The 144,179-nt window shown below is 40.8% G+C and overlaps 1 protein-coding gene across 1 annotated transcript; it reads right to left on the bottom strand.

Moving 5' to 3' along the window:
• Positions 1 to 44,281: 44,281 nt before the first annotated feature.
• On the bottom strand, positions 44,282 to 44,776 carry LOC137498471 (uncharacterized). Its single transcript, XM_068226011.1, has one exon. It carries the CDS (start codon positions 44,774 to 44,776, stop codon positions 44,282 to 44,284), a length of 495 nt encoding a protein of 164 aa, XP_068082112.1.
• Positions 44,777 to 144,179: the final 99,403 nt, after the last annotated feature.

Genomic DNA, 144,179 nt, shown 5'->3' on the forward strand with positions numbered 1-144,179 from the left:
TGCTGAGTTTCCTATCCATCAAAACTCCAGGAATCATTTGAGCCTCACCACATCAAACATAAACGTTCATCCAAGCAGCGCTTTATTGGCAACGATGACTTATAATCTGGAAGATTAAATACAATATTCACTAGCAACAAAATAACCATGGAATGTAATCAAGCAAAATTAATTCTCCTTTCGTAACTCACAAACAAAATTGTTGTAGGAGAATATAGTAGGTGATTCAATGAATCGTCTATATTTCTTACCGAAATAGAGTTTTTAATTGGAATTTGAAATTCAAACTGAATGGCAGAAGTACGTGACCACCCACTGAAATAATGCTGAAACTTACCATAACATTTCTCACAATATCTATTATAACATGAAACGTAGTAATGCACTAATTTTACCATGTCAAGTCAAAGCCCTTCTGATTCTAATGGATTGCAGTTTATAATTTTCAGACTTCTAGTTTCTTGTAAGGCATTTTTTGAACATGGGAAATTTTCAAGGTCTTATTCAAACATTTCGTCATGTTGGTACACATTGCTCCTAAACTATTCTACCTAAAGATATGAAATTTTGTACACTCATGTACGACTGTCAACTGAGTAGAGGTGGGTTCTATTCCCACCTCAGCCATCCTGGAAGTGGTTTTCCGTGGTTTTCCACTTCTCCTCCAGGCGAATGTCGGGATGGTACCTAACTTAAGGCCACGGCCGCTTCCTTCCCTCTTCCTTGCCTATCCCTTCCAATCTTCCCATCCCTCCACAAGGCCCCTGTTCAGCATAGCAGGTGAGGCCGCCTGGGCGAGGTACTTGTCATACTCCCCAGTTGTTTCCCCGACCAGGAGTCTGAAGCTCCAGGACACTGCCCTTGAGGCGGTAGAGGTGGGATCCCTCGCTAAGTCCGAGGGAAAAACCGAACCTGGAGGGTAAACAGATGATGATGATGACAAAGATTTTCATATTCGGTAAAATGAAATGGCGTATGGCTTTTAGTGCCGTGAGTGTCCGAGGACAAGTTCGGCTCGCCAGATGCAGGTCTTTGATTTGACTCCCGTAGGCAGCCGGTGCGTCATGATGGTGATGAAAATGATGAAGACGACACATACTCCCAGCCCCCGTGCTCGCGAGATTAACCAATTAAGGTTAAAATTCCCGAAACTGCCGGGAATGAAATCAGGGACCCCTGTAGCCAAAGGCCAGCTCGCTAACCATTCAGCCATGGAGCCGGACCATATTCAGTCAAATTTTAAGAATGTATAATTGAGGGAGAAAGTGTCTTAAATTTACTGACACATTCTGAAAAGTCATTGTTACTGCAATACGAGAAATCTCTTGTAGCGTGCGTTAAAATAATCACGAGTTCTACAAAAATTCCTGCCCCAAGAACAGGAGCATATGCCTGCCTGCTGACTACTGTATGCTCGTTAAGGCGTGTAGTATGTATGGTCTGAGATCGTGGTTAGCCGGTGCCAGGCCCGTTGGTGGAAATTGTCCTTATAAACTGAAAATTCGCGAGGTACATGAAGATATCTGAACGAACGAACATTCAAAATATCTAGGTGAGAAGCGGTGAGGGCGGGGGGCGGAGGGTAAGATTCATATGCGGAGGAGGGGGTAGTTTATGAAACCAAGGCTTGAATACCCTATATATAATATCTGGCTGAGTATTGTTGTTAGTTGTTATTCCTCTAGATGGCACACCTGCTGAAATTACAAAATCTAACCCGTCAAGAACGCTTACACACCATTCTAAAATTCTGCATCATTTTTATCGATATCATATTATCATAGTAAAACACCTAATCAAATTGTACATTAATTAATTAATTCCATCACCAAGTCTCATTCATGCTCTTGTATTCCCTGGTTAATGTTGATGCTGCACATGCCGCTGAGTGATAGAAGTTCCTCCGCGGTAGCGTACTTCAAGTATTAATTTCAAATCTTCCCCTTTATATGAGGATTAAATTTTGGTATCTGTAAACATTTATCTTTCATCACGACTCATAGGGACTCCTTTGATTTGCTGCTTGTTTATTTCATGTTCATTAATCTTCAAAACCTCTTCTTGTTCTTCTTTTTTTTTTTTTTTTTTGTAATTGCGTTGCGTCGCAAAGACACAGCTATGTTTTACTGCAACGATGAGAGAGGAAAGGCTTAGGAGTGGGATGTGAGCTGCCATGGACTTAATTTGCCAGCATTTTCCTGGTGTGACAATGGGAAATCACGGAAAACCATCTTCAGGGCTGCCGACAGTGCGGTTCGAACTCACTATCTCCCGGATGCAAGCTCACAGCTACGTGACCCTAACGGGCCTAACCGCACGATAAACACAACGTAGTGGTAAGAGTAGCACGTTAGAACTTCGAAGTTAAGGACTGAAAATAGGAAACAGGGAGAACCACCCATTCAATGAATCAGTCAAATACATCAGTCGATAGAAAAGTATATCATCAGCACAGTACCGATGTTTGTGATTCAATTATGGACTGAATGAAACAACTAATGAAATTTTATGCTAGTTTTGTTTGGTGCTCTAGGTTTGGTGATTGGATTGCAAGTGTTTTCCAGCAGTGTTTTTATTTTGATCTGTCTGACATTGTTTATTGTAATGGCTCGATGTCGGAAATTAAGCTATCAAATGTTAGTGTGCTGAGCTGGATTTTAATTACCACTCTCTGCCCACAATATGACATCAACCAGAGTGTTGCTGCATCACATGGTCCAGACAAAGCTTTTAAAACTGTAAATATTGAGTAGTCAGGATTCAGTATCCATGAATTTAGATTTATTACGGATCAGTGCTATTGTCAGCATTCGAATCTTAATATGAATAGACTATTCAAAGTTCATCTTATCTCTATAAATACATTTGAAATTATGTCTGAATATTATAAAAATATACACCTATTCATAAAAAGACCTCTATATTTTTATGATCATGAAAAATACATTGTAATTGAGAGATATAGTGCTGGAAATGTTTACATACAGTAGTATGACAAAGAAATAAATTTAATATACATATTACATCACAATAACGGAAATTCAAACCAACCAATACATGAAAAACAGCGCAAGAAATTATGAAAACCAAAATTTCACAGAACAGTGATATTTACGATAAATTAAGAAGAAAAATAAAGGATTACATTAAAGCAAGAAACATAAAACAAGGCAATTAAAAATGACGCCCTTAGTGTAAAATAGTAACTAAAGAATATTGAAGTGAACACGAAATTTGCAAAAATTAACTTAACATTATTACAACCCAGTCACTCAAGAATTCATCAAAAAATTTACAAAATATTATTTTGAATCTGGAATAGCATAGTAATAACAAGGCAATCAAATATATTTGAAAAGTAGCTTACATATTCCCAAAATATAAAACTACGGCTTAGAGCAGAGTGAGAGATCCATTGACTTAGGTTACTATTAGCTCTCATTAGCGCCGGGATTATCTTTTTTCTGAGATTAACTTATTTATTGTGTTTTATCTCATATTAGAGACAAAAATAATCTTATGAAAGAAGTTTAAGTATTTTGGGACCGCTAGGTCATACGATATTTGATGTTGCCGTATGGCACGCAGGGCTCTTGCACCACCTATTTTCTAAAAATGAGTTTTTAAGGAATAATTTATATTACAAAGTGCTTTTTTAATTTGTTATACAGTAACGGTGTTAAAAATATTAGCATTATTTATTGTTAGAATATGCAATATCAGTTTTCATACCCATCACAGCTAAAAAATTTAATTATTTAACGAAGGAGGAAATATTTGTTTGCAGTACAACAGACATATGTTTATTTTGTTGTCTAACAAAATAAAACACTCACTGGAACAATAGAATAAAATAAAAAGTAATAAAACGAAGAACCAAACCCTAATTAGGCTACACCAGCTTAATGGAAACAATAAAACGGTTACATCCCATAATACTTAGGCTGCAGGTTTGGATACGTATTCCAGCACAATGTTATAGTGATGACTTAAATCACAAGCTGAGTAGATAAAGGGGAAATCATTTTTGAGTCCAGTTTGCGAGCTTTGGCGGAGTTTTTTTACTGATTTGATGCTCCAATTTTGGTGAAGATATGGCGGTAACTACTATTTTCAATTCATCAAGCATCGCGGTTATCAGCTCCGATTATTCTTTCTTACCGCTTGTTTTACGTCGCACCGACACAGATAGGTCTTGTAACGATGATGGGATAGGAAAGGGATAAGAGTGGGAAGGAAGAGTCCGTGGCCTAAGATACAACCTCAGCATATACAACAATGAGAAACCACGGAATACCACCTTCAGGCCTGCTGACAGTGGGGTTCGAACCCACTATTTCCCGAATGCAAGTCGATAGCTACGTTTAGCAGCGGTTATTCTGTAAATGAAAGTGAACATGCATATACTTCCGTATGTCAATCGATATTTATACACCGAAGTCGATTTGTAGGGATCTACAAGGGGTGTATCTGCCATTGTATTTAATACTTTACAAATCGATAGTGACTGTCAGCAGGAGGGCGAGGTAGTAGGTTATCAGTACTCCCCACATCGACTTTGACTGGAATGGGGTCCTCCACAAACTCCTCTGTACCAATGTAATGAAACGGTAAGTCGTATCACGATTTAACTAGCAGAAGGCAAGGGAGTGTGCAATTTTCATCAAAACTCCTTTAGCCGTTTCTGTTTTTCAGTAGGCAAGTGTGCCCCCCACCCCATTATAAACAAATTTACCCATCTAAAATGTGACTGACGTTACGCAAAGTGGCCTGCTATTATAATGGAAACTCACCAACTCGGAGTGACTGGCAGTAAGCTGACTGGCATTATGAAAATGAGTCTGTCATTATAATGATAACAACACAACTCAATTTCGACTGGCAGTAGGGCAGGTGCCTGCCATAATAATAAAAATTCCTCAACTGTAATCTGCCTGAAAGTAGGAGATGGGGCATGCCATTGTAACAAAAACTCATTAAATCGATTTTGGCCGCACGGTATGCAATAAGGTCTGCCGTTAAGTGAAATTTCTCAATTCCTTTTTTAATTGCAGTAGACAAGTGGACCTGCCGTTTTCATCACAACTCCGCAACTCGCACTTTACATTGGAAACATCGTCTGGGGACCTCTCTATACTGTTTCTCAGATAACGCCAAGAAACGTGCAATTAAAAAATCTTATTCACTTCAAGTACAGTAATTTACTTCGACATCCCCATAGTAGAATACCATAGCGAAGCACGGGCATATTTGCTAGTCTGTCTATAAAAATGAATGTATGTACGTTTGTACTGTATATACGTAAATGACACATCTCCTCCTAAACCACTACAGCAATATCAACCAAATTTGGTACACGTATGACATACAATCTGGAGACAAGCACGTAAGTGTATGCAATCCCTAACACCCTTAGGGGTGGGGGTCGGAGGGTTATGTTTAAAATTAATCGAAAATAGAGTCGAATACATAGTTTTCATGGTTGCTGAGATGAATAGTGATACTCTGGGTTTTCTAAAGTCAGATGTCTGCACCCCTTTGGGGAGAGGGGTGAGGGGAGAGTGATGTATAGAAATACTCGAAAATAGTGTTGATTCCATAGTTTTCGGGGTCGCCGAGATGAATAGCGACACTCAAGATATTTTATCTCTTAACGGTCGGGGGCGACGGGATGTGATATAAACATAATTGAAAATAGTATCGAATCTATAGTTTTCGTGGTCGTTGGGATGAATAGTGACACTTGGGATATTTTTAAAGTACATGTTCGGCCCGCTTTGGGGGTGGGGGGTGTACAAATCTTACCTACTCTCTAGAAAAAAACTACGGGGGCAAGACGCCCCTAGAACCTCGAGGGAAGGGGATGAACTATAATCTATATTAATAAATGGAAGGTTTGGAGCGTTCTATATATACTGTATTATATACACTGACTGACAGAGCAAATGCAACACCAAGAAGGAGTGGTCAGAACTTCATGCCAATTGCAGGGTAGACTGACGTCACTGAGGTATGCTCATGATGTGAAATGCGCCTCTGTGCTGCGCACGTAGCGAACGATAAATGGGACACGGCGTTGGCGAATGGCCCACTTCGTACCGTGATTTCTCAGCCGACAGTCGTTGTAGAACGTGTTGTCGTGTGCCACAGGACACGTGTATAGCTAAGAATGCCAGGCCGCCGTCAACGGAGGCATTTCCAGCAGACAGACGACTTTACGAGGGGTATGGTGATCGGGCTGAGAAGGGCAGGTTGGTCGCTTCGTCAAATCGCAGCCGATACCCATAGGGATGTGTCCACGGTGCAGCGCCTGTGGCGAAGATGGTTGGCGCAGGGACATGTGGCACGTGCGAGGGGTCCAGGCGCAGCCCGAGTGACGTCAGCACGCGAGGATCGGCGCATCCGCCGCCAAGCGGTGGCAGCCCCGCACGCCACGTCAACCGCCATTCTTCAGCATGTGCAAGACACCCTGGCTGTTCCAATATCGACCAGAACAATTTCCCGTCGATTGGTTGAAGGAGGCCTGCACTCCCGGCGCCCGCTCAGAAGACTACCATTGACTCCACAGCATAGACGTGCACGCCTGGCATGGTGCCGGGCTAGAGCGACTTGGATGAGGGAATGGCGGAACGTCGTGTTCTCCGATGAGTCACGCTTCTGTTCTGTCAGTGATAGTCACCGCAGACGAGTGTGGCATCGGCGTGGAGAAAGGTCAAATCCGGCAGTAACTGTGGAGCGCCCTACCGCTAGACAACGCGGCATCATGGTTTGGGGCGCTATTGCGTATGATTCCACGTCACCTCTAGTGCGTATTCAAGGCACGTTAAATGCCCACCGCTACGTGCAGCATGTGCTGCGGCCGGTAGCACTCCCGTACCTTCAGGGGCTGCCCAATGCTCTGTTTCAGCAGGATAATGCCCGCCCACACACTGCTCGCATCTCCCAACAGGCTCTACGAGGTTTACAGATGCTTCCGTGGCCAGCGTACTCTCCGGATCTCTCACCAATCGAACACGTGTGGGATCTCATTGGACGCCGTTTGCAAACTCTTCCCCAGCCTCGTACGGACGACCAACTGTGGCAAATGGTTGACAGAGAATGGAGAACCATCCCTCAGGACACCATCCGCACTCTTATTGACTCTGTACCTCGACGTGTTTCTGCGTGCATCGCCGCTCGCGGTGGTCCTACATCCTACTGAGTCGATGCCGTGCGCATTGTGTAACCTGCATATCGGTTTGAAATAAACATCAATTATTCATCCGTGCCGTCTCTGTTTTTTCCCCAACTTTCATCCCTTTCGAACCACTCCTCCTTGGTGTTGCATTGTCACTGTCAGTCAGTGTATATTAAACTATAAAAATAAATAGGACGTGAAATGATGAGGCACTTCCAGGCATCTTAGAAACTTAAAACTTGGTACCAGAGAAGCTGATGACTTCAGGATACCTAGAAAAATAAAAAATTCTCAAATTTCCCTGAGAGGGCCCCGCTGGGAATTTCAAATTTGGGGCTCAGTATAAGAACGCAGTTTTTGTCGTATATCTATCCCTTATTCGTTATATGTTCTCTGTTTCTCTATTGCACTTAGATTTTGCACCTATTACACGTTTAGTGGATGTATTTATACAAAACGATAATCTATAGGTTTAATGTGCTTAAAAATTTCCTGAAAGTCCTAATTTTAACCCCGCCCCCAAATCAAGTTGGCGGCACAATCCTCCAGACGATCTAGAAAATTGAAATTTGGCAAAATTATAGCTTTTAGCCTGTAACGGACAGAAAAATTATGAGATATTTAAATTTTTCATTTTTTACACCTTGTCAAATATTGAAATATGGAGGCAATATTAATGACGGTGCAGACCTTCCTTTCGAGGTATTTGATGGCTAAACGGTAAGTCGTATCGCAAATCGGATCGCACAATCTCCGTTCAATTTGGAGTGATATACAACTTTCGTCCTATGAGTTTTTGTCGTATATCTACCCCTTATTCGTTAGATGTTTTCTATTTCTCTATTGCACGTAGATTTCGCAATTTTTACACGTTTAGTTGATAGTTTAATCACTTACAGCAAAGATAGGACGATCTAATGCTACACGAACATTTGCCCTCCTCTTATCCATATGTGAGCCAAACAGTTGTATGTATGTACCTATCCCGTAGGTATTCGAAAATGAATGCTCTGTGAGAGAATCATATCCAAATTTCACACTATTCAATTTTTCTAACTCAATCTTACCGATGAATAGATGATTTGAGAGAAAATATCATAGGCCCAGCCATTGAGAATGCTAAACGGGGCGTCTTAGCGTACAATCGGTTTGTCGATATGACGCACATTTTAGCAGCAGTTAATCTCTAATGGTTTTAAACATTAATATACTTTCGTACCGGTATGTCGATCTATATTTATTCATTGAAGTGGTGTGCCTGCCACTGTAATTCATAGTTTACAAAATGACAGTGACTGTCAGCTGGAGGGCGTCTGCTTAATCAGTACTCCCCACGTCGTCTTTGAGTGGGAGTAGGAATGCAGTCCTTCTCCAAATCCTGCGTACCATTGGAATTAATATTTTCCTTCTCGATTTGACTGGCAAAAGGCAAGGGAGCAAACATTTTTTAAAAATCAAAACTCCTTTACCCGATTGTGTTTGGCAGTAGGTAAGGGTGCCCGCCATTATATACAAATTTACCCGTCTAAAATATGACTGACGTTGGTCATAGCGGTTATCTGTTATAATGGAAACTCAGTAACTTGGTGTGACTGACAGTAAGCTGACTGGCATTAGGAAATGGGCCTGCCGTTATAATGATTACAATACAAATAAATTTTGATTGGCAGTAGGGAAGGTGCCTGCCATTACAATAAAAATTCCTCAACTGTAATTTGTCTGTAAGTACGAAATGGGGCCTGCAATTTTAGCGAAAACTCCCCAAAATAGTGACCGCGCAGTAGACAATGGGGCCTGCCTTTATAATGAAAATTCCCAACTCGACTGCGGATGCCAGTAGGCAAATGGACCAGCCGGTATCATCACAACTCCGCAACTCGCACTTTACATTGGAAACAACGTATGCGGACCTCCCTATGCTGTTTCTCGGATAACGCTAAGAGACATGGAATTAAAAAATAATATTATCCACTGCATCTACAGAAATTTACTTCGGGTAAAGGAGTTTTGAAAAATAATTGCATGCTCCCTTGCATTTTGCCAGCCAAATCGAGAATACCGTAGCGATGCACGAGTACATTTGCTAGCACATAAATGAAAAACGCATCACAAAGGAAGTACCACTCTAAGAAGTGTTTATATGACGGAATGGAAGGATTAATTTCGACAGATGGGAGTCAAGGTGGAGTAGGGGCGTAATATACCGGGTGGTACAGCTGCCCCTATTTTTCTCTAAAATATGCAACCAGCTAGGAATAAATGCTTCTTAGTCCTATCTTATGCAACATCTTACAGAAATATTGTGTTTATTTAGCCCGCAATAGACTTTCCCGCACAATGTAAAAACGGTCCCAGTGAAGCCCTTCTCAAAAACACTGTACCATTTTATGTAGAACGAAATCCAATACTCTAGTCATTTTTAGGAAATGTTACTGTATTGTACAAAGCATAGCCATTCCTATAGCTATCGGTAGAGAATTGCACCTGATTGGTCCATGAGGCCATTTCTTTTGATAGGAAAGTGTGGTGACGGTATCGTAGAAAATGTGATAGGTTAGGATCAATTACAGACATGTCAATTCACCGCTATTTTGCATAGTCTCAACTCATCGAAATTGGTAGAAACGTATTTTCCTGTGAAAAATGTATAATCTACTGCTCTCAAATGTTGTACAGCAGATGTGATAGATTACTCAATGTAGCAAATACCGTTAGAGCATTCAATAAAGACATAAAACCGGGCCATAGGGCTGTAACACATCAGTAACTTTTCGAAGCGAGAAGTTCCGCTCTTCTACCTAATACAGAGTTATAAGGGTTAAACGTTCGCGGTGGACGTATCGTACCGTATCGTAATCTGTTTACCCTCCAGGGTCGGCCTTTCCCCTGGACTCAGCCAGGGATTCCAGCTGTACCGCCTCAAGGGCAATGTCATGGAGCTTCAGACTCTGGGTCGGGGATACAACTGGGGAGGATGTCCAGTACCTCGCCCAGGCGACCTCACCTGCTATGCTGAACAGGGGCCTGGTGGGGGGGATGGGAAGTTTGGAAGTCATAGACAAGGAAGTGGGAAGGAAGCAGCCGTGGCCTTAAGGTAGGTACCATCCCGGCATTTGCCTCGAGGGGAAGTGGGAAACCACGGAAAACCACTTCCAGGATGGCTGAGGTGGGAATCGAACCCACTTCTACTCAGTTGACCTCCCGAGGCTGAGTGGACCCCGTTCCAGCCCTCGTACCACTTTTCAAATTTCGTGGCAGAACCGGGAATCGAACCCGGACCTCCGGGGGTGGCAGCTAATCACACCACAGAGGCGGACGCGGTGGAAGTAGCTGCGTGGAATTACGCTGGGTAGATGTGCCTCGGTAGGTGACTTGGAGTAGTGAGGATGCTAAAACTTCTTGAGTCATGCCTTTCATAAATTGATTTTTCTTACGTCCCAGATATTCTTCTAAGGAAGTTCTAATAAATAATGCCACGTAAGCACCGACTGTGGATAAATGCATTGTCCTGAAACATTATGCTGGACTCACTCAACGAAGTAATAGGTACATGCTCTATGCGTAGGGAATGGTTGCAACTGCCTGTGCTTAAGAGAGACATGGTTATTTAGCGCACTGTGGTTTTTGCAGCAAGGTAAACCTGTCTGCACAGTCGTGTTCAGAACTTGTAACATAAAAGATGAGTTGCGAAGCGATTATTCTATCAGTTACGAGACCTACTGTTTGTTACCTGGAGTGGCTGCGAGCTGCAAATCGCAGCCAGCATGTGATATGTTCAAGGGATTCAGGGTTCGAAGCTATTTAGGAGATATTCAATTTTATTTTGATATTATACTCGTAAAGGCATTTTTAATTATGGTTTAACTTCCTTAAGTCTCGAAAGAGTCCACCTCTATGACGTAGTGTTTTGTGTGATTAACGTGTAACGGGGTCGTTTCATACAATTTACCCCGGTCGGGATGCTCCAGTGACGTCTGTTCAAATGCAAGAGTGTACAGCCCGCATACAAGCTCACGGGCTATTGGAAATGAGCTGATCCTCAGTCACTGCACTGCGCATACTTCACTGCCATAAAGTCCACCTCTACCATCAACAACTACACCAGGAACTTCACGAAGATGAATTTTAAAAACGGGTAGAATTTTCACAATGGATATTGCAAAGAGATGAAGCTGATGCGGAACTGTTAATCGTCATAACATCCATTATCGGAGAGTTCAAAATCCTCACTGGATAAGTGAAGCTCGATTTCAGGTACAATGGGGCGTCCGCGAGTGGTGGGGTATAATACAATAGGTAACCAGATAATTGGATCATATTTCTTCGAAGGAAAACTCATGGAACTACGCCACCTACAGTTTCTTCGTGAATAACTCCCGCTCTTATTGGAGAATGTGTCTCTTATGAAACGGTTAAAGACGTGGTTCCAGCAGGATGGAGTTCCTCACACTTGTCGATGGCAGTACAGAACCATTCGCATAGTGTATATCCTGGACGACGGATTGGACTAGGGGGCTCCTGTCATATTGCGTGCTAGATCACACGATCCTACTTCACTAGATGTTTTCTCTGGGGTTATTTAAAGGAAATTATCTATGAAGAGGAACCAGAGAGCCCGAATCATTTACGGCGGCTCCTCAATGAAGCTTGCAGGCAGGCTCCACCACATACGTTGCAGCAAGCATGAATGTCTCCCTTCCACCGAGCTCAGATTTGCGTCAACGAAGGAGGTGGCTATTTTGAACATTTACTTCATTAATTGAATGACCGTACACAAGCCCACTGCACCTCTGTCGGTAATATCTTACTTCACTGCAAATAGATCTTTCAAGGGCTATTTTAAAACAAACAGCAGAGAATCAGCGACATGAGAATTGATCATGGTATCATGATCATGTCTTCAACAACGCGAGTCACTATCACGAGTTGGCATTGACCACTGTTGTATCAGTACAACTCTAGTCATTCAGCCTTCCTCTTCTCTGTATATAACGTTGCTGTGATACAGAATTTTCGCGATTCTTTACCATCATTCGGTATTTTATCATTAAAGCTGATTTGGGTGTCACGAATAAACGAATTATAGAAAGCGTAGTAAGATCTGGCATTGTTGTGAGTAGGTAAGGTTAATATTCTTAGGTTAGACAATAATATGTGGGTCAGTGAATAGGGTCAGCTGCCACGCAGTATAATCCTAAGTGTTACGTATAGCTATTTGAAGTTTTATAGTTCGAAAGACAATTTTGTAGAATATTCATGACGTTCCATAACTTCGTGTGACAATAGTTATTACTGTACTTGACTCATGTCAATGATGGCTGACTTGTACGTATGTTTAAGACGGGAGCATTTCAATAGATCTAGCATGACTGTTCATTCCTCTTGTAGCATTTATCAATCTGCTAGTTAACAGGTCTACTGAAAATTCGAAGAACATGATTTCTTAAATAGGACCTCATACTAATGGGAGAAGATTTGTCATTTTATGGCATAATTAAGCAAATTCTTATAACAGTACTCATATTTAAAATTTCTACGAATGGTTTCTGCTCTTGGAAGCACTAATATAATTTAGAAACCTCCCAACGTACATTCAGATGTCGGTTTTCTTTGAAAGTGATTATTTGACTAAATATATGATCTTTTATTTAACTATTTTGTCCCTTCCTAATTATGTCTTTTCATGGATAATATTGTAGGCCTAAGAAACCATCCGCAAAACATTACTTAGTGTACGTAGACCACTCATCAGGTACAAGTTATGCAGTACCTCGTCATGTTTTCATTATCTTCGTCCCAGAGGAACCTACTATGGGAGTCATCCCTCACACAAGACATGTGCAATCAGTCAGAGCTAATTGATCACACCTGACACGGAATACACATTGTGCATGACCAGGGCAACAATGTTAATCTGTTGGCAGGTGGATGAAATGACAAATTATCGGTTCTTTTGCCGCCTTGGTTGTAGTTTAAAATCGAATTTTATTTCAGTGAAATCTGAATGCGTCTAGTTGCTGAGATTTTGGACATCATTTCCGCACCAAAGGTTTCAAACTGATATAATGAACTAGAGTTATCTTATTTTTAGTGAGATTAAATGTAAGGAGTAAGATTTGTGACTTTAAAAAAATTTATCTTTACGCCAGAATATAACGAATTCATGCAAAAAAGTACTCATTATGATTATTATTACTATTATTATTAATTATGTTCCCTTCACGTTGTGCCTTACCAGCGGCCGCGCGCCAATTTCAGTTCCCCATCATATGGTGCTCCCTCTTCCTTTCTTTCCTACACTCATCATTTCAATGTGTTCCTTCCTACTTCTCTAAGACCATTTTGTACCAGCAATCCTACCTTACTTTACACTTTATTTCTAAAATTACCTCTTTCCTTGATTTGTTCTTCTTCTACGTTGCTTCGCTCCAGATCCTTCCTGACCTTTCGATTCTATGTTGTTGTTGACTTCTGCATTATTATTATTATTATTATTATTATTATTATTATTATTATTATTATTATTATTATTATTATTATTATTATTATTATTATTCAATCATTCAACTTCGCTAATCGGCCAACTAGGGACCACGATAAGCCTCACTTTGCATTCTGGCATTTGTTCATCTTTCGCTTGATCCACATCGTCTTCATTAGCTCACTGTGTTTAGCACGACGTTCTTCTGTCCATTTAGCACCAGTTACCCGTTTTTCGTCCCGGAAAGTCCCAAAAGTCTTGATAGCTGCTCTGAAAAGATTTCGGTCTTGTGCATCTTCTGCTTATAGGCCCAGTTCTCTAAGATCTTTCTTGACATTAACGTACCATGGCATTGCCGTTTTTGGTTTTGCGTCAAATATACTGAAGATACGTTTCGTCCATCGAGAGTCGATCACCCGTCGTATATGACCGTAGAAGCGAACTCTGCCTTTACGCATTGTGTCCGTGTTCTTCTCTATCTTAGATTATACTTCTTACCTGGATTTTTTAATGTAGATGCCATTTTTGTAGTTTGGACCAAGTATGGTGTGTAGGATCTTTCTTACCTCTCTAAATCCGCAAGCAAACATTTCTCGGACAGGATAAGGCATTCAGATGCATACAGTGATACTGGTTTGATGACAGTGTTGTAGTGACGAATTTTTGTGTTCAGGGAAAAGCACTTTTTGTTGTAAATGTTGCGGGTGGTTTGGAAAGTGACTTCCATTTTCTTGATTCTTGCTGCTATGGCCTCTTTGTCAAGTCCATTTTGCTGAATCCATTCACCAAGGTATTTAAATTTACTAACACGGTTTATCGTTCCATATTTGGTGTTTAGTTGTGCCGTATCACCTTTGATATTTAACATTACTTCTGTCTTTAGAAAGGAAATTTGTAAACCTGTTTGTTCTGCTACTTCCTTCAACACATTGATCTGTTCTGTTGCACTTTCGAAATTTTCTGCCATAAGGGCTATATCATCAGCGAACGCTAAGCAATCTATTTCCACTCCGATTTTCTTTGTCCCAATCCTTACGGGTTTGTAAAGGTTTCTTTCTTTTAACGTCTTTCGCCACTCCTGTATTATCTTCTCAAGTACGCAGTTGAACAAAAGAGGTGACAGCCCATCTCCTTGTCGAACGCCTGTCTTGATCTCAAAAAGTTCAGAGAGACATCCTTGGAATTTTACTTTGGATTTGGTATTAGTGTTGCTCTTATTATCGCCACCAGTTTCTCATCGACTGCCATTTCTGCAAGGATGTTATTATTACTATTATTTTCTTAATCTGTTTACCCTCCAGGGTCGGTTTTTCCTCGGTCTCAGCGAGGGATCCCACCTCTACCGCTTCAAAGGCAGTGTCCTGGAGCTTTAGACTTTGGGTCAGGGATACAACTGGGGAGAATGACGAGTACCTCGCCCAGGCGGCCTCACCTGCTATGCTGAACAGGGGCCGTGGCCTTAAGTTAGGTACCATCCCGGCATTTGCCTGGAGGAGAAGTGGGAAACCACGGAAAACCACTTCCAGGATGGCTGAGGTGGAAATCGAACCCACCTCTAATGAATTGACCTCCCGGGGCTGAGTGGACCCCGTTCCAGCCCTCGTACCACTTTTCAAATTTCGTGGCAGAGCCGGGAATCGAACTCGGACTTCCGGGTGTGGCAGATAATCACGCTAACCACTACACCACAGGGGCGGACAATATTATTATTATTATTATTATTATTATTATTATTATTATTATTATTATTATTATTATTATTATTATGCCCGGCAATTTACCTATTTCTGAGGGACGGCAGTCGATGTGGGTCAGGCCCAATTTTACAGCTGAAAGTCCTTCTTAACACCAGCCCCCAACCCCATGCGGATGGTTATACTCGCTATTACGAGATTCTATGGTATCTTGTAGTGTGTGGTGTGTTGTATGTAAGTGAAGAAGAGGAAACAATAGATCATCATCATCATCTTCATCATCTGTTTACCCTCCAGGTTCGGTTTCTCCCTCGGACTTTGCGAGGGATCCCACCTCTACCGCCTCAAGGGCAGTGTCCTGGAGCTTCAGACTCTTGGTCGGGGGATACAACTGGGGAGTGTGACCAGTACCTCGCCCAGGCGGCCTCACCTGCTATGCTGAACAGGGGCCTCGTGGAGGGATGGGAAGAATGGAAGGGATAGGCAAGGAAGAGGGAAGGAAGCCGCCGTGGCCTTAAGTTAGGTACCATCCCGGCATTCGCCTGGAGGAAAAGTGGGAAACCACGGAAAACCACTTCGAACCCACCTCTACTCAGTTGACCTCACGAGGCTGAGTGGACCCCGTTCCAGCCCTCGTACCACTTTTCAAATTTCGTGGCAGAGCCAGGAATCGAACCCGGGCCTCCGGGGGTGGCAGCTAATCATGCTAACCACTACACCACAGAGGCGGACGGAAACAATAGATCCGTATTCATATTAAAGGTGACTTGAAAATTAACATTCCTTTACAGCTCCTCCGGCCGGCCCCCTGGTGTAAGGGTAGCGTAGTTGCCTCTTACCCAGCGGCACCGGGTTCGATTCCCGGCCAGGCCAGGAATTTTTAGCTGGACCTGAGGGCTGGTTCGGGGTTCACTCAGCCTACTTAATTACAATTGAGGAGCTATCTGACGCCGAAATAGTGGCCCCGGTCTAGAAAGCCATGAATAACGGCCGAGGGGATTCGTCGTGCTGATAACACGTCACTTCATAATCTGCTGGTCTTCTGGCTGAGTAGCGGTCGCTTGGTAGGCCCAGGCCCTTCGGGGCTGTTGCGCCATGAGGTTTGGTTTGGTTTGGTTTTACACTTCCTCTCGTGGTCGGTCTTTGGTTCAATTCTTCAGTACGACTAAACACACTGTAAGACTTTTGTGTGAGTATCAAGGCTGAGAAACGATATGGTTCAATACAAACACAAATTGTTTAGAAAATAATTCCAAACTTCTACTATTATCCAGTGCCTGTTGCCCAAAACAATTCTGTGTATTGATTCAGTCCTACGTAATTGAAATTTCTGAACTGAATTTATGTTACATTACCACATCTAACATAGGGAAGAGAATATGAATAATATCCCTTAGTGAAATAATATTTACACGTTTTTAATGGCTGAGTCAATTATGAATATATATAAGGAACAGAACTAAATTAAAGGAAAATTCCAGCCTTCAGAGTCCATCCGCTAAATATTTCCATCGCAGTTCTGTTGTGGTATAATGTGAAGAATTCGCATGGTGATGTATAGTAGTAGATACTGAAGATAAAGTAATAAATTGTACCTATTTCACGGTGATCCATTTCCGTTACATATCTATATTGAGCCCATAATTCTATCTTGCTGAAATTTAAACTACAAGATGGAGGGCATCCATATTTTTATTGCAAGCTAATCCTGTGTTCCGTTGGCGTGACAACTCACAGCGGGATGCCTCCCACCAAACATTGAACGAGGTAAGAATATTTCGGAAGACCTTGGGTAATTAATAATGAAATTCTCGATAATAACCCTCATTGCGAGAGATTTCGGCACTGTCATTAACAAAGAAATAAATAATTGAGAATGTTTGGTAAATATTTGATGAAACTTAAGTCCACAGGTTGTAAGTGTATTTAATTAAGCTCGGAGAGAAGTTAGCATCCATACTGGCAGGGTAGTGTACACGTATCAAGCACGTAGAGTCAAAATGCGGAGGAACACTCATGCAGGAAATTAATTACTCCCGTTAAAGAAACAAGAAAAATTAGCAAATGACACTATCGTGACTGCGGAAATAGGTGAGTCTCGAAGAAATCGGTCCAGTGGTCATCAAATGGAATGATTGCACAACTGTACATAACGCCGAGCAGAGCGTACATAGTGCACGCGCCCCCTCCCTATATGGCACCGGCATGGAATCTACAGTGTCGCACACGGGTCAAGAAGTATGAAATAAATAGGCGCTGAACTAAAGTAAACTTAAAGGCGTACAAGGGAGGAGAAGCGGGGCATACATAACTAAAATGAGAACACATTCGAATTAAGATATTTAACTCACAAACCGGTTTATTGAACCTTAATGATGATGGGAAATGACGCACTAAATAACACTAATGAATTACATTAAAATTTACAAATGTTTGTTGTAGTTTGTTTGGTGAACATCTGTCCGTTATACGTGATAGAAACGAGTACGTTTATCGCGAAGCGATGTATCGTGACATATAGCGAATGGTAATTTTATCACAACACTGAGGCTATATTATCGCTAACACATAAAACTAACATGCATCCGACAACACGTCTGAGCAATCCCTATTCTAATAAAGACCTAGATTTCCCAATGAAATGACGTAAAAATAAAATACACACATATGATACAACACCTGGGTTCGAACCGACCCTCGCTATTCTGGACATCGCCAAGCTGATGGACAGAACCACCACTGACCTTATGTACAACCACACATGACATTAAAAAAACACATAAATGGTACATGATATGCAAGAAAAATACGTAAAAGGCACTTGATCTTTCTTCTGACGCTGTAGGCCTACAATGCCTACGTTGAGCATCGAACTGACAACCTATTGCGATGAAGGCAGGGTCCTGTAATCCCTATCTAATTATACTCGCACAGTTAACAACGATTCATTGGCAAACATTACCATTATCGGCCGGGTCGCTTGTTAATTATTACACTGCTCTGTCGTGTTAGGTAAATCACATTATTTCGGCGTTCGAAGAAACCAACTTCTCTTTAACATCCATGTCGCTCCTTCCTCAGCTTACGGAACGCCCACACAAAAAAAGGAACACAACTGGGCCAACGCCAGACGGCGGTTCACCACCCCAAGGGTCAACACCCACCTACAGGCGTAACATTTCCTTTCAAAAGGAGACAGTAACACTCCACTCGGAAGTACATCTACAATATATTTACCCGACAGTATCACGTCATTCTCACATCGCGACTCCGGTATTATAATGGTAATCTTTGCCCGATTGTTATTATTTATTACTATTATTATTATTATTATTATTATTATTATTATTATTATTATTATTATTATTCCTGCCGTCCTACATAGCTTACCCGCTACATTACTTATACATGGTCAACGTGCGGAATCTATTCAGCAATTACAACACAATTAAGCACTCGCGTGGCAATTAACATCTGATTACTAACTGTTAATTAATCGATGGTCGGCACATGGCTACTTTATCGTCACACGGCAATATATTAATTAATTAATTAATTAATTAATATTCACACGAATTGATATTTGACACACGTATAATGATCATTTCCTGGTAAATTTAATCACATAATCAATTTAATCTTATCACTCCCTATCTAAGTATTTCAAAGGGTGGAGTTTTCGTGGCTGTCAGTTCGGCCGCTGAGCCTCGTAGCCACGTGCCTTACGTACTGGAGTACTTACCGTTTTACATACCATACACTTATCAAATTAATGAATACTCTAATAACTACTCACACTGCACTCACCTAAACTAATTACTCCTGGTCTTCTGACGCAAATAAACAAACAGAATCTCCCAAGAAAGAAATAATTGAATGAATCCCTATCCCATGCAAAGCTAGAGTATTATATTCCCTAAATTATTTACAGTCAATTACTCAGACCTGTCGTCGGTTTCCTAAACTAAGAATTAATAACTACGCGCCCATTCCGGCGCTCTATTTCAACAGGACTACATCTTTAATCTCTTATAGCGTCAGTTTACAATAAATATTCCCATCCCTTCTATGTATGCCAGATATTAGAACTTTGTACTCATCTCTATCACATGATGATGACACCTTGGTCAACTCAGGAGGTCCATACTGAGCTTACTCCTCCTCCATGGGCACCACGGTGATTACTTCATTTTCCATTCCATCTTGGAGTTGAAGATCCATTGTTCGATGCTGGTGGAGCCGCTGGCAGCTAATCCTGTACACACACAACGTCACTGTTTAATTCACACTTCGGTTAACAGCGTTCACTGTGAACGTCCGGTCACGATCTCGTAAGCTATTACGTAGTCCGCGGTTCAGTACCGAATCTCGTCTATCTCTCGGTTTTCCTATTCAGTCTGCTGCTACGTCAGATTATTATATATCGTAATGATAATAATATTACTTTACAAATCACGGGTTTCTAAAAAGTTAACACAGGCGTCACAGAGATCAAAACTATACACTGTTTATGCGAACTGTATTATTTCACTTAAAATAGGAGTTAACTTCACTTGAACAAAGAACTAACGAGGGCTTAACCGAGCATAGCTTCGCCGCCGATGAGCCGCTAACCCCGAATGACGCTTATCCCTTACTGCAGTAGTTTTTACAAGGGAGCGATACCCCTTCCACTAATTTGCGTAGCGCCTATTCCCGGCGTACTCGAGGTATAATAGTACGGTTAATCGGTGACCAGTATTTAGTTGATGCGATTGAGACATAACCACCCAATTATCCTTCGGTGAATCTCTTTAAATTAATTAAAATCTGTTCTGCTTCGCCCTCCTTGCGTGGTGAATTCCCTTTTTCGAGGAGGTGTCGTGAGAATAAACAGATGGCCCAGTACTTTTCCACGCAGAAACCACACAGTATTCTTTCTTGTTCTGAAAGTTATCACGGAAGAGGACATTAAACACTCTAAATAAATGTCCCAGTGACATGTATCCCTTTTAAATCGGGAGATGACCCCCTAATTCGAGTTTCATTAATTTTCTAGATCGTAGGTAATTAAGTTGGCCAGTCCGAGTCCAAGATGGCTCCTATATTTCGTTTCGAATAAGTTAGTTTCCCCTCATTCAGTGAGTCTTGAGTCTTCTCTCGAGTGATGTCACAGGGAATCCCCATTCATAACCCCTCCCGGGTCTAAGTTGGCTTGGCTTCGACTGCTGGGCCCCCGCTACACAAAGGATAATACTGCGCAATAAGTCGCAGACAAAGAAATCTCGTAGAATAATTTTTAAAATACACAATTTATCTATCTCAATGGTATGAATATTAATTAGTTTCGGTATGACCTCTATTAATGATATGAATATTAATCATTTTCAGCATTCTTTCCCTTTAATAGCATTGCGTGCGTAATTACGGAGATCGATATCAACCAAAGGTCCTTGGATCATGCCCCTGTCGGGTTCACTAGAGAAGGCATAAATACCCCCTCCTCAACCAAGAGTGTCTGTCATCATTCAATTGTCAAAGAGGGTGTATCTACGTCAGGCGACATTAAGTAGACTTACAGAGTGCGAAATGGACTTGTAGAATCTCTAAAGCCAGTTGGCTTGAGGGATGAATATTTTACCAAGTGGTGAATGGTGAGCGAAGGCAATTTAGATCTTGAAACATTTTGTTTACGATATCAATCACATTCGGGGAAGAAGATCATAAGTTAAATAATTGTAGGATTCCTGAACTTCTGCGTAGGGAGACAGCAGATTCATAGATAATTTTTGTGAATTATTGCGGACGATGTTCTTTTTGAAATCTGTAAGGGAAGACTGTCGTAGTCTGGCGGAGATAAGCTTATGTCTCACGTTCAGTCACACCTGTGAAACACCGGAGAGGAAGGAGTTGAAGATATCCACAAACTGTGTTACTTGAGTTCTCAACACGAAGCGGGGTGGTTTAACTGTTGTATATGTGTACAGAATGGAATATATTATTGTTAGGTTTCAGGAAATCCATGTTTATTACTTTAAGACGAGTGCAGAATTAGTGTATTTACAAGAATGTATTTTAGCGAAGAATGTGTTCCGAGGTTGCTGGCATAAAATGAAGCCGAGATAACGCCACGCGAACGGCCCAATTACAGGTGTGTCTAATTTAAATATCATGTTTTGTAGTTAAAAATGTAAATGATGTCCCTTTAAAATAGTTAATTAATAAATTTTAACATCGCGTTATATATGTGGCGTGTGTAAATTTAAGTGCTGCGACGACGATGAAGTGTCTTGTCATTATTCCACTGTACATCATGAATCACATCAAAATTCTCTTCTTTCCTTGGATAATTATTTAAAATGTTGCTTAAATGTGATGAATTGATTTACCGTACGTTAAACAATGTGAACATTGTGATTCAAAACTGCTCCGTGGAAACTGAAAACACTCTTGTCTCTCAGACTATTGATATGAGGGGGTCATTTTAAGAAAGCTCAGTAGTTTTCATTAGCTGTGCTTGTTTAACGTAATTCACTGTGATAGTTATTGAAGAAATATTTAAACTTTGTGTGCACTTCTGATACGCACTTCTTATAAACTAAGTTATTCATTGATTACTACGGTGTAGCCATAGAATTGAAATTTCTATGTAGGTTCAGCTTCATTTATCAATTGTGAGATTTGTAACCATACTTGCCCAAATACAAAATTGCAGGTAATTTTACATAATTATGAAAATTCATGTTTATATAGGTGTTTGCATGTGAAATGGCTTATTTTCTGAGTGAAACAGTCTTATATGCAAACTACATTCATTATATGTAAAGTACCGGAAACTGTACGGAAAGAATCCAGCAGGTCACGCACGAGCCGTGAATTTTAATAGCACTTAACTTTGGAAACTAAGAACACATTAATAACCCACAACATTCACTTTATACACAGCACTACAGGAAAGTCAATATTTACATTTTAAAATATGAAACAGATTTACAGGCTTGTGAATAATTATATAAAGAATTCCCACTCTTATACAGATTGGCACGCCTACCCTGGAGAGTCTCATTGTTGAAAAAGAAAATTAACATTCACTGAACCTATCCTGCCAGTCCACCTAGAAGTTAATATTAATGAGGAGTATTTTATCCAGAATTTTGTCAAGTACTTAAAACTAGTCTTATGTAATGATTCGCACACTAATACACGAAGAGGAATAATGATGCAATAAACATACACGAGCACGGGACTGGTAATTGCAGTAAATTAGTCTTCTAATTCCTCCGTCACTTTTGTCAAACCCTGGTGTCATTTAAGGTGTGAAATGGGTCACTCATATCGATATTTCCCTCCTTTACGACCAGATGCCCTTCCTGGCGCCAACACTATCTGGAGGATTGTATTTCTGTGGTGAATGGTAATTGAGTGTACTGTGTGCCTACGACGGGGTATGTGTTGTACAGCCACCGGCTTACAATCCCAGAACTACGGAAGTTAATTAGACGCGGCTAAAATCTCCGATGCTTGGGGGATCAAACAGGGACCCTCAGAACTAAAGGCTGTGACGCTGAACCTTCAATCACGGAGCTGTACAGCAGTTTCAACGAGGAAACCAGTGAAAAACACTAGGATACTTCCATGTTTATAAATAATGAACTCCTAAGTATTGTTGAACGCTACGTAAATATTAATGGAAAAGGGTATCGTGAGCCTGGTATTTATGTAAATATTTAAAATTTTAATATTTTAAATGAGTCATAGTGTGGCCTGATCTTCTAATATCACATTAAAGAGGGGATGAACTACGGATGTGTTGGCCGCGATGGTTCGAGTTCTGAAGAAGCCAACTCTGCTAGGCGAAGGACCTAGCCTCAGCCAGCAGAGTTTTGGGAGTTTGAAATACTTCTTATTATTCGCATCTACCCTATGAGACAAGATACTTACCTCATTGCTGTATGCCATGCGTTATGTGTGTTCTAAGTATTTGCGGTAGGGCCCGATTTTGAAATATCGTTCTAAGAAGTGGACGATGCGTATCTTGCCACGATGATTAATGAGCTGAGCGAACGACTGAGTTTCGATGAGAGCACTGGAGTGGTTTGAAAATACTTATTTTTTCAATGCAATATATTCAGTTACAACTAACGTTGTCTTCTGTATGTGTGATGCGGAAAGCGAAAAGAAACCTCTTGTCGGAGAAGCAAAATTTTCAGTAGAAGCAAAAGTATTTGTTATTGTAAACAATATTGGCATTCCACTTTTTGTGTGAATTAACGTACCTTACTTTGTTCTGGACAAACTCTTATCAATTTAAAAGGTTTTGGAACGAAAATGAAACTGTGACACTCTCAGTTTTTAAAGTTTGTTTATTCAAATACCGCATTTCTGTCAAAAATATTCAAACTGCAAGAACTCACTCAAATTTAGTGCTAAAAATTTCAATTTATTTTCAAAGTAATATTTGAAAAAAAATTTGGCAAAATTTCGTGTTAGAGCTTCCTCTTAGACCAGGTACCATATTTGAGAGAGTATAGCAATGACAAACGTTTGCTGAAGGCGAGAGCCGACTCATCGATAGTCCGTAGTTCAGCTTACTTCTAGACCACGTATCATGATTGCGGGAGCATAATAGTTTGTTTATTTAGTGCATGATGAGCTGAGTATTTAAATCGTATTCACAAATAATTTACAAACCAACGACACTTAAAAATAATATTTAATTTCGTTCTTACAGTATGTGTTCAAAACGTGTTTCACCACGTGCAACGCATTGTTCATTATATCTTTGAAGATTATTGTAGGCTACATATTACTGGAAGAAAGGATTCTCTAAGGACACTGCAAATGACATAACTTCTCACGTAATTCGGGAATATTTTTGTGTGGGTCACCTGCCTTGAAAATTAATGCAGCTGAAATCCGGGGATCAGGAAGGTTACAGGAACGATGTTCCAGGGGAAATTAGGCTATGTCAAGACTGCAGTGTCACTGAGTCACACGCGGCGGTGCTATAGTTCCACTTTGCTGCATCCATAGTCGCTGTAGGGGTATGTTTCTGGTGCAAAAAGATCGGCGCAAATCCCACACGAATGAGGGTAATAATGGTTCCTTATTAGGAAAGGCTAAAATTAAAACCAAATAAAATATTATATTAATTGGACTAACATTTATTATCTCAGACCCAAGTTCTTGTGAAGCATCCCCTGCGAAATACAGGCCCAGAATTCCTTTAACAGACACGCGCATCGGAACATAAACAGCGCAATATGCCGTAGTTTATGTATAATTCTTCAAACCTTAAAAGAATAAGTTACTCTTGTTTGATGTAGTCAAGGAGGTGAATATAAATTCAATCATAAGACTGATCCCGCATGACGGAAATTGTCCACAAAAGCTAACGTTGTTCTATTATTTGGTGCCTTCTTGTTAAATCACTCCTCGTACTATGCTTTAACGTGAAGCGAACTAGGCCTATTCTGACGCTACACTCCATACTGACCGTAAATATTCCCACGATAAACACCTTCTCCTGTGTTGTGACAATCGTTATTGCAGAAATACAGGCTGATACCGTGTAGCCACCGAAGAGTCCTAGTTGTTGCCTTTGGGTGACCCGCTCCTCTGAGTGGATGACGATGATGAGGAAGAGAGATGGTGAAAACCTGTGTGGGCACATAGCCTGTTCATGTCGAATGACACCTTCGGATCTGCTCAAGGTTTAATAATAATGTTATTTGCTTTACGTCTAACTAATTACTTTTACGCTTTTCGGAGACGCCGAGGTACCTGAATTTAGTCCCGCAGAAGTTCTATTAGGTGGAAGTAAATCTACCGACACGATGCTGACGTATTTGAGCACCTTCAAATACCACCGGACTGAGCCAGGATCGAACCTGCCAAGTTGGGGTCAGGAGACCAGCGCTTCAACCGTCTGAGCCACTCTGCCCGGCTGCTCAAGGTTTAATGCCCCCATCCAAAAGACGAATAGTGTGTACTTTTATTTCTTGTTTAATAAGTTGTTTTTGCAGGTATGTTATAGCATAGCGTAATATTTATACTGAATTTGTGTCCGTCAGACTGAGAAACTTTTAACATACAAACACCAATTAGGTACAACAAAAATTCTGAGGGAATCAAAATAATGACCAGTATCCTCACATCCATTCTTCTGAGTTTGAAAATTAGACAAGTGGCAAGTGCAATTCTTCATCTATATATATTATAAAATAAGAGTTTTGTCTGTACATTGCTCAGAATTTGAAATGAATGGTATTTCTGTATCGGTCATGTCCACAGAAACAGGGAAATGCACGTTTTACTTTTCCATAATTTCTGTCTGTCTGTCTGTCGGTCTGTCTGTCTGTCTGTCTGTCTGTCTGTCTGTCTGTCTGTCTGTCTGTCTGTCTGTCCGTCTGTCTGTCTGTCTGTCTGTCTGTCTGTCTGTCTGTCTGTCTGTCTGTCTGTCTGTCTGTCTGTCTGTCTGTCTGTCTGTCTGTCTGTCTGTCTGTCTGTCTGTCTGTCTGTACACGCATCACGAGAAAACGGCTGAAGCGAATTTAATGGAAATCGGTATGTAAATTCGGGTGATGAACCGCTACAATCTAGCCTATAATTTATTTTATTCGCGCTGAGTGAAATGGTAGTTTAGGGGAAGGGCTGAAATTTAATTCTCAAATATTTATGTTATAAGTAGCCATGTCTTAATGAAAATTAGTATGCGAAGTCACGGTAATAAGTCGATATAATCTAGGCCATGAATAACACTATTCACGCTGAGTGAAATGGTAGTTTAGGGGAATACCTAAAATTTAATTCTCAGATATTTATGTTATTAGTGGTCGTATCTTAATGAACATTGATATGTAAAGTCGGGGAATAAGTCGCTATAATCTCGGCCATCAATAATTTTATTCACGCTGAGTTAAATGGTAGTTTAAGGGAAGGCTTAAAATGTAATTCTGAAATATTTGTTATTAGTGGTCGTATCGATAAATACTACATAATTAACATAACTTTAGTTATGTAGTAAGTTAGCAGTAGTTATGTAGTAAGTTATTACATTTCCGATCAATTATATCTTATACATTGTCACCGTACCGCCTATAATCACAGGGATATTCATGAATTGGTATTTTTTTACTAAGTCCATATCAGCGCTGAGTCACGAGAAAATGGGTAAACAGAATTTAATGAAAATCGGTGTGTTAGGTCTGAGAATAAGGAACTACAGTCTACAATATAAATAATTTTATAAGACGCCCTAATATTACAAAGCCCAAAGAAAACTAATGTGAAGGCCTACAGTATAGAAAGCTCATAAAATTGATCAACAATAACATTACATTGACCATTGTTTGTTGTGATGTGCTTTGTGTCTTCTGTTTCAACTCATCTCCGATAGATAGGATTACTGCTGCGTACCGAGTATTTTTTTTAATCTGCTTTGCGTCGCACCGACACAGGTAGGTCTTATGGCGACGATGGGATAGGACAGGGCTAGGGGTGTGAAGTAAGGGGCCTTTGCCTTAATTAATGTATAGCCCCAGCACTTACCCTGTGGGAAACCACCGAATACCAACTTCAGGGCTGCCGGCAGTGGGGTTCGAATCCACTATCTCCCGGATGCAAGCTCACAGCTGCGCGGCTCTAACCACACGGCCAACTCGCCCGGTCGTACCGAGTGTAACAGCCTGCCTGAAAATTGGCGGGAAGTAGCTGGGGAGTTAGATAACTTTCTTCTTTAGCATGCCATTCCTCTGGTTCATAAATTTTCTGATTCTACTGGTACGTAACACATTGGTTCATCATAGCATTTGAGCTATTCAGTCTCTACTCTGAGGCAATGATTGGAATGAGCAGTGTGCAAATTTAACGGAATGATGGCAGAGGAGTGGTCCCGGCAGTCTGCGACCTGGTCATTCCAGCTCTGGAACTTTGGACTGTTAGATCGGCACCGTAGTACCGTTCGTTGAAAGTGAGAAAGTGTGCGGTTGTTCATTTGATCGAGTATTTTATATGATAACATTGCTTTCAATCGTTACATTCCTACTGACGTTTTTGTAATGACCTATGTTCAATTCAGTTGGGAAAACCACAAAGTCAGTCTTTCTGAGAATCCCGTAGCGAAGGTACATGAGCTAGTCACACAATAAAATTGATTTTCCATTCGGACAGTTTGTTCAGCTTCTTCCGCCTAAGTTATTCCTCTGAAAATTCTCCCTTCTTCTTCTTCCTATTCGACTTCTTCTTAATCTGTTTACCCTCCAGGGTTGGCTTTTTCCTTGGACTGAGCGAGGGATCCCACCTCTACCGCCTCAAGGGCAGTGTCCTGGAGCTTCAGACTCTGGGTCGGGTGATGAAACTGGGGAGGATGGCCGGAACTTCGCCCAGGCGGCCTCACATGCTACGATGAACAGGGGCCTTGCAGGGGGATAGGAATATTGGAAGGGATAGACAAGGGAAAGGGAAGGAAGCGGCTGTGGCCTTAAGTTAGGTACCATCTCGGCATTTGCCTGGAGGAGAAGTGGGAAACCACGGAAAACCACTTCCAGGATGGCTGAGATGGTAATCGAACCCACCTCTACTCAGTTGACGTTCAGAGGCTGAGTGGACCCCGTTCCAGCCCTCGTACCTTTTCAAATTTCGTGGCAGTGCCGGGAATCGAACCCGGGCCTCCGGGGGTGGTAGCTAATCACACTAACCACTACATCACAGAGGCGGCCGAAAATGCTCCTTTCCTGTTCTTTATTCCTCCCCTTGGCCTGCGCATTAATTGAACTATGAGTTTCTTATATAATTTTTTTTTTTTTTTTCGTAATATGAAATTTGATCACATTACACCCATGTTCTGCTCATTTTCACTGTCTCACTATCAACGTTTGCACATTACTGCCATGTACTGTAACGAGCTAAACATATCACTCACAGTATCATCATCATCACGTTCGACTCTTTGGCTGAATGGTCAGCGTACTGACCTTCGGTGCAGAGGGTCTCGGGTTCGATTCCCGGCGGGGCCGTGGATTTTAACCTTTATTGATTAATTCCAATGGCCAGTGGGCTGGTTGTTTTTGCTGTCCCCAACATCCCTGCAACTCACACACCACACATAACGCTATCCTCCACCACAACAACACGCAGTTACCTACACATGGCAGATGCCGCCCACCCTCATCGGAGCGTATGCCTTACAAGAGCTGCTCTCGGCTAGCAATTGCCACACGAAAAAAGAACATTATCACAATTTAAAATTTAATATATTCCGCCTCCGTAGCGTAACGGTTAGTTGGAGACGCGGGTTCGATTCCCGGTACTGCCAGAAATTTAAGAAAGCAGGATTGCTGGTATGTGGTTGAAATGGTACATGAAGCTCGCCTCCATTGGGGTGTGCCTAAAAACAGCTGCACCACAAAAGTTAACTAAACCGACCGAGTTGGCTGTGAGGTTAGGGGCACACAGCTGTGAACTTGCTTTCGGGAGATAGTGGGTTCGAGCCAAACCGTCGGCAGCCCTGAAGGTGATTTTCCTTGGCGTTCAATTTTCACACTAGGCAAATGCTGGACCTGCCACGGTCGCTTCCTTCCTACTCCTAGCCCGTCCCTATCCCATCGTCGCCGACAGAGCTTTTTGTGTTGGTGTGACATAGAGCAACTTATAAAAGAGAAAATGTTAACTAAAAGACCATAATTTATCCTTGTAACTTCTCTGATGAAGTAGTTCTACAGATAGCACTGGCAGTCTGAAATCATGCTTTTGTAAGAAGTAAATTTTTTTGGCGGTGGGAGTGCAGAAACGTAACGTACGACGGAATTTTCGACTCTCGGCAGTCCTAGTCTTAACCACTGCCAAAGCACGTCGTAAAATTTTTTACACTTAAAATACTTTCAAAGCATTATATATATATAATATTATTTAGTTTAATATTAACATGGATAACTATTTAGGTAAATAATAATATGGATAAATAAATCCATATTATTGAAGTTGTAGGGGGTCCGCTGTTCGTAATTTCCTTTGTTTTGCAGATTCTTCAGATATTTATTCATTTTAGGTCTCTGTTTGTTTGTTTGTTTCACCATCACGGCGAAACGGTTGAACAGACCTCGATCAAACTTCATATTTAGAGTACTATCATCTGGGAAAGGTTTAGATATGCATATGATTTAAAATCACAGAAAAGACTGGGGGTTTATAGGAAAACCAGTCCAGTTATCTACCATTTTCTTTTAAAATATTGATTTTATGTAAAATACGTGGAGTATATGCGAAACGCCCCTTCATTTTAAGCACCTTTTGTTATGTAAATAATTTTGCTTACTCTTCAAATGACGGAAAAAAGTAGTATTTTTAGCGGCTTTCATGCTCTGCATTGAGTGACCGACAACGAAACTACCGGTTACCGTGGCAACGTCTATAGCTGCTTGCCGGCAGGGAAGTAACATAATGCCATTTTCGTCAACTTTCCTGTAAACCCGTGGTTGATCCTTGGGTAGAAAGCAAGAGAGACATTAGCTGCCATTCTGCGGGATATTTGCGGAATACCGTTGGAGGTTACAATCGTCCTAGAATAGCACTAAGGGCGGGTGTTAATTTTTGAACAGTACCGTGAAGTGTAGCCAAAGATTTCACACCGTAAATTGTTTTCTGGCATTTGCTATACTTTTTACTGTATTTCTCTTGTACTTCTGTTTCTCGCTTTAATTTCTTGTCTCTACCTTGCCTATTTAGGCTTAAGAAATAACAACCAAAAGTCACTTTCATAACTGTTTACCTAAGAATCCCTGCGCCTACATTTTTCCTCTGTTACCGCCTTCTTATTTCCATAACTCATATCATCACAATTCAGTGAGGGACAGTTTCAATTGTCCTATCCGGTGGTCCTCAGTTGTGATGCTTTTTTCTATTAATTTCAATTTTCTTAACTCTATTACTTTCTTTCTTAATTAGTATGTGTGCGAGTGCTAATCCCGACACTTGGACACTCTTTTCTTTGAGGAAAAATTACAAGCTGTTCCAACGTATGATTTTTTGACCCCGGATAATATCGAAATGTGGAGGCAATTTTAATAACGTTGCAGAACTTCGTTTCAGAGCAACGCTGTTTAAACATTGAGTTATATCACAAAACTGATTATATAATCATCGCTGAATTTGGAGAGATCTTCAACTTTGGTTCTATGAGTTATTGTCGTATCTCGTTTTTTTATATGTTAGATAGCGCTGAATTTCTCGATTACATTATAAGCAAATCTCTCCAACTCGATTGTGACTGTCATTACGAACACGGACCTGTATTGATAATAAAAACTATCCATCTGTACTGTGAATGGTAGTTGGCAAGTGAGCCTGCCGTTATAACAGAAACTCCCGATCTCGACTGTGTATGGCAGCAGGAAATGTGGCCTGCCTTTATAATCCAAACTTCCCCCCATGCCCACCTTACATCGTAAACAACGTAGGCTACTTCGTCCTCCCTGTTTTGTTTCTCGGATAGCGCTACTAGACATGCAATTTAGTACAATGTCATTCTCTTCTTGTACAGTAACTTAAGCAGAAATCCATATACAAGGCAGAATACCGCAGTGAAGCATGGGTACATATGCTAATACGTAATAATGAACTATCCATACGGAACCAATACATCTCGTGAACTACTTGTTAATCACAGTTGTTTTCTTGAACAGGAGTGACACTCCTATAAGTGCCGTCGCCGAGATCAGTTCCGATTGGCAAGGTTTGGGCAACGACGATCAACTGAATGCGGATAGATTAATTAAAACTCGTTCTTTGGTCTTGAATTTAGTCGTCTTCCATACGTCTGTAAATACAATAATACACGTAGCACGTTGACTCACCACAGGGCAAACAACGAACTGGTTGAACAGCTACTGAAACGAGTGCAAAACATAAGGAACGGCCGGTCCAGTTTTATACTGAGCCTGTGAGCATACTTATTCAGGACAGTTCGGAATATACCGCTTAGTCGAGCAGTTCGTCTCCTTACTCCTAGGTCTTCCCAGACCAAAGTTTGCAACATTTTAGTAACACTACTCTTTCATCAGAAATCACCCAGGACAAACCGTGCTTCTATCCTTTGAGTATTTTCCTGTACACGTATCAAATAATCCTGGTGAGGTCCTTCAAGAAATAAGTGCGCAATATTATTTTCATTTTTTTGCCACTTTAAACTGAATTCAATACTTTAAAGTGGACTCGTCGGGAGCTGCATTTGTTGTTGTAATATGTCATAATGTTATTCACCTATATTTGCATATTTTAATAACATTATTCACATTACCTTGATATTTCTAGGGTCACTGAAGCTGATTTTGGCTTGGGGTTTAGCCCAGATGCACTTCCTGAAGCTATGTGAGTTTTGAAATGAAAATTTCCACACAGGATTTACCAGGATTCGAACCTCAACCCACGGGGTTAGAGGCCAGCAGCTAAACCACTGAGCTAATCACACCCTCATTATTCCGATAGTTAATACTTATAAATATTTGGCAGCAGCACGTGGAAAGTTGGTCTAGATGTTTATTAAACTGCATAGTGCAGATCTAAGGTAGAGACGCGCTATTGTCAAATATAAAAAAGTGTATTCGTCGATGGTCCGCCTCTGTGGTGTAGTGGTTCTTGTGATTAGCTGCTGGAGGCCCAAGTTCGATTCTACCACCAAATCTGAAAAGTTGTACGAGTGCTGGATCGGGTTACACTCAGCCTTGCGAGCTCAATTGAGTATGAGGGGGGGGGGGGGTTCGATTCCAACCTCAGCCATCCTGGAATTGGTTTTCCGTGGTTTCCCATTTCTCCTCCACGCAAATGCCGTGATGGTACCTAACTTAATGCCACGGCCGCTTCTTTCCCCCTTCCTTGTCTATTCCTTAGAATCCCACATTGACCCTGCTCAGTGGGCGAGATACCGGTCCTCCTTCCTGGCTGTATCCCCCGGACCCGAAAACTTATGCTCCAGGAGACTGCCCTTGAGGCGGTAGAGGTGGGATCCCTCGCTGACTCCGAGGGAAAAACGAGCCCTGGGGGATAAATGGATTACGAAAGAAAGAAAGAAAAAGAAAGAAAGAAAAAAAGAAAGAAAGAAAGAAAGAAAAGTATCCGTCTATGGCGGGTTGTTTTTAATACGATTGCAGTACTCATACTATCTTCCGAAAATGGTTGGCTTGAGAAGAGGCTGAGCATGTGTGAATACGAACATTTTGTCGCGTCAATTTAAATAATATAAGTGTTTTCGAACATTCGAAACCATTACCGTCGTGTACTTGAAGGCATCGAAACATGCCTGATGTGTACAACTGTAATTATTAGGACTCGGATTAAATATACAGTAGGTACAGTAGGTACACTTCCAGCGATTCCATGAATACTGTGCAATGTTACGAGTACACGCCGTACTGCATATCCATCAATTAAAATGGTAAAATATTCACTTTCACTCTGAAAATGCCAGTCCTGTAAGAACATAAATCGACAAAACGTGTTCAAAATGTATATTCTTGAAATGCTCTTATACATGCGCTTTTTCAAATTATTGTACAAGTATTTGCAGCATACTTCGTTTTATGTTTGCTGCTCAAATACCAACTTCAATGTTAATCGTTTGTCACGAGACTTATACACACAACCAGACAGATAAAAAGGACACGAAGATGGATATGGTCATTATACACCTCGTCCGAGATAAATATAGGGTTATGGCCGAATATTCAAAATGTGCAGACAGGAAGAGTCTCTAATTCGAGCAATAATGCCGTCTATTGCAGATGAATGCAAGCAGAGGAATTAGCACACCCGAAACTAACAATAGTCGGTCAGTGTAATGTAAGTGCTTGAAACATTGAAGGTCATCATTCTTTGCTTTCTTCTGATTCGGCTATATTAGACCAATCTGATTCTAGGATTTCAAATTATATTTGCGATTTTCACCCATTCTTCTTCGCGTACGGTAATAATTTTTTCATGTTTTTGTTCTCGTATAGATAGTAAGCATTACCAATCTAGACTAATTATCACGTGGTTGCCCACTCTCGGCAGCCCTGAAGATGGTTTTCCGTGGTTTTCCATTTTCTCACCAGGCAAATGCTAGGGCTGTACATTAATTAAGGTCAAAACCGCTTCCTTCCTACTCCTAAGCTTTTCCTGTCCCATCATCGCCATAAGACTTGTCTATGTCGGTGCGACGTAAAGCAACTAGCAAAAAAAAAAAAAAAAAAAAAAAAAAAAAAAACCATAAAAATCACGCAGTTTTTCAGCTTATTAATAGGCCACGGCCGCCAAACCTCTCACCTTCTCCGCATATCTCCTTCACCGTAACAAATCTCCTGGCCTGAGAGACGGCGTCACCGCCAAAGAGGGCCGCCTCACCATTCAGGGGAGGAATGGAAATATTTTAGTAGTAATAGTTGCAGCTTATTAGAATAATCACGGCAACTGCCATTGTCGTCAGGTAATTCTTTACCATGCCGAATGAATATTTCTCTTAGCGATGCTCGCCACTGATGGACTTGGCAATAAAAATCAAAATGCGTGAATATATCCATTGTTATAGTTCGTTCTGTAAAAAAAAAATATTTTGGTTACAAAAGAGAATAAATCATTTTTGTTATTCATGGTTGTTAGATAGAAATGTATTTTCGATGATATTTCGAAGTTCTTGAAATATGCCATATTCCCCGTAAAGTAAATACGAATGAAACATCAAATTGTACTTTTCCCGTGTTCTAAAAGTGTACAGTTTTTCAATAAATTTAATATCAACGGAGACAATTGGCATTAATATTTTTACTACACTGTATACAAGTCAAATAATATATAACCTACTTCACAATCCCGCTATTCTTGAACTTAAATACCGAGTTTGCTGTGATATCATAACAAAGAGATGGGCAGGTTGATAGACAGAATTATTTATACAAAATTCAAGGTAAAAACACGAAGTATCAGGCGAAAATTTTGAAGTGTAGAGACATTTCTTTAGATAAATAAATCGTTTACATTTTTCTCCAACACATATGTTTTAAAATCTTGAAACAAGCCATTTTGTTGGATGCGTGGCTTTTTATAACGTAGTGAGGTGAGAATAGTTTATGAAATTGAACTGTCCTAGTTCAAAGTGCCTACAACGCACTCTAAAGGAGAACCCTTACAACGCGTTGAGAGATATAACGTCCTTAAGCAGGCCGAGCGCACCCTAATAAATTCTACCTTCTCGAGTGTCCACTTCTGAGACGCTCTTCAGACAATTAGCGAGGAAATTCGGAGAGGCATGTACAGTGCTTCATGGGATCTTCATGTCTCCCTAAACTTCCACTGGGACATATTTATTGCCTTTGTCCTCAGCTGCAAGTTGGGAACATTCAAGCTCAATTACGTTGTTTCTCCTTCGTCATGATTTCTTTCAAACTTACAAGAGGACGAGTATATCTTCATGAAAAATCTAATTGAAATTTGCCCTCGATATGTCCATAGTTTTAATTTACAACAACACTTTGTGCTTCTAACTACATTTACCTTCGTTTCTGCTTATTTGCATTCAGTATGGGAGGAACTTTGGAGGATCATTCAGGAATCGAGTACCCTTTCAAGGAGTGCAATATTTCCGTTAATTAAGTATGTTATTCCACAGTATTTGGAAACTAGTGATGTTATAATATATAATTGGTATGAAGTGGAAATGCCTTCCGTGGTAGGAAATAATTTATAGCAGGCTTAGTTCTACACGTAATAATTATATATTTTGATTGATTTTATATTTTATACATGATTAGTAAATATGGTATAGAGGAAACATGTAGGTCTACGACTCATATAATGTATTACAGTCGATTGTTTGCGTTGTTATGTGTTACTTTATTTGTAAACAGATTTCTTTAAATAAGATATAATTAATCACTCCTTAAAATATATTCCTACATCAGATTAGTGATCAAAGAATTTTAAAAAGCCGAATACAGACAAATACAACTAACTTTGCATATTGCTAGATGGAGATCAGGTTTTGCGGACCCCTCGTGGATATCAGTTCGAGTGCAGTTCATAACATATTTATTGGTTAGTATTAAGTCGAAATGTTATTAATTACCTTTCCGGTTGCTAAGATGACATCGATGACGCTGATTCACTAATGAGGACATATTTAAGGAGGTACATTTACCATTTATATTGAGAGACAACCCACTATAATGTAGTTTTCGAGATTGAGAATGCACTGAAACTACAAGGAGGGGATCAAATATAAACGGGATATTTTTTAATTTAAATTCATTTATTGAGAATCACAAGGCAATTGCAATTTATTTTTCCACATAATTTCCTGCTTTGGAAATGCATTTGTCCTAGCGTATGGGCAGCTTTTTGATGCCCTAGCGTAAAAAGAACTGTGTCGTGTCACCAGCCAGTTGCGCACGAAGTCTTCCACACTCTCCTCATATTCAAATAGTTAACCTCCTAGAGCTTCTTTAAAGGTTCGAACAAAAGAAAACGTCCTGGCTGGAAGGAGGATGATCAAGTGTAGTCCAGTGCATTTCCCCTTAGCTTGGAGACAGATCTGCAGTGTGGGGCCGCGCATAGTCGAATCGGTTGGTCTGGTCTTTTGCGGTGATATGCAATCCTCGCCTTGTTCAACAGCTCGCAGTAGATTTTTCTTCTTCTTATTTTCTTTGTTTGCAAGTTGCTTTACATTGCACCGACACAGTTAGGCCTTATGGCGACGATGGGACAGGAAAAGGCTAGGAGTGGGACTAAAGCGACCGTGGCCTTATTTAAGGTACAGCCCCAGCATTTGCCTGGTGTGAAAATGGGTAACCACGGAAAACCATCTTCAGGGCTCCGACAGTGGGGCTCGAACCCACTATCTCCCGAATATTGGATACTGGCCGCATTTAAGCGACAGCAGACTCGCAGTAGTAAGCAGCATTGATTGTGCGTCGCTCATGCAAAAAAATCAATCAGCAAAATGCCTCGCCGATCGAAAAACCGGTTGCAAGTAGCTTGAAAGTTGACAATCGAGTTTCGGCTTTCACGGATGATGTCTTCCCTTTACTCCGCCAGTCCTAACATACACGCATTCTTGACAATGTTTGATCACCGAAATCTGCAGTCAGTCTCTGGCAATTTTTCGCCGCTGTAACTCCTTCACGAACAAGGAATTTTATAATTATGCGTTACGCAGTGGAGGGTGCACCTGTTGCTCCGATATCGTGAGCGTTAGCAAATACAGTAGAGACAATACGCGACACTTACGGATTTAGCCTAGTTAAAATGGAAGACAATTCGACGGTGGCGCTCCTAGTGACTTGACCTGAAAAGTCGCGCTAAGTTCAAATATCAATGGAAATGCATATACCAAAATGGATACATGAAGTACGTCTAGAAAGAAATTATTATTGAGATATTAAATTCGAAATTGCTAAAGCAATTCTGGATAAATGAATGACGAATTATATAAAAAGTTATTATTTAAAGACTGAAATTAGACATATAAACAAGATGTGAAATGGACTGCTGTGAAATGGGTTGATCTTTCATTTATGTATTACTATTTTTGCTTTAGCATTTCTGCCTGAACTTTTACGGTTAGATTTGTATTTTTTCTCATTTAAAAAACATTGTATCATCACATTAAGACACTTGTCAATAAAAATATTTCGCACATTCCTTACACACATGATGCAATGAATTAACATTTAAAAGCTGGACAATTTTCCTCTTAACATGAAGCCTACTAACAGAAAGAAAATCTATAAAACCCCGGCTTTAATCTGAGAAGAGGGATAAAAGAAAGAAAAGTATGAAAATGTTGTCGATAGTGATGCTTTGAGGCACATTTACGTAAAATTAGAATAAAAATATAACATACCCTTGGCTGTATAGTCGAGGATTTTTAAAGTCGCTGGCCTGGAAATGATCTGACCAGATCTTATAATTCTTATATAAGCGTAACGTCCCTTCTTGTACACCTTATCCAAATAACTTCTGTGACATTTCAAAACCCACAGATCACACCTACAACACATCGGCATTGAAGGTTAACTGCTGCACTATACAAAAAAACATGCGTATTATATTTTAAGACAGTTAAAATATGGGTTATGCAGGTCAGAAGATTATGAAGTACTATAAAAATGTATTTGTCACTGGAAGAATATATATGCAAACACAATATTACTTACATTTTCTTGTCAGGAGTGTAGCGAATGAAAGACCGCGCATTCTTCTCTACTTCATAGTTACTGCAGCCAAACACAGCACATACCTTTTCCCTCATATTGAGTGGAGATATCAAGGAATGACACACGCTACTATTTAATTATGTCAAGTCACTGAAAACTCATAAATAACATCAAAAACTTCACACACAAATACACGTGCTCTTATGACAGAATCAGTAGTTCTCAGGTCAACCCGCTAGAGAGCGCTCCAATAGCTGTCCCTCGATATCCCGCTGAGTGTCGCGTATTGTCTCTACTCTATTTGGCGTTACTGACGAAACGGCGCGAAATATCTAACAGCACGCTCCCCCCCTACTAACGGTACCACTTAAAGCATTGCAGAAGCGCGGGGACAGTCCTACCAACTGTTAATGTTCAGTAACAAAAATCCCGTTTATATTTGATGGATCTGTCAATGTTAACTCTTATTTCAGCACTGTTTATCTTGAGAAAGCTCCGCTTGTGGGTAGGGGTGGTAGAATAATACCCACGATATCCGCTGTCTGTCGTAGGAAGCGACTAAATTGGGCCCCATGGTCTCTCAACTTGACAGCGTGGGTTGGTGACCACGGAGCCCTGCGATGAGTCCTGTCATTGCTTCAAGTTACTTGTGCCAGGCTCCTCACTTTCATCTATCCTGTCCGAGCTACCTTGGACAACTCTTGGTCTTTTCCGATCCCGCCGCTATTAGGCTGCGAGGCCGGGAGTCTTTCAAATTCAGGCCCTTCGTGGGCCTTGTCTTCCATTGGCCGATAACTTCATTTTTCGATGTGTAGGATCCATTCTATTTTTTCACTCTACTTAGTGTTACATAGTGAATGGTTGACCTAGTTTTACTTCCTCTTAAAATAATAATCACCATCACCACGGTTCAGAAAGCACTGAGGAACAATGCAGACATTACTGAAACCTATCTCATCCTTGGTCATCTTCTGAACCAGTTACTGGGCTTCTGTTCACGGGAGGTTTTGGTTCTAAGTCCAAGCTCGTAGTATGTAACACCAGGGATATTTATCAGCGAGGATAATTTTAGAGGCAGTTTACGAAAATGTTCTGTGATGTAAGGGGGACTGTATATTATTCGCAATTAATCTGTTTCTCACATACCAAGGAACGTTCGAAGAAACACATAATAGCTTATTCTGGAACACTTGTATGCGATGGAGCATGGATGGAAATGCTCCTCCCCAGATCTGGCAGGCGTACATGAACGGTGGGCGTAACACTGATCTATAAATGAGAAGAGTGCAGTTCGTCCTTAGAGATGATTTTCTATTGCTTATTGCGTGGGCTTCGTTGAGCTTCGAAATGGTATGTATGTTCCACATAAGTCTGCGATCTAGGTGTAAACCTAGGTAATTCACTGCTTTGTCATGTGGTAGCCAGGGGCAGTGAGCAAGGTTATTCAATTTCTGTAAGACCATAACAAATAATGTGATGAATAAATAACGGTATCATCAGTATATAGTGCTTTGTTCAATGTTGATAGGGAGGAGATGTCAGAGGTAAACATATTTGAAAGAAATTAAGAAAGAATGCTGCCTTGTGGTACAAAAAAATTTGCATGGTGGACGGTTGAACGTGCGTATTCAAAGCGTGCATGGAAAATTATGTTATGATGGAAGATTTGAATGGTATTATGCAAGTATTGAAAAATACCTAGTTTTCTAAATTTGTAAAGAAGGCCGCTATACCAGACAAAGTCAAATGCTTCAGTTATATCTAGAAATGCCGCTAATGTGCGTGTTCTTGTTTAGAATGCATGTATAAGATGTTGAGTTAATCTAAGAAGATGATGAATTGTTGATTGTTGAGCTCTGAATACAAACTGGTGAGGTGAGATAGCTGACGTAGCATTGAGAAATATCATAATCCTTTTGTGTATGACTTTCCAAAAGCGTTTACTCAGTACTGGCAGTAGGCCTTTATAAAGGAAGCTGTTTGGCTTGGAAGGTGTCTTACTTGGTTGTAAGATAGCAACTACTTCCGAGTTTCCATGCAGTTGGAAAATGTCCAGTATGAAGCCCAGTATTGAACACGGTAGCCAGAAATGCTAGAGCTTTTAGATATTTTAGTACAACATTTGGAATTAAGCCACGTCAAGGAGATTTATTTCGCGACATTCGTTTGACGAGTTAGCGTAGTTTAAATGATAACACATACTGCGGTTTATCGGGAGTTTTGCTGTTTTTAATGGTAGGCTGGTTGATTCCTCCACGAGAGTCGTAAATTCAGATTTGATAGAAAATATTGGTGAAAAGTGGCCCTTCAAGGCGTTGGCTTTCTCGATATCACTGTCAAAAGTTATATCAACAACTTTTAGTAGTAGAAGAGTCGTTGGCGCTTGAAGAATGGTGTTTCGTGGTCTTCCATAACTTTGGATCTGCAGGGGTGATGTTGCTCGTAAACGTAGGCTATATATTTTATTCATTTCACGTTTCACTTGTCGAATAAGCTGATTGAGACGTCTACGTTGGCATTGTTGACGATGTATTTTCACAGACAACACATAAAATATAAGTTAACATCAGTGGCCAAGAAGTGGAGACATGATCAAATAATCTCTTCGGTAACCGTGCGAATATTACATAAACACCAATTATGTACATATTGAAATGTTCGAACAGATACACTTCTGAAATCGTCGTGACAACACGTTATGATTCACGAGATTATTAATGTTAAGTTATCCGATTCTTATGTTTTCAAACATTAAAGCTTAGTTTGTGAAAATATTATCCTCAATCACTCACACAATCGCGATTCCTGTCCTATTATATCTTTAAGGTTTATTTTAGTTTATTTATTAAGCCATCGAACATCCCTGGGCTTGCCGCTGACTAGTCAGGTAATGAGGACAGGAATAATTTGGTAAGATGTGCCTTTTCACTCTGTGACCCACATTTTTTATTTATTAAGGATCCAGTAAGGTACAATATGCAGCAAATGAAGAAATTCCCACATTTGCGACGTCCATATGATTTTGTCCGTAAGGGTTGTGGGGTACTAACTGTGGTACCATCACCTCTAAACGGTATTCAGCATTAACAATCGAAATTGATATTTGAACGGTCAGATCGCCGTTCAAAATATTCCAACATCAAATGTTGGGTTGCTGCCTTCCCGTGTTAGTATTTTGATATTCAGATCATTTTGTTGTGCGAATATATGGTGTACTACAATTAGTTCACCTGATTTACTTATACTTATATTTAATTCCCATTTACCACTCTTTATACGATTCCTTTCTACGGTCAAGAAAGGTGTCCCTGCCACATGACCTAGCCTTCCCACATTATAAACGAAATCATAACACGGATCCTTGTTACTCTACAATGATTCATTTCTTTCTATTTCTTTCCTATAATTACAATTCCCTTTCGATGTCAGCTTTTATCCGGTGCTATTCTTAGACACCTTTCTATTTACACTCACAAGCTGAATTTATTTCATCATTCCACCAAGATTTTTTTTTCTTTTTTCATCTTTACATATAGTGGTTACTAGGCATCCCTTGCTGCTTCTACTGCTGCATCCGTGCATTATGTCCAATCTCCTTCAATATCTAGAACCTTCTGACTATCCATTCTTTGGAACGTTCAACTAATGATATCCATGGTCTTCTAATTTTCATTCTTCGTATTAAGACAGACGTTGCTTATCCTAGGTCAAGAAATACATAGTTCATTTCAGATCAAATTGTGGTCTGTATCATCGATAAATGCTCGCAAAGTCCTTACAGATTTCCTGAACTCATTGACAGCTATGATACAGTCTGTTATGACTCTCATACCCCTACCCTTCCATGTGTAGCGAATAACACCGTTTTACTTGAGGAATGAATTCGTAACCGCTAATCCCATACGAATACAGAAGTCAGGTGAACGCTTACCATTCCTGACGTTGCCAATATGTATGCATTACTTTCTCATATGACTGAGGTCTATTTGCATTTTTTTCTTTTAAATCTCCTATTAGGACTATTCTATCTTTACTGTTGGTCATGACTACGATATCACTCAGTTCTTCTCAAAATTTTTCTACTTTCTCAATCTACTCCCTCACATAATGAGTATATTGAGATGATATCATAATTCCTTCAACCGTTGAATCAATCGGCATCATCCTTTAATTTACATGAGTAACAGAAACTATTTTTCATGTTTTCGTTTCCGTAATGAACAATCCCACCAAAAAATCTGCCCTCCTTTTGACACCTATTAAGAATAACTTACTACCTCCTAACTCTTTCTCGTTATCTCCCTTTACCCGAATATTATTATTAACTCCTAACACATCTAGAATGGTGCCCTTTGCTTGGTCAGTCAATTGAACTTTCTTACATAAGTCTCATTAATATTGAATATTAAATATTCAATATTGACAACACACCACATGCGTCGGAGTCTGGCTTAAAATATTCTGGCACGCTCGGTAAATTCTACGTGAAGAAGGACGCTACTCTACTTTCTCTAACGGCTTGGGGATCACAGTTGGATTGTATAGCTCTAATCACCTTTGTATAAGCTAGGACACAACTGTCCGAGTTTCCCACAGCTATTCCATAGCAGCTGGTATCTCGACTCTTAGGACAACTTACTAGATCACTCAACCGTTGCTCACGGTTCACGAACTAGGACTTGACTACGGCAAACCATACAGAGAACCATTGTTCCAAACGGACCTTACTATAAATTTAACATTGAATATACTTCAACAATACAATATTTTGCATAGAATTAATCCTGAATGTGATAATTTTCCACAACTTAGATGAAGGATAGAAAATCAGTATTCTTGTATGTCTGTTATACAAAAATTAACAATATGCAGGCTGACAAGACCTCAAAAACACGGAACAAACTCCGAATTTACTTAACAGCACTGGGAGTTTCCAGCTGATCATTGAATGAGAGGTATGTTCCAAAGGTTTCAATAGGTCTGCGAGGCTTGCAGTAGCCGGCGGGGGGGGGGGGGGTGGTCGGCGGAGTAGCATGTAAAAGAGAAATACTACAATGTATTGGAATCTTCGGCAGCCAGTACTTAAAGTATAAAGAATAGCACGGCCCAACCCGAAAAAGTACCTTGATATAAATTTTTGAAAACGGTGAAAGCTTCACATCTAATGAGCTGTTGATCATAATCAGTTGGAGACGCGGCTCTTTGACATTACATTATCACCCTTCACGCCTGAGTTATCTGAGAATATCTGAATTCTCTTCTGTGAGACAACCTAATATGCAGTCATTGTTTCATTCGATAACATATTACTAATTTTCCGGTTACCTCAGGATCACCTAACGGAAGCTACATGATCAAACTGTCGCTTAGGGGTACGCTGTACCATAAAGCGGTGCGAACACCATCCTGCCAAGATCATTGCTCGTTGCGTAAGTCAGTTCCGTGAAACAAAGATAGTGTGTTGTATTGCACTTCGCCGAAATTGTATCTCTTAAATTACAGTACATAATTAACTACTTACATAAATTGCCATAACCTATGCGAAGAACGTGTAATTGGGATAGTTAAACAAAAATAAACAACATATACGCATGAACATACGCAGATATAGATTATGGGTATGACCGAATGTGCTCATACTGAGAGAAGGATAAAAATATTCCTTTATTATATCTAAGAGCAATAGAAGAATGCGATTGAACTTGTAGTAGTACAATTTCTCAGATTATACTGCTTTAGTCGTCCTTTAGCATTCAGCGTGAGAATTGCCCCAGAGTGGATGCTAGAAGGCTCTCTCGAGCTTTGGTTATGGAACGCTTACTATTCCCCACTTTCACAGCCTCTCAGATTTGCCACACCTGGCTGTTGCATAGACCTTCGCAGAAGCGATATCCGTGAATTACCACGTTATCTGGTGAAAAATGGTTTCCTGTAGTATCCCTCGCGAGTTCCTTTTCGAATTGAAATTGGAGTGGCTCAATTTTTGTTATAAGACATCCAGGATGTATGAATTTGAAAAATACCATCATATTTGGTAAAATTGAAATTATGTAAACTTTTTTTGGTAGATATACACATTACAAACTAATTTTGGCACTTCTCTTATACACTGAGGTAACGTCATTTTAATTAATAAAGTAAAATCATTTCCTCTCTCATCGTAAGGAAATATTCGTTTAATTCCGCGGAGATTTCTTTCAGTTATAATTGCTATTACTAGTTAATCTTACAAAGAAATAGATCCTTGTACCTCTCTCCGTTACAGTCTCTCATGGAAGTGAAGTCAAAAGAATTGCAGTGTGCGTTCCACGATTGGAAGAAAAAATTTGTTATTGAAAGTGGAATTTATTACCCATAACTTACGCATTATGCCGTGTGCAACGGTAGAAAATTCATTATGGCAACTTCACTTACTAATACTGATGGTTAACTGATAACTCGTAAGGCTAGGGCAACACTTGCGTGATTTTACGCTGCGTTTCTGCGTGAAATCTCGCGTGAAAAGTGCACAGCACAAACATTGACAGCACCGGCTACACACAGCGTGATTTCCCGCCATGGGACAAGAGAAAAGGTGCGTCCTCAAGGTCGCCCGCTCCAGAATGGGCCGAGGTCTATTTTGTTTCCAACTTTTCCCGTTCATTGCCTGGCCACACTTGCGAAATGAAGGCGTTGTGGTATTGTGCTCTTGTTTGAATATTCCGTGATGTCCATCTGCGTTCGTTTTGCACTTTCACTATGTAAAATGGAATTAGACTCTTCTTCTTCTTTAGCGTTTGTCCCGCCTGGTGGCAGGGTCCGCTGTGTGGATTCGTTGTCTCCATTTAATTCGGCCACGGGTCATGTCAGGATGTAGTCTTACAACTTTCAGGTAGTTGTGCACTGTGTCGATACATCGCTGTCTTGGTCGTCCCTTGGCCCTCATTCCAGCGACTTCCAGTGTATACGCTGACTTTGCTAGTGTATTGTCTTCTGCACGCAACACATGTCCAAACCAGCGCAGACGGTTTTCCTGCATTTTCTTCTGGATCGCTGCAACGCCAAAGCGTTTCCTAATATTGTCGTTTAAAATATGGTCCAGTCTAGTGATGCCAGCTGTCCACCTAAGCATCTTTGTCTCCATGACGCTTAGTCGACATTCTACTTCCTTCGTAGCAGGCCAACACTCAGTGCCATAGAGAGCGACGGGACGGATAACAGTCCGGTAGATCTTAGTTTTCAGATGGTCCTTCATCCGACCGTCGCAGGTGACGCCCGTTGTCATTCGCCACCTCAGCAAGGATGCGTATGGAATTAGAGTGTGAATTAATAACTTCGGACGTACAAAAGTGCCCATGCCTTTACGATACAAAGGACCAAGAATTCAAAGACACAGAGATGAAGAGAGAAGCGTGCTTATCAGTAACAGCCGCTGTGTTGGGGGAAACGTTGTGTTTCATTTGCTAATATAATTTTTTAACAAACAGGATAGCATTTAAAATGACTTCGCCGGGCTGAGTGGCTCAGACGGTTGAGGCGCTGGCCTTCTGACCCGAACTTGGCAGGTTCGATCCTGGCTCAGTCCGGTGGTATTTGAAGGTGCTCAAATACGACAGCCTCGTGTCGGTAGATTTACTGGCACGTAAAAGAACTCCTGCGGGACTAAATTCCGGCACCTCGGCGTCTCCGAAAACCGTAAAAGAGTAGTTAGTGGGACGTAAACCAAATAACATTATTATTATTAAAATGACTTCGCGGACATTCTGTAATACTAAAAATTGTCTCTTAGTTGTATTCTACTTTATTGTGTAGGAGCACAAATTGCCTAATTGATGACCTGACAGTTATTATAGGATGGATCCAATATTTTCTTTGACTACGACGACGAAGCACAACCAACGCAGCACATAACACACCAAAGGTGTTATAATTTAATGGAATTCCATTTGCAGATAAGTGGCGATGCATTGCTACTTCATATTATACAACACACTAACAAACACACGCCGTGCAAACACGCAAGTGTATCCACGCATCCTGTCGTCCAGCTGCGCGAAAAACACGCAAAAATCCAGCGTGACAAAACGAAAGTGTGGCCACGCACTTCGCAGGTCGTCCAGCTAAGTGTGAAACATGCAGCAACGCAGCTTGAAATCACGCAACTGGGGCCCTAGCCTAACTTGCTCCACCCAGAGGCGTACAATGAACTGGCGGACGCCGTCACAATACAGACTTTATCCTGAAACGAGCAACAAACCAATTTCCACACTGTGAAATTAGGATATACGTAAATATAATTGAAAAGCAACATAAATTCACGAGAAATCAGCTTTTAGATATAATCGCCGTCGCACATTTAGCTGCACTGTTTCATAAACAAACAATATTCTGTGTGAACATCGTCACAACTTCACTCATTGGTTCAATGTAATTTGCGCCATTTTCATTTACTTGGAAATGGAGTAGTCAATCAATAAAAAGTAATATATTACCATAGGAGTCGTAAAACTTGGAATTGGATTTTCTAATAAATGACTCTACTACACTAATGTGGAAAGTGTTTCATAGTAGTTGTGGTAACTTCGGGAAGAAGATTTGTGAACTGAAGATTTTCAACTGCCTCACGAGGACTGTGGTAATTAAAATCTTGTTTAAAATTTGAATCTGTATCTAGGTTGGTACTGTATGCATTTCCTCCGTTTTCTTCGTGTTGGTAACAAAACAATGCAGTGCTCATCCACAAACAGGTTGCCCGTCATTCAGATATCCACTTGTGTCTGAAATCTGCAGTTGAAGTGGTTGATTCTGAAAGGGTGAGTCAAAACGGGGAGCTTCTAATAGTTTTAGACGGCTTCAATTTCCGACTGGAACATAAAGCTAAACATGGTTGGTGAACAATGTGGTGTATAAAGAAAACGCGCGGGTATAAAATACAGTATTTACGTGTAGAAGATCAGACGATAACATTGATGTACTGAAATTAAATTAGGAAAATAATCAAAATTAAGATTGGAATTTAATTCACCAAATTGTGTCTAATAATCTTAAAGGAAAATTAAATGACGATGATTCATTATTTCTTGGTAAAATAATTATGCCAATTATTGTCTTAATAAGTTATATTTCCATGTTGTCTATCCCTTAGGAATTTGATTTTATTCCAAATATGTGCCATTTCTCTGTCAGCTGCTGGGGAGTTGTAGTTGCTGAATAGTATTCCATGTTTCTTCTCTATGTCGGGTGTGTGCCCAGAAGTGATGAAATGAAATGAAATGAAATGAAATGAAATGAAATGAAATGAAATGAAATGGCGTATGGATTTTAGTGCCGGGAGTTTCCGAAGACAAGTTCGGCTCGCCAGGTTCAGGCCTTACAATTTGACTCCCATAGGTGACCTGCGCGTCGTGATGATGAAATTATGTGAAGACAACACAAACACCCAGCCCCCGTGCCAGCGAAATTAACCAATGCTGGTTAGAATTCCCGACACTGCTGGGAATCGAACCCGGGACCCCTCCTAAAAGTGATAAAATACGAGGGCTGTAAAGAAATTAGTGGCAACGCAGGAGATCGGGCGTGAACAAAAAAATGGGGAATGGGAACGGTCAGGTGGCGCTTTTATCGACATGTAGTGTGTACTTGACGGCTATCCAGTTGGGAATGTTGTTAGTGTGTGGCGTTGAAGTGAAGAGTGTCGATTTCACCCCTCTATAGAATCTTTTGAGAAGGTGATCAGCGTTCGTGGATTAAAGTCGACGTTGCCTGTGGCAAAAAATATATCAGAATGTTATCGAGTATTACGTCAAGCCTGTGGCGAGAATGCACTACCGTATAGGACGGTTGAATGAGGGGTCAAGGCATTTCATGCGGGTTGGATTGAGATTGCGGATTTGCACAGCACAGGACGGCCTTCTATTCCACATGATCAGAGTGAACGTCGTGAGTGGTCTTGTTTCCGTAGACCCATTATCCGTTGATGTTGGTCTCGGTCATTAAACGGTGTGGTATATAATGACGAAATGTCTTAACGTGAGAAAAAATGCGTCCCATTTTTTCCACATCAAATCACCGATGTACAGGAATGACACTGGTATGGACTTGCTGGCATCCACCTGGACACATACCGCAACGAAGGAGACGCACCTCTGTAGCGTATTATCACCATTGATGAGACGTGGGCACGAACCTACGAACCTCAATTAAAGCGTCGATCGAATAAAAGGCGTCACCCGGGGTCGCCACGTCCACAGAAATTTCGACAGGAACCCATTCGGGTGACGCGTATATGGATTACGGTATACTACTACGAGGGTGTTAATCTTACACATGCTTTGTCTGAGGGGAAAAACCGTCAAAGACTACTGTTGCAGATTTCTAGAGCGACATCTGCGTCCTGCTACGCGGCGCAAGCGTCTACGTTTATTGCGAGATGATCGCCCTATCGTGTTGCATGACAACGCACGTTATCATGTCGGTAAACAATGTCAACAATGCAACGATGCCATTGCGAGGTCTTGGAACACCCTCCGTACTCACCCGACATGAGTCCTTGTAACTTAGAACTTTCTCCGAAATTGAAGGAACCCCTCCGAGTCCACAGATTTCTTGACATGGCATTCGTACTCAGCGCAGTAGGGCGCTCCGTCGCTGTCATCAATAGATAACGCCATGCCAAAGTTCCCCAACGGCTTCCCGATATTTGGCAGAAGGTAATAGACTTTGCGGGTGACTACATTGAAGGAATGTAATGGAATTTTACTTGTTAGTTCATTAAATATCGCCAACGGCCATAGCCGTGTTGAAACACTGGATCCCTTGAGACCCCCGACGTTAAAAAACATTTTCTTTTTTTTTGCTAGTTGCTTTACGTCGCACCGACACAGATAGGTCTTATGGCGACGATGGGACAGGGAAGGGTTAGGAGTGGGAAGGAAGCGGCCGTGGCCTTAATTAAGGTACAGACCCAGCATTTGCCTGGTGTGAAAATGGGAAACCACGAAAAACCATTTTCAGGGCTGCCGACAGTGGGGTTCGAACCTACTGTCTCCCGAATACTGGATACTGGCCGCACTTAAGCGACTGCAGCTATCGAGCTCAGTTAAGCAACATTGGGCGTGGTCAAGACTTTGATGGGTTACCACGCGCTGTTGGTGGGGGATAAGGGAATGTAGGAGCCGAAAGGAACTGGCTACCCTATCGTACGTTAACTCCAGCTCAGGCACACCACTGCGGAGGTTCGGACCTGCCTTCGGGCAGAATACACCCTTAACCTTACCTTATCATTAAATATTCCGTTCTATCAATATTACAATTGCTTTATTTACAGCCCTCGTATATACTGGTTGGACAAGCCCACACAGCGCTCCTGGATGAGGAAAGTTGCAACAAGTCCGTTATATTTTTAAAGGAAGGTGTTCTGCCCATTATTGCATGAACACACCGGATAAAACAATACATATACTTACTGAGGGAGTAGAATTGTTTCTTATTCCGAATGAGATTATCTTCTATCTACTTCAAATGGTACCCTTTGTAAATGAATGCAGCGTCTAGCCATGTCCTAACCGTACCTCATCATGAACATTTCTCCAGTTTTCTTTCACGAGATACGGTCGGTGGATGTAGAGTCCGCTTCGGCCGTACCGGTAACCACGGCTGGACCGTTGTTCAAAAGCTCTGCATCCCGACCGTCCAACTGAGCAGAGCTAGTCGAAGCTATTTTCATTTAATCACGGCGTATGGCGTAGCTATCTGGGATGTTACTAGTATAAGAACCTGTTTTTAAAAGGAAGACTCATAAACATTAAAGAGTCCGCCTCTGTGGTATAGTGGTTAGTGTGATTAGCTGCTACCCCCGAAGGTCCGGGTTCGATTCTCGGCTCTGCCACGAAATTTGAAAAGTGGTACGAGGGCTGGAACGGGGTCCACTCAGTCTCGAAAGGTCAACGGAGTAGAGGTGGGTTCGATTCCCACCTCAGCCATCCTGGAAGTGGTTTTCCGTGATTTCCCGATTATCCTCCAGGCAAATGTCGAGATGGTACCTAACTTAAGGCCACGGCCGCTTCCTTCCCTCTTCCTTATCTGCCCCTTCCAATCTTCCCATCCCCCACCAAGGCCCCTGTTCAGCATAGCAGGTGAGGCCGCCTGAGCGAGGTACTGGTCATTCTCCCCACTTGTATCCCCAACGCAGAGTCTTAAACTCCAGGACACTGCCCTTGAGACGGTAGAGGTGGGATCCCTCGCTGATTCCGTAGGAAAAGCCAAACCTGGAGGGTAATCAGATAAAAATGTAATATTTCATTTAAAATAAATAAATTCACCATAATACAAAATAAATTATTGTACGTAACAGCCATTGAAGTGATAATGTTACGTTTCTCCTTTGGAAATTCCGTCCTCGCTGCTTCGTATCGTAAATTATCACTTTCCATGGCTGTTATATGAATAATTTGCCAGTCATTTATATTTGATCCATTTATACCGTACGAGGTACAATTACAGAAATATTCACAAATTCAAACGTTTAATACCGTGTCCGTCAGAGGTCATCATCGCTAACGTAGAAATATAGGTCAGTCTTCATGGTAACGTGATAAACGATGATATCACCCAGTGCAGGGAAAGGGTAACTTCTCCACATTTAAGATATGTGATATTGTATGTAAGTTAGAGATTATAATGAAAATTTCGGCATTTGATCCAGAAGATGGTTTTTAAGTGTGATAAAGTTATCACTAGGAGGGTCGACACATAGGAGATTAAACTATCTGTTCAGGTCACTACAGAAACAATTGTATAAATGCGTGCATAAACAAGACCTACGCCAAATTACTTATTCTCGTAAAAATACGTACAAAGCTTCATTATGTTAATATAATGTACGATATAAACGAAATTACAATACAATGAATGAATAGAGAAGCGTTAAATTAAAAAGGCGCAAATGCAATGCAATACCTTTTAAATGTCAAAAGACAACGCTTTCTTCATAAAGAGTGTATAAAGCTCATTAGGTTGCTAATAATAATTTCGTGTGGTTGTTTGTAGCCCAGTACAGCCCTTGTAAGGCAGACCCTTCGATGAGGGTTGGAGGCATCTGCCGTATGTAGGTAACTGCGTTATTGTGGTGGAGGATAGTGTTATGTGTGCTATGTGAGTTACAGGGATTTTGGAGACAGCAAACACACACAGCTCCCAAAACACTGGAATTAACCGATGAAGATTAAAATCCCCGACCCGTCCAGGAATCGTACCCTGGACCCTCTGAATCGAAGGCCAGTACGCCGACCATTCAGCCAACGAGTCGGATATTGGGTTAATTTATTTTGCACTATAAAAGAAATGTCAGCACCATGTATAAATAGAGAAGCGTTACACAATTGTCACAATTTTAAAAAAAAGGCATATGACAACGTTGTCACCCATGCCTTTTCTTCAATATAAGTAATATGAATAAAGAACTGGAATCACAGATTTTTGTGTATGATATTACAGCGTATAGAAATATAATTGAGTTACAGTATTTTTAGTGACTCTAAAAAGGCCTTGACAATATTGTGGGGCACGGCATACAATGGTATGGTAGTAAACGAAGTGAGAAATCACGTTGTAAGTTTAGTGAAGAGAAGAAGTCCTATCAATTTTAATTACTGTGTTTTTGGGTTAAAGTAACTCAAGGGAATCACTACAAAGAGGTACTTAGGTGATAATATAAGGGAAGACCTCCCTTGGGATAATCACATAAGGGGGATTGAAAATAAGGTTCACACTTATCTCCGTATGGTTATGAGGGTTGTGAATGTCCACAATTCACAAAATATGATTTTAAAAATAGTGAATGGCGTGTTCGACTTAGGAGCTTGAAAAAGAGTGATATGCTTGTGAGGTAGGCAGTAGCTTCATCTAACCCTCGGCTTATACTACCCGCCTTGCTATATTACAGGCAGTACGCACACGTAATATGTAACATGCAATATGATTCGAAGTACATAAGTGAACTGCAGCAGTACACACTCTTTCAGTGTAAGAAGCTATTCCAAAGGGTCACGAGACACAGAAAACTAAGCTGGGCTAAGCTATGCCACGCAAAACAAAGAAAAAAATCGCTCAAATGAAGTTACAAGGAAAGGCACACACAGACTGCTATACTAAGCCACGACAACGTAAGAATGCCAAGCTGAATTTTACAGGTCACCAAGGAGGCAATTTTTACAGCTGTAGCTGGTATCGCACATGCGCACAATCACTATTTTGTTTGACAACTAGCATGTTTGTGGCTTTCATGAATGACCTCAATACAGTAGCCATTTTATAGCTTAATTGTTTCTGTGTTTGTTAATTTTCATGGAGGGATGACGAAAGAAAGACTGATTGAAGAGATACAAAAATATAGTTGTCTGTCAAATTATTAAACATGACTATGAACGACTGTTCGCGAGAAGTACATGAAACTTTGGAAATTCATTTCACGAATCATCTACTACTTTTGCATACATTTTTACATTACTTTCTGTAATTTGGGTGCTTCATATTCATTTCTTCTTAATATCGTCCTGAGTAGCAGAGGATATTTCCTGAAACTGTTCTTGATTTTGACGAAAGTAATTTTTAATTCACCATTTTCATGCAGTGCTTGATGGAATTCACCATGATTTTTCTCTTTCCAGTTTCAAGTATACAGAATCTTGACCACTTTGTTCCTTTATCTTTCTTCATCTTCCACACAGCGGAAAATAAACAGTTTCCTCTTCAGTGAATCCTTCATCTTTAAAAGGCTGCCCAGAATAGCTTAGCTTTTCATTCGTGACATAGCACAACATAGCTTTGCATCACTTAGCATAGCTTAGCGCAGCTTATCTCGGCATTCTCTCTCTCTGTGTGTGTGTGTGTGTGTGTGTGTGTGTGTGTGTGTGTGTGTGTGTGTGTGTGTGTGTGTGTGTGTTGGCGTTAAGAATATCACTGCACTGCAGCTGTACATATCATTTCACTACTGCTTTACGACGTAATCTGGATGGGTAGCCATCACTATCTGCGGATTCTCCAAGATGAACTACCACCGTTTTTGGAAAATGTGTCACTCCTTGACCGCTGCAGGATGTGGTTTAAATATGACGGACCTCCACCGCACGTAGCAGTGGTCATTCGGAACCATCTCCATGCGACGTATCATGATAAATGGATAGGAAGGGGAGGACCTGTCCCCTGGCCCGCCAGATCACACGATCTTACGCCCCTGGATTTTTTTTCTGTGAGGCAATATAAAACAACTGGTGTATGCATAGGAGCCGTCCGGTCCTTGTCACCTTAGACAGCTCGTAACCGAGCCATGCCGATTCGTTTCGCCAGAGATGTTGCAACAGGCGAGACGGTCCTTACAACCTCGCGCGCAACTCTGTATCGTCCACGGTGGTCGTCACTTCGAGCACATGTTGTTTTAAACGACGTGGATAACTGGAATTCTGGCACACGTTTCCTAGCCTCTATCAACCCAACTCCATACCTACGGAACTTTTCAGAGCCAAATAAATAAACCAGTCTGTGAAAAATACCGGTATTAAGTATACAACCTTGCTACATCCCAAGCAACTGGCTGTTAAAAAAAATTCCGTTGTGGGGTTCGACTGTCCGCTATCACATATCTCGCCACCCGCCTAACATGCACAGCCTCATCCAACCCAACACCATACCAAGTGCAACGATAGATACCGTCTTTTACAGGGTCAAATAAACAAATCAGTCCTTGGAAACTATCAAGTATGTAACCTTACCACAACCCAGGCAACTGGCTCTTAAAAAAAAATATGTTACGTGGGGTAAGGTCCTCCTACCTCGAGCACTGTACACTATCACATATCTCCACGCCTGCTTGACATGTGAGCTACGGCGACACTTCACCTACGGCGCCAACTTCCCAGGCTATACAGTACTGTGCTCCCAGTCTGTGCGTCCACCTCCTGATTTTAAAGTTTGCGTTCTGCATATCTGTACTCGTTTCATGGGTTCATTCGTGGTACTCATAATGAATTAATAGTGACGCTCTCGATTCCTGCTGTCTTCTAACCCGTAAACACACATCTCGTTACATTACCCCGTTTAGGAAGAGGGACCGATGTCTTCCAGAATTGTAGTCAGTGTGAAGGGATGCATAAAACTGGATCGCAAGTGGCTGGTGGACCACCCGGTATACAGGGTTATTAACCTAATAGGTTACACAGAAATAACATCTAAATCATTAAATATCGGTATTCTGTTTTCATATTCGTAAATGATACCTTGGGGCTTGTAAAATAATGTGGTATCTATTCCCAGGGGTAGCCTAATTAATAACCGAGATATTGATACTGAACCCTTTAGGTCCATATTGAGGGATACCTACCTTCCTTACCTATCAGCAAAGTTCATGAGATCTGTCTCTTGGGTCGTATCGGGTTCTTCGTCACTTGCTGAGGTAAAGGTAGGGTTCAGTAATTCTAATCTATCTACTGGAATGAAAGGTCTGTTTAAAAGATTCCTATTTATTCAGGAAAATTCTGAAGCAATCTGATATGTCAACAGTATCATAGAAGTCAATTGTGTCCACTGGACACCACAATCATTTTACATAAACGTCAGAACACTGGTGTGAGACTTTAACGTAACTGCCTGACGGGCATTCATACTAGAAACCATTGTCTCAATTATTAATCATTTAAGAAAGGAAAGTCTGGAAATCCTTAAATTCGGCTTCCATGTGAGACCACATGTACCATCATAGTGATTCGTTATGGTCCAGCCCTCGTAACACGAACTCTGGACTCTGGGTATAATTAAGGCAGTCCAATTGGTGTGTGCTACAGAGTGGTTCTACGGCATGGACCCTTAATTGAATCGATGTGACCTGCATCTATGTCATGGACCGACATCTAATCTTCTAAGTTACTTTAAAGTCATTGTGGATGATGACCGCAAGGAAATGAGGCTACAATGGCATACGGCCCTAATGTAAGTCACTGAGGTTGATGACCCCCTGACCATCCAAGTTTCTAGGCTGAAGGCTAAACACAATTAAGTTACATCGGTTGATGACCAAAGTTTCCACTTTACTATCCCAGCACATTCACTGCTCTATCAATCAAAGTTCAATAATTACAACAATAGCAATGCTCACAAACTTTGTGCCAGTAAAATCCATTTCCTTCGGATATGTCCCCTTAATTGTTACTTTATTTTTAATATTCCCCAGAAAACAGACTAAAATTTCCAGAATGCATCTCCAAGTTATTCGCTTGATTAAAGTTATTTCAAATGAGGTTTCACTGAATTTAATAATTAAATAAATCTAAATGATTTAACGAAATATTAAAGAACAGTAAATTTTATCTCCGCGGACTCTGGTTTCTTCACAAATTCCTACGCAGCTGTGGTGTGAATTCAATCTAGTGATATTTATCTGGCTGGAAAATAATTGTTACATAATTCATGTCCAGTTATATACCTTGTCTCATGATTTCACACTTTAAAATCTAATCTAGTCCTGACCGTTATTAACACTTGGATATCCTAAGAATCTACGTACAAACCAAACAACTCGCCATATAATTACGATGTCATATCTCGTCATACCATTTATGAATGTTGCACACCCCTCACAGACAAACCAATTATCACGACCATCGCTCTATATTTTGGACAACCCGGAATTTGGTTACTTTGTTCCTTATCCTCGAAGTTCGTGGTTTCAAATGTTCAATACGTCCCCAATTAAACAAACTTCACAGTATTTCACAATACTCAGATCATTACCGGCTATGAATTTCAACTAAATCCAGCATTTTAACGTTTTCCCCGGCCGAGAATACAGTACAATCTCAATTCCACGCCTGTCCCGTTATCACAGCTGAGGCCTCTCGTCCCCAAGTTCGCTTGGCAGTTACATGAAACACCTGGTTTATTCCAGTTGACTGGCTTCTCAAAATGCTCTCCTTTAAACTCTGCCGACATAATTAAACAAATACGATATTCTAACCAACAAATGCACAGATTAAGCTTCAAGATGCCCACACTAATTATACGCGTCGTCAATTAATACCGCTATGGATTTCTATGAATTTCTTTCCATTCCCAACATTTTAAAATATACCTCGGGCTATCGTGTCCCGGCTTCAATGACAGGACTCTAACCTGATACGCACATCTCATCTCAACTCATATAAAACATTCCTCGGGCTTCCGTGTTCCGGCTTCAATGACAGGTCCAACCTGATTCACAAATCTCATATCAACAAAACTAACCTCTGTTTCCCAGCTCCACAGTTATCATCGACAAAGAACTGGAATAAAATCGTCACTAGAAATCTCGACGTCTAATATCGCACAATGCATTAATCATGATTAACTTCGCATAAAGGATATCGTATATAATAACTTGATTTTTACGAGAAATGACTGAAAAATTCTACTATATCTTTTATTGTCAGTCAGACACAGTTTAAAATGGGCCTAGAAGAACGTTTCTCTCCGTGACCAAATTCATCACCCTAGATTCTCACCCGACAGCGCGCTTCCACTCGATTGAAAATGAGTAACCATGGATTTCTACATTATTAACTCAAATTGAAGACAGGAAAAATTTGCGTCGAATGAACATCTTAATTTGGCATCACAATATGTAGGCAGTACACTCACACGCATGACGATCTACATTGGACGTGATATCACTTCGGAACCCCATTCAATAACTTTTTACAACATTATACGGCACTCGCAAGACTTCAAAAATTTATCCAAGTGGAAAATAAAACAAATGACTCTTTTAGTCGTATTCTCACATTTACAAAACTTAGTAGGGGTGACCACTGCGTATATCCCCATTCAAATACACTTTTAGAGATCATGAGACAAGATATAAGAAGTAGTAAGATGGAAAGTCACCTACCTCATGTAGTCACACCATTGTTCGTCATAGGGCTCACCTGCGACCCTGGCATTTTATTTAGCCATTTTTACATTCATGGCTTCACAGTTCATTATTAATTTTCTTCAGGTTTCCTGGAATAAAGCATAAAAAGAAGATAATACCCTTCACTTGTTTGCTGAGCGCACACGATGGACTATAATTATTTCCGCACACGAATTACTTAATCACATTAGAATTTATTCAGTACTTTGACCGTCCTATCTGGTACAATTATTTCACTCAAGAAAACTATCTCCTCATGGAGACAAGACCTAGCCACAATGGCTAAAATCTGCAGTTGAACTCAGTCTACTTTCGTTGTTTGATTTCGCAGAGCAGCTCAACAATTTTTCGTCCGCTTTGTATCACAAATGCCGGAGAAGGAGACTTCGTCATGGCGTCCCTTCATATTTATAGCAGTTACCCCGCTCTTTTCGGATATCTCCCTTCGCCGCCAAGAAAATTTCTATAAATTTTCTGACTTACCTAAACTGTAATTTCAAGAGTTTTGAAAGTGACTACATGCTTGCTACATTTCTGGCGGTAGTGTTCATGGACATTTAAAATGTATACGGGTTCGATTTGTGAGATGATTGACCTCCTTTGATAGGCACTATATTTTTTTGACTTGGCTTGGATCACGCCATGTACACGCGCTTTGAAATAGTTCACAAAAATGACTTGAGATTCTTCCGCCGTCGACACGTGTGGCTGACGTCACGTACCCCAGAGCGTGGGACCGAAGGTAATCACCCCCTCGTCACGTGTCAAATCCATGCTATCAAGAATCCAACTTTTAAATGATTGTTAATTTATGCATTATGTTTTTAGGGCACAAAGGTCATGGGTTCAATACTAAATCCGTATTTTTAAAACGAACGGCACTAATACATACAGCTTGCCTCAAAGTTCAATCGCGTACAAGTTCAAATATGTATTTTCAAAATCGGACTGGTACTTTTTGAGATATCAATAAAAAACAAATTTGGGCTTTCGCATACCCCATCAGACGCGTGCGGTCCGTCAAAGACGTACTGGCACACAAGCTATTTCCTGGCATTGATTCCAGCCCCAGAACGGATACCAGGCATGTACTGTAAACTATCGTACACATAATGTGATGTACCGGAACATACCCTGGGTGTGCAACGTTATTGTATTACTGGCGAACACACAACGGGGAAGGGAGATTACAGTTTCTTTGTTTTATTTTGTTTTGTTTTTAAATCCATGTATTACAGGTTGCGCTCAGTTTGGCGTTTTTCTCCACGAATGGGAATGGGAAGGATTTGGAAAGGACGTCGGCCGTGGCCTGTCTTAAAGGTACCAATCCGTTATTTGCCTGGTGTTGAACATGGGACACCACGAAAATCACTTCCACGTCGGACGAGGCAGGTCTCGAACACGAATGTACGTTACTATATTATTCATTTGCTTTTCTAGAAGGAGCTCTGCAGGTGTCCCGTGTTATATATATTTCTCAATTCTCAAGTCAAAGTTTTATTTTATTCCTTTTAAAAACATCAAATCTCCCTGCCCTGTCAAGAGTTCGCCTGTCATACACACTTTGGAAACCCATCACATGTGTACGATGTGCTTGCATGCCTGGAACCAGTATCCATTCCTTGGCAGGAATCACGCCCAGGAAACTGCTTGCGCGTCAATATGTCCTTCCCTGACTGTACGCTGTCTCCTGCGACATGCAAAACGGGGCATGCTGTTCTTGTTGATATCTCAAAAAGTAAATGTTCGATTTTGAAAATACTTACGTATTTGAACTTGTACGCAGTTGAACTTTTAGGCCAGCTGTATCAATTTTTGCTGTTCCGTTCAAAATTATAGAGTTGCTATCAATACCTCAAATATTATTCATCCCATGAGAATACGTAGCACATTATTTTACAACCCCCTGGGTATCATTTACGAATATGAAAACAGAATACCGACAACTTCAATGGTTTAGACGTTATTTCCGTGTAACGTCTTAAGGTGAATAACCCTTTATGTCAGTAACGCCCTAAGTCGTTCATCATTAAATACTTCCTGAACTAAAAACAGAAAATTCTCAGTTATATTTTTAATAGAACATTAGTTTGGCGTCATACAGATACTCCCATAAATATTCGGTCACTCTGATTTTTCACACATTTTTATTGCGTAGTTCTTCTTACACTATAATGATAACGTATAATACAACGAATCATGTAGCAAAACGTAATAAAACGTTACACAAACATTGTGATGTATGTCAAACTCTCCTGACAGTCATTAGTACGCCCTCTGCCGTACATTAAATAAAAGCAATAATTCCAGCACCGCTTCAAAAATACAAACTCGCATAATTCACAACACTGCTACATACTCAGTACTTTGTAAGTCCACCTTGATGTTTTAGGGCGATAACCTTCTTGATATAATCAGGGCTTAATGCCGCCCGTTCTTGTAGCAGTTTCCTCTTCAAGTCTGTGAGGGAACTTGGCCGCCGCAATTGCAGAGCTTCCTTCATTCGACTCCACACATTTTCGATGGGGTTCAGGTCGAGTGATTGTGGTGGTTTCAGAACCTTCGGGCAGTTGTACAGCAGCCACTCCCTCACGAGTTACAAACTTGTGGTTGGGGTCGTTATCTTGGTAGAAAAGGAAAGTACGCTGTGTACCAGATTGTTCCGCAAATTTTCACTACTTTTTCTTGAGGATAGCCAAATAGCCCATTTTTGTCAAAGTATTGGGACCTTTCCCACCGTCCCCCATGACTCATGGGACCATGTGACACCACAACCAACCCTTTTGGGTCTCGAACACATGGGACCAAGCTCCACGGGAGTCGATAGTCAAGGGACCTATTCGGCCTGTGCCGATTTCCTCTCATTGGGATTGTATAGTTAATCCACTCACATGAGAAGTTACCGGCCATACAGCACGGCCAGGTCAAAGCCACTCTCCCGTTCCTGAGGTCTGAACACGGACTTCTCAGGGTCGACGACCGTTCGCGGCATGTAGAGGTTATCATACTTAAACTAACTTAAAGGCCTACAATGAACGGAAGAGGTTTTTGGATGCTTGTTTTTCGGCAAAGAATAAGCACAAATAAGATTTCCAAATTTACTAAGGCGCTCGTTGAAATCTATACACACTATGACATTCTTGGTAAACTAATATAAATTGACAAGTTGAATACAAATACTTAGCAACGGTAAAATCCGTGCTACCATCCATCAGCTAAACCTCATCCACATTCCATAAGAATATTTATGTGGATGACCACAGTTCCTAAGAATATTTCAAATGAAAGAAGACTTCCATCTGAACCAACAATCTGATGGATACCTGATTTGACATACACAGAAAAATATACATCCCCGAGGGATGACCATTCTCGCAGACATACTACGTTCATACCATCGGTTTTGTCTGTCTATCACCCGTTGGATATCAAAACTGTTGAGTGTTACACAAACAAAATATAACACAGATTACCTATTTACAGTTACAATTACGAACCATTTTCCTCCAAAGACCAGTATCCCCTGGGACCGAATCCCACATCATTAAGTTAAAATTTACTTACACTATTTCAACTACCCCGGAGTGGTCATTTATCTTATATCTACCGCCACCAAATATATATATATACGTGAATAAAAAGTATACTGGAGAAATAACATATGTTTTACGTAAACCATGGAAAAGAAAATAAGGTTACGCGTTTTCACCAATTGGAAGACAAAATGAAATAAAAATCACACGAACACAGGCTCGACAACGAACCCGTTACTTCCGCCAACTACCAGTGAAAATTCACGAAGTCTAAATTCGCGCAGAACAGTACATAACACAAAACAAGATCACACTCTGAAAAAGAAACACATATTATACACCAACACAAAGTATAAATGGCTGTATTTCATCTCGTAGCACCCGCTACTTGAGCGAGCTATCGGTCCCTTCTGTGCTCTATTGAGGTTCGAACCTGAGACTCTGGTCGTCTCCATCAAGGGTACTGTAATCAAGCCCTAATTAGTCTAATCATGTAGAGGACAGTCATAAATTCCTACATTGCCTTTAGATCATGGCTGGTGGATCGTGTGTGGTAATTACGCAAATATTCTGTCTTTATTCTCACAGAAGACTGCAGCGACTTCCCTCAGCTGCCCTCTCACAATGACCTTCCCATTCTGGGGCCATAAATCACTCATTGTGAACGTTCCCTTCGCACAGCGGCGAGAGAGCATTTAACGCACTCAATATCGGCAGTCACCGAGTCAACAAAATCATACAATTGAGCTAATGCAGGTACACCTGCTCGAACCAGCTCATACTATCATTATGTCCAAGAATCATTTCTCAAATTAAGCCGCTATCTTATACCAAAAATCCCGTCAACTCTCCAGGAGTCTGGGATTCAACCATACATTTCTTCCGTCGTACGTTTTTACCACAGTTACATCAGCATTTAACCCAAAGAACAATGTCCCCTAATCTCTCCCCCTTGAGGCGAGATTGTGTACCTGTCATATACTACCCTACTACTCGAGATATATCGGTATAAAATCATCGGTAAAATTACTTTAAGAAAATATAATAATAATAATAATAATAATAATAATAATAATAATAATAATAATAATAATAATAATAATAATAATAATAATAATAATAATCCTCTAACCTGTTGCTTGAAATGTATCGGTATAAAAACACCGATCAAATTACTTTAAGAAAATAATAATAATCATAATAATAATAATAATAATAATGATAATAATATTCAGACATGATCAAACTCAACTAGAAAATCTCTACTTTATTAGCCTAGCTAATGTGTAGGGGGCCACGTTTGAACCTCCGCACATATCTTCTCGAACATCTTCAGTTACAGCCAAACTTATACACCAGCATGAAAAACAAACTACTGCCTCTACTTTTATGAATTTAGTGCTGTCACTATCCCACCTGTATAGGCACATGTTAATGATCCTGACACCTACTAATCCCTGCTCGTATTATGCAGTCACGCAGATGAAATTTACGGCATTAACCTGTTCAAATTTCTACTTATTTCCCCCTCAAGTCTTTCTCAGCACTCATAACAAAAATATATAATATAGCATACGCATGCAGCTTCTAAAAGGGGTCCCAAACTTTATACATCCTTCCTTGTTCACTTCCTTCCCATATCTACTTACAAAAATCAAATTAAACAAGGGTCATCCGACCACTCCAGGTAATTAACCTATCAATTACCTCATCATTAACCCTATCTTTACATTAACTCTATTTACAAAGGGGAAATACTAACATTGGAAGAAAATAGCTCAATACTCAACAGTTTTTGATGTTTTCTGGCCCCCGCCCGAAGTTTCAGGGGCCTGCCATTGGTGCTCACTCCATGTCGCTGGCTCGTGCAGTCCCGGGTTCTAGGAGTTTGATGACTTTGCTGGAGTAATCCATCTTCCTGGTAAACAAATCACTACAATTATATTTACACAATCTTCCACACTTGTTGATCACTCGACACCATCCAACTTCCCCTCTATCGTTCTAGACCGATGCAAGTTACGTGATGCTATTTATTATGGATATCTCAGCTAGTCTATTTCGTTTAAATTAGGCGAGTTGAAAATTCATGATCTCTTCCTTCCCAAGTCTATCGCCTCCTACTTCCGTGACTTATATCAGCCATCCTTCTCCTAATTTCTTGTCTAGATCATTCAGATCCTGTACTTATCATTCCCCGTTACTTAGTGTTATCATCTGTTCCGGAAATCCTGCTCTCAATGTTACATGGATTTAAACTGATATTATTTCTTCACACGATCTGATTTTCTTTTGAAACAAAGTTTACCAAATCCCAAAGTTAGACTCCTCGAAAGATGAGCTCCCTTACTGCTACAGACATCAACCTTTTACAGTCACTACCTAAGACATAATGACAAATATTCAGAGTTTACTTCGCGATCGGATGTCGCACAAATACATTTGTCATATAGTTACATTTCCTGCTATTACTGCAGACTGGAAAACACTTTTAAAACTTCACTCCCGTGTCTTTGTGTCAGTTATTCAGACAAAGAAGGGGTAAACCTTGCTCGCGGACCGCCCGTAGTTTCACCTTCTGAAGCTCGTTCTCGACTACTGACTCCCCCGAGAAACTGCAACAACTTATAGCAAAGCTGGGAATAGGGGTGGCAAGCGTGCCCTCTCCCCACTCTGATTTTTATCTCTCCTGGATAAACCAGCATGTTGACATCAGCAATACGCTAGATTGTGTGACTATGTTACGCACAAATGCGCTATGCCATGCGGAGTTGATTATGTTCGGCGGATCTGCCGTAATTAATTTATAACATCGGAGGGGAAAAGGTGAATCCCCAAAGGCATCTGGTTTCAGCCATCGCGTCCGTACGCTAACGCAGTTATATAAGTTGTTTACCAACGCCTTTCGCTTGGAGAGTATTTTCTATCAGAACTCCTGACTTCATAATTCAACCAAAATTCTGCACACTGCTCTGACGGATGCAGTTTTGTTAATCAAGCCTTATTTACGCCGAAAACACATTAAATTTGGCCCGATCGTTCTGGCATCGCTGTACGCTGGCATTTGTTTTTCAATATGGAGTCGCTAAATAGTGTTCTTCTGCTGCTTCTTCTATGACGTGTGCCTAGTTCGGGGATTCTTTAAGCCACCCAGTGGGCGTGTGAGGCGCCTCTCTGGCGGGCGTCCTATTGCACAACCTGATGCTACTCCCAACATCCACACAAAGAAAGCTTGCTGCCTGCTTCCTTACCAAACATATCACTTGAAATAAATATTACTTGTGCCGATACGGTCACAGTATGTTCAATGAAACTCAGTGCACCAACACCATTCGATGCAACATATCCCTACACCAATGCATTTCCTCCACCATTATATACCGTCGCTTGTAAATTGCTTGTTCTCACTTCCTCGTGACGTTTCCGCCTCACCAGTTGCTTTCCATCGGACCAGAAGACGTTGAACTTCGACTCCTCAACAAATAACACATCCTCCCACCAAACACTGGGTTTGCTTACGTTGGTTTTTGCCAACTTTCGATGCTTGTTTTTATTTACCGCACTAATGTATGGTTTCCTACTACCCAGGCCTTTCGGGGTGACCGAATATATTTGAGGCGTGTCATTTCACCCATGTGCACCAGGTCCTTTCTTTTACAGCATGCTGTACATCAATATTCCGTGATTCCTCTTCAGCCTTAGCAACCACATGTAGTTCCGTTATTTGGACACATTTGGTTTCAAATTATGCTCATAGTTGCGTTATTGTCATAACTTTTTCGCGGATTTTATCAGTGGACGAATATTTATGGGAGTGACTGTATGTATTTAGAACCCTACCAATAAGAGTAGGTAAAAGTAAAACATTTGTACTTATCTCCCAAGCACCTTGTATGTAATTTCATTCTCATAATTATCTCCACGATTAGTAATATTTCGTGCCAAATCATTCCTGTACAATATTTGAAATCAGAAATTCACTTAGCAGTTGTATGTAGAATGTACGTGTCTGCCACTTACAATGGTCTATTGATCTAGTGCATGCGAGGTCAGTGTGATGATCTTCCAATTAACCTGTTATCCAATTGCTGTTTGCTTATCTTGACGTTCACACTCTGGGACATTCACCTGCAGGCATGGTTGTTGTTGATGAGCCGAAAGCTCTGCTAGTTCGGTAACAAGCTCTAATGCTCGATAATAATGAAACAATGATCGTATGAATTCAAGTACTGTTTACAAGTATGCAAATTTATTTGATGCCATTTTACTATAGGTTTAACGCTCTGATTTATTATTATTATTATTATTATTATTATTATTATTATTATTATTATTATTATTATTATTATTGCTAGTTGATTATTATTATTATTATTATTATTATTATTATTATTATTATTATTATTATTATTATTATTATTATTATTATGCCTTTGCTGGCAAGATGTAGTGTTTACAGTGCACTATGTCTTCTGGTATGGGCTATATCAAATTTGATTATTATTACAATTTACGTCGCACCGACACAGATAGGTCTTATGGCGACGATGGAATACGAATGGGCTAGGAGTCGAAAGGAAGCGACCGTGACCTAAATTAAGGTACAGTCCCAGAAATTTCCTGGTGACAAAATGGGAAACCACAGAAAACAATCTTCAGGGCTACCGACAGTGGGATTCGAACCCACTATCTACCGAATGCAAGCTCAAAGCTACGTACCTCTATCCGTGCAGCTATTTGCTCGGTATATTATAATTAATATTATTATTTGTTTTATGAACTTTTTTTACATGAATGGCTGCCTGGCCAAGCTGGTAAAGGTGTGCTGGGTTCGCCCGGAAACGCGTGGGATAGATTTTCCGTCAGGAAGACGAAAAATTTAAGAAAAAATATTTAACTCCCGGAGTTGCACATAAACCAGAGGTTCACTTAGCATACACCAATTATGAATACCTGGTTGATTCCCACGGGGAAAGACATCCGGGATTAGGACTAACCAGTCTACCCCACGAAGTACCGAAGTTACTGGTAATGATGATCTTTACTTTCAACCCCACCTTCCCACTATGGACTATCGTAGCTTGTATAGAGACGATGTCTTTGCATTTTTTCTTTTATATGCTGTGCCTTTAGCTATGAAGCCTGCTTTTGTAGCAAACCACCTATATAAAATAATGATTTTGTCTGTACACTGCTCAGAATTAAAAATAAGTCGAGGTTCCGCGTCGGTTGTGTTGTGATGTCTTTTGTCGCCTCCGTTCCCACTCATCTCCGATAGATGACATTACTGCTGCGTGACCAGTAGAACACCCCACTTGAATATTGGTGGGAAGTAGCTGCTAAGCGACAACATTATTATCCTGATAAGACGATATTAAAACACAGAAAGCAGGGTTGGGTAACTCACTCGGAAGATCACTAGCTTTCTGAGCTCAAGTTGGCCTTGCCATACAATTTCAGTCTGGTTCTATTTGACGGTGCTCAAATACGTCAGTCTTACAACGGTAGAGATTCTGTAATGTTATTGAACTCCCGCGGAACAAAATTCGGGCAACTCGGCGTCTCCGAAATCCTTAAATATAGTTAGTGGGACGTAGAACCAAAACCGTACTGGACCGAGCTACCTGGCTGCGCAGAACTTTCCGCATAGCTATTTGTTTATATTAGAAGCCCTGAATATAGTTTTCCCATTTTATGCCTGGAAAATCCTGGGTCTGTACCATAATTAAGGCCACGATTGCTTCTTTTCTAGTCCTAGCTCATTCCTATCCCATCGCCACGGAAAATCTATCTGAGTGAGTGCAATGTTAAGAAACTAGCGAACGAAAGGAAACACAGACACAAAAGACACAGCAGGGACTTACAGTAATGATGATGATGATGACTCGTTCTCTTATGATATTAGAATGAAAATGCAAGGTGACGTATTATGGTGACGTGTTGTTATGACAATCTATTATGGTGACGTACTGTTATGACAAATTATAGGCTGACATCCTACACGTTATGGACAATTGCATTCGTCCATAAGTTGTGGTAGTGTTAATTGTTGTCTTAAGACACAATACAAACAGACAAGCAATAAACAGTGCTCTTAATAAAGTGAAAGCAAAGGAAAGTGTAATCATTATACTTGGCAGTTTCACAACAGATTCTTTCTGAACAAAGGAGTAGGTCTACAACGACTCATGAATTCACAAATTTCTGGTATTACATTAGAAAGCAAATTCTAGAAGAGTATGGTGGAAGCCATAATGATTACGCATTGAGTATTCTTACTGAAATGAACATTCAACAAGGAAACATTATTTGATGTCACAGAGCTTATTAAATTGTTGATTTTAGTCAATTAATTTCTCTTTCAACGTATTGTCCTCCATGCCTCCGTACTGTGTCTGTCGGGCTGAGTGGCTCAGACAGTTGAGTCGCTGGCCTTCTGACCCCAACTTGGAAGGTTCGATTCTGGCTCAGTCCGGGTGGTATTTGAAGGTGATCTAATACGTCAACCTCATGTCAGTAGATTTACTGGCTGGATTAAATTCCGGCACCTCTACGTCTCCGAAAACCGTAGAAGTAGTTAGTCGGACGTAAAGCCAATGACATTAAATCGTCGTTGTTCGAGCAAAAGGTCATATCTACCAATGCTCTTCCTATCAACTATCTTCCTAAAGACTGGTCACGCCTCCCAGCCGCATATGGATATTCAGTCCATCTGGACAATGTTGGTTGTATCCATTTCCCTACTTTTACGTGTAAAGGAAAATTAACCTTACCGCAACGCGCTCTTGGAATATACCTTCACATGACTTATTTACGCATTCGTACAGTATAATGTACTGTATTTAAGTTCTTTTTTTTTTCTAGTTGCTTTACGTCGCACCGACACAGATAGGTCTAATGGCGACGATGCGATAGGAAAGGCCTAGGAGTTGGAAGGAAGCGGCCGTGGGCTTAATTAAGGTACAGCCCCAGCATTTTCCTGGTGTAAAAATTGGAAACCACGGAAAACCTATTTAAGTTTCATTACACGTTAACATACGAAAATGAACGCAACGAAAAGTGTTCTGATTGACTGCATGTCCATATGTAGTTGGGAGGCGTGACCAGTCTTAAGGAAAATAATGGGTAGAAACAGCATTGTGAGATATGACCTTGTGGTCGAACAGGGACGAATTATTAATTAATTACCGTACTGACTGTCTATTATGTCATCAGCTCAGAGGCTGGTTTGCTGCTCAAATAGCAACAACAAAGGTTATGGGGTTACGCGGAATCTGTAAAAACCAATGGCACCACCAAAAGGGGGCTTACTGCTCAAGATGAAGAGTGAGGTAGTTTGCCATTTCATTCTTCACTGGACGAGAAAGAGCTGTTGTACCACGACTGACCCTATGAGCAAAACGTTTCGTAATACTCAGGCTCATTACTCAACACCACCCATACTCTAGCAGCGTTCATATTGTCACAGCCATAAATGAGGCTGAGACAACGGCGGAAGCTACACTTTGTTCTGGCCTGTGTCGAGAGACGGATGCTAAAGTACATCATTCACCAAGAAATGACAACGTACATGTCTGAGAAATGCACTTAATTACACACTAGTTTAGAACTTCTGTTTTGGGAAATATCTTGCATTGTGATTATATGATCACTTTAAACAATTTTCACCCATCTTTAACTAAGATGAAATATTGATCAAAGTACCATAAGACGTTCGTCTTAGGCTGAACATTAAAACTTCTAGAAACGTGTTTCTGACGAGGAATGTGAATGAATGGTTAGAAAGTTCAGAATGAAAAGCCGAGGGGGTGGAAGTAGGACACAACAGCCATCTCTCTTGGCTGTATCGTTTCGCTAAGCTGGAGCATTAAAGCCATCTGTCTTCGTGCGGAAATCACAACCCCAACAATAGGCCGCCAACCCCACAATATCTAGCTTATGAGGCGGACCGAGCTACAAGATCTCGGAGCAGCAGTGATGGAGGGATTACATTTGCATTCTGGATTTGTGTGGGTCTGTTAAGCCGAACAGATGATGATGTAGCAGGGCATCAATCTTCTTGTATTTGTAATCGTTGTCAATCCATTCTTAGCATCATTTATTGTTGTTATCATCATCATTATAGCAATCAGTTACGGGAGTTTTCATACGCTTATTTTAATATTTATTGAGATAACTATTAATCTGTAATAGATTATGAATTATTTCCCTTATTTCTCATCAAATAGTACTTCAAGACTTGGATACTATTTAAATTAACATTTATTCCTTTATATTTAAGGATACACATGTTTATAATGTATTCTGTGAATTCGGTAATACTTACAAAAATGCATACTTTTCTCAAATTCTTGTAGAATTCAATGTAGTAAATTGAACACTCTTAGTGAAGGTTCAAACTGTGAGAAAATTTTGAAAGATTATATAGTGCAATATGTTGAAGTTCTTCTTCGAGTGAAACAGACCATTTTGATCCTCATTCTGGAACAGAGATAGCGAACCTATGACACGCGTGCCACTAGATGACACGCGAACACGGTTTCTGTGGCACGCCACAAAATAGCCTACACTAACATATTTTAATATTTTTAACATGTAATGAACAGATCTAAAATCTGGCATATTTTAACATTACGCTTTAATAAAGAAGTATGTTACAATTAATTCTATGGCCATAAGTTTTACAAATTTTATTAGCTTAAGGCAAAATATACATTATTCTTAAAATGTACCGTTTTTTTTGAAATGCAATTTTCAGTGATGCTTGCAAAATAAAAACATGAAACATTCAGTCGAATGTATTTACATACAGCGCAGTCTAATACCAAAAGGAAGTTAAATGAGGGGGTTTCATTATGATTTTAAAGGAAAATAAACAGTGGCACATGGACAGTAAAAATTAATTAATAAGATATTAATTGACACGCTAGTCGAAAAAAAATTGCCATACCTGCTCTAGGCCGTTCTTCCATTCAAAGTTCTGCCTTGAAGCTTTTTAAATGGACGGAGCACCTCCACGACTTTCCACGTTTAACTAGACGAATAACTTCTCTCGTTGTCACACCATTTCATTGAAATCATTAAAAAAGTTGCCTAACCAACGTACCCTAGGTTTATGTGATATTTTATCCTCTTTCCAAATAAAACAATTTATTCTCACAGGTAACCTCTCATTGTAAATTCACCACAGAAGATCCCATAGTGAAATCCGGTTCATACGCAGAGATGTATTCATCTTGTTCATTCACAAATTATTAATTTCCTCTCTGTTCCGAATACCTTACTTTTATTTCTTGCATCAGTTTATGCCAAATCTAAATTTTGGAGCTGCCCCGGGCGAAGTCTGAGTAATGAAATAGGCACTGGAAGGCACTTACATCTTTTCTGACCAATTGTTTGATTAAATTACCGTGTTCTGTGGAACAGAGAGGTGAAACAAGGTGCGGGCATGAATGGGTGGATATGTAAAAGACTGAACATAAATTTAATATTTTAAAATTTGTGGTACATTTCTTTCCGTTTTATTTTCTTTTCAAATTTACAGTTTGCTAAGCAAATAATATGAGGTACAAAGTCTAGCTCGTGAGCTTGAGTAACAATACTAGAATAATCAGATAACTACAATTTAACAACATGAGCTTGAAGCTCTCTAGTAACAAATTTAACAAGAGCACCATTACTCCCTTCAAACAACACTCAGGGGGACCGAGTTCCAGAATTTATAACGATAGAACAATAGCGTCTTTTTTTCACACAATTACTCATTAGGAGACTTCCTCCCAAAATTTACAGGTTTAGGCCTCTTCAAAGGCACACACTACATATAAGAAAACCAACACTGTCTTCTTTGCTCAACAGTAGAAATGACATGAGAATAGCGAACTTTAACTTTAACAGGGGCAGTAAGTGCCCATTCTACGTGGACTTACTTAAAAAAAGTAACATTACGTTTGCTCGCCGAAAATCAAAATTTTAGGAGGAGAACTCTTGTACTCCTTGGGAATTCACCAGAAAATCATTAAAATCCTATGGTGGCTTACGGCCCGGCGTAACAGAGGCTAAGCCTATAACTCCGGAGGTGACTAATGAAAAGAAGTTACCCAATTACGAGATCAGTTTAAGTTTTACGAAAACCTAGTCAAATCAATACCAGGTTGAAGAGGTTTACAAGGGGGTACCACTCCTTATTCTCGTACTTGGAGTAAAGTCCTCAGACGTATATGAAATTTAAATATAAAGTTTGAAATTTACATTGAGAAAAAAGTTGCATTACCAAAATTTGAAACGTTTCCTCCAACTATCTTTCTGAGATTATTACATGATTACACAAAGTCTTCCATTACCTTGAGCTGGTGAACCTCCTGGAGATGAACGAGGCACCCCTTTATCCACGCCTCAGTTACGAACACACTCTAAACCTCTTGACTGGAGCAATCATAAAGAAAACATGGCCCACCAGACCCCTGCTTTTATAACGGAGAAGAAGGTTCCAGAATACTCTGGGCCAAGGCCCTGGACACACCCACAATTCACATCGGTTAATTTAGTAAATTTCAAAAATTCCTTATTGGCTAACATATAAAGTCGGCGGGAAGAGAGGGAAGTGTTGATAACCCTAGAACACCAAAAACAATTTACCAACAATTGCGCTTAGCCAACTAATGAATACAGAATATATCTTGAATTTTAATTGTCCGTCCTCTCAGCAGAGGGAAAACCTAGTTTGACAGTAGAGACCTCTGTCAAAAAATGTCCAAACTTCTTTTACTAAATAGTTTGACGACCAAGTTATAGATGGCCTTCTCAAAGGCACTTAATTTAAATCCACGAAGCGGGTGTACAGGGTGAACTAGCAAGTTAAAACGGCACCGACATTTGTGCGTATCATCTAAAAATTGCTAGTAGTGGCAACACTGCTGTGGAGACGCTATCCAACGGAATCTAATATTGTCGCTGATTGCACACGTTAGTTACATACCTACCGTACCTCAGAGCAAATGGACTCGCCCTTCCCACATCACCTACGTGCGCACAAGCGAGAGAAACACAGGCACTTGTGAGCTAGCGGTCTAATGTAACCTAGTCACTATGTTTTCCAAACAGAAACAACGGAGTTCGATCAAGGTTGAAATGTGCCAAAGGTCGTACCGCACGACAGTGTCATCAAGGTCTTCAAGAGGCTTGCAGGGAATCTGCATTCCCTTACATAACAGTGGCACGTTGGGTAAAAGCCTTCAACGATGATCGGCAAATTGTGGCGGATGTACCGGACATCCATCAGGCAGATCGCCCTACGAGTGTCAGTGAAGAAGAAGTGCATGTTCTTGCCGCGTCACTGGACAGTGATCGAAACTAGACGATTCGTGAGCTCGACCAAGAAACCGGATTAGCGCATATGACTGTGCTTCACATCCTGAAGGAACGCCTGGGCATGCGAAAAATTGCATCACGATGGGTTCCGCATGATTTGAGGGAAATGCAAAAATGGTTGCGTTAAGACGCTGCTAAGACGCACTTGGAGGAGAGACGTTCTTACACCGTATCATAACCTGGATGAGACATGGGCCAAATCGTACGAGCCAAAACTGAAACACCAATCGAACGAATGGCGTCATTATGGATCACCACGAAAGTCGAATGTTCGCCAGAGCCCCAGTACGGTGAAAGTTATGGCGATCCTCGTGTACGACTGTGATGGTGTTATCCTAATGCATTGCATTCCTCCACGGCAGACCGTCAATGCACAGTATTATTGTTCGTTTTTGGAGCACCACCTGCGACCGGCTTTGGGAAAGAAGCGGCAACACTTTCTGCAGAATCCACCCATCATTTTGCACGACAATGCTCGGGCGCATACAGCGCAAGCTGTGGCTGATTTGTTCGGTCGATGGGACTGGGAAGTACTGTACCGTCCACCATACTGCCCGGACTTAAGTCCTTGTGACTTCGATTTGATTCCGAAGATGAAGGAACCACTTCGTGGCATTCGCTTCAGAACTGTTGCAGAGATTCGACAGGCAGTAGACCGCACTATTCGCACCATCAACAGAACAGGCTCTGCTAAAGGTATATTACGACTTCCACATCGCTGACTGCGGGTTATACACAACGCTGGTGACTACATTGAAGGACAGTAAAAGTTGCTAAGATGTAACTATTTAGTATCTGTTGTAAAGAAGTAGTTGCCGCTATTTAAGTTCCAACCTTCGTATAATCGTGATGAATGCCTACAAGTGAAATGTACAACTAATCTCCTTTATAGGTATTTTTGCCACTTGTAAAAGTACCTCAGTATTTGATTAAATAAAGGGTTTAATCGATTCTTCCTGATAATGAATGATCTTTGAGTTTGTTTTACATTGTGAAGAAAGGGAGAAAGTTATTTCTCTCCGGAAGCAAATGCTTGTCAAGTCCTCGATTCAATTAAATACATATTGAAGATTGGTGGGTTATTTCGCCCAAAAGCATACTGTGTAGATTTACTTGCTGTTGGACAATATTATAGTTATTACCATGATACTTCCCTGGGCGAGTGCTTATATGTTGCAGTGTATCATTGTGCATTCGATAAGTTTGCATATTCTGACTAACGTTGCTTTCAGTACATATGCTCGTCCTCGAGGAGTACTCACGTGTTGCTAAGAGTGCTCTCCCATAATCCCTGAATCTTTATGAAATACTTAGACTCAATTTCTAAAAGCCTACATTTAAAACTCCTATCATATTATAATTACAAATAATGAAACCTGCAGAGACTTTTGAGTTACAATCTTAATGCTCCATATAAAATATTTGTTTTAAATTCCTTTAAAGTATACACAGAGTGCAAGCAGGATATGGGAGACAAACTGTCCTATTTTTGTATGGGTACTAGTGAATTATCATACAGGTTTTATTTTCATGCAGAAATGTCGAGACGAACATAGTTAATTGTACGCTTATTGTGTAAGAAATCGTATATGATAATGCTGGATTTTAATTGTATTTCCATGTATTTGCTTGTGGTAATCTCGTTGTTCTTGTTGTAGTTGTTGGGTAAATATGTTTTAACTTTACTTCTTTATCAGACTACTGTGAGTGACCATTCCCACCGAGATATTTCCCAATTACCATGCATTTATTATTAATAATAATAATAATAATAATAATAATAATAATAATAATAACAATAATAATTCGAACTACTGAATGGTTTCCCACAGGATTCAACATTCTACGTTAGATTAATGACTTTTCGAAACAAGTAGTAGCATATTTGGTGAATTTAAGGCCATTCTTACCTTTCCTCCTCTTTAGACCCTCTATGTACCCGCAATATCTGAAATTACTATATTATTAAACTAATATTTAATAATATATTAATATTAAACTAATATTTAATAATATAGTAATTTCATTACATGAATTGTAGGAAGTTAACACTAGCCAATTAAGACATCTGGACACAGTCATCAGACCTGAATGCTTATACGCAGCAGAAACATTGGACATGATTGGAAAGGGAGATCTAGAGAACATCAGAAAGAAAGAGAGGAAAATGCTCCGGAAGATCTTGGGACCGAAAATGAAAGGTGGGGAGAGGAGATTTAGACCCAACAAAGAACTATACCAGAAGACAGAGGAAGTCGTCGTATTGATGAAAAAGCGAAGGCTTAAATTTTATGGACATCTACAGAGAATGGACACCAACCGACTGACAAAAAGGATTTTCAGCTTCTTCAGCCTAAAGAAGACGGAACCAAAATGGTTTCGGGAAGTAAGGACCGACCTGGCCAGGATAGGAGTAGAAAAAGAGGACGTACTGGACAGAAACAAATTTAGACAAAAAGTGAAGGACTTTTAGGGTTTCCAGGAGACTGGGGAAGAACTTGTGATGAAGAAGAAGAAGAGGACCTACACAGAAGAACAGAAGAAAGTAGTCAGTGCGAGGATGAAGAAGTACTGGCAGAATGTGAAGTCAGGACTGGTGAAAAATAACTGTAAAAAGTGGTCCATAGATGGCCGGAGCGATAATAAATAAATAAAACTAGTATTTACCGGGCGAGTTGGCCGTGCGGTTAGGGGCGTGCTGGCGTCAGCTTACATCCGGAAGATAGCGGGTTCGAGCCCCACTGTCGGCAGCCCTGAAGATGGTTTTCCGTGGTTTCCGATTTTCACACCAGGCAAATGCTGGGGTTGTACCTTAATTAAGGCCACGGTCGCTTCCTTCCCACTCCGAGCCCTTTCATATCCCATCGTCTCTATAAGACCTACGTGTGTCGGTGCGACGTTAAGCCAGTTGAATAAAAATAGTATTCGTCAAAATCCTTACTTTTCCGGAATGACTCAGGTCATTCTTTGCATTTTACGATATTATATTGAACGATGTTCATCAAAAGGCATTATCATAACCATAGTTCTTGGTTAATGTTAATAATTATCCGGTGACTCGTGGTCTCATTGACCAAGATACACTTTGTTCTTGCCTAAATTTGCATACTAGTGCAACGTATGAGTGCAGGACCACAAGTACCTCAAATGACGCACTGTTTGAATGCAGTGAATGTGCTCTCAATCAGGAAAGTGAAGGGAGGGAGAGTGTCCATGTATCGGCAATGGGCATTGTACCTTGTGCTGACACTGCAGTAATGACTCATTACTATGCTATTGCAGACACACTAGACCAGGGCCTCTCAAACGCCCAAACTCTCACGCGTGCAGAGCGAGGTGCATAGGCTCTGTGCACTGTGCATCGGTACGCTTCGCCTCAACTCGGCTTGACTCGGATGGTGTAGTGTGCTGAGAGCGACGAAGCGTTTAGTGGTAGACGACGTGTTTATCAGTGAAATAGACAGGCGCACGACAACAACATAATAATGGAGCAACCTGTTTCGAAGAAAGCAAAGACTTCCGAAAGTCCATTTCAATCGAACTGGGAACTTTCGTATTTATTTTTTGTTTGTTTGTCGTGACGATAACGCCAAATGCTTAATCAGTGGGACGATAATTACGTGCGTAAGAAAATCATCTATTGAAAGACACTACAGCAGACTACATTCGGAAAATTATTTTGAAATCATAGGAGACGTCAGAGAAAAAGTATTAAGGAAGTTGAAACAGCTTGAAGAAGAGCATTCTATATCCACAAATGAGTTTTGTTCCAGTACTGTAGCATTTTCATTTTGGTTACGGGTTCTGCATTTTTTAAAAATTATGTTTACATTCCTCTCAAACATGTATGTGTACAGTATTTCTAATTCACTTTTTAAATTTTTTTAATAACACTGGTAACCTTGTCCCATACAACTGTGCGTCTCCGCTCACCACACGTAAACATTTCGCAGTGGGGGAGAAACAGCAGTGAAGGTGAGGAACGCGGAGACAGGCCGAACGGGGAGACAGGTGTAGGGAGAGAGGAGTGGGGGGTCTGCACTCTGGTCAACCAAGCGAAGTCGTCTTTTGCACCGTGCACAGTGCATGCACCACGCGCATGCACCCTGAGAGGCCCTGCACTAGACGCACAGAGCGTGACATTCGGTGGAGGATTCTGATGCTCTCTCCCTGCAATACTGCTTTAATACACAGAAGCTATTTTACTCCGTACGGCATTGCGAGTATTTCAGAAGGAATCGGAACGACATAAATTGTGTTGAGATAGTGGATGATGTGATCATTAATATGTATACACAAGAATAATAGTTCTGGAATTCTTTACGTATTTGATGTCTTTGCTGGCGAGACCTAGTTTTTACAGTGCACAGTGTTTTCTCTTATGGGAGAGAAAAAAACGTTTTACTTTCATGGAAATGTTTCGGTATTTCCTTGAGCGTGAATCTTAGTGAGGTTGCAGCCTGTTATTCAACAGCAACGTATGGAATGGTAAGAAAAGCAACGGGAAATTACCTCACCCCTCATTTCCCAAGAATGCATCTTCTGTGATGCCTGTGACATCTGTGTTTGTTGATGGTGGACCTGTTAATTATCCAAGAAGCCTTCCGAATAACTGCTCAACGTACTAGGTATTTGTGGGGCATGATAGCCTTTTTACATTACCACTCTCCGAGGTCGCCACGCTTCAAATCCCAGACCAATACCTATGGGATGTTTGAAACCAAAAAACTGCTTTCCACGTAAAATTGGAGATGGCTATTTTCACGAGATTAACAGTCACATAAAACTACAGCCTTACACGCTTTCATTTCTTTGCATATGTTACTATATAAATAATATAAAAATATAAAGTGATCTATGTCGATGTGGCAAACACTTAAGCCCAACATCTGATCACTACAGATTAATAATATCAACCGGGACATCTCAGATAACTCAGATATCGAAAGCAGTTAACATCAGCAGAGATATACTTAAAAGTTTATCGAAACCGGGCGAGTTGGCCGTGCGGTTAGGGTGGCGAAGCTGTGAGTTTGCATCCGGGAGATAGCGGGTTGGAACCTCAGAGTCGGCAGCCCTGAGGATGGTGCCGTTTTTATTTCCCACACCTTAATCATGGCCACGACCAACTCCTTCCAACTCCTAAACTTGTCCTATCCCATCGTCGCCATAAGACTTATGTGTGCCGGTGCGACGTATACCAAATTATCAAACAGTTACTACTAATAGTGTATAAGAACTGCGAAGGTGGAGAGTAATTTGTATTCTTGTAAGGAGTGTAGAACTTTGAGTCATAATCCCTTTGCACTTGTGACTGTATTATTGTATGATAACTTGAATAATTTGGGAATCATTTGTAGTCTACACAGTAGTTATAATGTAAACTTATGTTTTGGGTTAGAGCCCCGATGTTCTACGTACGATAATGTGTGACGAACTTCACAAAGTACGATGAATTACGGTTTATAAAAATTCACAATTCAGTAATCATTCTGTGAGGCTAGTATTCAATGGATTGCTTGAAAGCTATTATATGATATTCTAAATTTATTTTATTTGTAATAGTTGAAGGGAAGGGCTGTCTGGCCTAGGCGGTAAAGGCACGCTCTGTTCGCCCGGAAGGACTTCGGTTCGAATCCCCGTCAGGAAGTCGTAAAATTTAAGAAACGGGATTTCTACACACCCGGAGGTGCATATGGCCCTGAGGTTCACTCATCCTACACCAAGAGTGAGTACCAGGTTAATTCCTGGGGGCAAAGGCGGCTGGGCGTATAGCTAAACACTCTGCCCCATCACGTCCGAGGTTACGATTAGTGGAAGCCTTTACCTTCCACCCCTCCAAGGGCCTTCATGGCCTGTACCGAGATGACTTTGTAATAAAATCATATACTAGTACGATATTGTTAACACGGTCGTGTTTGTATTAGTGCAATGTTAAACCAGTAACAAAAAAAAATGTCATGCTATAATATGCACTAGTAAATATCACAGTTCTAAAATTACATGGGTACACCATGAATAACGTTTGAACACTTCTAAATGAAAAGTTTAAGGCACACGAATGAGAATGAATTCGAATACGAAGAACTACTGCTGTGTTTAATTTAGTGTTATAAAACTTACTGTCTATGTATTGATTGCTTATACACTTTTAAATGATGAGGCGTAACGGAAAAAACTTCTACATATCTAGGACTAACCCGTGATATATTACCTATTTTGCCGTCATTAACGGGTTCATATTTGTATAATGATATCACTACCGTCATCCATTGAAGATGAGTGACTGCAGAAGGTTAAAACGACTTTTTCAACTTTGATAAAATCTATAGACATTCTGCAAGTCTGCAATGCTATTGTATATCTACTTTGGAAGTTAAACACATTGTAGAACTTCAAATATTGTTCCCTTCATCTCGACGGTATTAGCTGATCATAGACCTAGAAAGGCTGTTATGCCTTTTCCTTTATGGATAATTCTATAATTTTTCCTTCGACTTTATACCGTAACTAGCAAATGTACCCGTGCTCCGCTACGGTAATCTATATTGTATACGGATATCGAAGTCAATTACTGTACATGCAGTGAATAGGATTTTTTTTAAATTGCATCTCTCATAGCGTATCCAGAAACAGCAGGGGGAAGTTCCCGTACATTGTTTCCAATGTAAAGTGCAAGTTGAGGAGTTGTAATTATAACGGCAGGCTAACTTGCCTACTGCTATTCACAATCGGCTAGGGAAGTTTTCATTACAGTGGGAGACCGCTTTACCTCCGGCGCTGCCACAATCGATTTGGGGAGTTTTCATTACAATGACAGGCGCCCTTTCCTACTTCCAGACAGATTAAAGTGGAGTAGCTTTTTATTATAATAGCAGTCACCTTCCCTGCTGCCAGCCAAAATTGCGTTGTGATGTTAGCATTATAATTACAGGTCCCTTTACGTAATGTCAGTCAACACGAGTTGGTGAGTATCCATAATAATAATAATAATAATAATAATAATAATAATAATAATAATAATAATAATAATAATAATAATAATAATAGTAGCAGGCCACTATGCCGAATTCCAGTAACATTTTAGATGGGTGAATTTGTTTATAATGGCGGGCACACTTGCTTACTCCCAAACACAATCGGTTAGGGGAGTTTTGAACAAAATGACATGCTCCTTTGACTTCTGCCAGTCAAGTCGTCATTACAAATTAACTACTGCTAAACGATACATCATATCGACAAACGAATTGTACCAAAATACGCCTCGTTCAGCGGTCCAAATGTCTCGATGTACGCGAGCGGATATTATCAGTATGACACTGTGTAAGAGGTATGTGAGAAATTGGTAGTGGGATTTGTAGATCCTAATGGGTGGGTAAGAGGTAGGGATCTGTGCTCAGTTGGCCTTAACGTGAACCGCAGTGCTATGTATAATAATGTAGCCTTTATAGGTTACAGGAAGCTTTTCAGGGAAACATACTGTGCTAGGGAGTTGCGATGAGAGTATTGGGAGAAGTCGAAAAAGGATGGCATAAAGTTGTTAGTGTTAAAATATAGAAGACGTATTATGAGGAAATTAAGAGAATAATAATGTAATCGGTGTATATTTACTAGATGCTGTAATAGGAGTTGGATCTTGGCTAAGAAGTGATATTTTGGATGCGAAAATGTTCTCCCGGAACTGAATTGTTTATCGTAGAGACATGATAGCTTCTAAACGGAGGGGAGTATTTAGTTTGGTGAAAAAAGAATTTTGTAAGCTAAGAGATATTATTGATGAGAAATATAAAATTCTAGGCGTATGGCTCATCTCTAAACATAATAGGCAACTTGATGTTTTGGGGGTGTTCAGAAATGGAGATGATGACGCTGACACGGGATTATTTGCTAAGATAGTTATGTAGGAAACGACGCAGAAGGGGACGTTATTTTACCTGGTGATCTCAATTTACCAAATGTTAACTGGGAAGGTAACGCAATGCTAATGATAAAAACCATGAACTATAAGTAGTAAATGACCGGGCGAGTTGGCCGTGCCCGTAGAGGCGCGCGGCTGTGAGCTTGCATCCGGTAGATAGTAGGTTCGAATCCCACTATCGGCAGCCCTGAAAATGGTCTTCCGTGGTTTCCCATATTCACACCAGGCAAATGCTGGGGCTGTACCTTAATTAAGGCCACGGCCGCTTCCTTCCAACTCCTATGCCTTTCCTATCCCATCGTCGCCATAAGACCTATCTGTGTCGGTGCGACGTAAAGCCCCTAGCAAAAAAAAAAAAAGTAGTAAATGATGTAATGTCAGGTTAGCTGAATCAGAGAGTTATGGAATCAACTAGAGGAAAGAATATTCTAGACGTGGTGCTGATAATACAACGTGAGCTCTATAAGGAAACTGGTATGTTATGTGACTGCCTTGAAATATTCTATCGAAACCCTCAAGAATCACATTTCCCAAACATTTTAATGCAACAACATAGGCTATGTCAAATGTGCTTAACAACCATTGTGTAGTCAACTCAAAATTACTTTTAATATTCTTGTTTTTTTATGTATATTTTGTCGTCAGGGGTAATCTGCAATTGGGAAAAGTCGAGATAAATAAATAAGTGATCACGAAGCTGTTCTCACCATAGTTAAAATAAGTATGATATAGAGGAAAGTTCTAAAAGTAGGAATATTAGCCAGTACCATATCATTGATAAGATTGTTTGATGAAGTTTCGGAAGAGTAATTTATTATCAGTGGAAAGTTGTAAATAAACACATAAACAGCCTATGGGATGATTTTAAGGCAATTATTGAAGAATAAGTATGCACATTTCAAAGTGGCAAGGCATGGCAAACATCCATTATATTACAACAGAGAAATAGAGAGATTAAGGAGGAGGTGAAAATTGAAAAGCAATGGGGTTAGGAAAGGTTGTGGAAGTAAGGGATATAGTACCGTATCATAAGTACGTATTTCATTACTGTTTCCATGAATGAACAATACCAAGTGAATGAAAGGATGCTTTGGTAGCCCCAATATACAAACGATAAAGTGATAAACTTAAGCGAATAATTTCAGACCAGTCGGCTTGACATGCGTTGCATGTAATATCTGGCAATGCATTCATTCTAAGATACGTGTGTGCGAAATTACTAACTATTTTGAAAGAAGACAATTCGGGTTTAGAAAAGGTTATTCCAGTGAGGCTCAACTTGTGTATATTCCATCAAGATGTCCAGATATTATATGTCTTGGAAGTCAGAAGGACTTTACCGCTATTCACCTATCCATGGCTTTTGACTGGGTGAATCATGGAAGCTGTTGGACTAGACAAAAAGAGTGATAGAATGAGTGGCTACATTTTTAAAAAGACAATTAAAGAAGGTGAAGCATTATCTAATCCTGTAATGGCAATGAGGGGTTTCTACAGGGAACTATTAATGGACTTTTAGGATTATATCTAAATAAATGATGTAATTAAAGAATTGGAATCACGGATAAGGCTTTTTGCGGATGATATTTAATTTATAGAGTAAAATTATAGGATTGTGGGCCACTGCTAAAAGCCCTCGACAAAATTGTAAGATGGACAGCAGACAATTATATGATAGCATTCGACGTAAAAAGTCACGTTATAAGTTTCTCCAGGAGGAAAACTCCTCTGATTTAATTGTTGTATTGATGGGGAAAATAGCTAATTGGGGTCATTGCAAGTACCCAGATGTTATTGAAAGAAATCTCCTTTGGGATAATCACATAAACCAGATTGTAAGGTTTATAGGTCTCCTCACATGATTATGACAGTACTTAATGGTTGTAGTAGGGATATAAGGAGATATAAGTAACTGGTATGAGTAGAGTGTGGTTCCACTGTACGGACCTTCACTAGAAGGAAGGCAGAGCGATTTTTCTGCGTATTATTGTAGAAAGGGTTGTGTTACGAAAATGTTGTAAACTGTGGGCGGTAATGACTTCGGAGTAAAGAGACGAACTGCTATGAATGTTTCGAGCATTCAATGGAGAGATGGGATGATATTAGTCCCTGTTACACAGCGTCTTGGGAAGGCGTGCCTTTCCAACTGATGACACCAATGGCTGACTGTGGTCAAATCGTTGCATTCGAACACATCTAATAACTGAAATCTGGTATTTATTACTGTGATTTTTTTAATCTACAGCCATGAGAGCTTGAATATGTATTTCTATTCTGATCCACTGGTGAAAAGTCCATTTCTCTTATTTGTGGTAGGTAAATGAAGAATGCAGCTGTAAAGAACTCAAGTATTTCGAAGGATTATATTATTTCTGTCAAGTGGGTAATATTTTATTAAAATGATTATATACGTAATTTTATTCGTTATCTTAAGTAATTACGGATGTTATAATGTTAAATAGGCCCGTGGAATAGCGGGTTCGAATTCCACTGTCGGCAGCGCTGAAGGTGGTTTTCCGTGGTTTCCCATTTTCATACCAGGTAAATGCTGGGGCTTTACCTTAATTAAGGCCACGGCAGCCTCCTTCCAACTCCTAGACCTTTCCTATCCCATCGTCGCCATAAGTCCTATCTGTGTCTGTGCGACTTAAAGCCACTAGCAAAAAAAATGTAAAATAGGCTGCTCATGAAGCGACTTGAAGCAAATGACCTTTTACATTTATCTTGCTGATTGATTAAATTTCTTCTTACTCTTCGGAATATGATAAGACAGTACTAAAAGCTGCGATTTCCCTCTTCTTAACCTTCTTCCTGAAATGTTTCCAATTCCTTGTGCTCGGAAATTTGTGTGTGTGGATTTGGCCTTTTTACGGCCAGCTGCCCTTCCGTCACAATCCTTATTAAGGTTTTGTATTCACAAACTTATTTGGTGATCTGTAGTGTGATATGCCGTATATATAATGAAGATCTGTATAGATACGAACTCATACACCCAGTCCCCGAATTTAACGTGCTCAGTTAAAATCTCCCACGCGGCAGATAATTGATTCCGGGTCCCTCTGATAGGATGGTTACTGCGCTGACCATTCAGCCAAGGAGCCGGATAAAAGTTGAACTTTCTATAAATTATTTTAAAAATTGGTTTTCATTAGGTTGTAATTTGTGCTGTTTGTACCCTCCATAATGAGAATGATATCCCAGTTAATTTTAATTCATTCCACATGTTCATTATTATATGTTATGTTGGCACTGTACGGTCAGAACATGATTCTGCTGATAAGATTGAACTTTCCATCATACTTACTAAGACTCTGCTATATACAAGCTCGTTATTGTCCATTTGTTGCCACAACCGTCACGGAAGATTTGTCCCCTTACTCCACTCTAACTTTATAGTAGCTGCGTGACGGATGGTGATGGGTTTCATTTATTTTGACATCCCAGCGCTACATGAGTGTCCTCTCTCGTCCAACATACCTAATAACAGTTTTCAGTTTGGCATCGTATGCCCGTTTTTCGAAGTTTACAAAACTGTGGAAGATCTTCTATTTTGTTCTTCACTTTATTTGAAAGGAATATGATACCTAGCATAGACGACGCAATTCTCATCAACTAGTTCGATATTACACTACGTGATACACTTTCAACTTATATTCATATTATAATGACTTTAGTAAAACTGTCGATATCTACTAATCAAGAACGTCTAATATTCCCAATAGCTGTTTCACTCGGGCCAATGAGAAGAGAAATACCGATGACGAAGCTTTCCGTAGTGACAGGCAATTCAATAGCAGGAAACGAAAAGCTGTCTAAAATTATGTTCCCACAACCCAGTACTTCACACCAGAGAACCCTTTGAATAATAATGTGCAGTAAAAAAATAAAATTGCGGTCTCTCAAAAGTGAAATGTGTAACATTCATATTCAATATAATGACCCACTTTAAATACGTAAGTGAATCAAAAAGTTAGTTGCACTAACGCGCCGCAGCAGCGCCCTATATGTCGCAAACGTGGGCACTGCGGAGAAAGGGACAGACACTGCCCACACGTCTGTTAGGCAGGTCGCTGTGGTGTCTCGTCCAGTATTGTGTGAATAGCGGCCAAATGCAATGGCGCGTCAACTAGACGTTCACTCCAAATATGAGGTGCGTGCGACAATCCGATTCCTATGGGCCAAAAGCAAGAATTGCACGGACATTCATCGTGAAATTAGTGCTGTGTATGTGGAGCGGGCCATTTCCCGGCAAGGTATCGTAATGTGGTGTCAGCCAAACGAGAGAACTGCTGCACCGTTTCAAGTGGGAGGTCTGGCAACATCCACCCTACAGTCCCGACCTAGCGCCATGTGACTTTCATCTGTTCGGTAAGCTCAAAAGGGAGTTCGGTTGTCGACGTTTCCAGACCGATGAGGAGTTGAAGGCCGCTGTCTCCGAATGGTTGCAGTACGCTGGAGGAAATTTCTATGCATCTGGCATCGACAAGTTGGATGTGCGTTCGCACAAATGTTTGGAGTCTCTTGGAAACTATGTGGAATGGTGACGCTACAGTGTATGTCGTCATAATCGTGTTTCTGTTGTATACGTGGTGTAATAAATGGCCTTAACTGGGAAGTGCAACTTATTTTCTGATCTGCCCTCGTATGTCTGTAGTCTTATTCTAGTGGTGGTGTGTATTATTTTCTATGAGGAAATACAAATGGGCATCCACCCTCTCTTAAGATTAAACAGAAAGAAAATGAAAGAGCTTTGACATTCGTAAGAAGGAAGGTATCGCCAAAAGTAAGAGAGAGAGAGAGAGAGAGAGAGAGAGAGAATGAAGGTCAAGGATATGAAAGACTTCCTAGGCCTCCAAATAGCATCAGGTTGGGAAGGGAACAGGAGTTGATCAAGGGTGGTTGGATAGGAAAGATGAAAGTGGGGAGCCTGTTAGAAGTAAGTGAAATCTAGTGGAACTCGGTCGCCCAGCCACGCTCACTAGTTCAGAGCCCCTGCTCCCCACACTTAGTCGCCTCTTACGACAGGCAAGGGAGGAGTTTGGCATATTTTACCACCCTCATCGACAGGGGTACAGTTTTCTTCTCATAATATAGTGTTTAATAATATTCAACCCTGGAATGAGCTGAAAGAATGAGGAGCAGGGGATGGATAGCAGCTGAAAACGATTTCCTTCAAAACGAATGTTTGTCGTCAGATATCCATGGTTATTGCAAGTCCGGCCCCGCGGTGTAGGGGACAACGCGTCCGCCTGGCACCCGGTGGGCCCGGGTTCGATTCCAGGTTGGGTCAGGGTTATTTAATTGTAATTATTATTATCCCTGGCCTAGCGACAGGGTGTTTGTGACGTCCTTAATATTCCTTTCCTCACACAACGTTCCACACTACCGCTATTCCAATTACACACAGGTACATACAATATGGTGCCAGTAGGGGCAAAATATACACATGGGTCGACGCCCCGAACAAATAGCATTTGATTTATTAAAAAATTGATTGTTGTCAGCCTCTGTGGCGTAGTGGTTAACGTGATTATCTGCCACCCCCGGAGGTCCGGGTTCGATTCCCGGCTCTGCCACGAAATTTAAAAAGTGGTACGAGGGCTGGAACAGGGTCCACTCAGCCTCGGAAGGTCAAGTGAGTAGAGGTGGCTTCGATTCCCACCTCAGCCATCCTGTAAGTGGTTTTCCGTGGTTTCCCACTTCTCCTCCAGGCAAATGCCGGGATGCTACCTAACTTAAGGCCACGGCCGCTTCCTTTCCTCTTCCTTGCCTATCCCATCCAATCTTCCCATCCCTCCACAAGGCCTCTGTTCAGCATAGCAGGTGAGGCCGCCTGGGGGAGTTACTGGTCATTCTTCCCAGTTGTATCCCCCGACCCAAAGTCTGAAGCTCCAGGATACTGCCCTTGAGGCGGTAGAGGTGGGATCCCTCTCTGAGTCCGAGCGAGAAACCAACCTTGGAGGATAAACAGATTAAAAAGAAGAAGAAGAAGAATATTGATTGTTGCAATGACTTAAACGGAACGCCTATGGGATGGATTTGGCTAAATGCGTAAAATTAAGGAAACATAAGAAGTACTGCCAATTACGAGAATCGTTATGAAAATAATATTTGTACGCTGGAAATTATTACACTGTACTCAGTCTTCCCCTTCTACCGCTTTCCCTACTCTTGTTGCGTCGCGGATGTGAACTGTGTCGCAGATGTGGATTTGGTCCGGTTTTACGGCCATATACCCTTCCTGACACCAGCCCTATGTCGAGGGACATAATCAATATGCGTGTTCCTCTGGTGGTTAGTAATGTGGTGTGTTGTCTGAATATGAAGAGGAGAGTGTTGGGACAAACACAAACAGCCATTGCCCGAGTCACAAGCCACAAGCTGTGATTAAATTCCCCACCCAGCCACAAATCGAACCCGGGTCCCTGTGAACCGAAGGCCTCACGGATGACTATTCAGCCAAGGAGTCCGACATGCACTCTAACCATAGAGTACTTCAAAATAAATATTTCCAAAATATTCCTCCACCTGGAGGCTGTTTAAGGCAAAGAATACACAAAAAATTTAATCAAAAATAAATAAAAATAAGCCTAAACGTCTCAGTCTGGCGAATACAAGTGGTGTCTGAGTATCAAAAGAGTACCCCTAAGCGCATTCAGCCTCCAGTCGATGAACTCCATGCAACTGATGCTTGACAGCCTTCATCAGCTCTATCGTCTTCGTAGGGACTGTCCCTCTCGCACCGATCATCAGAACTTCACATCTACGTCTTACATACATACATATATACATACATCTTTCCCCACTGTCGGCAGCTCTGAAGATGGTTTCCCGTGCTTTTCTATTTTTACACCAGGAAAATGCTGGGGCTGTACCTTAATTAAGGCCATGGCCGCTTCTTTCCCACTCTAGCCCTTTCCTATCCCATTGTCACCATAAGATCTATCTGTGACGGTGATACGTAATGTCAGTTGTAAAAACAGAAACATCCTTCTTCGTAGACTGTCATTCCTTTCAGCGTCTGCAGCCTCTGTTAATCTACCGAACGCCACCATAATAATCTGTTTCTATCTATATCTGTGGCTTCGTTTAGTTCAATATCACTTATTTTTAAATCATTAGAAACGGACCATAACCTTTGGCACCTTCGTCCCCCTCTTCTCCTCGTACCCTCCATGACTGAGTTCATCATTCTCCCAGGTAACCTGTATTCCTACTTTCACCTCACATTTCTCACCGCCGAAATCCTTTTTACGCGTACGGGTTCATCCTTCGAGTTCATTCCATAGCCTTTATCTCCTCATACCGAGTACCCTCGTGCCATTTCATCCACCAGCGGCCATTCTCGATACATTCACGTCACTTATTTCTAACTTATTAATAAGATACCCTGAGTCCAGTCAGCTTTCACTCTCGTACGGCAGTGTTTGTCTGGACACAGATCAGTTTAAAGATAATTCCTTTCTGGATATTACTTCTTCATTACAGAATACTGTTGATCGCAACTTGTCCGACCCGTTGGCTGAATGGTCGAATCAGAGGGTCCCGGGTTCGATTCAAGGTCGGGTCGGGGATTTTAATTGCTTCTGATTTATTCTTCTGGCTCGGGGACTGGGTTGTTGTATCCGTCCCAGCACTCTTCTCTTCATATTCGCACAACACAACACACTACAATATCAACCCCTACAGAAACACGCAATAGTGATTACATCCCTCCATATAGGGTTGGCGTCAAAAGGGCATCCGGCCGTAAACGAGGACAAATCGACATGTGCGACGCAGTTCGCAGCCGCGACCCCACAGGTATGGGAAAAGCGGTAGGAAATTAAGATGAAGGAGAGGAAGAAGAAGACTGTTGATCGCAACTTGCAAACTCACTGCATTAGCTTTGCAGCACCTTCAATCACTCTCATATTCTACCGTCCAGGGAGAATACACATCCTAAATAGTGCTTTTCAAACAATTCACTTGATCGTAACTGTAACGTTCGTGCTAATTCCACAGCAGTCCGGGTAATTCCGCAGCATAGTGTGGTTAATTCCGCTGAAGTTCATGAATTCATTGTATTAACTGGGAAGAACACTACTTCAATAAATAACAGATGGCTTCCATCAGAGCAAAATATATGAAAAATTAACAACATTGCAGACACTGATAACCGCTCGATTCCATTAAGATAACTAATAACATCCATGATGAAAGACGGCTATATATCAGGAGACACAGCACGAGCAGTAAGGATCAAGGATCCTAGCTGGGATAGTACAAACCAGAACGGCAGAACAAGGAAAACAGTATTCCCTTCTTAAGTGGCAAGTATAACTCACAGAATAGGGCGCATTCTTAGGAAGTACAATACAATTGTAGTTTTCACCACAGATAGGAAGCTCAAATCCCTGTTTTGACCAGTCAAAGAAAAATACCGGGTGTCTATCGAGTTCCATGTAGTTGTGGTCACTCATGTCCTGGCATGACAAGCGGACTTGTTAGAACTAGGGTGAAAAAAACACATCAAATCTGTGATGAATGTCAGTACTAATGCTAATAAGCCAGACTTCCATAGCAGAACACTTCTACAATACAAACCATCAAATCCGCTTTGAGCAGGCGAGGGTCATCGCGCCTGTAAAATTGTTCGACTTGTGAGGGAAGTTATAGAGATAAAGCTGTCCCCAAGTAACTTCAACAGGGAAGACGGCTTCAGGTTATCAAACACATGGACACATTACCACAGAAATACATGCGTAACACCACCATGGCACAGCCAGACGCACTCCACAAACTCTCGCCATTGGGAGATGATTCATAGCACAGCGCGACGATTCTTGAGTCCATTTAGTAGGGGGGTGTGGTTAGTTGTGACATCCACGTCCTTGAAGAATTTCTATGCACACTGTCAGCAGCAGACCTTCACATGCTTTGGACCGTTGAAAACCAATGGCACTGGTAGAAGGCTCGGCTTATTTTGTTACACTCGTGAATTAAATGTGGAACAAACGAGTTGGCCGTGTGGTTACGTGTGCGCAGCTTTGATTTTGCATCCGGGAGGTAGTGGGTTGTGTTGTGTGTGTACTCCGCCGCCTGCAATCTCCGCAGCCCGCCCAGCACTGACGTTTCGAGAGACCACGAGGTGGACTGCAGTGCACTGACGTCAGCCAGCGCTATAAATTGAGCGACGTTTCAGCCTCTCCAGGCACTCCCATAGTGTCCAGCGATCAGACTACACCGTATGTCAGACACGGAGGTACCCGCTTAAATAAGTGTTCTGAACAGGTGGACTAACTCTGGTCGGGAGGTGTCACCTCAGGACATTGACTCATGTATCCGCCTCCCGTATCGCCGTCGTGCATCCTGTCCTAGCATTCTGCTACTCAAGAAATTTAACACAAGTTCCCTGAAAGTTCTCCCACTTCAATCCAAGAATTCTGCTATTCATGAACTTTACCGCAAGTTCCTTGCAAGTTCTACAACTCCTAACTAGCATTCTGCTACTACGGACTTTCTACAAGTTCCACTTGTCATTCTAGCAACTACAGATAGTCATCAACTATCACGGACATTCATTCATCCGAGCAGACTATCTTTTCAAGGTAGAACTCAATGTACATAGAAATATTAATGTGTATTACTGTAAATAATCGTCAGACCCTCAGTCTACTAATTTATGTTATCATTGAACGTGTGCAGCACATTGAACATCAAGACAAGTTTCGTTCATTTTGTGTACATACTGTATGAAAATTTCCAAGTAATAAACTTTTATGTTGTGCATATCAAGCTCCTTGTATACAACACAACGATATGGCGACGAGGAAAAGTTACCAGTGAGTACCGCATATCAACAACATGGCGACGAGGAGAAGTCAAAGTTAGTCCTGCCATATCAACAATATGCCGACGAGGTAAAGTTAGGACCGCCGTATCAACAATATAGCGAAGAAGAAAAATCAAAGTTGGTTACGCCATATCAACAATATGGAAACAGGAACAGTTAGTACGCCATACAACAGACCTTCATTCTTCCTCATCTCACTAGGACGATATTCTATCGCCAACATTACGTATTTGTGGTGTGACTTTCTTCCCAGTGGTACGCCCCGTTCGAACTGCGGACACCAGGCCAACATTGCACGGCACGAACCGGCACCTGTTTCTCGAGGGCATTCTCTCTCCGCGCTCGCTCCTTCTCCCTCACTCCCAGGCGCTCGCTGAAGCTGGTTCCACTACACCCTGTTTCAAACGTTGTGCTCACTGTAAACATGGTTAGTACGGAACAATTAGCAGCTATATTGCAGGCTTTGCAGCAGCAACAACAGAAATTCATGCAACAGCAGCAGTCAGCATTGCTTACAGCAATTCTGGCTCTCTCTTCATCCGCACAGAACCCTACCGTTCCTGCCTTTTCTGCCTTTGACACAGAGGAAGAAGAATAGTCGGTATATTTAGCTCGCCTTCAACAACACTTCATCTGTCACTCCATTACGGACGAGAAGCGCCAACGAGCTCTTTTTATCAGTTCTGTAGGAAATACAACCTGCGAATTAGTTCAGAAATTAAGCCCCGAAGAACAGATCTCAGAAGTTCCCTTAGCGCAACACCTAGCTCGCGTAAATGAACATTATGCTAAGGATCCCCACATTTTAGCAGCTCGCTATAAATTTTTTCAATGTAAAATGAAGCCGCAACAGACTCACACAGAATGAATTGCGGAATTACGTTGCCTCGCCAAGAGTTGCAAGTTTATCTGTTCTAAGTATGGTTGTAGCACGCCCTAAACTGATTCACTCATTCGGGACATGGTTATTCTACATACTCCCCAAGACAAAGTTCGTTTCGACGCTGTCAAGAGTAGTAACCCTTCTTTAGAAGAAGTACAGCGTATTGCCACAGTCTATGAAATGACTACTAAGACTGCAGCTGAAATAGCTACCAAACATGAAGTCGCTCACGTATCTCATACGGCCAGCAAGCATTCTGCTCCTTCGAACCGCCAGGTCAGCTCGCTCACTTCGAGGCGTTCCCGACAGATTCATTCTCGCTCTTCTACGAAGACACGCATTCCTACGAAAACTCCTCAGCCACTGCCTTCCTGCAGAGGATGTTTTAAGCATCACGAACGCCGTGACTGCCGCTTCATCAAGTCCACTTGTGATCGCTGTCATAAAATAGAGCATACCTCTGATATCACTGATCTCCTAGAGTAATTTCCAGAAGTTTTCGGCTCTACTCTAGGCACAGCCAAAGACTACACAGCTCATATCCAGCAGGAGGTCCACCATGACGAGGCCTCTTCCCCTGCCGAGAAGAATCCCCCGGGAAGAAGAAGACGACGCCGGACCAGGAAGCAGAAGGCGACGCCGGCCCATCAGGAGAGAGCCGCCCAGCCGCAACCCAAGACTGCTCCCAGGAGAGCAGTCAACCGAGGAGCCAATAATGAGAGGACCTCAGCGGGTAGCGGCAGTCAGATGAGAGTAAAACGTCCCCCTCAGCAGCTCTTGCAGTGTTTCCGCTGTCTGAGGTGGGGCCACCGTCAGGTCAGCTGTGGGCTCGAGGTGAGGTGCAACCGCTGTGCTGGTGATCACAACTACACGGCCTGCGCAGCACTTAGGGAGACGCCGGTGTGCGCCAACTGTTCGGGGGGCCACCCGGCCTCCCATCGCAGTTGCCCTGTCTACCGGGCCATGGCGCGGGCAGAGAGGAAGGAGGCCCGGCGCCATGACCCTCCCCCTTCCTGGAGGCCCCCGCCTCGGCGGGCTTGGCCTCATTCTCCTGGATCGGAGACTGGGTGCGAGGTACCCCAAGGAGGTGGAGCCGTGCGACAGGCCCTAGTGGTACTCGACGCATGGCTCCGCAGCCGGCAAGGACCGCGCTAGTCATAGCCGTGCCCAGACGGACTGATCCCCAGGCGATGGAATGGCGAGGAAAGGGTTTATATTTTGTGCATGTTACCTGTTCCTAACTAAAATAATGTCTGGTCTTTTTTCCAGCCCACATCCTTGAATGTGGTATCATAAGATGTCAGGTTTTACATGTAGGCTCTTTCTTCTTTTTGCCTATGTGGTTTTTCCCTGACCCTTCAATACCATACTTCAACACCATATACCTAACACATTCTCGTCTGGTAAAGTGTCTGACATGGAAACAGGCAGATACTCCTTGTATCACTTCTCACTCTACCCAGCTATCTCTTTTCTTAGAAATTAATAGCATGTCGGAGTCCATGTAGATTGTGTCGATAGTCACGGCGGGAGAGCGGGCTACGGAGGCCCACCGTAATAATAAAAAAAGCCTCTCCAGGCCCTCCCACAGTGTCTAGCGATCAGACTACACCGTATGTCAGACACGGAGGTACCCGCTTAAATAAGTGTTCTGAACAGGTGGACTAACTCTAGTCGGGAGGTGTCACCTCAGGACATCGACTCATGTATCCTGCCTCCCGTATCGCCGTCGTGCATTCTGTCCTAGCATTCTGCTACTCATGAACTTTAACACAAGTTCCCTGCAAGTTCTCCGACTTCAATCCAAGCATTCTGCTATTCATGAACTTTACCGCAAGTTCCTTGCAAGTTCTACAGCTCCTAACTAGCATTCTGCTACTACGGACTTTCTGCAAGTTCCAATTGTCATTCTAGCAACTACAGATAGTCATCAACTATCACGGACATTCATTCATCCGAGCAGCCTATCTTATCAAGATATAACTCAACGTACATAGAAATATTAATGCGTATTACTGTAAATAATTGTCAGACCCTCAGTCTACTAATTTATGTTACCATTGAACGTGTGCAGCACATTGAACATCAAGACAAGTTTCGTTCTTTTTTTGTACGTACTGTATGAAAATTTCCAAGAAATAAACTTTTATATTGTGCCTTGTATATCAAGCTCCTTGTATACAACAGGTTCGAACCCACTGTAGGCAGTCCTGAAGATGGTTTTCCGTGGTTTCCTATTTTCACACCGGAAATATGCTGGGGCTGTACATTAAATGAGGCCACGGCCGCTTCCTTCTCACTCGTAGGCTCTTCTCTTCCATCGTTGCCATAAGACCTATCTCTGTCGTGTGACGTAAAGCAATTTATAAAACAATTAAAAGTGCCTTTAACCCAGAAAATAGAATATATATTTATTTTAATATATGACAATGAACCAAGTAAACCTACGTTCATTAAGCAGAGTTCTATTCATTGACCACTACTGCAACGGCAAATGATCAGATATAAAACCAAGCTATCACTGCTTAATTTCTCAATTCTGTATTTTAAACATATTACAGTAGATTGAAGCATTGGCATGTATGCCGATATAAATATGTTACTGATCGGGATATATCAATAAGTTATACTTGTATTGTACAAATCGTGAACTTAAACCAGTTATCTTATTTTCAAAATAGTGGGAAATGAAACTTGAACTGCGTACTGTGTGACTGGATATAAGCTGGGAGGTTCTTATTCAAAGTATTTAAAGTTACAGCTGATCATTCACTAGTTGCGGTAATTAATTAGTACACTGGCCGTATATAATTTTCTCAGTGTTATATACTATAATGCAACCCGAAGAATGAATATGACCGAAGAGATACTCTATGTGTAGTTGTTCTAGAAGAATGACTACTTACTCAACGTTTTTAGTTGGATCGGTTCTGCTTCAGACTTCCCTCAAACACTTAAGACATAATGTATTGGTTCCAGATTTTGCCATTTTATGAGTCCTACACAATATACGTGAGAACTCCCTGTCAAATATTCAGCGATTCCCTCTACCTGCCGGAAGAGACAACTAAGGAGGAGTTCCTCCAGGAACGAGGGACTCTCAACTTTGGGCTTCTCCTTATAACGAATATGCCATCACCAATCATCTTTATATGCGAGAGCAGTAAATAAAAGACTGGAACTTCTCAGGTTTCAGGCTCAGCGCTTTAGAAAAATGTTAGGCTATAATAAATCCTTTAGAGCCTCCGTGCCTCAGACGGCACCACGTCGGCCTCTCACCGCTGAATACCGTGGTTCAAATCCCGGTCACTCAATATGAGATTTGTGCTGGACAAAGCAGAGGTGGGACAGGTTTTTCTCCGGGCACTCCGGTTTTCCCTGTCATCTTTCATTCCAGCAACACTCTCCATTCTCATTTCACAGCATCTATCAGTCATTAATAAACCACTTTCGGTGTAGTGACCTCATCGTACTAATAGCCTGTATATGCTTCATTCATTACATCCCTGACCCGATCAATGACTGCAAAACAGGTTTTCTTTCTTCAATAAATCCTTCCCAAAGCAATCCCAAACAAGATTTAGTATGAGATGAAAAGTGAATAACTTCGTCCGACAAGAATGCAGCTCTAGATTTTGTAACTGGTATTGAGTGCATGCCAGATGATGGCTCACTTTACGCCCTTTTATCGAAGTTTTGATAACATCCATTGATTCGTATTTTATGTCGAATGCGTCGTAAAAGAAGCGGTTTCAGTCCGAGATGGTGTTTTCACACGTTTGAGCACTCATATAAAGTTTTTAAGTACCGCGTAAATCCACGAACGATTAGATCTTTCTCTTTTCCTCTTTCGGTTGATAGTGAGTAATCTTTATGTTGAAGTATTTTATTCCTAGCAATGATGATTACTAAATTAATCCGAAACGTCCTTTTCGGTGTAACTTTCAATTCATGGCGAAATTTTGTAGAAAGGATCAAAATGTTATTTGATCCAAAAGTGACCTAAATATTGTAATATATCGTCGTTGTTGTGCCAAAACTTTGAATGTGACAATGCTCTTTCTATCCATTATTTCCCTTAAAATCTCTCACGCCTCCCAGCTTCAGATGAATATGCAGTCCATTAAAACGATTTTCGTTGAGTTCATTCTCTTATGCGCAAGATTAAAGTAAAATGAATCTTAATGTACCGTACTGTAGAAATGTATTTTACATGACAGATTTCCCCTTCTTAGAGTATGTTACCTTGGGGATTTCGCAATGAAAAAAACATGAAATGGCGTATGGTCTTTTGTGCCGGGAGTGTCCGAGAACAAGTTCGGCTCGTCAGATGCAGATCTTCTGATTTGACCCCCGTAGGTGACCTGCGCTTCATGATGGGGATGAAATGATTATCCAATTATGGTTAAAATTCCCGACCCTGCCCGGGAATCGAACCCTGGACCCCTGTGACCAAAGACCAGCACGCTAACCATTTAGCCATGGAGCCGGATACAGGTTGAGTTAAGTATATGGGACGAGGCAAGCGTTGCTCCCTTTCACGCTTTTTCAACATTATGCCAGGTACTTACAATGAACAAGAAATCACCTGTCCCTAGAAATGTGATCTTGCTTGGTGCAAACTTCAGAGGTGCATGGAAGTAATTTCTCACTGTTACAGGACAGGTGTTAACCATGACGTTTTAAACAATTTATTTTCTGCCCAAAATGAATAATTAACTTCACTAATGGCTTCTAAAAGGGGCTGCCTGCCCGAGGCGGTAAAGGCGTGTTCGGTTCGCCCGGAAGGACGTGGGTTCGAGGTTCAATCAGCCTACACCAAAAATGAATACCAGATTAATTCCTAGGGAAAAAGGCGGCCTGGCGTAGAGCTAACCACTCTACCCCATCAAGTGCCGCGGTGAACAATGGTGGAAGCCTTTACCTTCCATTCATCCAAGGGCCTTCATGGCCTGTACGGAGGTGACTTTGTCTTTTTTAATGGCATCTAAAATTCGAAAACGGAGAATAAGGCCAAATAGCACTATTAAAATTCTTCATATTATTATTTCAAAAATATTGTATGTGATCCAATTGGTTCTTATTTTCATCCAAGCCAGAGTAAAAATTTTCCAAAGTAGCAATTTTTTGTCCAAGAAACGAACATGTTAACATCATGAACCGATAGGTTCTGAATGGTTTGATAGGTGACCAAATAACGTACATTATCAATGACTACATAATGTTGGTTTGTGCAATGGAACGAGATTGAATTTACGGAAGCTACACAAAATATCGTGCATACAGAAATTCATACGGACTCAGCTCGAGGAAGAAAGTACTTTAATCCAAGAATAGATTTAGCACCTGTGTATACCATTCGTTCTTATATGGACACAATTACCCCTAAATTTAGCCTTCTCTGTCACAATGAATAAGTCACCAGCATAAATTTTAAAGTTGGGATATATCGCTCGAGTTGGTGTTGCGATTAGAGGCGCTTCGCTGTGAGTTTGCATCCGGTAGATAGTGGATTCGAGCCCAACTGCCGGGAGTCCTGAAGATGTTTTTCAGTGGTTTCCCGTTTTCACAGAAGGCAAAATCTATCAACCGATAATATTAATCAGAGGAAAACTGAAAGAGTTCCATCACTGCGAAGAATGAAGTCATCGGCTGTGCCTTAATTAAGGCCACGGCTGATTCCTTCCCACTTCTAGGCCTTTCCTACCCTATCGTCTCCATAAGACCAATCTGTGTCGGTGCGACGTAAAGCAAGTCGTAAGAAAGACTCCAATGTTTGGACAGTTGTACACAGCATACATAGAGTACGTAGATCCATAGATGTTAAACTACAATTGTGGGCTATAACTCCACTTAATATGGTTTGTAAGGAAATGCTACAATACCTGTTTTGATTCCATTCCAATGCGTCATAAAACCTGGAAAGTATACCTTTTATTTGTAAGATATTTTAATAATCAATTTAGAATTCTCTTTACTTTATAGGAAATAGTTTTGACTGCCGAAGACAGGCTTATGTACTAGTATAATATAAATCAATGTTGTATAATATTAAGAACAATAGTATGAATATTTGATGCACATTCGTTCAGTATGTTGGTATACATTTTAACGGACATCAGAGTGTCATTATTTTGTCCCGGTGGAGTTCATTAACTTGAAGGAAGGCAACGTCGCGTTATTGCAAGGTATGAATAACAAGGAATCCCACTGCCCTTAACCAGCATCGAACCCGCTACTTTAACAGAAGAAGTACAACGACGAATCTTCAGCACCACTGAGGTCATTATATACCAATTAGTCGCCAATATCTTAGCAATTAATCATGATCACTTGTCAAAAATCGAACTTTTTCTACAACATAGTGTCAGAGTAAGATTGACAGACATACTGTCCTCCAAGATAACATGTTCTGCTTTCTTTCACCTTGATTAGAAACTAGATTTCATTTCATTAACTTTAATGTGTCACTGTATGTGTAGAAAGTTACTGACTGTATGTAATTTGTATGGAGCTGATGTTATTGTAACGGCTTTCTACAAGAATTGGGGCAGGTGCTGTTGAATTTGAAACACAGCACTTTGCCAGCATTCTCTTGTGTGAAAAAGCGGGTATTTCACGAAGAAATTGAAAATACATGAATGTTGGTGGACTTGATAAGGTCCATATCGTCGATCTACAAATTTCTTTCTGATATTGTAGTGGTTGTGGTGATGGGGATGATTGTGTTTAAGAGGAGCTACAACTGGGCAGCTATCCTCTGATAATAATAATCAGAGGAAAAATTCAAGAGGCCCGTCACTCTGAAGAATGAGGTCATCGGCAAAAGGAAGGAAAAAGCTAAGAAACGTGTGACAATGTAAGACTTCTCAGGCGAAGCAAAATTAACAATGTTGGCGTCCGAAGGAACAAGAGTTGACAAAGGCGGCGGGTATGGACGTGAGAAACCTGGGACAAGTGAGTGGAATCAATGCCAGAAACAGCTAGGGGTACTGTGATCGCAAGCCGCGCTCCCAATTTTATAGCTCCTGGGGGTTCTCGCTTTTACTCGCTTCTTACGACAGGCAGAGGATGCTGTGTATGTATTCTTCCGCCCTCACCCATAGGAGGATTTATAACTTTAAGATGGGGAGAGTTTTATGCTGGGGCGAGACGTTGTATTGAATAGCAATGATAAAAAGCGTCATAAAACCAAACCAAACCAAACCAAACCCCATGGCACTATAGTCCTTGAAGGGCCTTGGCCTACCAAGCGACCGCTGCTCACCCCGAAGGCCTGCAGATTACGAGGTGTCGTGTGGTCAGCACGACGAATCATCTCGGCCGTTATTCTTGGCTTTCTAAACCGGGGCCACCATCTCTCCGTCAGATAGCTCCTCAGTTCTAATCACGTAGGCTGACTGGACCTCGAACCAGCCCTCAGGTCCAGGTAAAAATCCCTGACCTTGCCGGGGATCGAACCTGGGGCCTCCGGGTAAGAGGCAGGCACGCTACCCCTACACCACGGGGCCGGCTTTAAAAACGTCGTAAGACTGAAAAATCTAGGTTCCAGGAGATGTAGGAGAAATTAAGGAGAAGATATATTCTCCTTCCCTTCATTGGTCGAAACTAAAGGAAAATTAATAGGTAAACATGAATAATAATAAAAAAATACAACAAAAGAAAAATCCTATGCTGCAACAGCCCATTGGAAATTTGGCCTACGAAGAAGAGTGTTGCCCAGAGAGATGGCCTAATGATACTACCGTGTCAGCGTGGCGACGCCCTCAGACATATTGAACGGCTTTTTGGACTTGGTCGGCTGCCTCTCGTATCAGACAGATCCTTGGTCACATGAGGCTGAGTGAACACTGTTCTATACCAGGGAATCAAACTCAGAGCATTTTGGTGAGAAACAGGCACGCTTCTCATACAACACAGGTACTAAGTAAATACACTCATGTTCATAAAAAAACAGAACACTTCCAAAGACTAGAGATAGTAAGTTCATATTCACAGGACATGTTAGCTAATATGTTCTGCAAAAACGATTAGGATTTCAGTCACCTAGGTTCAGCATGTGTCCTGAAGCCTAGTAGGCACCAGGTCCACCATGGGCACTGATAACTTGCTCCAAGCGTGATGGCATCGACGCGTATAAGGCGCGAAAGGGGTCCTGGTGTATAGCCATCCATGCTGAATTCACCCGGTGGTTGGCATTGGGTCACAGCGCCGCACTTCTCTTTCCACCATATCCCACACATTTTCGATAGGCGAAACGTCCGGTGTTCGGGCGGGCCAGGGCAACAGTCTGACATCCTATGACAACAAGAAGACACGTTTTCGCGCATTGTCCTGCTGAAATATGGCGTCTGAGGTGGCGTGCAGAAAGGGTATGATTACGGGTCGCAGGATGTCATTCACGTAGGTCAGACGGATCATAGTGCTGGACACGCATCAACTGTGATTTGTGATTGTACACAATAGCACCCCACACCATATGGCCTTGAGTTGGCGCTGTATGTCTTGTGCGAATGCAGTCAATGTGATACCTCTCCCCCTGTCTGTGCCGAGTCAAAATGCGAACATCATTTTCAAACAAACAAAACCTGGGTTCGTCCGAAATATTATATGTTGCCATTCCTGTCCCCATTTACGTCTTTCCATACACCATTGCAGTCTAGCATGTTTATGCACATTAGTCAGAAGTAGGCGGAGCAGTGGACGACGTGCCGGTAACCCCGACCGCAATACAAGGTGACGGACTGTCACTCCTGATAGTGTACGATTTGTTACACTGTTCTACTGTTGCGCCACAGTCGAGGAGGACGCACATCTGTCCTGCAATGCCATTCGGATAAGGTGTCGATCTTCTCGGGGGTTGGTCTGGGTTGTGCGACCATGTCCATCTAGTCGTGTTCTACGGCCTTCTGTGAACCATTCTGTACACATCCGTTGCACTGCCGACACACTTCGTCCCAAACGAGCAGCAATTTCCGGATGGATGCATCACGGCCTCTCATGCCAATAATGCGCCCTCTTTCAAACTCACCCATTTGACGGTACGGTTTTCGCATACGTCTGCGAGCCATCCTGAACGTCTGCTGTAGGCACATTGATCCATTACCTTGGGTTTATAGTGACAACGAGAGCCGGAGCCACAGGCACATTTTACTAGTCGGTGGTGGTGCGCCGAGATATCGATGTGGACCTTGAACCTGAGGGCCGACATGGTTCAAATGCTTATCATTTCTTCAGGACCTACTAATGCACATGTTCCGTGAATACGAACTTCCTATCTCTAGTCTTTCAAGGTGTTCTCGTTTTTATGAACATGAGTATACGTAAATCGTTTAAATGACATTTTTAATTTAGTGTATAATTATTTCACTGAGTTCATTAATTTATAATTTCCATATTACACATTATGCTAGTGCATCAGACGTTTAGAAGTAGGAATTAAATATTGAAAACTTAAAATCCAGTCATTCGACCAGGTCAGTAATGGAATGAATGAAGCACCCATCTAGCGGCGAGGATAGGAATCGTGCCGGCTGCCGAAGCCTGCCGCACTCCTGTGGAGTAATGACTAATTACTGACAGATGAAATGAAATGATATTGGAGAATGTTGCTAGTATAAAAGACGACAGGGAAAACCGGAGTACAAAGAGGAAATACTGTCTCCCCTACGCTTTGTTCAGCGCAAATCTCACCTAGGATAACCGGGATTTAAACCGCGAAACACAGTGGTAAAAAACCGGTGTGCTGCCATCTGAGGTAGAGAGGCTCTAGGAATTAAATATTATGATCAAATAAAAATTTCATTTCATTATGAAATCTATTTTTTGCACAAAGTCATTTGAACGTTTCTGCTAGTGTACAGGGATCTTGAAATTAGACATATTACTATCACATTCTTAAATCCAAAATACAAAGAAAAATAAATATACGTTTTAGTACTAGCCATGAAGGCCCTCGGAGGAGTGGAAAGTAAGACTCGCGCTTTCCGTTACCTTGATACGAAATGATACAGCGTACCCGAATACCTTTCACGCCAAAAATGAATCCGGTACTCCTTACCTCTGGTATAAGCTGAGTGATCCCCAGGGTCACCTTAGAAGAGCGGGTATCGTTTCTATATTTTCTTAATAATTTATGGCAAATCAAATCCAAGTAAAAATGGAAATGGCGTATGGCTTTCAGAGCCGGGATGTGTCCGAGGACTTCGGCTCGCCAGGTGCAGGTCTCCTGATTGGACTTCCGTAGGCGAAATGCGCGTCGTAATGAGGATGAAATGATGATGAAGACTACACATACACCCAGTTCCCGTGCCAGGAAAATTAACAAATTATGGTTAAAATCCTCGACCCTGCCGGGAATCGAACCCGGGACCTTTCTGACTAAAGGCCAGCACGCTAACCAGTTAGCCATGGAGCCGAACTCAAACCCAAATCCATCCTTCCGGGTGATACCAGAATGCTTACCGTCTCCCTTGTGCAGTCCCCTGAAACGTTCAACATATCTTAAATTTTCACCAAAACTCCATAACTAATCCATGTTTAATGACTACAATTGGTTGGTGACTCGCGAGGTCAGGCACTGTGTAATACTTATCAACACGCGACTCCAAAATGAGACCGTATGTTATGTGAAAATATAGCTTTCCTCTCCGGTGGGCCGCATTCCTGTGACGTAATCACTAGCAGATACTGTAGATCACGGTAGCGTGTGGAGCTCGTAATAATCGCGATGCTAATATGGAGCAGAATCCTTCCTGGAAGTTATGTGTGTTAGTCAGGGAATTGCTTCCGAGCATGCAAAAGGATGCCAAGGAACATTCATCTTCGAAAACAGCCAAATTAAAGCTTTCTTAAGCTAGGTCACGCCCAGAATCCAGCGTTGATTTCTGTACCTACGCTTATCGATCTTAACTACTTTTAGTAAAGCAATTTTATTATGTGAACCGAAAAGGGGTTAATAAAATTAACAACTAATTGTAATAATTTCGTGCGGCTTTTGCAATCTGGTTCAACTTGTGTACGCCGACGTGAAGAGATAACTGCATGCCGGTGTACTGTAGTGAAGTATGATGTGTGACGTGCGAGTTCAGGAATGTTAGGCAGTAAATGAATAGTCGAATCTACCATGCAGTTTGAAGACCAGAACAACGAATATTCAACCTAACTTGTATTCTTGAATTCTGCGATGCGGTGTAGCTTTTCTCAGACACTCCCCTAATTGAGGTGAGCTGTAGGTCCTATGCACTATTCTTTAACCACGCAAAAGGACTTCGTGCCGTTGTTAAATTTATGGCATTACCGGAAATCAACCTGAGGTCTCCGTGGACGTCAGCTAATACCGCCAAGCAGGACACTACGAAAGCAAAACAACCTGAGAGGCAAGCTAATTATGAAGCAGGTATTGCATGATAACATAGTATAATCTCATCTCGAAATTCATGTATCCATTCCTAAACAGCTATCAATCCCTAAATCTCTATTTACCCCGTCTCATGGCCGCTTCTATGGGAATATAGCCAGCTGTTAGGTTTTGTGCAATTAATTTTTCTCTGTGTGATTCGCCGTCGCTGACTTCTTCTTATTATCATTACTATTATTAGTTCCGGTCTAGAAAGCCAAGAATAACGGCCGAGAGGATTCGTCGTGCTGACCACACGACACCTCGTAAACTGCAGGCCTTCGGCCTGAGTAGCGGTCGCTTGGTAGTCCAAGGCCCTTCAGGGCTGTAGTACCATGGGGTTAGGTTATTATTAGTAGTAGTGGTATTGTTAGTAATTTTTGATAATCATGTTATTTGCGCAATCTACCAACGTTTTCAATGCAATACGATTTGTTAACCTGACAGATTCTAAATACCTTTATAGTAAATGAAATTCGTGCCCTCACCCCGAGATGGTACATTTCTTTTCAGGCACGTCCCCAATGGATGTGATGAGTACAGGTGATTAGCCTCCCAGACATTTTTAAACATCTGACAGACACGGGAATCGACACAGGTCTCCGAGAACGGTAGCTAATAGTGCTAACCCCTACGCTACACAATGAAGGCGGGTAATTTGGAAAACCTACGCTCATTTTTAATATTGGTAATAAAGTAGTGATTCCATAACATTCAGCGATCATTTCGTTAATAATACAAAAATTGGGCCCACTCTTGGAGCTAGGACACGAATACACAAACTTTCGTACGGTGTTTTTATGATTCTAGCGAGAGTAGAGTACACGAAAATTCACTTCTGAGAGTTGTGGTAACCCAGTGACCTCTCACCGTACAGGACACCACGTAAATCCTGGTCAGTGACCGTATGTGGTTTTTGCAATGAAAAATGATGTCATTGTCTTTCAGATTCCACATCTCAAAATAAAAATCATAGTTAGGTAAAATTATACATTGATTACTTACTTGATTCATTCTTTCAATTCAAGATTTTTAATGAAAATGAAAATGAAAATCAACAGTCTGTTTCCGGTCATTCCACCGGGTCGGGAATAGGAATTGTGCCGGCAGCCGAAGCCTGCCGCACTCCTCTGGGGCAATGATTAATGACCGACAGATGAAATTAAAAGTTATTGGAGAGTGTTTCTGGAATGAAAGATGACAGGGACAAACGGAGTACCGGAGAAAAACCTGTCCCGCCTCCGCTTTGTCCAACACAAATCTCACATGGAGTGACCGGGATTTGAACCACGGACCCCAACAGTGAGGGGCCGCCTGAGCCACGGAGGGTCTTTAAGATTTTTGATGACTGTCTAAAAAGCGCTCCAAAGAAAGAGGCCATATTATTTGCTTTGAAATTGAGTAATGTACCGTATTAAATTTTAAAATCGATTAAATAAGGCCAGAGGTCTATATGGCTATAACTAAAACACACTGTAACTTATAATAATATATTAATTTAAAATGAACTAAATAATAACTAAAAAGAAAATATATAAAATAACGTAAGCCGGGCTTAATGGCTCAGACGATCGAGGTTCTGGCCTTCTGACCTCATTTGGCACGTTCGAACCTGGCTCGGTCCGGTGGTATTTGAAGGTGCTAAAATACGTCAGCCTCGTGTCGGTATATTTACTAACACGTAATGATCCCCTGCGGGTCTAAATTCGGGCACCTCGCCGTCTCCGAAAACCGTAAAAGTAGTTAGTGTGACGTAAAGCAACTAACATGATTAAAAAACCTAAGGTACATTTTCACTCTGAGGATATTCTTAAAATTTATACTTATCATCTGACATGTATATTTAGGAGGTTGTAATTCTACCCTTAAAATTTCAGGAATTAGATTGGATAACTTTATTTACATGTCATATTATGTTGAAATATATTTAAGATACTTTTTCTGAGTCTTGATGCTAGTTAGTTGTATTTCATTTAGTTTGCGGTCATTGTACACTGGAGAAAATGGAAATTGCAACACCCAGAAGGAGTAGTGTTACATTGCTGCAATTGAACATGCAGGGCGAATGTTCGGTTGTGTATCGATGATAACACTTGCAGGTCCCTCTGACCACAAGTTTGGACAACAATCAATACAGGATGTCTCCACCACGAGCTGCAATACATTGATGAATTCGTTGAGGCATGGAGTCAATAAGGCCCTGGATCGCTTCCTGAGGAATTGTGACCCATGCTTGCTGCACTGCACTGGTCAGTTGTTCCAGCGTTCTGGGTGGCTGAGGACGGTTCCCAGTTGTCGACCTATCATGTCCCACACATGCTCAATAGGACTGAGGTCCGGGGATCTGGCGGGCCATTCTAAAGTTGTGATGTCGTGGAGAGCTTCTCTGGAGATGCGTGCAGTGTAAACCCGGGCATTGTCCTGCTGAAACATCCCATTAGCAATGCTCGCCATCTTAGGGACAACCACTGGATTGAGTACCCTATCAACGTACTGTCGAGCAGTCAGTGCCCTCAACAAGCACTAATTGTGATTTCACATTAAAGCCAATAGCTCCCCAGACCATAATGCTTGGTGTTGGCCCTGTGTGCCTCTCGACACTAAGATCTGGGCGGCCCCTCTCCCCGGTACGTCGGCGCACGCGATTCCGGCGATCACTGCGTGCAAGACAGAAGACGACCCGATGCCATTCGTCGACCCACGTCGATCTTTCTCGACACCAGCCCAGCCTTACACGTCGCTGTTGTGGGGTCAATGGAACACCTTCTGCAGGGACACGGGCTCGTAAGCCAGCTGCACTCAGAAGATTACCAACTGTGTGTTGTGTAACGTGGGGTGCCACAGCTGCTCGAATTTGCGCTGTTGTTGCATGGGGTTCCATCCGGGCCATCCGAATGATGCGGCGATCCTCTCTCACAGTTGTCCGTTGCGCTGGGCCTGTGCCAGGTCAACGAGTGTGGGTACCTTCATTTGACCACTGCTGCCATACACGTTGTACCGTAGATGCCTGTCAGCCAACACGTGCAGTGACAGCCCTTAGCGATAATCCAGCCTCACTCAGCCCAATTATCCGAGCCCTCTCAAACGGCCACAGTTGTTGATAGCGTGCTCTTCACTATCGTCGAGGCATTTTTGACGGGGAACACTTCACTGCACAGACTGCAAGTCAACTACGCTACACCAGAGTCCGTATACTGGAGTTGATTCCTCCGCGACCAATCACGTGGGGAGACCTGTAACAACAATCCAATGGGTCTGAAACTTTGATCGTTTACACACCTATATGGCATCGTTCCATATCTTGAAAATCAACACGAACGACCAATGCCTTCATGATGTTACAATTTCCATTTTCTTAAGTGTATAATTGAGAGGCAGTTACAGTATATGACTTATTTTAGTTTACTGTTCGGTACTGAAGAAACTGAAGAGTGGTAGTTGTAAACCTTTTGTCCCAATCATACACTTGACTCATGTCTGTCTCCATGGCTAAATGGTTAGCGTGCTGTCCTTTGGTCATAGGGGTCCTGGGTTCGATTCTCGGCAGGGTCGGGAATTTTAACCATCATTGGTTAATTTCGCTGGCACGGGTCTGGGTGTATGTGCCGTCTTCATCATCATTTCATGCTCATTCTGTCGCGCAGGTCGCCTACGGGAGGCAAATCAAAAGACCTGCACCAGGCAAGTCGAACTCGTCCTCGGACACTCCCAGCGCTAAAAGCCATATGCCATTTTATTTCACGTGTCTCATGTTAAAAACGGACGCGACCAAATATGAGGGAGCATTAGATTGTTTAATTATAAGCACTAAGTAAGTAACTCAGTAGAATCGTCAATCCCTGAGTTTCAATTATGTGGTCTTGTGGTAAGATATTACATGATAGTCATTGCGAATATTGAAAACGAAACATATACAGCCTTTCTGAATTCTCTGGAGCTTCATATAATGTTTCTCTGAAATATCATTCCAGAATATATCGTAATCCAGAATAGGAAATACCATTGTTTGAATTAGCATGTCTCTCACAGGGAAAGAAATGTACGGCTAATTTTGGCGAAATTGATGCAGTATACCAGACGTTTCCTTGACAAAGTGTTCACCATGGACGGACCAACAGAGATTATAATGCATAATAATTTCTAAAGCCTAACACTTATGTCATGCCAGTAGGGACTACTTTCCTGTACCAAAACCGGAGTTGTTACGGTCCTTCTGCCTGATTAGAAAGTAATTCAAAGGTAACAACATGGATGGCAAGTTTTTAAGTGCTTTCTGGGAGATTTTCAACATATTAGAGTATCAGGTTGTGCTTGTGGCACTGTGTCAGACTTTGTAGTTAACAAGTAAATATGTACTGCAAATAAGCATCTTGCTTGCTCTCACCGAACTTGCTCCAGAGTTCTGGTCATGAAAGCAGTGGGACAACTCGCAATAACCCTAGTGGAGGGCTTAGTGCGGTCTCCTTCAATAGTGGTAATGATCTGCGCCCGGGAGAACTGCCGATGCAGTATACTCGCCTATAGTTAACTCATTAACGTACGCTACAAGCAAGGTTAATATCTGAAAATTAGTGTACACGCAAGCTAAGAGTATTGAGCCCATTTTGTAGCTAATGGTGTTCTGTAGGAGAGAAATAAGATCAACGAATTTTTGCTCATTCATTGATCTGTTATATTATGTATGTCAACTAATTGTAAATATAAGGTGTTAACTCTTTGAGGGGCAGGTTTTCTAGGCACTGCCTTACTCCACAATTTAGGTTTCTGCACGCTCATAAATACTAGTTAGTGACTTTACGTCGCACCGACACAGATAGGTCTTATGGCGACGATGGGTTAGGAAAGGCCTAGGAGTTGGAAGGAAGCGGCCGTGGCCTTAATTAAAGTACAGACCCAGCATTTGCCTGGTGTGAAAATGGGAAAACACGGAAAACTATCTTCAGGGCTGCCGACAGTGGGATTCGAACCCACTATATCCCGGCTGCAAGCTCACAACCGCGCATCTATAACCGCACGGCCAACTCGCCCGGTCGCTCATGAATAAACCCAATTATAAATTATTGCAGAGGCTCATAGTACATTATATTTTTAAAATGACCCAAGTCATACAAGAAAAAGTGAAAAATAATAAATTATCGCAATCTTCATGATTAATAATGTTTTTATTGTATTTCATAAAATGTGTTGGTGGACACAGATGTTGTTACAGTCTTTGCCCTAATATATTGTATTTCGGTTCTTCTTTTGGAATATTTTTTTCATTTTAAGGTAGGTTACTGTTATCATTGAAATGAAAGATCTGTACAATTCATTTATAGTGATTAAAGTGCATAAGCCGAGAAAATGTAGGAGTGTGGATGAATGGATCAGAAGACCGGTATTCTTATATTTGTATGTATGTTTATGTACATGATTCTCTGCATAATACCTCAAAATCAACGCAAACCTTTCACAATTAAATTGGTCCGTTTTGGTACTCAGACTGAGGGAGGGGTTCTCGTATAATTATTTTCCACGAACTGTTCACAATAATAGTTTTGCGCCTCTCTGCAGATGGGGGTTGTATTTCTTCTTAGTCACCATCACTTATTTCTTCATCATCGGTTATGGTATTTTAGGGAGGAAGTCGTCATAAACTTCTATATCTGTAAAAAAAAAAAATACTCACATCACTCGTTGGCGTGATGTATTTCGGAAATACTGATTAATTGCATATCCTTATTTATTAAAATAATTCTACAAGATTCGCAGGATTCGTCAGCTTTGAGTTCAGAACTGTGATATACCTCAAAAAGCACAGCCAAACCGAACTTCGTTCTTTGATTTCTGCTCTTAATCAACCAGCTATCTGATGCGTTATTCGGACATCCAGCACTGCAGAAAAAATATAAAAAATTTCTAGTGAGAGTGAACTAAGTGTAGGTTGCGTATTGAATATAACTAATTTAATAGAACACTTGAAGAAAATATGTTATGTGCTTTAATATTTATATCCTTCAGGTCACAAGAGGACTTTCGCTCTGAGGGATGGTGGTTGTAGTAATTACTGCTATAAGAGAAGGTACAACTAGGCAATAATCTCATATTAACAATAATAGATGCATACACACACATCTTCATTATGGACTGTTATTAATTTCGGCATTGAGCCTGAACGCCTCTTTTAATTAAGTATACTCCTCCACAACCTTCTATTTACGATTAGCTCTGTGGTATGGTTAGCATTCTATCATTTAAAAACTGAGTTAGCCATAACCATCGTCATCTTGGTCTCCCTCGACTTCTCCTACCTCTATGGTTAGGCATTATTCTCCTAGGTAACCTGTACTCTCCATTCGCTTCACATGACCCCACCACCGTAGCCAGTTAATCCGTACAACTTCATAAAACGAGTTCATTCCTAACCTAGGCTTTACCACATCATTCCGAACACTCTCTTGTCACTTTTTCCGCCTGTTCTTACCAGCAATCAATTTCACTACTTTAATGTCTCATACTTCCAAGTTATGAATAAGATACCTTGATTCCACCCATCCTCAACACCCAATTCTAGACCGAGGTAAATTGGTACCGTCCGAGAACTCATTTCCTTCTTATAGAATACCGTTAATCGCTAATACGAACTCTAATTTTTTTGGATCTTGGCCTTTTCACCTCTAATTAATTTACGGGTTCCGTTCACATTTTATTTATGTACCTTACTGCGCCCAAGGTAAGTAGCATTTGTTTCTTGCTATTGCATTTGGTTGTTTGGGCCGTGTTCGTTTCATGTGTCCTTGGACTGTTGCAGTTGATACAATTTCACTTGGTATACAGTACTACCATCCTACAAAAGTACACATCCTAAATACTTAAAAGGGTTCACCTGTTCCAGTATTTCCAGGTTTCTTTCCTACGGATATCACTTTATTCTTGGAAATGCTAATTTTCAAATCATACTCTCTGCAACTCTTTTCAAGTTCCAAAGTATTGGATTTCAAGCTTTCAGCACAGTCTACCATTAAGACCTACTCGTCGGCGTAGACCAAACCGAATCCCAGTCTACCATTATACAGGTTATTCGCCCTAACATGTTACACAGAAATAACTTCTAAACCATTAAAGATATCGGCATTCTCTTTTTATATTCATAAATGGTACCCAGGGTTTTGTAAAATAACGTGCTTCTTAGTCTCATGGGGTGATTAATAACCGAGATATTGATACTAACTGCATATTTAAATCGAACGGCACAAATTCATACAGCTGGCCTAATAGTTCAACTGCGTACAAGTTCAAATATGTAAGTATTTTTGAAATCGGCCAATTACTTTTTGAGATATAAATAAGAACAGTATGCGCGGTTTTGCATGCCACAGCAGACGGCGTGAAGTCGGGCAAAGACATACAGACATGGACAAAAGTATTCATACCCCTAGCCATCCAAAGCAAAACGCTTTATTGCTGGACCAATACGGAGTACAGGTCAAAATTACAAACACAAACGTATACCTTGTACAGCAGTGGTCATTACAAAGCACAAAATAAACTGGAAGTAAATAACAGTACATAACAAAGCAACAAATGCTTACTCCATGACACTACTTGTCTGGACATAAGTATTCATACCTTACCCGTAACAATGGGGTTTGAACGAGTAAACAGAAACCTGTGTTGGCATTAGTTGTGTAGTAGACGCAGACAGAGACGGACTGATCAGCTGGTCATAGACGGTACTAGTCCAATGGTGAGGAAAACTAGGGAAACGTCTGTTGAAGAGAGGCGACTTATTCTACGCCTTCACCACCAAAGAAAATCGTATTCCTAGATTGGAAACATCATTGGAAGAAGTAAAACAACTGTGCAAAGCATCATACAAAGGTTAAAAAGACAGGATGTTCTTATAAGGAAGCAAAGAAGTGAACGCCCAAAGAAACTGACCGCACGAGAAGAAAGGTTCATAGTAACCACAATTAAAAAACAACCACACACTTCATCTTTGGCAATAGCATCGCAGCTGACAGAATATTTCCATCATGCAATGTCACACAAAACAGTAAGGAGGGTCCTTCATCGTGCTGGGTATCCATCTAGGGTCCCAAGAAAGAAACCGCACATAACGAAAGTGAATCGATGGAAGAGAATACAATTTGCAAAATAATATGTGGCGAAAGATAATGCGTTTTGGTCCACAGTGATGTTTACAGATGAGAGTAAATTTAATATTTTCCGAAGTGGGCGCATATTTTAGTGTGGAGACTCCCTATCATAGAGCTCGATGAACAGAACCTCGTTACCACTGTGAAGCACGGCGGGGGTGGGGTTATGGTGTGGGGCTCAATGGCCGCTTCTGATGTCGGGGAGTTGGTATTTATGGACAGATTTCAATATTTGAACATCCTGAAAGAAAACGTTGGCAAAAGCACCGAAGAACTTGGAATTGCTAATGAGTTTTACTTCAAACACGACAATGAATCCAAACATACGGCGGAAATTGTTCGTTTGGGGGTACTCTACAACACGCCGCACACATTACAAACACCTCCCCAACCGCCGGATACCAACTCAATCGAACATCTACGGAGTGAATTGGAGTCCAGACTGAGAAAATACCACATAACAGGTAAACCACACTTGAAACAGTTACTACAACAAGAATGGGGGAACATTTCATCTGAACTAACACGGAAACTGGTGTTCTCAATGCCCAACAGGTTAAAAGAAATAATATAGAGGAAAGGCAAACAAACGCGCTATTGATCGAGTTGTAATATCTGTTTCTTCATTGTGTTTTGAACTCTTCTGGAATACGGTATGAATACTTATGTCCAGACAAGTAGTGTCATGGAGTAATAATTTGTTGCTTTGTTATGTACCGTTATTTACTTCCAGTTTCGTTGGTGCTTTTTAATATACACTGCTATACAAGGTATACGTTTGGGTTTGTAATTTTGACCTGTACTCCGTATTGGTCCAGCAATAAAGCATTTTGTTTTGGATGGGTTGGGGTATGAATACTTTTATACATATCTGTATTGAGGCGCAAGCTGCTCTCTGGCCTTGATTCCAGCCACAGAACGGATACCAGGCATGTACTGTAAACATAATGTGATGAACCGTAACATATCTTGGGTGTGCAACGTTATTGTATGACTGGCGAGCACACAACGGGGAAGGGAGATTAAAATTGTTAATCACCCCATGAGACTAAGTAGCACGTTATTTTACAAGAACCTGCGTAACATTTACGAATATGAAAAACAGAATGCTGATATCTTTAATGGTTTAGAAGTTATTTCCGTGTAACATGTTCGGTGAATAACCCTGTATACCGTTCAGGAAGTGATCCTTGTATCCTATGAATAGTAAAGGTAAATGATTAAACCCCGAAACTACTTTCAACCCTGAACTCATTCCGAATCAATTATCACAGTGGTCCGAGTTCAACATGAACGTCTTTCATTGCCTGTAATAATCTACCCCTAATCCCGTCAGTACGGCTAACATCTCTTGCCTTGGTACTCTGTCATTTACCTTCCCTTTCATGTCACGTACTGATAACCATGTCACGAAAGCCGCTCTGTGATTAGAAAAATAGAAACATGAAGACATCTAAACTTAATAATAATGAAGGTACTGGCAAAGGAAAAAGAAGGCCCACGAACAGCGAGAAAATTAAATATCCTATAAGAAAGAAACAAACCCCACGGCTCTACAGCTCTTGAAAAGCCTTGGCCTACCAAGCGATGGCTGCTTAGCTCGAAGGCCTGCAGATTACGTGTGGTCAGCACGATGAATCCTCTCGGCCGTTATTCTTGGCTTTCTAGACCGGAGCCGCTATCTCACCGTCAAATAACTCCTCAATTCTAATCACGTAGGCTGAGTGGACCTCAAACCAGCCCACAGGACTACGTAAAAGTCCCTGACATAGCCGGGAACCGAACCCGGGGCCTCCGGGTAAGAGGCAGACACGCTACCCCTACACCACTGGTCCGGTGAAATATCCTCTAGGCCTCACAAAACATTCCCATCGGCTTTGAATGGTGGAATATGTAGCTCGTTGCGAAATTGATGACTGTCTTTATTACAATGATGTCTTTGTACTCTATTATGTGACGATGGAGTGAGTTTTGTACTTAGTAATAAATTATACTTTAAGTGCACATAGACTAAGTTTAAAGCAACTAAGCACTCCCTCTGGCAGATTTGGATTTCAATAAACATATTGTTGTTATTTCGTACCCTATGTACCCTAGTTAATATGTTTTTTATTATTTACTTATTTTCCCGGGTTGAACCGTGTTGTTGTTTTCTGCACGCTACGTACAGTTTGCCCACGTTTGGAATATATTGCAGTATTCTTTGTCAAGGCGACTGAAATACGCCTACTCGATCCCGAGGTAATCAGTCTCCCAGGCAGCAATCAAACTACGAGCCAGGCGTTGGGACTTGCGCGCGCTGTCGTGTAATTAGAGGTAGAAGAAAACAACGGGTTAAGAAGAACTGACCCACCCGAAAACAGCGATACTTACATACATTAGAAGCACTACACACAGGGTCGGCAAGATACTGCATAAATACGACATAAGAAACATCTACCGCCTCTGTGGTGTAGTGGTTAGCGTGATTACCTGCGACCCCCGGAGGTCCGGGTTCGATTTCCGGCTCTGCCACGAAATTTGAAAAGTGGTACGAGGGCTGGAACGGGGTCCACTCAGCCTCGGGAGGTCAACTGAGTAGAGATGGGTTCGATTCCCACCTCAGCCATCCTCGAAGTGGTTTTCCGAGGTTTCTCACTTCTCCTCCAGGCGAATGCCGGATGGTACCTAACTTAAGGCCACGGCCGCTTCCTTCCCTCTTCCTTGCCTATCCCATCCGATCTTCCCATCCCTCTACAAGGCCCCTGTTCAGCATAGCAGGTGAGGCCGCCTGGGCGAGGTACTGGTCATTCTCCCCAGTTGTATCCCACGACCAAGAGTCTGAAGCTCCACGACACTGCCCTTGAGGCGTTAGAGGTGGGATCCCTCGCTAAGTCCGAGGGAAAAATCCGAACCTGGAGGGTAAACAGATGATGATGATGATGAAGAAACATCTATAAACCACATCGGAAGGTAGTCTGTTATCTACCACCAGTAAAAGACACAATAGAACTCACGCTCCTGGAGTACAGCACACTGAATGCAGCTGCGGAAAGTGCTATGTTGGTGAAACAAAACAACTGATTTCTACCCACCTAAAAGCACATCCGTCACACCAAGAACCAAAACACAGATATTTCAGCTGTAGCCAAGCATTCCTACGGAACAAGACGGAATATCATTTGACAAGACCAAAATCCGTGAGGCTATCGAAATCAAAAAACACCCGAACAATATGAATTTAGAAGAAGGATATAACATCAGCGATTCTCGGATGCCAATCATACGTAGTTTAAGACATACAGGACGAACCTCTTATTACATAACAGCGCGGGCAAGTCCCACCACCTGGCGCTGACATATACTTCCTAGAATTCTCACGAGACAGCCAGGGGATTACGTCAGTCAGAAAGGCTAGGATATATAATACCATTGTTAGGAACCACTGTTGTAGTGTGATTGCTGCCTGGGAGACTGATTATCTCGGATCAAAAAAGGGTATTTCAGTCGCCTTGACAAAGAATACTGCATTGTATTCGAAAAGTCGGCAAACTCTACGTAACGTACAGAAAACAACGACACGGTTCAACCCGGAAAAAGGAACTCAATTAGTACGTTTACATGCAGAATTCAGATCGATCTGATTACACTTCCCGTATTGAAAACGCCATATAAACGGGGACTCAGTTCAGATTGAGTCTCAAGGTCGATACGGTAAAATCTGGGATCGTATCGTACTCGGTTCGAATTGCGTTCCATGTAAACACGGATCGTACTGAGATCGTGTTGAAAACGAGTGCGCACGCACTCCATGTTTGTTCTGACGAAATCATCAAAGTTCTGTCGCAATAACAAATATAATAAGCCAGTAAATACATTGACTTGTATAAATGATCAGGAGCTGCAATCATATTATAAGACGGCCAGTTCTTACGATTAACAAAATCACGATAACCTGCTGTTGTGGGTAAAATAGGAATGTACATTCCATCTATTGCACCAATTACATTTGGAATACAACACATACTTTCAAAACTGAAAATTATCTCCTGGGCTTCTGCTGTATTTGGCGTATTTAAATTCTAAGAGGTGATATCGATTTTACTATAATTCTGCATCGTTCGTATACGTCGATGTTGCCTGCCGGATTCAATGCGATATTCAAATAACCTATTACATGTAAACGGGAATTGTATTCAATACGGTAAGTGTATTCAAATCAATCTCAATCCCCATGTAAACGTACGAAATAATTCTACACACCATGGAAGCTTTATTTCTAAGATATTTTTATTATGATTCGGGGATATCCTGATGTCAGTACTTACCTCAGAATAACAACGATTCCGCCTCTGTGGTGTAGTGGTTAGTGTGATTAGCTGCCATCCCCGGAGGCCTGAGTTCGATTCCCAGCTCTGTCACGAAATTTGAAATGTAATACGAGAGCTGGAACGGCGTCCACTCAGCCTCGGGAGGTCAACTGAGTAGAGGTGGGTTCGATTCCCACCTCAGCCCTCCTGAAAGTGGTGGTTTCCTATTTCTCCTCCAGGCAAATGCAGAGATGGTACCTAACTTAAGGCCACGGCCGCTTTCTTCCCTCCTCCTTGTCTATCCTTTCCAATCTTCCCATCTCCCGACAAGGCCCCTGTTCACCATAGCAGGTGCGGCCGCCTTGGCGAGTTACTGGTCATTCTACCCAGTTGTATTCCCCGACCCAATGTCTCACGCTCCAGGACACTGCCCTTGAAGCGGTAGAGGTGGGATCCCTCGCTGAGTCGTAGGGAAAAGCCAACCCTGGAGGGTAAACAGATTAAGAAGAAGAAGAAGAAGAAGAAGAAGAAGAAGAAGAATAACAACGAAATTAAATTGAAACTCCTGTAAGAACAAGAACGAAAACAACAACGAAAAGGTCAACAGCTTACAACAAATAAATAAAAACCAAATATTTCAAGAAAGTAGGCCCTTTATCGAAATAAGAAATTTCACGATAAGAAAATAATAAAAGTAAGCACACGTAAGTCTGCGCATCAGTCCAGTTTCTTGATATGAGGTCGAATATGAGGTGAGATGAATGTGGCATGTTTTATGACCGGATGCCCATCTTGATGCCAAGCTCAGTTTGAGGAGCTAATGAGGATGAAATGATTGGTGGTGAATGCAATAGGGTAAGTAGGTGGAAGGGATCAGTTCTTTCATATGGCAAGGAACTCTCCTGGCATTTGCCTGAAAGTGAAAAACCAGACTAGGGTGACGTTCAAGCCTACGCGTCTTCCGGTTGTGGCTTCATAGTCGTAACACATAACCACGTGCGGCATCTCAACTCGGTAATAATAATGCGTACATAATAATAAATAACTCACGATGGTAAATGGCACCCGAAATGTGTAACACAATAATAAAACGCAATCACGTAGAAATTAATACTAAATTATGGAGAGTAACTATGTTCCCTTATATGTAGGGTAAAATATTTACAACGCAACCATTCAGAAATTTACACCATGTTTACAAAATATTACATTTCAAGTAGTGTAGGACAATAATAATTATAAGGTAATCACGTACAAATATTTCCAGTACCTTAACACTAGGATTTACTGTATATTGAGCGGTTCACTTTATTAAAGCTTCCTCATTGTAAATACAACGCTATCACTTAAGTTACTAATTCGCAGATAAGTGTGTTTTTCATCATCACATTACTTGTGTGATTTGAAATTATAGATATTTTTGGCTACTATGAATTTTTGCTTTTTCCGTTGACAAGATGTGTTCAATTGACTGTTAGATTTGAAATTTTCATAATGTTCAGCGATGCGTAAAGGTAGGTATAAAAATGAGCATACACATGAATTAATGAGAGACTTCCACGCACACAACAAATGGTAAACTTGGTACCCGAGAATCTAATTCTAACAAGTTCCTAGAAAATTCGAAAGTTCCATGAACTCCGCGATGGGGCCGAACAGGAGATATTGAAATTGGAACTCAGAAACAAATGAGCATAAACATGCAAATTTTAATTTCCAAAGCAATGAATTATATATTTCGTGGGCTTAAAAGTTTCCTGAAAGTGAAAATTTGATGTCAAACCCCCAGAAAGTGTTAAATAAAATTTTTGAGACATAAGGAGTTAAGGAAGTATAATGTGTAATAGGGAAAATATGACGAAACGGCCGGATCTGATGGGATATTCATCGAATACCTGAAATATACACTCCAAGATCTGCTAGAGACGATAACATGGCTATTCAATGAATATCTAAAAATAATTCAATCTCAAATCAATGGAGGAAGACAATATATTATATCCGTGATCTACAAAGGGAAAGGAAGGAAGGAAGGAAGGAAGGAAGGAAGGAAGGATGATCCAATCTCCTGCAGGGGAATTGCCCTGGAGAATGTTATGTACAAACTTTTCTCCAAGATTCTACTACGACGCGTATAAAAAGATTATACGCCAGTATATCACCGAACCAGTACGGCTTCATCCCGGGCAGATAAACATTACAAGCTGTTCAAGAACTCGTACGACAAATAACAATAACACTAACGCAAACCGCCACAAGAATCTATGCGATCTACATTGACTACTCCAAGGCATTTGACAGTATATATAGGAGATTGCTCATCAAAATACTAGAGAATATATTTGACAGCACAAACAACGAATTAGAAACAATCAAATTAATTTTAAATGCAAACTATGTGACTATTTATGATGGCATTACCATGTCGAAAATTATCACCCAAACAAGCGGAGTTTTGCAAAGAGACCCGATAAGCTCATTTCCCCGTCAACGTTATGACAACCTCAGGCAACTAGAGAACGTTAAAGCAAGATTTCTGAAGAAAGCTCTCTCAGTATGCAAGTTCACAACGAACAGTTATGCGTACTTAATAGCTCAGGAATCCTACTTTTTCGAAGATATAAGAAGTTGCTTCGGGCTACCAGAAGCGCAAGCAAACAAAACCATCGTCTACGAGAGACATGAAAAAGGCAGCGAGATACCGAGAGAAATAATGGACACAGAAATGATGAAAAGAGAAAGTGGAAGGGACCGAACTTCGAGCTCCGCCAACTCTACACAAGATTCGCCACCCACGGTCTCCAAGGGAAAATGTGCCAGAATGAAACACATCAGGAACCCAAAGAGGACAGCGTCTGCAATATATGCAACCAACTATGAAGCAAGTACCATTTGGCGAAATGTGGAAACAGAACGCAATATTTAAACACGCTAAGAAAAGACTGGTGAAAACCAAACCCAATGTAATGTACACATTGTGCTTAATAATATTATATTAAATACACCAATTCCGCTCGAATTGTGTAATTAACGTCGGGCTCTTTTCCTAAGACTCGTTACAGTAATTTAGTGAGGCTATTGATATTCTGGTGAAGCCATTGTAAGGCGGACCATCGAACGAAGGTGGAAGGCATCTGCAAAATGTATGAAACTGCGTATTGTATTTTCGCAGAGAACAGTGCTGTGTGGTGTACGAGTTGCAGGAATACTGAGCACAACACAGACACTCAGTCTGAGCCACGGAAACTGATCATTAAGGTTAAAATCCCTATCTGATAACAGCTAATCTCTTCAACATGGTAAACTGGACTTTAGGCACAGTGATTGAAATTTCCTCCTTAAATTACGTTATTATTTGCAATATTTTCACAAATTTGAAACGATGCCTTTCGAATTTTGTGAGACTTCCTTTTTCAGCCATGCTTCCTTTCAGGCTCGCAGTACATTTTCAGTGTAATCCATATCGTAGTACACCATCAGGAAATTATTCCCTTTAATACCTGGAACTTGTAAATTCTGGAATGTCACTTAGGTACCTGATCTTTGATTGACTATGCACATTTAATCAATACATAATGACAAGAAATCTATCCTAAAACTGGAACAAATCAACTTTAATCATTTCCCGTTTCAAAGGTTGCTCTCAAGGGTAGCGTATCTTCTTATTCCTTTCCGACCGCATTTCACACACGTGTGAGGTAGCCCATGTGGACCCTGTTTTACGCCCGGATGACATTCCTGCCGCCAACCCTATATGGAGGGATATAATCACTATTGCGTGTTTCTGTGGTGGTTGGTAGTATAGTTTTTGTGAAAATGAAGAGGAGAGTGTTTTGACCGACACAAACACCAAGTCCCCGAGCCAGAAGGATTAACAAGAAGCGATTAAAATCCCCGACTCGGCCAGGAATCGAACCCGGGACCCTGAGAACCGAAGGCCAGTACGCTGACCATTCAGGCAACGAGTCGGAATCGCAAGGGTAGCATATAATCACCTAAATTGTTATTCATTCATTCATTCATTCATTCATTCACTCATGCTTTACAAAAGGTTCTTGTGACTATTTTGAATTCGTATTTCCAGACTACAGAATTCAAAGTGAATATATGGAAAATCTTATTTCTAAACCAGAAATCAACAGCTCTATTCCATATGATGGGTTAGGTTATCATATTTTGTTCGTAAAATACTGTGTACTGAATAACCAGTTTCAAGAAAGAAATAATTAATACATAAGTAACTTTTGGAAATATTTCGAACTATAAATATATCATGTTAGGAAAAGGAGTTACTGGTGTAACTACAGGGTGGCGCACGAATAGTTGACAAATTTGAAAAGCAAATATAAAGTGCAACTTATGTACTTTGTTGTTAAAATTTCGCGCGCACCTTCCCTGTTCCATTGAAATATCTGTAGAGGTGACACTGCTGCTTTGTCTCCAAATGCCTGTATTCCAGTGAGCTTTCTGCTATGGCCGACCACGGCCGACTCTCCGTTCAGCAGCGCGCCAAAACAGTTATCTTTCATTGCGAATCCAAATGTGTTACGGAGACACACACACAAAAAAAAAAATTCGAGCCGTATTTTAGACTAGGTGTGTACCAGCAAGAAACGCCACCCTTCGCTTATACAGAAACGTTGAAGGACAAGGCAGTGTGAAAGAAAAAAAGCGACCACGTGCACGAGCGGTTCGGTCTCCTGAAAACATCGCTGCGCTTAGGGTCGCCATGCAATGCAGCCCGGCGAGCTTCAAGAGAAACTGGAATATCGCCCCATTCTGTTCAAAGAATGTTACACGGTGACCTTCAAGTGTACCTGTACAAAATGTCTGTGTTACACAAGCTAACATATCTTCACAGACAGAAGAGTTTGCAGTATGCCTCATGAACTCAAGATAAAGATGAAACTATTTAACATGTCTTAGTTCTCTGATGAAGACTATTTCCTTCTCAAAGGGGCAGTTAATGAACAAAATATGCGGTTTTGGGCTACAGAAAACCAGACATTACCCACACAAAAAAAAAAAAAAAAAAAAAAACACGTATGGGAAGAAGTGAGTCTTTGGGTAGCTCTGTCAAGTCATGAGTTAATTGGACCATTTTTCTTCAGTCAGACGGTTAATGCACAACGATACAAGGACATGCTGGAGAATAAATTCATGCCTCAAATTCCCGCTGTATCTATTCATACGCAGTGGTTTATGCAAGATGGTGCAACATCTCACACAGCTAACGATGTTCTTGAGTTTTTGAGGGGAGTATTTGTTGATCGTGTAATGTCTTATAGTTACCCACAGTACAACAATTATGGCGGATTTTTACGGCCTCCTTGAAGCCCAGATTTAAATGCTTGTAATTTCTTTTTATGGGGCTATTTGAAAGAAAGACTCTTCGCTTCAAAACCTCAAAGGCGCATGGAAATGCGTACTCGGTCTGTGCAGTTCTCCAGTGAAATTCATGAAGACCTGTGCCGCTAAGTCGTCAGATACATGCTTACCCGTTTCGAAGAGGTTATTCGCCGAAGTGGAGGCCACATTGAATGTGTGATATAGTGAAATGTATTTACAGGGTCCAAGCTACCTGTGTCTAAACTTTCATTAGTGTTCTCTGAAAAATGAGGTTGTTATTCTAAAGTTAAGTGTGTCAACTATTCGTCCGCCAGCCTGTATTAAACAAAAGGAATTATAGATTTTTTTTATCTCATATCTACCATAGCACTTTTGTTGTCGGGGGAACAGGGAGATATAGATGGGGATGAATTATTCGGGCTCGTTTACAATTAATTACTATAAGAATGACCAGGCATTACTTAATTTATAGCTCAAAACTTCCAATACAACTGTGACTTGTTATCGGCTGAAGTATTTGCACAGTTAATTCACTCTCTTTCGGGGAAGCGCTAAATGTAACATACAGCTTCTATGTAGAAAAATATTAATTTAATATTGGGCCATAAATTTAATAGAATCCTGACCACAAAATACTCCAAAGGGCATGCATATAATTTTATAAACATTGTCACTTTTCATATAACCACAAGCAGATTTACGACTAGCGTGAATTTATTTCGAACAACTTAAACAAGCATAGTAAAGTTATCTTTTCTGGTTACGAGCCACACATTTATAAAATATATTTTTGTGTTTTATTTGCCATGGTCAGTGGTAAATCACTTCGTGAAAGCAACGCCACGCGCAGACAGGCAATTATTTTGAAGAGGTTGGCAGCGAATCAGTGTTGTCATTGGAAATGCTGGGTCCAGAGGAACACATAAATTATAAACAAGCTGTAACAAATTTAGCCATTAAATTTGGCAATCGCACTAAAGGGCAATTGAAGTAGTGGGTACTTCTATTCTTATGAATTAACTAATGCAGTGATTAACTTCCAATTAAGAAATATCAATACGTATTTTTCCAAATTAATGGGGTGGTGGAATCAATATACGTTACATGGTGACATCTTGTAAAAGCATCAGAAAGGAAATTATTTTTCATCACTGACTCTGCTTATTTTATGAATGTACGATATTGTAAATGTGGTAAGGGATATTAAGCATGGATGAAATGTGGATCAGTGTATATTTTATAGCTGAATGCTCCATTGAGGACAATAAATTTGATAATCAATATGCATATATAGGTAGGTATATGAATGGAAACATGTTGAAGCAGTTAAGACAATGAGCAATGTTATTTTTGTATACGAGTGAGATTACAGTCGAAGCGAGAAAATAGAACTGTTTTGCATCATTTTTTAAAAGATCACAATTATTATTATTATTATTAGTAGTAGTAGTAGTAGTAGTAGTAGTACAGGGACTTTATAATGTCTACTATGCAGAAGTACCAAAATTAAAAATGGGCACTTTTGAAAAAAAAATAGCATCTGATCAGTCTATATGGCGACCTATTATCTGCGAAGTGTAAGAACATTTTGTACACTAGCAAAGAAATCTCGAATTGAATAAAAGCGATCGTAGAAAATGAGAAGAAAATCAGAGACGAAATTGCCTTGAAATGGCGTTAATTTTCTCGGAAAAAAAGTTGTTGTACTCGACAGTGCGAGGATGCCTTTGGTATGAAGTTGCAATATTATTTATGTATTTATCCTGTAGCATATATAAATTAAATATAAAAACATAAACCCTGTTGGAGTGTATGGTCACTCAAAAAAGTGAGCGCTTCGTACTGTATGTTCCTCGCACTTAATATTTTAAGAGATTTAATTGTAATAATTATTCAAATATAGTTCACCTCCCTTGTAGATTCAAACCCTGTGAATACTCACAACAAATATTATGTCTTATTTTTTCAATTTGTTTTACGTCGCACCCAGACAGGAAAGTTTTATGGTGACGATGGGATAGTAAAGGCCTAAGAGTGGGAAAGAAGCGGCCGTGGCCTTAATAAAGTTACAGCCCCAGCATTTGTTCGGAGCGAAAATGGGGAACAACAGAAAAGCATATGAAGGGCTGACAACAATGTTCGAACTCAGTATCTTCTGTATGCAAGCTCATAGCTGCACGCCCCTAACCGCACGGCCAGCTCGTCCGGCACACTATGTCTGTAGGTTCAATTGTTTCTAAGTAAAATGCACCTGTGAGGAACATACTGTATACAATACCACTCGCTCATTGTTCCTTTGAATGACTGCAGGTCCCTCAATGGGCTGTATACGCCACATGATTGCTTGATCTTTGTAATTTATTGTTTTGGGCGCTAAGGTGAAACGGAATTGTGAGTCTTCGGTCCAGTTTCTCAAGGTATTGTTAGTTGTATTTTCTCTTAATCGGTTCAATTTCCTAAAATCTAGGAACTTTGCAGTCAATCCAAGTGACAAAGAAGGAAACAAAGTAGATAATGTAGGAAGGATACAAGATAGTATGAAAGAAAGACAATTCGAAAGCGTAGTAAGTTTTTAGTTCATTACCTCCTAAATCCTGTTCCTACAACATTCATGGTAAGTCTTTTGACAGATGAAGTTTTTAACCATAATTTCTGACAAAAATTGTTTGGCATACATTGAATACTTAAATATCAAAATTCGTGTGGCGGATTTTCCCTACTGGGCCGACCAGTACAGTAGATATTCATCGGTTTTGAAAGTTATTTTAAGACTGACTCTGTATGATATCGCTACATACTTGATTATGGTCCGCCTCTGTGGTGTAGTGGTTAGTGTAATTAGCTGCCACCCACAGAAGCCCGGGTTCGATTCCCGGCTTTGCCACGAAATTTGAAAACTGGTACGAGGGCTGGATCGGGGTCCACTCAGCCTCGGGAGGTCAACTGAGTAGAGGGGGGTTCGAATCCCTCCTCAGCCATCCTGGAAGTGGTTTTCCGTGGTTTCCCAATTCTCCTCCAGGCAAATGCCGGGGTGGTACCTAACTTAAGGCCACGATCGATTCCCTCCCTCTTCCTTGTCTATCCTTTCCAAACTTCCCATCCCCTCACGAGGCCCCTGTTCAGCAAAGCAGGTGAGGCCGCCTGGGCGAGGTACTGGTCATCCTCCCCAGTTTTATCCCCAGACCTTGAGTCTGAAGCTCCAGGACACTGCCCTTGAGACGGTAGAGGTGGGATCCCTCTCTGAGTCCGAGGAAAAAACCGACCCTAGAGGGTAAACAGATTACGAACGAATGAATTTGATTATGTCTATATCTAACCCATGAATATTGAACTTCCATTGAAAAACGAAAGAACACCACGATTTTGAAAATAGTCAGTAAAAATGTCTCTAACATTCGTTACTGAAACATAGAAGTGCCATATTAATCGTTAGGGATTGACTAGTTTATATTAATTTTAAATATCTCAATGATTTAAAAATATAATTTACTTTTCCTTGTCGAGATGGTAACTGTTTCCAAGATGGAAGCATTTATATCGTCACCGACACATCAATCAATAAATATAAAGTTTATTTTCTCCTGTGCAAAACATAGTATTTTGTGTACAATCCCCGATATCGATGGGGACTCTGACTTTGACATGGAGATATTCACAACTGAGGAAATAGAGGCCGCTATCCTCTGCTCAAAATATAATGAAGCTTGTGGCTTAGACAACATATGCAATGAGCATCCTAAAAGCGTTAAAGGAAGCAAGAACTTCCCTCATGAATGAATGTATCAGGCTAGGAAATATTCCTCAGAGCTGGAGGAGGTCCACAGTAAAACTGTTGTATAATGTAAAGGGAAGTACCGAGGTCAAAAACTCCTATCGAGGCATCGCCCTAGAATGCGCGTTATTCAAAATCCTAACAAAACTCCTATGTCAACGCCTCAACAGAGAAATCGACCCCAAGCTCCCAGAGGAGCAATTTGGCTTCAGAAAATGAAGATCTACAACACAGGCCATTCAATGCCTTCTAAATGATATAGAGACAGCCCTGACAATTCCAAAAGGAAAATTACATGCCATATTTGTAGACTTCTCCAAGGCTTTCCACACGCTCAATAGGAAAATCATCATAGAGAAGTTGGGAAAATAAATGAGAAGAAACATCTATACAAAACGGCTTATCGCGAACATCCTGGCCTCAAATTACAGAGAGATAAGCAATGGAATCACAACATCAATCCCAATAGAACAAACAACAGGTGTATTGCAAGGGGACTCTTTAAGCCCACTACTGTTCATCATCACGACGGCACATATCACACAGGTAGTCTCGAAGGATGTAGTTCTATATAAGTACGTTGATGATATCGTGCTGGCCTCGAGATCTGAATAGAAGCTGCAATATGCATTTGATGTGCTGCTGGAATGGGCGGAAGAAAACGAACTCACCCTAAACGAAGACAAGACTGTGTCAATGACTTTCCGAAAAGGAGGTAAACCAGCAGTTTTTCACACACACAGCAAAACCCCTGGAGAGCGTCTCTAAATTCAAGTACTTGGGCGTGACACTCCAGACAACTGGCAACGTTTTTACGCTCCACGATAGGACGGGCGCGGCTACGAGGGTCATAAATGACGTCAGACAGCTGAGAAAACTCTCCGTCAAAACAGCCTTGGAACTTTTTCATCTCAAGGTTACACTGTTGTAACTTACTGATTAGAGAATATCTGGACACACCTCAAGCTTAAACACCTAGAAAAGCTAGAAAGACTAAAGGCGACGTTCTTGAAGAAGGTTCTGTGTGTCTCAAAATATATGCCATCAAGACTAGTCTACAAACTAACACGTGAATTATATTACGTGGAAGAGCTCCGCCTCCACCTGCCGCTACAGTCTACACCAGCATACCAATGGAGAACCTGCAAGCAAAAACGAGAGACATCTGGTGGGATTTTTACATCACCGACGCAATAACCTGCAACGATTGGAAACGGGGAAATTACGAATTAAGAATACGGCCACACGCTTAGCTATACCTGGCTTCCATCATAAGCTGTGCAGACTGAAGAAGTTTCACCAAACAGACGCAGAATGTGTATGCGAACGCTGCGCCGAATATTGAGAAAAGTATCGTGCGACTCACTGTACACATAGACTTGAATCCTTGACGTCCTTCTGTTGTAACGACTAGCCACTTATGAAGCATTCTATGTTCGCTTTTTACCTTGTCCGTATCATTCTTTCTTTTGGCCATTAGCTGCAATAAATATTTTATTTATATTTGAAACAACATTGGTGGTTAAAAGTTTTCTTCAGGTATGAAGCTCATGCGTTATTCGTCATAGCGTTTTGACTTTAAAATCCAACAAATAGAACGTTCTGCCTCATCTGTCAACTGTACATATATTCTGATTATCTGTTGCAGTTCCGTCTGTGTGTACTGCGCTAAAATATCGTACTACAGTTAGAGAACGTATCTTTTAAAGTATCAATGCAATATTTGTAGTTTCGTCTTGAGAAGACTTGCAGATGACAGTGGGAATTGATATCATCAACTTTTATACAATTAAGGAGGTTGGTTTTGAAATTATACTTCATGGTCAAATTGAACATGTGGTACAAAGTACAAGTGATAGTAAATGTACGAAAGTGCATGAAATAAATTTTTCGTCCTCAAATGAGATAAATACAGTTTGGTAGACATTAACAGTTTTAAAGCATTTGTTTAAGAGCATGTGAGGTTCTGATGTGATTGTAAAAGGTACGTAAAACTCAGTAATAACGGCTTGCAGTCAAGTGTTTGTATCCCTTGAATGTCGCTAAACTGTATTAGAATATGCGTATAACTGAGAGCATTCAAATAATAACTCCAAATATGTAAGAATCCACTTGAAAGTTACCCTTAATTCCAAATGTTTTCTAAGAAGGAAGCCACTCTTCTTCATTGTCGGCTCAATTAATATAAATTAAAGTTCATCAGGCTGTTGAAACACGAAATGTAACACTATAACATGCCTGTAAAAGTGAACAGTAGTGAACTATAAGTAATATTATATTCTGAATTGTACAGAAACTCCTAAATAAACGTGTATAACTCAACGAATTAAGCCAAAGAACTGAAAGACCTTATTAGGATATGACAGAAATCACCTTTCGCGAATACCTTATCATAAAGAATAGGTAGATTTCCTATAAGAATCTGTAAATGAGAGGGATTTATTCATGGAAGGCATAATTTCTTCTTAGAATTCTGGCTATCATTTCCGTTTCTTTCGTCACGTAGCACGGGGGAGAAGAACGTAATGCTAAAGCTCGCCCGTGAGGAGTGAGGAGAGCTATTATTCACCTCCATGTTATCTTCCTCGCCAGGAACAAAAACTGACTGGGCAGCAATAATTTAGTGACCACACAAGTGTAAAGAATGTTGCATGGGAATAAGTAGGACATCGCTTTTGAATAATAGCGAGAGAAGGAAAGAACGTGAATGCTTAAAAATACTCGCGAAGATATCTGGCTTAGAATACCTTTCACTGGCATAGGGAGAATTTTCTTCTTCAGGAGAAATTTGCACTTATCTACAATCACACTCACAGACTTCAAGCTGAGAAGGTTATCTTCAGCATTCTACAGTCAACATCACCCTGCATCTTATATGCATATTATTATTATTATTATTATTATTATTATTATTATTATTATTATTGCAAATTTCCATTAGTATTTACACATTTAATTAAAATTAATATTTATTGAACCATACGCACAGTTTGAGATATCTGAAGCCAGTTGTCCGGCTCCATGGATAAATGGTTATCGTGCTGGCGTTTGGTCACAAGGGGCCCGAGTTCGATTCCCGGGAGGATCGGGAATTTTAATCATAACTGGTTAATTTCGCTGGCACGGGGGCTGGGTGTGTGTGTCGTCTATATTATCATTTCATCCACATCGCCTACGGGAGTCAAATCAAAAACCTGCATCTGGCGAGCCGAACTTGTGTTCGGACACTCCCGGCACTAAAAGCCATACGTCATTTCATTTCATTTTACTATTCAGTTTCTAATCAGTTAATTAGTTAATTTATAAAGAAAGTATTACAGGTATAATTCTATTAAATATGTTTTCTTTCTCAGGTAGAAATAAATTCATTTATTAACAATTAGTATCATCAAACTGATGAACCTGACAGTTATAAAATAAACCACACACATTTCACATGCACTTTGTAACGTGAGAAATATTCAGTAAATTAAACTGTTCTGTATCGTAATCAGACAACGAAGAAAATTGTCTCGTAAACTTTAAGTATACCAAAACGGAATGCTCATACTATAGTCGGTTGGAGTACGATATGCTATTTGTTTTACGTCGCAACGACACAGTTAGGTCTTATGGCGACGATGGGAGAGGAAAGGCCTGGGAATAGGAAAGAAGCGGCCGTGGCCTTGATTAAGGTACAGCACCAGCATTTGCCTGGTGTTAAAATGGGAAACCACGGAAAATCACTGCCGGCAGTGGGGTTCTAACCCACTATCTCCCGGATGCAAGCTCACAGCTGCGTGTCCCTAACCGAATGGCCAATTCGCCCGGTAGTATGACATGCTCCCTTGATGATAACATTGTAAGAAAGTTAGCAGCACACTAGAATAGTAACTGACATTCACGGGCTTGAAACTCAAACGTTTGGAATAATTTCGGTATTCCATAACCTGAATGTAGGTTAGTTACCTTGTGCATCGATAGCTGTGTAAATAATGAAATTCATGGGGTAATTGCTCTTTACAATGATGCATAACAGATCCCACATTTTAGTATGAAGTGATAATATTCCTTTGGGTATAGATAATGCTCATCTGTTTCATAATAATGACAGCCTCCTTCTCTATCTTCTTCATATTCTTCATCTCCGAAAGTTTGTTACTACTCCCTCACAATCTTAGAGAGAATGGAATATAAATATTTGCTAAAAATTTGCAAGCATTTTGAACATTTCTCACGGTTATTTTTCATTTACTAAATCTTATGGTCCGTCTGTTGATAACATGAAGGAGATAAAATGAACCTAGATGGAATTGTGTGCTGTTTTATGCTAATGACGGAGAACCCCACCGACCGTGTTATGGAAACTAAACAGATTGCGGAATTCTCATTCCATATGCAGTGAAGGCCGATCCGTATCGGTTGTTGCCTGCGTGGAGGACTTCATGGTTGCCTTGCATGTTAATTCTCCCCATATGCGGCTTTCTCTTGTATACGCAAACACAAACTGCTGGTCCTTCTGTACACGTCAGCCTTCTGAGGTGATTTTCATGATGGATTAATAGCACTTCAAGTATATAACCTCTGCAGAACTCTCATACTGTCGTTGTCAGTTACTCAAGTCCAGAAAATTGAGATACACTGACTGACAGAGCAAATGCAACACCAGGAAGGAGTGGTTCGAAAGGGATGAAAGTTGGGGAAAAAACAGAGACGGCACGGACGAATAATTGATGTTTATTTCAAACCGATATGCAGGTTACACAATGCGCACGGCATCGACTCAGTAGGATGTAGGACCACCGCGAGCGGCGATGCACGCAGAAACACGTCGATGTACAGAGTCAATAAGAGTGCGGATGGTGTCCTGAGGGATGGTTCTCCATTCTCTGTCAACCATTTGCCACAGTTGGTCGTCCGTTCGAGGCTGGGGCAGAGTTTGCAAACGGCGTCCAATAAGATCCCACACGTGTTCGATTGGTGAGAGATCCGGAGAGTACGCTGGCCACGGAAGCATCTGTACACCTCGTAGAGCCTGCTGGGAGATGCGAGCAGTGTGTGGGCGGGCATTATCCTGCTGAAACAGAGCATTGGGCAGCCCCTGAAGGTACGGGAGTGCCACCGGCCGCAGCACATGCTGCACGTAGCGGTGGGCATTTAACGTGCCTTGAATACGCACTAGAGGTGACGTGGAATCATACGCAATAGTACCCCAAACCATGATGCCGCGTTGTCTAGCGGTAGGGCGCTCCACAGTTACTGCCGGATTTGACCTTTGTCCGCGCCGACGCCACACTCGTCTGCGGTGACTATCACTGACAGAACAGAAGCGTGACTCATCGGAGAACACGACGTTCAGCCATTCCCTCATCCAAGTCGCTCTAGCCCGGCACCATGCCAGGCGTGCACGTCTATGCTGTGGAGTCAATGGTAGTCTTCTGAGCGGACGCCGGACGCCGGGAGTGCAGGCCTCCTTCAACCAATCGACGGGAAATTGTTCTGGTCGATATTGGAACAGCCAGGGTGTCTTGCACATGCTGAAGAATGGCGGTTGACGTGGCGTGCGGAGCTGCCACCGCTTGGCGGCGGATGCGCCGATCCTCGCGTGCTGACGTCACTCGGGCTGCGCCTGGACCCCTCGCACGTGCCACATGTCCCTGCGCGAACCATCTTCGCCACAGGCGCTGCACCGTGGATACATCCCTATGGGTATCGGCTGCGATTTGACGAAGCGACCAACCTGCCCTTCTCAGCCCGATCACCATACCCCTCGTAAAGTCGTCTGTCTGCTGGAAATGCTTCCGTTGACGGCGGCCTGGCATTCTTAGCTATACATGTGTCCTGTGGCACACGACAACGCGTTCTACAATGACTGTCGGCTGAGAAATCACGGTACGAAGTGGGCCATTCGCCAACGCCGTGTCCCATTTATCGTTCGCTACGTGCGCAGCACAGCGGCGCATTTCACATCATGAGCATACCTCAGTGACGTCAGTCTACCCTGCAATTGGCATAAAGTTCTGACCACTCCTTCTTGGTGTTGCATTTGCTCTGTCAGTCAGTGTATTTAAGTAGAATAAGGGAATATACCTCTATGTTTAGTACATTATAGAAATCCCATTCATTAATTATTAATTCCTAAATTAATGTACAAAATCGATTTACCATACCCTATAACGATATTGTTTTTGAAGAAAAGTAATGTGAAGTTATATTAAATTGTTAATATTTCCATTACCTGAACTGGTTTAACCATACAAAAGAATTTTGTCAATTAATTTAAACGTTAATGTGTGTTACCCTAATTATTACAAATAAAATTAACTCCGATAAGGCTGAATTATTTTTGTTAGCATCAACTTTTTTTTAACAAAATACTTCAATTCATACAAAGGAACCCAATGAACTTGGTTTCGCATTTGCCTGTCCAATGGTTTTAGAAAACCAACTGATCTTCCTAGAAGGACGTCAGCCGAGACAAAAGCTCTAAACTATTTGTCGGAAAAACAGCAATTTTGCACTTAGAAATGACCTCAGACACAAAGCCCTAGTATGATACTGAATGAAACGTGAAACATGGATGGAGACCTCACATTTCACACAGTCTCGTAGTCTTCTTCGTGCAATGCCGGCAGTGGAGCTGCTTCATTTTTCCGTAATTGTATTTGTATGAATATCTCCTACAATATGTCCCATCATATCACATCTGGAATCAATTCTTGAAATTTTAGATGGTCTTACTCTGGTCAAACCAAAGTGACGATTTCATTCTAGGATAGCTGCAGTAATCCATCGGTGTTAGTTGGTCTCGCCTATCTCCATAAGCTCCGTAGAGCTGCCAAGCATTGTGTTGTAGTACCTCATTGCAATGTGCAATTGTGGAAAATGTATTTTTTCTTATCAATGCCCGATAGGGAGAAATATTGTGATCTTCATTATCAGTACCAACGATATTGTTATAACTATTGTGAATGCATCTTGGTTAGTTAATTTGTATCCATTTCTTCCACTGCTCTGAATAACGTGTCACTTTACGAGTTGGACTGACAGTTCAAAATTTGTTGCAACAGTAACCACACTGTAGCTAATTTCACGTAGCTACTGATAGGGAATCTGAGGTCAAAATTTTCTCGAGGATTCCCTTACATGTCATCTACTTTCAGTATGTCACAGTCCTTGCTTATTCAGTAAGTCCAGTACCGATGACCTGCATATTACTTTTGCATAAGATTTTGAGAAGGGGCAATGATGTGAAAAATTTGTCGAAATAGATTCTGTATAAGAGTTTTCCAAATTAGTCAACATGAGTCATAACATACAGTAAATTTACGACAGTGTTCTAGTTCCCTGGTATGGCTAATACCATGACAGATTTCCGTTACCTGGTCCCCCACACCCGTAGAGATGAACTTTATGCACAAAAGTCCAATAATTTTGCTATAGATTGCCTATATCTCGCTCGCATACATAATAGGATAAAGTACCCTTCCAGAATCTATGCAATCGTAGTGTTTTGGTTAACGGCTGATGTTCTTCTGGAAGGATGCTTACAAAAAATAAACATAGACTGTCGATTATCATTATGTAAATCCATACGAGCAGTTATTTTATTCAAGGTATTTTCTGAAACACCACATCATTGCTCATTTCTGCAAATACAACTAAATGCGTGATATTTTATAGAATAAGTTTTTTCATCCGCTCATTTTAAGGTATTTCCAAAAAATTCGCGTCAACAATAAAAGGTATTGTGCGGATTTTCTGTTAGAATGTATTGTGAAGACAAGTTAAACAGAGGCGAATTCTGTCGATAAATTTGAAACACGCACAATAAGTGAATGTAATCACACTTCTGCTCACATCCTTCTAGAAGTAAGTCAGCGTGAGTGATTATACCGTTCCAGTTTCAGTGTTTTAGGGCATGCTTTCCACTGTGGTTAAGAGCATAGAACATATCCACGGTTTTACATGCCAAAAGTACGAGACAACAAAACTTTGGAACGTGTTTTTTGTGGCCACTTTACCATACGAACCTCCTTACTTTCGTCTTACCCATCGTCCATCGTCCATTCCTTGGACAAGAACTGTCCTTTCTCGACCTCCACGGTATTTGGTTTGTAATTATAGTTGATACCTTTCACGAAAAAGGAAAATTGCAGTGGAATTATGATGCATAATGGAAATCATAGACAGTACTGATTTGGGAACAGAAGTAAATTACCTTATTCCTTCCAGGTTTATCTGCTATTTGACTTCATTGTACCAACAACATATTTAATCGTGATATGAAATTCTTCGCATGATGCTTTCAATTATGTTGAAATCAGAATTTCACTATGCATTAGGAACACTACACAAATAACAAAGCAATTTTCCAAGTTCTTTAAGTTTATACCCTGCTACGTACTTTGTAAATACTTCTACCCATTTCTATTATGAGTCTTCAGCCAATTCCAGGATGCCCGAAGAGATGTCTCCTCAAATGTACAAAACTTCGTAGAACACTTCCATAACAATTTCCTCGATTAACTGGAAGCATTCGACGGCGTCTTTCACACAGGAAAATTTTTTGTATTCAAAGTGAAAACTTGTAGCTTTTGTGCAACGTCGTTCAGATAAATCATAGGACTGGAGAAAATATTTTAGAGCTTCATCATAACATTACGTGAAACTTCGCTGTAATATTTTCCTCTTTTCATGTAATTTATTTCTTAGTTATTGGAAAAGTAAAGCACAACTACATACTGTATAATACGGGACACTTGACTTTTGCCTGAAATACGGGGCATCCTATAAAATAAGGGACAGGTATGTTGTGTCGACGCCCTTCTCGGCTCTTACGGGTTCCTTCAACCTTCGTAGATCAGATAATTTTTTTATGATCACAGTTAAAAGGTGATGATTACCCAGTCGTACTTCCCCTAAGCGATGTAGAATGGTGAACTACAAGAAATAGAACTACTGTATGAAAGATTCCGAAGTAATTTAATTAGGTAATAATTAATGTGTGTGTAATGTTCATTCTATTGCTGAAGGTAAAATGTTATGCTGAGTTCTGGCATTTGCAGTAAAAGGAGGTTATTTAGGGGGCAGGAAAATTTACTAACGGGGATCTCGTTCATTTATGTTAATTTACGTGTCAACTGAATATGCTGAGTTTCGATCCCATAGCTTTGAGTGCAGGTAAATCTTCATTAAGCAATTAATTTATGCAGACATGCATCGATATAAAATTTGGATAGATTTGTCATGTTAGAAGAAGCTATTTATGTTGCAGTCAACATTATCAGATTGTTTTACAAGGGAATTAACTCCACTCATTTTCAGACTCAAATCTAAAGAATAAAATAATTCGCCATCAGATTTTCTTAATGAAAAACAGTTAAGAGAATAAAAACTCAACAGAAAATGTCTTAAATGTCCTTAAAGAAGCAATGTAGGAACAAATTGTGTTGCTATTTGGTATAACACTTTCACCCTGAAATGGCTTCCCATTTCACACCAGGCAAATGCTGGGGACTTACCTTAATTAAGACCACCGCCACTTCCTTCCCACTCCTAGATATTTTTTAGCCCATCGACGCCATAATATGTGTCGAGGTGACGTAAAGCCAATTGTAAAAAAAAAGAAATAACAGGAATGCTAAAGTTTATTATAAATAACAAAGAAACTCGTATATATGAATAACTTATTTTCTTGACCACTCTCTGATTAATAAGTTGTTCAGTCCTAGCCCTTCGCTTATCCCCGCGGCCCGAATTCCCTTCGTCAGTACTTCGTGTTGACGTCAAACCTTCACACTGCAGAAGCTGTGTCCGAGTGCCATTTCCTTTAAATTAAATGTTTTTGATAATTTAATGTACCTTAGTACATAATACCCTACTAGACAAATGGAGTCTGTCCTTATCGCATGAATAAAGCATGTTTTTCTATTATATTTACAGGCTGAAGGTCACTTTGAATACTTTCGAGACATCAGGCAATGAATTGGGGAAATGTTTGGTAAAAAATATATATCTGAATATGATCACAAAACAATTTTGGTAATATGCTTCAATTTTTCATAATTCCTCGCTTGTATGAGATATGTAGAATTCGTGGATAGGTTCATTTCAATGTTTGTCTGTCTGTTTTCTTGGCTGTTTGCGGCGCCATCACAGGAAACTGCTCGACAGAATTTCTCGAAACTCGATATTGAAGTTTAGAGATAACCCGTGTGTGAAACATGCAGCATGTGATATGGAAAATTAAAAGAGGCAATTGTCGAATTTTCTAAATTGACTTTCTGTGTTATTTAAAAAAAATATAAAGTTCGTATCAAGTTGGTACCAAATTCTGTTCAACGAAATATTGTCCTTTTTTGTTTTTCTCATCACATATTTCATTTAATTATTATACAGTGGCATATCAGTATTAAGGGCACCTACACAGAAAATTTCGAATTTCAGCGTTATCATCAGCTGCACCAAAGGAATAGGCTATATAATAAAAGTTTTGCAATATATAATTTCCGATCTGTTATATCCCAAACACTTTTCATATCTGATAAACTTCTTAATGTTTCTTCAAATCAGTTCTACTTTAAAGGAGCATACATGTAATGCTATACATCATACAATTTTCGATCATATTTGTCCAATAGTTAGATTTTTCCCGTAAGGTTAGGATAACAGGTATATTCGTAGAAAAGAGTGCTTCCATCACGTAATTCCAGAGGGCCGACGACCTCGATGTTAGATCCCTTTAAACAACAAGCAAGCAGCGTAATTCCAGATCAGCTGACAATGGAGAGAGAGTAATCATTTTTGTGATCCAAATTGTTTTTCTATACATGCGTGATTTTCCTTATTAAAATTACTTAATTGCTTCATTGAACACCCAATCTCTAATTTGGTTTTTAATTCATTTATTTATGTCGTAGATGTTAACGATCTTATACAGTCTAGGACAACACGTATTTTACCCTTGATAAATTGAATTAGTCCTTACTTACTTTCATTATCTTTTGCCACATAATAACCGAAATGGAAGTCATGAATGTAAGGAAAAGTTACCGCCAAACCAGTAGAAAACTGAATATAAATTTACAGTGGGAAAGGAACATGTTATTTTCAAAATAATTCCTTTATCCACTTCATCAAACCCTTTTATTTATGGATGGTATACCACTGGGCTGGAAAATGCTGTCGTTATTTAACGTTACAGAATCAAAAATTAGATGACTGATGTGTTTTTATTAACTTTCACACTTGCAGCTCATCAAAGTGGTCTTTGACGATGCCAACGGAACAGAGATAAAATATGCGCTAAAGGGAATTGCTAACGTGGTTTGAAAAATTTACGAATGAGAATGATACGTTGATTCCGGATGAAGTAGCATCAAATGCTTCACATCGTGTACAGAAGTGCTTCACTGTAAATAATATATGTCACACCATTTATTGTTGTGAAATATGCATCGTGAATGTCGGGCATAGAAATAGTTGGTCATTCGTGCTCATTTGAAAGGGAGTGACTATACTGAATCACCAATGTTAGCTTTTCTCGTGACCTAGTTCGTCAAACACAAGGTATCGTAGTTCATTTGAGGTGAGATATTTCCTTGTTTCAATGAATGACTTTGCTTATGGGAAATGCCTGCAAATTAAGTAAAGAATTGCAACACAAAACGAAAGTTCAAGTTCAAAATTCATACTATTAATTCTGAGACATTGTCATTGGGGCTTCATGTAAAGTCTAACATACATTGTCACATATATATTCGGTGTTACCTTGCATTCGTCCCCAGAGGAGAAACTTACCTTTATCTCCCCAGACAGCAACTGAGTTACATTTAGCGTTGCCTGCCATGTAGTAAGTGATATGTTGCATTTATCTTTGAACTCGTGTGATAGTAACATTTTTCGTTTTGTTCTTTTTTTCAATGAGAGGAACTGTTCCCAGCGTTCATGTTGCGTATCAGTCGCTATTTGTTTATTTTGCAGTGAAATTGATGTATTTTATTCTTTTAATATTTTAATGCTATTAGAACAATATCAAGTGAGTAGCACGTACATAATTATATATGTGTTATGGGATTACTGTTAAGTTTAACTAGTTGCGTACCCTGGAAAATTATTCTTCGTAAATGCTATTTGCTATGAGGTACTTTTTGTATTGGCAATGTTTAGTGATATTCATAAGTAACTGTTCATGTTGGCATCAGTGTTAGGTCTTTCTTACGTCTCTCATTCTTGCCCGGCACTAATTTTATATGCTCACTTCCGAAGTGACGCTTGTTTTAAGGGTAACATTCCACCATCGAAAGAAATGAGAAAGAGATCAGGTTTTATGGAAGAATGGTAGTCAGGTATAGAGCTAACTAAACTGTCCCAGCTGGTGTCAAAATGCCATTCATTGTCCATCCCTGTCAGGATATTTAAATACTGTGCTGCGATCGTTTTGTTTTGCATTTATTTTATGTACTTGTCTGTAATTACGTTTCTTCCTAAATGAGAATCTCTCTTTATTTGAACTTCGTTATTCTGATTATTGTTGTCTTTCTTGCAGTTTCTTCAATGTCACTTAATTATTCAAATCAACCAAATCACCATGTGCCTGAGAGTTGACAATGCTTGCTTTAGAGGCTAAGGACTACTTAATCAATTTCTATGTGTGCGTACTGAGTGGGGAATATTTTGTGATATTGAATGTTATTGTTGTGCGAGGAGAGCTAGTCTATTGATTCCTAACTGAACAGGGGGAAACGGGTTGTTATTACAGAGAATGTATATCAACTCATGGCCTACCTTGTTAAGTAATTTACTCTTGGTTCAACCCTGCAATTAGCATAGATATATACGACACGCGAACAAATAAAGTTGCTCGGATGATTATCAAGATAATTAAACTGGGGCAGAGAATACTACTTTCAGGTAAATTACAAAGAGAAGAAAAATATGTTCCGTGTTGTTTCCAAATCCATGAACGATGTAGTATATATATAAATTAATTAACCCTCGGATAATGAGTAAGAAATAAACGTATTCTAGGTGTGCCCTACGAAAATGTACCTTGACGTTAAAGAAGTAAACTCACACAGCCTCTAAATGGATTGGTAGTATTCTTCCAGAAATAAACTTGTTTAAATTTACAATTGGCTTTACGTCGCACCGACACAGAGAGGTCTTATGGCTACGATAGGATGGGAAAGGCCTAGGAGTGGGTAGGAAGCTAGCTATTTGCTTTACGTCGCACCGACACAGATAGGTCTCATGGCGACGATGGGACAGGAACGGTCCAGGAATGGGAAGGAAGCGGTCAATGCCTTAATTAAGGTACAGCCCCAGCATTTGTCTGATGTGAAAATGGGAAACCACCGAAAACCACCTTCTGGACTGCAGACAGTGTGGATGCAAGCTCATATCTGCGCACCCCTAACCGCACGGTCATCTCACCCGGTAGAAATAAACCAAAGGTATTTAGCTTGCTGAAGTGCTTGCCATAAAACTCTGCAATCAAGAGATGTGTAAATTAATGTCCCTCTTTTCTGGGGTTAGTTTAAGAATTGACATTTCTTCCTAACGCAGGTCTCGAATGGTAACCTTCCCAACGTTGGCCTTCATCTCCAACACAGTGTCATCCCTATTTTTCAGCAGTTACATAGCATATAACCTGTTGCATTTTCCTGATAGATACCGTATTTTTACATCTGAATTTTGTCAAGAGCAAGTGCGAAATTTAGCTTCCGTTAAATTCTCAGTCGCAATTGTGGCTATGTGAATGTAGGCTTCCGAATTATAGTAGATGCTGATTAATGGCATTCATAGCACGACTAATGCATCTGAATTTCTCATAGTCGTGCTTCGATAGCACTTTCTGCTTCAGTGGGGGAAGCAATGGCAACTTATTTCACTCCTCATCTTGCCTAAGACGCCACATCATGGCACCATCACCGGCTTTCCTGGTCTGTCTCATGTTATATGAGGATCTAACCAGACTGTATTATGATTCTTTTATAAGATAGAGATAGTAAAATGGACACTACAGTTATGATACGTAGTCACACAACATTCTCAATTCAAATGAAGCAAACGATGCTAAATGATCACGATTTTGTCAGCTGCTAAAGTAAATTAAAGCAACATATTATCATATTGGCAGAATTTTGAAATCAATGTACATCAGTGCCCGAAAATATTGGCCGATGAAACCCTTGTAAATTGACTTGGGAGGTACGTAAAAGCACATTATTCATAAGACAGTAGTGACACGACAACCACTTGAACTGGAGAAAAATCCTGAAGTGACGGAACGCTGAGAGACCACGACTACCTCTATATAAAACTTAGCGCCTGTTATTCTTGTGGACCTCAATAATACAGATTTTCTTACAGTTTTTCCGTTTGTCATATATAAAGGTACAAGGCGAGGAGTCAATGGACCTCAACTCTGGACGAGGCAGGGGCAAATTATAACAACGCCGGGCTGAGTGGCTCAGACGGTTAAGGCGCTGGCCTTCTAACCCCAAGTTGGCAGGTTCGATCCTGGCTCAGTGCGGTGGTATTTGAAGGTGCTCAAATACGACAGCCTCGTGTCGATAGATTTACTGGCACGTAAACGAACTCCTGCGGGACCTAATTCCGGCACCTCGGCGTCTCCGAAGACCGTAAAAAGTATATAGTTAGTGGGACGTAAAGCAAATAACATCATCATCATCATCAATTATAAGAACAAGTTTGAAGTACTAGCTATAGTATCATTCTCCGTTTTAAAATTAAATTCAGAAGCGAATAAATCGGTAAATAAACAAAGGTCATACTAACACATAAATAAACATTTCATAAAGTGGCATGTATGAAATATCAGCAATAATAGGAATATCATAGTACATTTTAACCCTTATCTGACTGATGGTACGTGTAAGTACCACCTATTAATTTGCCTCAATACTCCTAATATTTGGCAGATATCGCGTCTGGAGCATAAAAGTATTTTCATTCTATAAGGTGAACGTGAAAACTTTATGTTTGGTAGCTTGTATTTGATCTACTTGGTAACAGTAAAAGTTGTTGCCATGGCTATGACCCTTGTTGAAAATGTAATGTCTTTCGTGATATCGGAATGATATTTCGCATTACATGACTTTCTGGAAACGTGTTTATTGTTAATATGAAACCTTCTTTTCTTGTTCTAAATACTTTTCAACGAAATTTTAACGTATTTTTGCGTAGGCTTAAATAGTGACTTTTATGTTAGTGTATTCCAGAATACCGACGGTCTATAAGAAGGCGCAATGTATATATGAACATTACCTCAGATAATCACTGTACAGTTTGCGATAAACTGTTGAGTGACTTAGAATTTTTAGTGCTTTATTGTTAAACAGGGCTAGGTTCTTACGTGGTTATGAACTGTTATAAATTTTAGCAGAAGATATTGAACTGGATGATAACCGTGACAATGATACTGAGCAAGAAGGAGATCAAAGTGAATCGTTGCCGCGTGCAGATGCATGTGTGCACGATGTCTTTGATTACGTGTTTGGTGTTGAAAATAATAAAGTCTGACAAGTAACAGCAATCAATGAATCAGAATATACTTCTGTTAGCAGTTTATCTAGGCTTATTGAAACTGAAAGTGGTGTGGCAATGATTGAAAATGGAACAGTTGATGATGGTGTACCAGCAAAGGAGTTAGTGCCAATTTTGCGGCGAATGATACTGGTAGGAGTGAGAAAGGCATTATTGGGGAAAAAAGTAGAAAATGGAAGAAGGTAGAGCAGGCCACAACTTTTCTGTATATAATTTACCAACTAGTGTTAATTTGGATGTGTTTGCTCATTGTGAAACAGCTACTGATATTTTTCTGGAAATTGTGTATGATGCTCCAGATATCACAGTCTATCAAAGTAATTTATATGCAACCCAAAAGGGGAAATACCTGTCCATGACTCCTAATGAGCTAAATGTATTTCTTGCAATAAATATGGTTATGGGAAAGGTTATTGGAGTAGATCTCCAGATCTTAACAATGTCCTGATTTCGAATGCTATGTCTAGAAATAGATTTGACTTGATTCTCTACAATTTACATGTCGATGACAATGGTAACATGCCTGAAAAAGTACGGACAAATTATATAAGCTCAATCCCCTGATAGACAGCGTTATAGGAAGTTCAAAGTTGCATACGAAGGATCTAGAGAGCTTAGTGTGGTTGTTTTTAAGGGTCGTTCTGGTATGAAGCAGTATAACCCAAATATACCTATTAAAATGGGGTTTAAAGTATGGACAATTCATGATATAAAAGGGTTTGTAAAGATGATTAAGATTTACCAGGGAAAGGATGATGATCTTGGAGTTTACTTCCTACTCGCTCGGAGAACGATTAATCCTTCACCTCACCAAGGACGAGTGGGGAAAAGGGAGAATGATCTTCTTTGACAACTATTTTACATCTCTTGCCCTATTATAGATGTTAAAGAATGAATATGGCAGATAACAAGATAATATCTCGTAGTGAGAGTGACTGCGGGATGTCAAATACTCGTATAGGATATTTCAAATTGTATTGAGGTGCAACAAATCAAATGCAGTGACTTCGTGGTTACGATAAACGGTATTCTCTAAGAAAGAATTCAGTTCACAGATGAAACTGTCTTTACACCGGTTTGTTTTCAGTCTGACTCTGCTGTACAGGAGTGAATTCTGGGTGAAATCGGGGTATCTTTTTCATAAATAAGAAATATCAGATATGAAAATAGCGTGAATGCTATAAACGGGTGAGGTCCATGGTAGGATGGTACTCAGAATGAGATAAAGGGTGAGTTAGGATTGAACCCAATTAAGGGATTACGGAAAGCCCTATCTTCACAATGTTAAAATACATCACCTCTAAGGAACATTTTCTCAGTAACTGTTTGACAGAGGCACTTGACATTTTTATATATTATAAACTGGTATATTAGCTTTGTACTGAGGCTAAGATCTTTAAAAAGTAGATCAATTTTTGGAAAAAATATACATTTTTCAATAATGCAAAATGGTTTGCCAATATTCGTAAGATTTTTTTCCAACCCACCTCAGAAATTTTGCAATATGTTTGTTTTTATTACTTCAGAATATATGGCATACTCTTACAAAGGAGCACTGAAAATTTCATAGTGATATCTGTAATAGTTTTTGAGATAATGTTCCTTTTGCGGGAAAAAAAGTAAATTTGTGGGAAATCACATCCAAATCTTCAACATCAATGCATGCCTGGTGCATAGCTGGAATTACCAGCATCCTCTTGCAATTCATCAATAAGCCTCTTCCTGGTGGCTCTCTTTTTTCCACAGTTCTTGATGTACTTGGTAGCATTTTAATATGATCTTAGTATCTCCAAGTTGTAAACATGTTCGTGACTCGCTGACTAGCTTTACAAACATATAAAACTGTATTTAACTTGAAAAATCGGAATATCTGTATTTAACATGAATATTATGAAAATTAACATTCATTAAATAAAATACACAATCGTCGAACCCTGGACTCACACTTACTTCTTACCTGCTTACTTACACATACGTTGTTTGAAGGGCGCCAGCTAACACTCAGTGCAGCAATAATAGAATGAGAATCTTGACTATCTCTAGGGTGTGGGGTAATAAGCTTACTTTTGACAACATACAATATAAGTTCTGGGAAAAGGAGATTGGTGTTCGGTTTCTCCATTCATTTTGAGGTTAAGATATTTTACTGTCATTGAAATAAAACTATGAATTCGTTTGATAGAACAAAATATATTCTTTAGATAATATATAAAATATAGTGAGTCTTGTTACGATAAAATAGATGAGAATATGAAATTATGACATTGCAAGTGAAAGAAACTAGGCATGAATTTGAATTCTTCTTGACCGGACATTTAACAATTTATACGAAATATTTCCCTCACTGATTCAGTTGAATGTACCTCCAACACTTTGAGTGTAATTACGACGTATTCCTTTGATCTGGTGTTTACTGTAGATGTGTCACGCCTAACTTGGTGGTACATCCTTGTGACTGCTTCTTCTCCATCTCATCTGACTTTTTTGTAAGTCAATGTGGTATTACCTCGTGGCAGGTGGTATCCCTCTCTGACTCCATGGTAAGCCCTTGCGTCCATGTCTTCAACTAAGTGACCGACCAACTTTGGCCTCACCCTCTCAATGACCAATAATTAATGGCTCACCGAGTCTTCTCCATCTCTCGTTCACACTCGTTGACTGACCAACTGAGGCCTCTTCATCTCGTAGACTTCTTCACTGTTCAGCTTCCCTTTAACTAATGACTGACGCTGCAAGATACAGCCACCTTATATAGACGTTGGTTGACGCATCTACGTAATCTCCAGAAATAAGTATGATGTACTCCTACCGCGCGTATTACATACAGTTGTGAAACAGCCGCCGGCTCGCTGGGTTTCTCAAAGAAAGTGAGCTCAGTGCTAACTAAATACGATGACGTGGCCATGACGTAGCGATGACTTGGCAGAAATGTCAGCAGTATTGCACAATATAACAACGTCGCATCTACATCTGATATATCGAAACTCTCACTGTACAAGTATTTAATGTTACTCTACATATACGTATATATGCATACACTCAATTACAAATACGCAAGCGACAAGCATTGCATAATGGAATTGAATAATAATTATAACAAAATAATAGTAATCTCACAGATAAAATAATAATAATACGGACATAATAATAATAATATTAATAATAATAATAATAATAATAATAATAATAATAATAATAATAATAATAAAATAAAGATATTACCTTGTAACGGGATTTGAACCGTTACACAGTCTATATAAGACATAGCATTTACTGTTCGAGAGCCCACCTGCTGCTCTGCCTTTCCCTAATGACCGAAGGCCATAAACGAATCTAATATTTACAGTGTACAGGCGCTTGCCTTGCTGTGAACTGTTTACAGCTGAGGAATTGGATAACGTGATAATGTATTAACAACATGTACAGAAAAGATCTAATTCAGCAGTAAGGTCAATATGTCTGTTTATTTTGAAGGAAATTTCACACTTACCACACTCTTTGCAACATACATTGTTTTAATATATCAGATAAAATTGATATATCTATCACTTCATTAATTTCGCGTTCAGTACGAAATATATCGTATTTCTGTTCGACACCATTCAGTTTTCTATGCGATGGGCTCTCAGTCGCAGCAGCCGCCTTATCAGACGGGGTTTCACGAACATTTTCACTCACGGTTTTTAGGTTAGGTGTACTCGGCCCTGCTTCACACCGTGAAGGTTCTAAACAAGGGTTTTTAGCAGAAGTGAAGTACATTTCTTATTTTGCCACACGTTTCCTGAACACTTCGTTCGAAAATCGAGGCGTAACTTCCATAAACTCACAGAAAGAACTTGCGAAAAACGCGGCCCACCTTTTGGTAAACAGCAAACAAAGGACTATCAATAATGTAAGCTGTTACAATATGACAAACAGACAGTAATCTGAGACAAACAAAAAATAATTCCTAGATCAGCGCGATATGCCCGAAAATAATGAAACGTCAAAATGTTGACAAGACGTCCGCCACGCCATGGCAGAATACTCGCGTGCGTAAGACAATAATTTTTTTAAAAATATAATTAAAATGATTCTATGCATTATATTTTCAAGATTTATCTGTCGTGTTACAGAGGAAATTCCAAAGTTTAATAAAAATCAAAAAACTTTTTTCCCCAAAAAATTGCTTTCCGTATGTAGTGTTTACAGTGTACTGTGCCTTCTGCTATGGGCTAGAATAAATTTGTTACTTTCATTGTCCTGTCTCAGTCTCATCTTTGGCTTTGACAATATGAAGGTGACTGAGGTATGAGCGATGCTAGTAAAACCAGTCCTTATGCAGCTAGTCCCTGTTAAGAATGGTGTGAATATACCACTCATAGGGGCGGTTGGTGCAAGCATTTCAGTGGGCTTGGCAGACGGATATGTGATAGAAACTTCTGGTTCGGCAAGGAAAACAACGGGAAACTACCTCACTCCTAATTTCCCCAGTATGCCTCCTCAGTGACGCCTAGGCTATTTATGACAGCTGTTGGCGGAACTGTGGAAGAACAAACCAGCCTTCGGGCTGAATACCCAACACACATACATACATGGAGTTTCTTAATTCTTCCTTACCTATTATTCAATTCAGGGGGTAGATACCGTTCGTGACTTGCCTTTAGAGCGCTCGTTATGTGTACCATTGGGCTAGACCTTCAATTTTTCATAGAGAGGGTGCGGTAGTACTTGTATTAGTAGTCAGTTGCAGTGGTGGGGACGGAGCGGTGCTGAGCGGAGCAGTTGTTGTTACGTCATCACCCGGTTGTACCGAGTGAACTACTGAGTGAATTTAAAATGGCGACGTTTAAATCCGTTAATGGTATGGCAACGTAAATCCAATGTCCTTTTTCCACAACATAACTGTTTTGCTAAATACAGCAATGCTGTTTTCTGCTGGAGAAGCCCACCTTCTCATTTCATCCTTGTGATACCTCTAGATATGATCCCTTAAATTTGATACGCCACCACCCGTTGCGTAAATGAAGTCACGAAATTTGCATTTTGCTGATTTCTTTCTTCTTTCTTAATCTGCTTACCCTCCAGGGTCGGTTTTTCCCTCGGATTCAGCGAGGGATCACACCTCTACCGCCTCAGAGGCAGTGTCCTGGAGCTTCAGACTTTGGGTCGGGGATACAACTGGGGAGGAGGACCAGTGTCTCGCCCAGGCGGCCTCACCTGCTATGCTGAACAGGGGCCTGGTGGGGGATGGGAAGATTGGAAGGGGCAGACAAGGAAGAGGGAAGGAAGAGGGAAGGAAGCGGCCGTGGCCTTAAGTTAGGTACCATCCCGACATTTGCCTGGAGGAGAAGTGGGAAACCACGGAAAACCACTTCCAGGTTGACTAAGGTGGGAATCGAGCCCACCTCTATTCAGTTGACCTCCTGAGGCTGACTGGACCCAGTTCCAGCCCTCGTACCACTTTTCAAATTTTGTGGCAGGGCCGGGAATCGAACCCGGGCCTTTGGAGATGGCAGCTAATCACGCTAACCACTACACCGCAGAGTTGGACTGCTGATTTTTATCATCAGTAATTTCAAGGAACTGCCATGCATCAGACGGTTTTCGTGGCATTTGTGGTACAAATTTCTGTAAAAATGTATTCAGTTTCTTAAACATTCTAAAACATGAATACCATGTAAAATGGGATTAAATATCAAACTATTATCACACTTATTATATAATATCATCAT

The sequence above is a fragment of the Anabrus simplex genome, chromosome 1 (assembly GCF_040414725.1).
Source record: "Anabrus simplex isolate iqAnaSimp1 chromosome 1, ASM4041472v1, whole genome shotgun sequence".
NCBI lineage: Eukaryota > Metazoa > Arthropoda > Insecta > Orthoptera > Tettigoniidae > Anabrus > Anabrus simplex.

Excerpts from the sequence above, each read along its gene's own strand:
- LOC137498471 (XM_068226011.1), bottom strand. The coding sequence starts at position 44,776 with ATGACAACGGGCGTCACCTGCGACGGTCGGATGAAGGACCATCTGAAA.